The sequence below is a fragment of the Hyperolius riggenbachi genome, chromosome 9 (assembly GCF_040937935.1).
Source record: "Hyperolius riggenbachi isolate aHypRig1 chromosome 9, aHypRig1.pri, whole genome shotgun sequence".
NCBI lineage: Eukaryota > Metazoa > Chordata > Amphibia > Anura > Hyperoliidae > Hyperolius > Hyperolius riggenbachi.
Genome location: NC_090654.1, coordinates 18,511,183 through 18,655,361, shown reverse-complemented (window position 1 = coordinate 18,655,361; position 144,179 = coordinate 18,511,183). Strand labels below are relative to the sequence as shown.

Here is a 144,179-nt window from a genome sequence, read left to right as displayed (position 1 = left end):
GTGGGAACAGAGAGTGTCCGATCACCGGTGATCTGCAGTATCACCGGAAATACAGATATATACCAGATTATTAGTGACCTGCAGTCTCACCGATAATCCGATATACTAACTAACCTCTGTCCACCTGAGTAGTGTAGTGTTTGGTGCAAACAGTAATTAGCGCACTGCTCCGTGGCAAGGGCCCACAGAGCACAGACTTCCGTCCAGCGGCAAGGGCCCGCTGGCGGGGATGGTCGTACAAGCAAGGTTCGGCAACAGAGATCAGAGACACGAGGTACAAAGACAATAGGCAAGAGAATAACGAGGATACAGCAAGGTTGGCAGCGGAAAATCAGATAGGCAAAGGTACAAAAGGATCGAGAGAAAATTCGAGGTCAAGAACAGGAAAAAGGTCAAAGGCACAGGTAAATACAATGGTATATTTCTTCCAGTACTTATATATTGGCTTAACCAATATATAAGTATACTGTGGATCCGAGAGCTAACACAGGAGTGTGATCGCTACAGCGGACAAGAAGCACTGGCAGTCTGCTGCTTAAATGCAGGCTGTCAACCCAGCAACCCCCACCCCCCAGATGACGTCAGAAAGGGGGCGGGAGTGACTCAGCAAGGCTGATCAGGAGAGCCTCCTCCTTAGGGCATAAAGGGCATGATGCTCCGTGCGTGAGCGGGCCGCCCTGCCCTGCTGTGACAACATGCGGCTGGAACGCTGGCCGGCGGCGACAGCCGAGGCGGACCGGAAGTTCGGAGTCCCGGTGACGTCAGCCCCGAGAGCGGCGTTCGTGCCGCAAGCCGCGGTGGGGGTAAGTCCATGCCTGACATTATGATTTATCAGGTCATGGTATATTGAAGGTAAAATATTATAGCCTCAACTCAACACTTTTTTATGTTTTGTTTTTTAAATGTTTCAGTGCTCACCCAGGGTAACATCTTCTTCAGGTCTAAGCAGTGAAGGAGACGCCTAGGCATTATAAGAGTACAGGTAATCCAATCAGTGGCTTTGCTACACTGTGGCGCGCTGCTGGGACACTGGCCCCCTGGGAATCACCGGCCGGGATATTCTCTGGGTCCTTATACAGGGGAATGGGAGGAAGACCCCAAAGCAGGGTTATTTCAGATTATTTTGGCACCCAAAGCACATTCTGCTAAGAATAGTTCCTTGGTGCCCCTTCATGCAGCGCTCACTCCAGGCATCTACCCCGTTGATCTACACCTAAAAACAGGCCTGCCCCAAAGACAATGAACAGGAGGAGGAGGATGGGGAGTTGTGGGTACTCTAGCCCACCATGTTCTTAACCTTTTCAGGACCGACGTAAGTAAATCCTACGCCGCAAGTGTGGCTGTTCTAGCTTGATGCAGCGTAGGATTTACACCACCCGCTGTTTCTGCTCCTGACGCGATCGTGTGCACCCAAGAGGGGAGATTAAGCTGTCATTGGACAGCTGACATCTCCCCTCAATAATCAGGAGCCATCGCGTATGGCTCATGATCACTATGATCGCTGGCGGATCACTGTTATAGCTGCGGCGGTGGGTGGGGGGGAAGAAGAGGATCCACTCACCTTCCTGCCGTTCCGCTGGCGATCGGCGCTCCTCTCCACTCTGTCCGGCATCCCCGCTCGCAGCTTGATGACGTCATCAAGCTGCGACCCGGGACTTAGCGTCAGTAGAAGCGGGGATGCCGGCCAGAGCGGAGCCGGAGTAACGGCTGCTGCCTACAGGGGGGACATCGTGCTACTCAGGGGACACCATGCCCAGCTTAGCCCTACCAGGGATGCGGCTACCTGACCCCCCCAAAGGTCCCCTTCTCCCCATGCAAAATCACCTGATCATTAAGGGGGGTTAGAGAGCCGGTCCCCAAATGGTTAAGTTAAACGTTTTAGCACACTTCAGGTGTGCTTTTAATACACCATTTGAGCTGCAGAAATGAAGCCCAATGTGAGATAATCACTTATTTATCAAAGGGGAGTGGATACTATTCACCAGCATCAATGTGAACCGAGCACCATTTTAGCACCCAGGGCATCTCAGTAGCACATTTAATATGTATGCCAACTATGTAACTCAATAATAAAAAAAAACTTAAATTAAGCTCTTCTTGTTACATTTAAAAGTTTAGCAGAGGGTTTTATTAGCCGACTTCCTCCTACTTCCGAGGCCTGCCCGATCGCAGAAATTTTAGGCAGATAAGGACTTATGTAATTATTTTATTGCTCACATTACCTGAGAGCAAACAAATCTTTCATCAGCAGAGGGGGGGGGGGGGGGGGGGGGGGGATTGGACACTGTGCTTCAAAGAGTTTACAGAAGTCACAGGTGCTATCTTCCCACCTTCCCCTGGATAAATAATGGGCAGCTATAAGGGGCGGGGAGGGGCAGGGTAGCTCCTAATGCTATTAAAAACCAGGAAATAAAAGTGGTGCTTGGCTCCCTTCAGGCCCGGATGTACATCACAGGAGCCTATAGGCAAAGATGTCCTGGCATCTTAGACTTCGCCCTCCATGAACATACAAACCGCGGCACTGAACTGCACTGTGTGCTGCCTGGCCCAGCTGTCACTTCTCCCTTACTTCCCTTGCCCATCATAGGTAGCTACAGGTGTCCCTTAGCATTAGGTAGCCAGAAGTACCCTCAATATTAAGTAGTTAGTGGTGCCCCCGACTGAAGGGAGATCTCATCAGTGGAATGTTTAGAGCTTGGTGAGTAACTTCTCATTCATGCTCTGCTCGGGAACCCCCCCCCCCACGCCCATTTTACGGTGCGGCACAAGAAACGCCATTTTTTGGCACCCCCCCCACCACCACCGTTCCAGGTTCGACCCAGAAAAATCTGATCACTGTAGAGGAAGGCACTAGGGAAGTGGAGTGAGCCGTCTTACCACCATCATCCGCCTGTAGGCATGTGCCTACACTGCCTTATGCTAAATCCGCTCCTGGTTCCCTTTAACCTCCTTGGCGGTAATCCCGAGCTAGGGTCTGGAAGGAAAACCGTAGCTAAGAGCGGTAATCCCGACCTGTGCTCGCGGTGCCACCGGAGGCTGTATGCAGAGCAATGCGCGCAGCGGGCATTTCAACATACCTCCCAGGAGATCCTGACGCCGGTGTTGTGTCTGATTACGCTGCCTGTGGATTTGCACTGCCCCGCATGCGCAGGAGGAGACTGTGCGGCCACATTTCCTATAGAATGATGCTGCTGGAGGTAAAATACTAAATATCTCCGCTCCCACACCTCTTACACTCCCCCAATTTTCAGGGTAGGGAGGGGACCCCCCGAACTACCTCTATACCAAATTGCAGCCCCCGAGACCCGCCGGTTCCCGGGATAGATTTCTCTAATCTATCTCCTGAACCAGCAGGTCTCGGGGGCTGCAATTTGGCATAGAGGTCGTTCGGGGGGTCCCCTCCCTACCCTGAAAATTGGGGGAGTGTAAGAGGTGTGGGAGCGGAGATATTCAGTATTTTACATCCAGCAGCATCATTAACTTCACACTGAGCATGCGTGCTACTCAGTGTGGAAGGGAACTTCCGGGCAGCGCAATCAGACATTACACCAACCACAATTCTTCTTCCTCTCCTCCGAGCCTCTGCTTCCTCTGGTGAGATCGCCGACTATCGTCACTTTAGAGTTACAGCGCCACCTGGAGGATCGCGGCATAACTGCAGCGCTGGAGACAGGGAGGGAGGTGAGTGATTGCAGAACTGCTGCAGATCTCCCTGGCAGCAGGATTTTTTTCCAGGTTTTAGGATCTGAAAGGGTGCAAAAAAATTGCACCTCTTTTAGATCCTAATATCTGGAAAGATTCATATCGCCAGGGAGGTTAACCGCAAGCAAGGTGCAGGCGTCATTCCTGTGTGCATGCGTTGTGTGCGCAGGCATTACTGGACTGCAAAACATCCATTTCTCCCCTTAAAGAGACACTGAAGCGAAAAAAAATGATGATATTATGATTTGTATGTGTAGCACAGCTAAGAAATAAAACATTAAGATCAGATACATCAGTGTAATTGTTTCCAGTACAGGAAGAGTTGAGAAACTCCAGTTGTTATCTCTATGCAAACAAGCCATTAAGCTCTCCGACTAAGTTAGTCATGGAGAGGGCTGTTATCTGACTTTTATTATCTCAACTGTTCCTGGACTATTTACTTTTTCTCTGCCAGAGGAGAGGTCATTAGTTCACAGACTGCTCTGAAAGACTCATTTTGAATGCAGAGTGTTGTGTAATCTGCACATATTATAGAATAATGCAATGTTAGAAAAAACACTATATACCTGAAAATAAAAGTATGAGAATATTTTCTTTGCTGCTAATCTTCTAGTAATTATTCATAGTACACAACCAATTCACTATATCATATATTTTTTTTCGCTTCAGTGTCTCTTTAAACGCAGCTGCTAAATTTACCCTAATGCATGCAAATTTTCATTCTAAATTCTCAATCTGTCTAATTCAGAAGCCTGCTCTTATCTCTGCGGTATCCTATTATGTAAGGCTGCGGAATACCTGAGCGCACCGCGATTATATTTTCCCCTCCGAGTGTGCAGCAGATAAAGCATTCATTCCTTGAGTGCTTAATGTTCCAAGTGAGTTGTTATGAAAAATGTATCTGTCAGGGCGTATTTGGAACAAAGCAATGTTCCGAGCCTCTGCTAACATTATTCCATCCACATTGTCTGCACGGCTTACACACACGGGAGAGAATCCAGAGGGAACAAACCTCCACGACAAACATTTCATTTCAGCTCGGATAAAATGTGATAAGGAAGACCTCCGGATTAATTTGAAGGAACTGCAGACGGACAGGGCCGTCTCTTGGGCAGTGTGGGCAGGGCGACCGACCTAGGTGCAGACCCGCAAGTAGAAGAAGGGGGACTCAAGCAGAAGGACATAACCGCTAGGGAGCTGGTCACGCGTGGTACAAATGGAAGATTGCTAGCATGATTACCTTCCTTGACTCCTCCTACTGCCTGCGTCCCACGTCAAGTCATCATCACGTCACCACCGCGTGATGACACCTGATGTCCTGTAGCGGTACTGCAGGCTGTCAGTGCACGGCGCCCATGGAGGAGTCGGCTTTCCGGGCTCTCTTCGCCTGTGTGTTCTCCTGGTCCCTGCTTCCTCCTGGATGAGCGGCTGGTCACTAGCGAGTAGGCAGATCTACTTGTGACCTGTGGCTGGCTGTGTGACTGTCCCTAAAGAGTAAGGGTTTGCGAGTCCATGGGGGTGGAGGGGAAGGGGGCACAATTTTTACACCTTCGTCCTGGGTGCAATTTAGCCTAGACACTGCCCTGCAGATAGAGAGATATGTGGAGGACTGGGTCAATTGTTGGCATAGACAGGCCAGGCAGATGCCTGGGGTGACAGCTGCTTGAGGGGCACCGAGGAGCTACTATTAAAAGACTACTGCGCTAGTTACTTGCAACTAGTTCCATTAAAGTGAACCAAGCACCATTTTTAGCACCCAGGGCATCTCAATAGCACATTAAAAATGCATGCCAACAATATATGTCTCATTGTTAAAAAAAAAAAAAACTTCCATTTTACCATTTATTTTTACAATTAAAGTTTAACATAGGTTTTAGCAGCCTGCTTCAGCAGGCCTAACCATTTCAGGCAGCTAAGTGACACTAAAGCAAAAAAAAAAACGTATAATATAATTAATTCTATGTGTAGAACGGATAATTACAGGGAGTGCAGAATTATTAGGCAAATGAGTATTTTGACCACATCATCCTTTATGCATGTTGTCTTACTCCTAGCTGTATAGGCTCGAAAGCCTACTACCAATTAAGCATATTAGGTGATGTGCATCTCTGTAATGAGAAGGGGTGTGGTCTAATGACATCAACACCCTATATCAGGTGTGCATAATTATTAGGCAACTTCCTTTCCTTTGGCAAAATGGGTCAAAAGAAGGACTTGACAGGCTCAGAAAAGTCAAAAATAGTGAGATATCTTGCAAAGGGATGCAGCACTCTTAAAATTGCAAAGCTTCTGAAGCGTGATCATCGAACAATCAAGCGTTTCATTCAAAATAGTCAACAGGGTCGCAAGAAGCGTGTGGAAAAACCAAGGCGCAAAATAACTGCCCATGAACTGAGAAAAGTCAAGAGTGCAGCTGCCAAGATGCCACTTGCCACCAGTTTGGCCATATTTCAGAGCTGCAACATCACTGGAGTGCCCAAAAGCACAAGGTGTGCAATACTCAGAGACATGGCCAAGGTAAGAAAGGCTGAAAGACGACCACCACTGAACAAGACACACAAGCTGAAACGTCAAGACTGGGCCAAGAAATATCTCAAGACTGATTTTTCTAAGGTTTTATGGACTGATGAAATGAGAGTGAGTCCTGATGGGCCAGATAGATGGGCCCGTGGCTGGATTGGTAAAGGGCAGAGAGCTCCAGTCCGACTCAGACGCCAGCAAGGTGGAGGTGGAGTAAGGGTTTGGGCTGGTATCATCAAAGATGAGCTTGTGGGGCCTTTTCGGGTTGAGGATGGATTCAAGCTCAACTCCCAGTCCTACTGCCAGTTTCTGGAAGACACTTTCTTCAAGCAGTGGTACAGGAAGAAGTCTGCATCCATGATTTTCATGCAGGACAATGCTCCATCACACGCGTCCAAGTACTCCACAGCGTGGCTGGCAAGAAAGGGTATAAAAGAAGAAAAACTAATGACATGGCCTCCTTGTTCACCTGATCTGAACCCCATTGAGAACCTGTGGTCCAGGGGAGGACTGGCCAGGGGGGAAGGGGGGAGATTTCCCCCCAGGCTGCCTCTCCTTTAATGATTTAGGGCTGGCCGATCCACCAACTGCTTCGATAATTATCCAATCGGATGAAAATCTGTGCCGCCACAAGCATGCCCAATCAAGAATTTGACTTATTTTGGGTGGAAAGTAGTTGAATGTATCAATCTGAGATGCTGGGAAATCTCGGGCCGATGTATTCATAAGTGCGATAATAACATAATAACATAACTATGTACGCAATGGAAACCCCGGCGTTTTCCCTCAAAATCTATTATGTACCCCACGGTGCCTGTGCATTTATACTTTACTTGTCATGCTGTCCCTCTAGTATCCTTGCTGTATTTCTGCATTGGCATGACCATGTGACTACCAGTATATAGCACGTGGGGCGCATGTGACGTCATTTGGGCTGGGCCTGCCATGAAACCGGGCCTCTAGTTTGTGTTTTCCCTCCAGGCCAAAAAGTCCCAGTCCTCCCCTGCTGTGGTCCATCATAAAATGTGAGATTTACAAGGAGGGAAAACAGTACACCTCTCTGAACAGTGTCTGGGAGGCTATGGTTGCTGCTGCACGCAATGTTGATGATGAACAGATCAAAACACTGGCAGAATCCATGGATGGCTTTTGAGTGTCCTTGCAAAGAAAGGTGGCTATATTGGTCACGGATTTGTTTTGAATGTCAGAAATGTATATTTGTGATTGTTGAGATGTTATATTGGTTTCACTGGTAAAAATAAATAATTGAAATGGGTATATTTTTGTTTTTTGTTAAGTTGCCTAATAATTATGCACAGTAATAGTCACCTGCACACACAGATATCCCTCTAAAATAGCTAAAACTAAAAACAAACGAAACTACTTTCAAAAATATTCAGCTTTGATATTAATGAGTTTTTTTGGGTTCATTGAGAACATGGTTGTTGTTCAATAATACAATTATTCCTCAAAAATACCACTTGCCTAATAATTCTGCACTCCCTGTAATAGAACATTATAGCCAAAGAGTCTCATGTTTTTATTTTCAGTTATATTTTTATTACATTGCATCGTCCTCTTATATATGCAGTTTACACATTACACTCAGCATTTTAAATAATTTCACAGAGCAGAGCTTTTCAACTTTCCTCTGCAGGAAAACCATAAACAAACAAGAAACAATGAGAGAAATTTGAGATAAGAGCTTCAAAAGACAGTGCTGTCCACAACTTTTGGTCGTGGAGCTCAGAGAAGCTCTTTTGCATAGATAACAACTAACGTTTCTTAACTCTTCCTGTACTGGAAACAATATTAGACTCATATCTGCTGGTAATGTTTTATTTCTTAGCTGTACTGCACATACAATTCATTATATCATAAGTTTATTTTCACTTCAGATTCCCTTTAAGTAATTGTTTTATTGCATTCATTAGCAAGAAGTAAACAATACCTTTCCATTAACAGAGAGGTGGGTAATTAGGACAACTTCTTCAAAGAGCTTATCCAGAGGGAATGTGTGAAGATTGCATCTGTGACCTCTGTAAACAAGGAAGGCGAGAAGGGGAGGGGGAACATGGCAGCTCCTATAGTTATTACTAACCAGGAGAAATTCTAGGGAAAGAAAGGGTGTTTAGTTCACTTTAAAGGTGCATACACAGCTTTGATGGATTACTGTGCCTATTTTATGGTATTTTTTAAAATTTAAATACTTATCGTATTTTTCGGGATATTAGACGCACTTTTTCTCCCCCAAAAGAGGGGGGGGGAGTCAGTGTGTCTTATATTCCAAAGAATAAAAAAATTGCACAGAAATGTCACCAGGTGTCAGGCGGCGGTGTCGGGCAACCTGTGCCGGTGGCCTGTGCAGGTGTCTCATGGGCTCCAAGGATGGGGTGAGCGATGCCCGCAGCTGCTGCCGCCGCTTAGTTACTTTGCAGGGGGTGCGGAAGATTGGAGGACGACGCCAGGCACACAGAGGACACCAGGACAGCAGCTGATCACCGCAGGCATTGGGTCAGGTTAATTATACCCACGGTAACGGTGGAAGGCCGCAAAGGGGGATTTGAGGTGGTCATCATGGGGGACAGGGGGATGCAGTTTGGCTTATGTAGGACGCTATTGATAAATAACGTTACTGTGCGCAATAATGTCTGCTGTTTGGCATATGAACGGCGCTATTGATAAATAACGTTACTGTGTGCCGTTTTTCTACTTTTTTCCCTGTGCGCCATTATTATGCAGTACTAACGATAAATAGCGATAAGCGTATCTTTTTAATGCGGTGCCATTTTTATGCATAGGCGCTGTGTGCCATTATTCACTGATCCGCTTGCTCAAAGGGCAGCCCATCTGTCAACCGAACAAGGGGTGAGGCTGTGCCACGTTCTTCCAATTCCCCTGCGATTATCCGTCATGCTTCCCCAAATCATTATTCTCCTCTCTGATCTCCTCTCCAACGCTACCTTTCTGTGTGAGATATTACTTAAAAATTACACTCTGGATCATAAAAACAAACACAGCGCTGAAAGAATTATTAAGCACGCTGTTTAATGAACAGCTCCTGACCGTAAGATTGCTTTATGCGGCTGATTTTATAATTCTTTTAAAGGAGTTACTGTAAATAATTGCCCTCTGCGATATCTTGCATTAATAGCATGCGAGAATAACAGGGGCTTACAAATGCCTGCTATTAATTGAACTGACAATTAACTAAGGGACTCTGAGAAAAATCCCTGATGTTTTAAAAGCTGCCGCAATAATCTGCGATTGTAAAAAGATCTGTTTCGGCAATACATTACTTACAGCGAGGAAGTCGCGTAAATATAATGAATTAAAGTGCCACTGAAATGGAAAAAAAATTATGATGTAATGAATTGATTGTGTAGTATGGATAATTAATGGAACAATAATATTAATATTACATAGAATAACATTAATAGGACATAGCAAAGAAAATAGTCTCATATTTTTATATTCAGTTACGGTATATAGTTTTTTTTTTGAATAACATTGCATCATTCTCTAATATTTGCAGTTTACACACTACTCAGCATTCTAAATGATTTCAAAGAGCAGGCTAATGACCTTTTGAACTTTCCTCTGGAGAAAAAACAAAATACAGTGACAGACAGTTGAGATTTTAAGCTTCAGAAGACAGAGCTCTCAGTGACTTTTGAAAGTCGGAGAAATCAGTAAAGCTCTTTTGCATAGATACAAACTGGAGTTTCTCTTCCTGTAGTGAAAACAATATTAGACTCAGCTGTTTCTTAGCTGTACTACACATACCAATCATTATATCATGTTTATGTACAGTATGTATGTATGTATGTATGTATGCGAAAGTTTGGGCAACCTTGTTAATTGTCATGATTTTCCTGTATAAATCGTTGGTTGTTGCGACAAAAAATGTCAGTTAAATATATCATATAGAAGGCACACACGGTGATATTTGAGAAGTGAAATTAAGTTTATTGGATTCACAGAAAATGTGCAATATTTTCAACAAAATTAGGCAGGTGCATACATTTGGGCACCACAAAAAAGAAATGAAATTCAATAAATATTTGGTAGATCCTCCTTTTGCAGAAATTACAGCCTCTAAACACTTCCAATTACAGCCTCTAAACACTTCCAATACAGAGGCGCTCAGTGTGGTTTTGATGCTGATAAGCTGTATGCTCCTTTTTGATTGGCCTGATGAAGCGGGATTGAGCCCGTGAAACGTGTTGCCTATTTTTACTGTGGAGTATAAATAAATTGTTGTTTGACTGTTGATGCCACAGTCCTTCCTGTGTTTGCTTTGTCTGCATGGATGGGATAGGCCCACCACTGCCCCATCGGTTTTAAGCTCGTTTAAGTGACTTTTATTCTATTGGCGCCTCTGGAAAGCTTCTACATATCCAATTAGGAAGGTTCCAATGAGAGTCTGGATTCTGGTTGAAGGTATTTTGGACCATTCCTCTTTACAAAACATCTCTAGTTTGTTCAGGTTTGATGGCTTCCGAGCATGGGCGGCTCTCTTTAACTCACACTACTGATTTTCAATTACAGTGGGTTGCAAAAGTATTCGGCCCCCTTAAAGTTTTCCACATTTTGTCATATTACTGCCACAAACATGCATCAATTTTATTGGAATTCCACATGAAAGACCAATACAAAGTGGTGTACATGTGAGAAGTGGAACGAAAATCATACATCATTCCAAACATTTTTTACAAATAAATAACTGCAAAGTGGGGTGTGCGTTATTCGGCTCCCTGAGTCAATACTTTGTACTAATCACCTTTTGCTGCAATTACAGCTGCCAGTCTTTTAGGGTATGTCTCTACCAGCTTTGCACATCTAGAGACTGAAATCCTTGCCCATTCTTCTTTGCAAAACAGCTCCAGCTCAGTCAGATTAGATGGACAGCATTTGTGAACAGCAGTTTTCAGATCTTGCCACAGATTCTCGATTGGATTTAGATCTGGACTTTGACTGGGCCATTCTAACTCATAGATATGTTTTGTTTTAAACCATTCCATTGTTGCCCTGTCATTGTCCTGCTGGAAGGTGAACCTCCGCCCCAGTCTCAAGTCTTTTGCAGTCTCCAAGAGGTTTTCTTCCAAGTTTGCCCTGTATTTGGCTCCATCCATCTTCCCATCAACTCTGACCAGCTTCCCTGTCCCTGCTGAAGAGAAGCACCCCCAGAGCATGATGCTGCCACCACCATATTTCACAGTGGGGATAGTGTGTTCAGAGTGATGTGCAGTGTTAGTTTTCCGCCACACATAGCGTTTTGCATTTTGGCCAAAAAGTTCCATTTTGGTCTCATCTGACCAGCGCACCTTCTTCCACATGTTTGCTGTGCCCCCCACATGGCTTGTGGCAAACTGCAAACAGGACTTCTTATGCTTTTCTGTTAACAATGCCTTTCTTCTTGCCACTCTTCCATAAAGGCCAACTTTGTACAGTGCATGACTAATAGTTGTCCTATGGACAGATTCCCCCACCTGAGCTGTAGATCTCTGCAGCTCGTCCAGAGTCACCATGGGCCTCTTGACTGCATTTCTGATCAGCGCTCTCCTTGTTCGGCCTGTGAGTTTAGGTGGATGGCCTTGTCTTGGTAGGTTTACAGTTGTGCCATACTCCTTCCATTTCTGAATGATCGCTGGCAGGGCCGGATTTCTTCCTAGGCCAACTAGGCCATGGCCTAGGGCGCCAGAATTCTGCCCTGTTTTGGGGCGCCTGAGGGGCAATAAGAGTATGGAGCAGCAGGGCAGAAAGTGATAACTGACCTGCGTCCATAATGGCGTTCAATCATTTTGCCTGAAGGCCGTGCTGCCGCCATCTGCAGCTTACACTCTCCCCAGTCTCCTCTGCTCTCCTTCCTGGCCTTCTCCCAAAACTTTCATTAAATGCGCTCAGACCCATTCCGTCCGCGGCCACCCGCCCTGCATTTGCAGATCGGCATTACGAGCAGGTAGCGGGCGGCAGGCTAAACGGGGTCTTGCACCTGATGGTGGATTTACGATCACCTTCTCCGCTCCCCCCTGTAACGATCGGTGGGCGCAGAGAGGTCTGATTACCGGTGACCTGCAGCGTCACGGGGAATACAGACGTATACTAGATTATATGTGATCTGCAGTATCACCGATAATCCAATATACTAGCTAACCTCTGTTCACCGGAGTAGAGTGTAGTGTTTAGGTGTAACAGTAACACTTAGAGGACTAGGCCTCAGTACAGTAAGACGTACTGTACAGATTACTTCCGCAACCCTGAGCTCTCCAAGACGGGAGGAGTCAGACTGCTAGCAGGAAGTATCTTCTGAAAGTCACCCTCAGGCGGAAGGGTTACTAACAGAACGAGGAACCTCCTCCAATGGTGAGGTCGGTTCTCGAGGTCGGACAAGCCAGGTCGTACACACACAGACAGATAAAGTACAAGATCGAGAGGCAGAGGCGGAGTCAAAGTACAGGCAGGGTTCGGCAACGGGGTATCAGAAATATCGGAGTACAAAATCAGGAGGCAGAGGCGGAGTCAAGGTACAGGCTGGGTTCAGCAACGGAGTATCAGAGATAACGAGGTACAAGGTCAAGGTTCAGAAGGATAGTCGAGGCAGGCAAAGGTCATAACAAATAATCACAATCAAACTAGTACTTTAAGCTATCAACAAATCTAGCTTAGTGTAGGATTACAGCTCCAGCTGGTCCCGGCACACTAACGGATCTGACTAACGGATCTGGGTGCTCCCACGTATGTGAACGCAACGCCAGACAAGGAACAAATGAACAGCTAGCAGTATATATACATATCCTCTCTCCAGCACCTCCCTAAGTGCTGGACCAATGAGGTGTGGAGCCAGGATCAGCTGACCAGCCTGGTCAGCTGACCCCTTCCTTGCTGCCATACATCCCCTGCCTGAGTGCGCGCGCGTCACTCTAAAACTAGAGGGACTACGAGTCCCAGCCAGCGCAGCCCCGCTCAGCGGTGACTCCGCAGCGGGGACCTGCGGGCTACTCGCCGCACCCAACGCGGCGGTTTCGCCGCGTTCTGCGGCCTCATGCACGGAGGCAGCCGCCTCATGATGCGAGGAGGCGGCTGCCTCTCCGTGCGAGACAAGGCTGAGTGCGGAAGGAGCCGCCCGCCGCCGGCTCATGGCAGCGGCTCCTCCGCGCTTTCTCACAGTACCCCCCCCCCCCCGAGGAGTGGACTCCGGACAGCTCCTTCCAGGTTTCCCTGGATGTGCCGCATGAAACTCTCTCACCAACTCGTCCGCATGCATGCGGTTCCCAGGCACCCATTGCCTCTCCTCAATGCCGTACCCCTTCCAATGTACGAGATATTGCACCGAATTCTGTACAGTACGTGAATCAATTATCTTTTCCACCTCGTATTCAGGTTGGGCATCCACCAACACAGGAGGGGGAGGAGTGGGACCCACCTGGACCGCTGGCTTAAGAAGGGAAACATGAAAAGACCTTACCCCCCGCATGCTAGTGGGAAGTTCGACAGTATAAGTAACATTGTTGATCTTTTTGGTTATCGGAAATGGACCCACAAACCTGGGACCAAGCTTATTAGAAGGTTGTTTTAGGGCCAAGTGACGTGTGGATACCCAAACCGGGTCTCCTGGTTGGAATCTCCACTCCACCGACCGTCTCTTGTCGGCTTGACCCTTCTGACTCAAGAAGGCCTTCTCCAGGTTATTTCTTACTGTCCCCCACAGGTCCTTGAATGACCTTTGCCAGACCTCCAGGGCTGGAAACGGAGTGGAGGCTATAGGCAATGGGGAAAATTTGGGTGATCTTCCCGTCACTACTTGAAAAGGCGAAAAACCGGAGGACGAGTTTTTTAAATTATTTTGGGCAAATTCTGCAAACGGCAGAAATCTGACCCAATCGTCCTGTGCTTCAGCTACATAACACCTTAAGAACTGCTCTAACGATTGATTTATTCTCTCAGTCTGGCCGTTGGTCTGAGGGTGATATCCAGACGAGAAAGACAGTTTTATGTCCATGAGCTGGCAAAAAGCTTTCCAAAAACGTGAGACGAATTGAACTCCCCTGTCTGAAACTATGTTTTCGGGAATACCGTGCAAACGAAAAACATGCGTAATGAACAACTCGGCCAGTTCTTGAGCGGAGGGGAGTCCTTTCAAAGGTACAAAATGGGCCATTTTGCTAAACCGGTCGACCACGACCCAAATGACCGCCATTCCCTCAGACCTGGGAAGTTCGCCTACAAAATCCATGGACAGGTGGGTCCACGGTTCAGTCGGGGTGGGCAATGACTGCAAGGTACCGACAGGTGCCAGCCGGGAGGGTTTACTCTTGGCACATGTCACACACTCCTTCACATATTCCTTGCAATCCGCCGCCAGAGAAGGCCACCAGGCGCATCTGGCTACTAAATCTTGTGTTCTGGATGCCCCCGGATGCCCTGCATTCTTATGTGCGTGGAACATCTCCAGAACCTGAAGGCGAAACGGCAGAGGAACGAACAGAACCCCTGCGGGCTTCCCTTCCGGGATGTCCTGCTGAAAGGGACTCAGCGTCTCCCTCCAATCCTCCCAAGTACCAGTGGCTGCCAGTATCAATCTCTGAGGAATAATGGTCTCAGGAACGGAGGGCTGTGCTGTCTCTGCCTCAAAGCATCTGGACAAGGCATCTGCCTTAACATTCTTGCTCCCCGGGGTATATGTAATGATGAAGGTGAACCTGGAGAAAAATAGCGACCATCGAGCCTGACGAGGGCTCAACCTCTTAGCCCCCTCGATGTATTCTAAGTTTCTTATGATCGGTGTAAACCGTAATGGTATGCTCAGCTCCTTCTAACCAATGTCGCCATTCCTCGAAAGCTAATTTGATGGCCAGGAGCTCCCTATTACCAATATCATAATTCTTCTCTGCAGGGGAAAACCTGCGAGAGAAATAAGCGCAAGGGTGCATTCTACCCTGCAAGCCTGATCGCTGAGACAGCACAGCCCCCACTCCTACCTCTGAAGCATCCACCTCCACAATGAACGGGAAGGACGTATCCACATGTCTGAGGATGGGTGCTGAACAGAATAGGCCCTTCAGAGTGGAAAAAGCATGTAAAGCCTCAGGAGACCAGTGAGTTGTATCTGCCCCTTTCTTGGTGAGACTTGTAAGGGGAGAAATGACTGTGGAGTACCCCTTTATAAACCGTCTATAGTAATTGGCAAAGCCAAGAAAGCGCTGCAGAGATTTCAACCCCACCGGCTGTGGCCACTCCCGCACAGCCGAAACCTTGGCAGGATCCATTGACAGGCCTGTGGTGGAAATTATATACCCCAAGAAGGCGACGGACGTTACTTCAAAGATACATTTTTCAAGTTTTGCATATAAGGAGTTCTGCCTTAACAGATTCAAAACAAACCTCACATGGTCTCTATGTTCAGAGAGGTTGTTGGAGAAGATAAGAATATCATCAAGATAGACTAAAACAAATTTCCCCAACACCTCTCTAAATACCTCGTTAATGAGTTCCTGGAAGACGGCCGGGGCATTACAGAGCCCAAAGGGCATCACCAGGTACTCGTAATGCCCGTCTGGTGTATTAAAGGCCGTCTTCCACTCATCGCCCTTTCTTATGCGTATCAAGTTATACGCGCCCCGCAAATCTAGTTTACAGAAGATTTTAGCGTCTGTAATTTGTGTGAACAAATCGTCTATCAGTGGCAGGGGATAGCGGTTCTTGACTGTAATTTTGTTAAGGCCGCGATAATCAATGCAGGGTCGCAGGCCTCCGTCTTTCTTTTTAACAAAAAAGAAACCAGCTCCAGCAGGTGACCGAGACGGCCGAATGAAACCTTTGGCCAAGTTTTCACGTATATAATCCTGCATGGCTACTTTTTCGGGTCCCGACAGGTTGTACAAATGACCCCGGGGAGGTACACATCCTGAACGGAGGTCAATGGGACAATCGAAAGGGCGATGTGGGGGCAACTTGTCTGCTGCCTTGGGACAGAACACATCGGAATACTCGGAATATTGGTCGGGTACCCCCTCTACCTGAATTCTGGTTTGCCCCAGGGTCAACTTCCCCAAACACTGCTGAAAACAACGAGGTGACCAAGTGGTTAACTGCCCTGTGGCCCAGTCTATTTGAGGTGAGTGGAGTTGCAACCAGGGCATGCCTAAGATGATAGTGGAGGTTGACATGTGCAATACAAAAAACGATAATTGTTCCCCATGAAGTACCCCTATGGTGACCTTCACCTCCGGAGTCTGAGACAGTGCACGATTCCGTTGCAGAGGGGAATCGTCCACTGCTGTGACCTGAATGGGGGGTCTCACAGGAGAAAGGGGGATACCCAATTCCTGCGCAAACTCAAAATTCATAAAATTGGCCGCTGAGCCCGAATCAATAAATGCCTCAGTGGCCATAGACTTATTCTCCCATGTAACCGTACAAGGGAGCAGTAACTTCTTTTCCTTAAGGGGTGCAGTTTGTGTGCCTAGGGTGTCACCCCCCACTATTCCTAGGCAAACTCGTTTCCCGACCTGTTAGGACAGTTTCGCACCCTATGCCCTGCTGCTGCACAGTACAGGCACAGCTGTTCTGTCATTCTTCGCCTTCGCTCTACCTGGGTCAGTCTCGACCGACCAATCTGCATTGGTTCGGGCGGCGGCAAGGCTGGGGAGGGAGAGACAGGCGGAGAAGGTGTTACTAGGGGTGTAGCGGACGGTGCCACATATGATGTCACCCTGACACGGTGACTGCCCCTAGCCTGCCTCTGATGGCGCAACCTGCGATCCACTCGGATGGCCGATGAAATGGCCTCGTCAAGGTCTTGGGCTCGGGTACTGTTAACATTAAGTCGGAGACCTCCTCCGACAACCCAGACAAGAAGTAATCCATTAAAGCAAAGTTGTCAAATCGAGCCGTGACTGACCACCTACGGAACTCTGCCGCATAATCCTCAACCGAACCTCTGCCTTGCCGCAGGAGTTTGAGCTTCCGCTCAGAGGACGCAGCAAGGTCAGGGTCGTCGTAAATTACGGCCATGGCCTTAAAGAATTCTTCTACTGAGGTCAGAGCTATATCAGTAGAGGCTAGGTTATATGCCCAGGACTGGGAGTCGCCAGTCAGCAACGTTTTAATAAAAATGACCCGTTGGGTCTCAGTCCCCGAGGATCGGGGTCTCAATTCAAAATATGATAGCACTCTACTCCTGAAATTCCGGAAGTCAGACTTGTGGCCGGAAAATTTTTCAGGTACAGGCATACGTATGTCAGTACTAGGAGAGGATCGCACTGCATCAACTGACGTCTGGAGGGTTTGCACAGAGCCTGACAGGACATCAATCATAGTCTTGTGGCTACCCAGCACTTGGTTGATGTTTTCCACCGAAGTGGCAAGTGCGCCCAGATGGTCAGTATGTGCGTCCATTTGCATTTTTTGGGTCTGGCGTTCTGTAACGATCGGTGGGCGCAGAGAGGTCTGATTACCGGTGACCTGCAGCGTCACGGGGAATACAGACGTATACTAGATTATATGTGATCTGCAGTATCACCGATAATCCAATATACTAGCTAACCTCTGTTCACCGGAGTAGAGTGTAGTGTTTAGGTGTAACAGTAACACTTAGAGGACTAGGCCTCAGTACAGTAAGACGTACTGTACAGATTACTTCCGCAACCCTGAGCTCTCCAAGACGGGAGGAGTCAGACTGCTAGCAGGAAGTATCTTCTGAAAGTCACCCTCAGGCGGAAGGGTTACTAACAGAACGAGGAACCTCCTCCAATGGTGAGGTCGGTTCTCGAGGTCGGACAAGCCAGGTCGTACACACACAGACAGATAAAGTACAAGATCGAGAGGCAGAGGCGGAGTCAAAGTACAGGCAGGGTTCGGCAACGGGGTATCAGAAATATCGGAGTACAAAATCAGGAGGCAGAGGCGGAGTCAAGGTACAGGCTGGGTTCAGCAACGGAGTATCAGAGATAACGAGGTACAAGGTCAAGGTTCAGAAGGATAGTCGAGGCAGGCAAAGGTCATAACAAATAATCACAATCAAACTAGTACTTTAAGCTATCAACAAATCTAGCTTAGTGTAGGATTACAGCTCCAGCTGGTCCCGGCACACTAACGGATCTGACTAACGGATCTGGGTGCTCCCACGTATGTGAACGCAACGCCAGACAAGGAACAAATGAACAGCTAGCAGTATATATACATATCCTCTCTCCAGCACCTCCCTAAGTGCTGGACCAATGAGGTGTGGAGCCAGGATCAGCTGACCAGCCTGGTCAGCTGACCCCTTCCTTGCTGCCATATATCCCCTGCCTGAGTGCGCGCGCGCGCGTCACTCTAAAACTAGAGGGACTACGAGTCCCAGCCAGCGCAGCCCCGCTCAGCGGTGACTCCGCAGCGGGGACCTGCGGGCTACTCGCCGCACCCAACGCGGCGGTTTCGCCGCGTTCTGCGGCCTCATGCACGGAGGCAGCCGCCTCATGATGCGAGGAGGCGGCTGCCTCTCCGTGCGAGACAAGGCTGAGTGCGAAAGGAGCCGCCCGCCGCCGGCTCATGGCGGCGGCTCCTCCGCGCTTTCTCACACCCCCTCTCGCTGCTAACAAACACGAGAGCTGGCAAGGCTGGATTGCATGCACCATGGTCAGCAGCCAATCGCGCAGCTCAGGGGGAGTAGCCACGCCCCTCGAGCCCTGCGATTGGCTGCTGACCATGGTGTACACAATCCACCCTTACCACCTCATTGGCTGGTGGTCAGCATGTGACAAGTGGCGGCAGTGGGGGACAAATTTGACATCTTTCCTGGCAGCCTGGGCACTTTACACGAAGGCTTTCCCGGTGGGTGAGGCAGCGATGATGGTGGGGAAGCCACAGGCAGGCAGAAGAGGCAGCGAGAAACTTCCATAGACAGCTAGCCAAGCAACTCACATCATGTTGCCTGGTTGCAGTTCCCTCTAACAGTTCCTGGGGGCTATATAGCACTGATTGTGCTGTGCAGAGGAGCCAGGCAGTGCCAGTGGTATAAGAACAAAAGCTCCACTTGGGTAAACCAGATAAGTCTTTTAATGATACTGACCTGTACCGCAGTTAAAGAGGAACTCCAGCCTAAACAAACATACTGTCATTAAGTTATATTAGTTATGTTAATTAAAATAGATAGATAATATAATCTCTTACCCAAACTGTTTTAAAAGAACAGGCAAATGTTTGATTTCATGTTGGCAGCCACCTTTTTGGTTAAAAGGAGGTGACAGGGAGCATGAGACTGAGTTCCAACTGTCCTGTGTCCTGAGCACCTCTTCCAGTTGCTAGGCAACGTGAACAACAACATAGGAAATCCCATCATGCTCTGCACAGCATCAGGGGGGAAAAGCCCGGGCTTTTTTTCTTTGATGGGTGGAGCTTAGCTACAAATGCAGCTAAAAATGATGCTTTGGTAAGAAAAACAAAGTTCTGATGCTGTGCAGCTGTTAAAGAAACACCAAGCCTTTTCAGTTCTGCTGAGTAGATTTCTAGTCCAGAGGTTCACTTTAAAGTGGACCCAAATTAAAAATACAAGATTTCAGAAATAAAATCTATTTTCTAAATTATAATAATAAATAGCAGCCTTTTTTCAGCTGCATGATGACAAATATAAAATATTGTACATTTATTGGAGGAACCCCTCCCTTCCTTTCATATTGCCGGGAAATAATCCGGCAGACTGGTGGAGGAGGAGGTGTCCAGCAAAGGAGGAATTGCTAATGGCTGCCCCCAGTATAATCCTAGCTATGAAAAGAGAAGGGTGAAAAGCATGCACTGAAATGCTCATAGGCTTGAAGGAGTGTTTATTTATCTTTGGATGTGTCAGAGTGGTGCAACTAAATATTTTTAATTAAAAAAATGTTTGGTTTGGGTCCGCTTTAAGTTAGGTAGCTTCATAATACTGTACCTAAGATAAGCTGAAAATGTATCTGCCTAATTTATTGTCTATTTAGTCATTTCACTTGTGTAATGGCTCCTTCTCTCCTCCACCCTTCTCACTTTCCTTCCCTTCACATTCTCCCTCTCTTGTTCTCGAGTTCTGTTCTTTTTAGCGACCCTTTTCCCCATCATGTTCCCTTTCTCTCTTAATATCCCTTTCTGTGCTCTGTCCCCCTCTTTTCCTTTCTTCCCCTCTGGTCACTTTCCTTTCTCTCTTTTTTGCATTTTAATTGTCCTTACAGGAACTCACAATCTAATCACTATCATAGTTTAATGTTTACTATATTATTTAAAAAAAAATATTTGATGCTGACATCTGCAGCACATTACAGAGTACATAGTCACGTCACTGACTGCCCTCAGAGGAGCTCACAATCTAATCCTACCATAGTCATAGTCTAATGTCCTACCATATTATTATTATGTATTTATATAGCACTGACATCTTCTGCAGCACATTACAGAGTACATAGTCATGTCACTGACTGCCCTCAGAGGAGCTCACACTCTAATCCTACTATAGTCATAGTCTAATTTCCTACCATATTATTATGTATTTATATAGCACTGACATCTCCTGCAGCACATTACAGAGTACATAGTCACGTCACTGACTGTCCTCAGAGGAGCTCACACTCTAATCCTACTATAGTCATAGTCTAATTTCCTACCATATTATTATGTATTTATATAGCACTGACATCTCCTGCAGCACTTTACAGAGTACATAGTCATGTCACTGACTGTCCTCGGAGGAGCTCACACTCTAATCCTACCATAGTCATAGCCTAATGTCTCTACCATATTATTATGTATTTATATAGCACTGACATCTCCTGCAGCACTTTACAGAGTACATAGTCATGTCATTGACTGTCATCAGAGGACCTCACAATCTAATCCTGCCATAGTCAGACTCATAGCCTAATGTCCTACCATATAATTATTATGTATTTATATAGCACTGACATCTTCTGCAGCACATTACAGAGTACATAATCATGTCACTGGCTGCCCTCAGAGGAGTTCACACTCTAATCCTACCATAGCCATAGTCTAATGTCCTACCATAGTATTATTATGTATTTATATAGCACAGACAATTTCTGCAGCACATTACAAACATGTCACTGACTGTCCTCAGCGGAGCTCACTTTCGGTGACATAATATTGTGTGTGGTGGGGGCAGCTTGTTGACTTCTGGCCTAGAGCGGTAAAAAGTACAAATCCAGCCCTGATCGCTTGAACAGTGCTCCGTGGGATGTTCAAGGCTTTGGAAATCTGTTTGTAGCCTAAGCCTGCTTTAAATTTCTCACTAACTTGATCCCTGACCTGTCTTGGACCTGTCTTGTGTGTTCTTTGGACTTCACGGTGTTGTTGCTCCCAATATTCTCTTAGACAACCTCTGAGGCCCTCACAGAGCAGCTGTATTTTTACTGAGTTTAGATTAAACACAGGTGCACTCTATTTAGTCATTAGCACTCATCAGGCAATGTCTATAGTCAACTGACTGCACTCAGATCAAAGGGGGCCGAATACTTACGCACACCCCACTTTGCAGTTATTGATTTGTAGAAAATGTTTGGAATCATGTATGATTTTCGTTCCACTTCTCACATGTACACCACTTTGTATTGGTCTTTCACATGGAATTCCAATAAAATTGATACATGTTTGTGGCAGTAATGTGACAAAATGTGGAAAACTTCAAGGGGGCCGAATACTTTTGCAACCCACTGTATATTCAGGTCTGGGGACTGAGATGGCCACTTCAGAATGTTGTACTTGTTCCTCTGCATGAATGCCTTAGTGGATTTTGAGCAGTGTTTAGGGTCGTTGTCTTGTTGAAAGATCCAGCCCTGGCGCAGCTTCAGCTTTGTCACTGATTCCTGGACATTGGTCTCCAGAATCTGTTGATACTGAGTGGAATCCATGCGTCCCTCAACCTTGACAAAATTCCCAGTCCCTGCACTGGCCACACAGCCCCACAGCATGATGGAACCACCACCATATTTTACTGTAGGTAGCAGGTGTTTTTCTTGGAATGCTGTGTTGTTTTTCCTCCATGCATAATGCCCCTTGTTATTATTATTATTATTATTTATTGTATTTATATAGCGCCAACATATTACGCAGCGCTGCACAATAGATAAAAGGGTTAACATACAAGGTAGGACATACAGGAAACTCACAACAAAACAAGATCATGCAAATGATTTGATAATACAGTGTGATAGGTCAAAATAGAGACTGTTCTAGTCCACAAGAGGGGTGATTGTCAGTAAGATTGCATTATCAAGCTGGAAACACTAGGGAGAGGGCCCTGCCAGAGGCTTACAATCTAAAGGGTGGGGGTGGAGACAATAGGTGTATCTGTTGAGAGGGTGCCTAACAGAACATATTATGGTGCTGGTGTAGAGGGTATGCGAGCATGAAAGGGTGAGTCTTGAGAGCTTGTGTGAAGGTATTAAAGGTGGGGGCGAGTTTGGTGGCTGGAGGGAGCGAGTTCCAGAGAGCAGCTTATTGCGGGTGGACCTGGCATTCCAGAGACCACAGGAAACACGGAGCGAATGCCTAGGGGTAGGATGGATAGGAATAAGGTTATGCCGAGGGGGTGTGTGGGTAGAGTTTGGGGGGGAGGGAAGGGAGGTGCATGGGGGTTGAGGGCCAAAAGGGAGTCTAAGGACAAAAGGGGAGAGGGTGCGGGGAAACAGCCCAAATAATTCAATTCAGTCCACAGCACCTTATTCCAAAATGAAGCTGGCTTATCCAAATGTGCTTTAGCGTATCTCAAGCGGCTCTGTTTGCGCTGTGGGCAGAGAAAAGGCTTCCTCTGCATCACTCTCACATACAGCATCTCCTTGTGCAAAGTGTACCAAATGGTTAAACGATGCACAGTGACTCCATCTGCCGCAAGATGATGTTGTAGGTCTTTGGTGCTGGTCTGTGAGTTGACTCTGACTGTTCTCACCATTCGTCGCTTTTGTTTAGCCGAGATTTTTCTTTGTCTGCCATTTCAAACCTTAACTTGAACTGAGCCTGTGGTCTTCCATTTCCTCAATATGCTCCTAACTGTGGAAACAGACAGCTGAAATCTCTGAGACAGCTTTCTGTATCCTTCCCCTAAACCATGATGGGGAACAATCTTTGTCTTCAGGTCATTTGAGAGTTGTTTTGAGACCCCCATGATGCTACTCTTCAGAGAAAATTAAAAGAGGAGGGAAACTTACAATTGAACACCTTAAATACTTTTTCTCATAATTGGATTCACCTCTGTATGCCAGTCAGGGGTCACTGAGCTTACCAAGCCAATTTGAGTTCCAATAATTAGTTCTAACGGTTTTAGAATCAATAAAATGGCAATAGTGCCCAAATGTATGCACCTGCCTCGTTTTATTTAAACAATTATTTCACAATTTCTGTAAATCCAATAAACTTCATTTCACTTCTCAAATATCACTGTGTGTGTTTCCTAAATGATATATTTAACTGACATTTTTTGTCGTAACAACCAACGATTTACACTGGGAAATCATGGTGATTAACAAAGGTTGCCCAAACTTTCGTACCCCACTATATATATATATGTATGCATATATATATATATATATATATATATATATATATATATGTTACTGACAATCCCTGACAGGACAGGGGCACACAGTGTAATCCTTGCCATAGCCCCTATTATAGTAGGACGATATGCGAACTCCATGCAGACTGTGTCCTAATTTAGACCAGGAAGGTAGTGCTAAACATAAGGAAAAAAAATTAGCTGTGACGTCGCCCCTCCCCCAGGCAAATAATAAGTAACTGCTTGTTTTGGATTCCAAGAATCAGAGTCTTTCACTTTCGCTCCTCTCCTGCTGCCTGCGATGGCGTCTGCTATTCTGAGCGAGGAGCTGGAGTGTCCCGTCTGTCTGGACATTTATACAGATCCTGTAAGCCTGAGATGTGGTCACAACTTCTGCCGGTTCTGTATTGATCGTGTGCTGGACTCACAGGAGGGTTCTGCAGGTTATTCCTGTCCTGAATGTAGAGAGAGGTACAAGGATTGGCCTGTACTACAGAGGAACATTGCTCTGAGGAACAAAGCAGAGCGTTTCCTGTCTACTCAGCCAGATCAGGAGGCATCCGGAGTCCATTGTACTTACTGTGTGGACTCTCCTGTAACTGCTGTTATGTCCTGTCTGCTGTGTGATGCTTCTATGTGTGATAAACACCTGAGATTCCACAGCAAGGCACCAGAACACGTCTTATGTGCCCCCACCACCTCCCCGGAGACCAGGAAATGCTCCATCCATAAGGAAATACTGAGATATTACTGCACTGAGGATGCTTCTTGTGTCTGTGTAACCTGCACTCTGGCTGAAAAACATCGGGGACACCAGGTGGAGACACTACAGGAGGCCTCTGACAAGAAGAAGAAGAAGATGAGGAAGGATCTGCAGAAACTGATATCAGAGACAGAGGAGGCTGAGAAAAGAGTCCAGAGTCTGGAGGAACGCAGGAGAAAAGCACAAAAAAAAGCAGATGGTGAAACAGAGAGAGTCACTGCCCTGTTTAGAGACCTCCGGAGACGGCTGGAGGAGCTGGAGAAGAGAGTCCTGAGTGACATCACAAGGCGGGTACAATGCTATGATGACATTATCAGACAGCTGGAGATAAAAAAGGAGGAGCTGTCCAGGAAGATGCGTCACATTGAGGAGTTGTGTAACATGACTGATCCACTGACTTTCTTACAGCAATCAGATACAGGTGACTTGTGTGACACGGAGGACAGCCATGATAAGCAGCTCCATGATGGAGGGGATCTGGATGTGGCCGGCATCTCACACACATTACACACAGGACTATCTGATATCATGTTTGGGGTAACTGGGGGGGTCTATATACAGCCTGCAGACATAATACTGGATGTAACCACAGCTCATAATAGGCTACATATATCAGATGACAGGAAAATTGCATCCTGGTCAGATATCAGCCAGAAGCGCCCAGACACACCAGAGAGATTTAGGAGTTATCCTCAGGTGTTGAGCAGCCGGAGTTTCTCCTCAGGGCGACATTACTGGGAAGTGGATGTTGGGGTATCAGATAAATGGACAGTTGGGATGTGTTACCACAGTATAGACAAGAGAGAAAAGCAGTCACTGATTGGAGAGAATAATAAGTCCTGGGGTTTGTACAGGTGGCATAATCAGTACTCAGTGACACATGACAAGAAAGTGATCCAGTTACCTGATGGGATCCCCAGTAATAGAGTCAGGGTATATCTGGATTATGAGGCCGGGCAGATCTCCTTTTATGCCCTGTGTGACCCCATCACACACCTCCACACCTTCACTGCCACCTTCACTGAGCCCCTCCATGCTGGGTTATATGTAAAGAGAGATTGTATAAAGATATCTGGGGCATAGCTCCCAATTTTCCCACTTTTGAAGGGACAGTCCCTCTTTGGGAGCCATGTCCCCCTGTCCCTCTTTCTTCATCATTTGACCCTCTTTTAGGACTGATATACAGATCTATGTAAACATATGTGTTTTTCTACTGAAAAATGTGTTTAATTGACTCTAAACTGTATTCCTATCCTTTAAATGTATATGTTTCTTATTTTTATGTGTTAATATGAAGGAAAATGAACCAGGATATTAAGGACCAGTGTGGTTTGAATTATAAGACATTGGCCTCAATTCACTAAGCTTATCGCCTGTCTTTAATAATGTTTCTAAAGTTATCACCATGGTGATAAAGCATGCAGTATTCAGGAAACATTTTACCTCAGGCAAACCTAAAGTTATTTCTGCTATATTTAAGTTAACTTTCCAATCCTTAAAATAACTCCAGAATTCTAAAATTAAAGACAGGCTGTTAATTAGCTGCATGGGAAAATAACTACAGGGGAGGTAACTTAACTACAGAGGAGGTAACTTAAGATAACGCTCACTGTGTGGTGGCAAGTTTTCTCTTGCCTTATTATCTCCAGCATGATCTTAGTGAATTGAGGCCATTATGGCCTCAAATCACTAAGATCATGCTGGAGATAATAAGGTAAGAGAAAACTTACCTCCACACAGTAAGAGAGTTATCTTATCTCTTCATTCCTTAAGTTACCTCCTCTGTAGTTAAGTTACCTCCTCTGTAGTTAATTTACCTCCTCTGTAGTTATTTTCACACGCAGTTAATTAACAGCCTGTCTTTAACTCTGGAATTATTTTAAGGATTGGAGAGTTAACTTAAAGACAGAAGAGTTAACTTTAGATTTGCCTGAGGTAAAATATCTCCGGAATACTACATAACTTATCACCATGGTAACAACTCTAGAAACGTTATTAAAGACAGGAGATAAGCTTAGTGAATTGAGGCCAATGACCTCAATTCACTAAGATCATGCTGGAAATAATAAGGTAAGAGAAAACTTACCTCCAAACAGTAAGAGAGTTATCTTATCTCTTCATTCCTTAAGTTACCTCCTCTGTAGTTAATTCACCTCCTCTGTAGTTAATTTACCTCCTCTGTAGTTATTTTCACACGCAGTTAATAAACAGCCTGTCTAACTCTGGAGTTATTTTAAGGATTGAAGAGTTAACTTAAAGACAGAAGAGTTAACTTTAGGTTTGCCTGAGGTAAAATGTTTCCTGAATACTATGGCCTCAATTCACTAAGATCATGCTGGAGATAAGGCAAGAGAAAACTTACCTCTACACAGTAAGAGAGTTATCTTATCTCTTCATTCCTTAAGTTACCTCCTCTGTAGTTAATTTACCTCCTCTGTAGTTAATTTACCTCCTCTGTAGTTAATGTACCTCCTCTGTAGTTATTTTCACACGCAGTTAATTAACAGCCTGTCTTTCACTCTGGAGTTATTTTAAGGATTGTAGAGTTAACTTAAAGAGGAGCTGTTAGGTATAGGGTCTCAGAGAAAATAAACACATATATCAGTAGCTAAATATAGGCTGTACTTACATTACATATGCATTTCACTGTCCACGTTTGGATTTCACAGAATTTTTATATAGTATTTGCAGAGAATGATGCTCCTGACAGCTCATGGCAGGTTCCATGTTTGTCTGTCTCCTATGAAGCCAAATGTGTCGTCATGTCCTCCCTGCTTCCTGATGATTCCACTCACACAAAAGATCCGTAGTGGAAAACACTACTGTGCAGTGAATATTGATTAGCCATGTGGCTAGGAACAATAGCGGGCTCTGCAGTGTACTCTGCCAGGAGAATTTTTTCAGTGCTATGCTGTTCTAACATGAGCCTGTACTTTCTCACTAGCAGCCGAGGGGAGAACCCAAGCAGCCCCAGAATGCTTTGCAGTATGGTATGCGGCCTTTCATCCTTTTGAGAGCTTGGGTCTAACAGCCTTGCAGTTCAGCACACATCAAAAGTAAGAGAGATTTTTAACTTCAGTATTGCCTTTTTGGCTTCCTTCTAAACTGTTTAACACAGGAGAATAGAGGTTTAAATTAGCTTTTGCAGCCTGACAGTTACTCTTTAAAGACAGAAGAGTTAACTTTAGGTTTGCCTGAGGTAAAATGTTTCCTGAATACTACATGCCTTATCACCATGGTAACAACTCTAGAAACATTATTAAAGACAGGAGATAAGCTTAGTGAATTGAGGCCATATGCCTTATCACCATGGTGACCACTCTAGAAACGTTATTAAAGACAGGAGATAAGCTTAGTGAATTGAGGCCAATATATCTTTCTTATTAAATGTTTATGGAATGCGTGACTAGGGGTGTGCCCAGGGGCAGGGTGATTAGGGGTGTATCGGGGGTGTGGCTTAAGTGTCCCTCTTTCTTATCTCAAAGTTGGGAAGTATGATCTGGGGGAGTCAGGGGGCGTGAGAGCTCCGCCCACTGGTGACATCACAGGAAGAGAATTGTGATTGGCTTATTGTCCTGCCAGTAATTACTAGCTGACTGTGATTTCCAGAGACAATTCCTGCTTTCTATCCTGAATATTTATATCCTGAAATCTTCATTTATTGTCACATTATTATAATTGTATTTCTTCTCTGTGACTGATGACATATCCCCCAACCAGCCCACATGGGGCGGGACTGATTTCAGTGTTCTGTCCCGGCATCCTGCCCCCTTCTGGTAGAATTCCGACTTCTCTCCCCTGTAGTATGCAATATCTGACGTGCTGCAGCATGCTGTCTCCCTACATGCTGACACACAGGCAGGACCTTCATCCAGGATGATCCTGTGTGCAGATAACAGAGTCTTTGCCTGGCTCCACACTCTCCCTCCTCCTTCACTGCTTGTTCTGACTGGCTCAGCATACAGCACAAGTGGCACAGAGACCAGATATATACTCTGTATTACTTCCAGTGATGAGCTGCCTGTTAAGGAAAATGTAATATGAAATAATTTCTATATCTTCTTCATATATTCTGGATTCATTTTAAAATAAATAAATTAATGTTATAAAGCAGATAAACAAAAAGTGTTACTCATGAATATAAATATTTACTGACTGTGTCCAGCAGGTGGAGCTTCAAGCACTTCATTAGGTTTGTACATCCCTGCTTATCAGGTGTGGTTCTGTAATGAGAGTACACAGCACTGCAGAGTGACTAACAAAGGAGGAACACAACATTCTATATCAGGCATCTAAAGTTCGGACCAAATGTTTCCCACCAAACCTTTGCATGCAGCTTCCGAAGCTCTCTTGAGTCTTACATTGCATGTGGCCCACAGGCACCTTATCACGGGCAGCGCTACACTGGGGCACATTGAGGCACTTTTTTTGTTACAGGTTCTCTTTAATACATATTGTATTTGTCGACACGCCTCATACATATTTCATTATAACAACTCAACATTCTATAAATGTTCGATGTGTAGTATGTTCTCTTTTTTAAATGTATTATTAGTGGCAAAAAGTTGTCTGTCTATGTTTGCTTGTTCTTTTAATTTGATGTAAATAAAGTTTATTCTCTTTCAACAGTATAAACTTCCTTTAGCATACCGGTATGCCTGACGTGACAGAGATATGGAGGCTTTCATATTTTATTTCCTTTTAAACAATACAGATTGTCTGGCTGCCCTGCTGATCCTCTGCCTCCAATATTTTTAGCCAAAGCCCCTGAACAAGCATGCAGATCTGGTGCTCTGACTGAAGCGTGACTGTATTAGCTGCATGCTTGTTTCAGGTGCGTGATTCAGACACTACTGCGGCCAAAGAGATCAGCAGGATAGCCAGGCAACTGGCATGGTTTAAAAGGAAATAAATATGGCAGCCTCCATATTGCTCTCTGTTCAGGTGTGCTTTAAAGGAAACCTGAAGTATAAAAAAAAAAAAGACTTGCTCGGGCTTCTGCCAGCCCCCTGCAGCCCCCCTGTGCCCAGACCGTTACCATACTATCCTGGACTGGCGCCCGGATACTCGGACCTCCTGTCATTCAGGCACTGTTATTGACCTGAGGAAGCGGCTGTGACCATGAAACGCGTTGTCTAGTGCACCTTATAAATAAACCATTGCTATTTGAAATTTAATTCATCTCTATCCCTAAGGGGACACCTACAAGGTAGGACAAATTATGTCTATAAATATATTTGGATACTGCCATACAGAGTACTAAATTTACACCTGTACAGCCTTTCCCGGGCGCCTCCTACTTGTTCTCAAATAAAAAAAAAAGACTTGCTCGGGCTTCTCCCTGTGCCCACGCCGTTACCATCCTATCCTCCAATCCCCCGCTGTCACTTTCTGCAGTCGCTGTCCACTGCGCCTGCACATCCCTGGACGCACGCAGCCTCCTATGCGCTACCTGTAGACAGGAGCGCCCTGCGCAGGCACAGTAGAGATTTTCGCGCACTGCACTTGCGCTGGACGCTCCCAGTGACATGAGCGGGAGCAAGGATGCGCATGACCAGGTCCGCGCATGCACAGTGACCGTCGGCAGTAAAGAAACAGAGCCGCAGCGGGGGACTGGAGGATTGTTTGCTAACGTCGCGGGCACAGGGCGGCTGCAGGGGGCTGGCAGAAGCCGCAAAAAGTGATACTTTTTTTTTTTCCCGACTTCAAGGCCCGCTTTAACCATTTAGCAGTCGGATAAAGTAAAACTTCTTTTGGCTGCAGGGCTGAATTTTTCCTGCCGCTGGGGAAGTGTGCCCCCTCCATCCTGGCAGGCTTGGCAAGGTATGCAGGGTGGGCGGCAGGCAGCTCCCATGCATACCTGTCTGGCTGGACTGGCTTCTTCTTCCTCCACCACAGCAGTGACATACTCCCGACATGTTTTCCATCGGTTCTGATCACATGATATGAAGGAAGGTGGAAGAGGGGTGTGTAAAACCTCGCCACATATGGCGGCGGAACGCCGAGACCCACGCTGAGGCGCAAGCCTCTGGATCTCGGTGAAGCTCTGATGTCAGTGGAGCGCATGGCGCTCCTTCCCTATTGGCCAAGCGGCGGACGCATCCTCAGTAGGCGCTCCGCCGCTGTAAACATTAGCAGCATGCGTACCGGCGTGTCAGCTGACTTGCTGACACACCGCAGAATGATTGGTTGTTTTGGATTCTGTTACTTTTGATTGGTTAGTGCTGATATAAAAGAAAGGTGAGCGCCCTCAGTCCTCGCCCGTGATAGCCTATGCTGGGCTTGTAGCTGAGATTGCGCTCACACCAAGTGCCTTGTCTTGCTACAGATTTGTCTGTCTCTTGACCAAGCTTCTTGCAGATATGATACCTTGTTGCCGACCCGGATTGAACCTGACTACTCTTCTTCTGATCTTCTGTTATCGACCCGGCTTGTACCTGACCTTGCATCTACTGGATTCCCTGTTGCCAAACCTCGGATCATTTAAGGACCGTGCATGAACGCTGCCTGCCCTGATCCCGGCCTGTTTGACCTTACATCTGTATTGTGATTATACTTTCGTCTGGATTGCCTCACTCTATAAACCTCAGGTGACTATTCAGTTATACTGTATCTACAATTCCTTGCTGTGTTTTGGTGAAAGCTATATGCCAGGTTGTGTGCTACATCTACCTGCAGGGTTGTGTAGTTTTGTTTGTTAGGCAGGAGTGTACGCAGGTGTTAGGGCTGGGTTATAGGTCAGTCATATGAGCAGTCTGACCTATAGCAATGCCTGACAGGGTAACAAATGAGTCTCTTCCACCACCGGGTGGCACTGTAATAATGACACAGTCTCCTGGATCCCGATGTCATGTGATCAGATGTGATCAGGACCCAGAAGACCTGTCGGGAGTTCAGAGACACCGGTGGAGGAGATAAAGAAGCCATCCAGAACAGGTCACTATAACCACTCCCTGCCACCCGCTTGTCTGGCTGCACTGTTTGTTTGTTTGTTTGTTTTTTTTGCTTTTTTGTTGCATAGACGTCACAATAAAGATTATACAAGTTATCTTTATACTACTATCTTCTCTTCTGTAACCCTTTTATGTCTTCTGAATGCATACATTCTGTGCCATCATCATCTTCTTCAGTACAGTATATACATAAATCCAATGGAGAAGGGAGAAATCCAGCACAGTACATTGAGCTTCAAACTGCTTAAAGTGTACCTGAGACAGGGGGATATCAAAAATGTATACATACCTGGGGCTTCCTCCAGCTCCCTCCAGGCAGATCACTCCCACGCCGCCGTCCTCCGGTACCTGCAGCCTCCGCAACTGGCACCAGAAAGTTGTTCAGTTGGGGCCAGTCAGTTCAGGCGCAGTCAGGCTTTCCGGGCAATTTGCGGAGGCTGGGGGCAGCGGAGCACGGCGGCGTGGGAGCGATCTAGCCGGAGGGGGCTGGAGGAAGCCCCAGGTATGTATACATTTTTAAGAACCCCATTCTCATGTCTCCTAGCTTCCAACATGGGAAGTCCATATTTCAGGCATCAGACATGACGACGGTAGGGGTGCCCAGGTGGGTGCTATCTTCTGTCATTTTCATCCATAAACTTCCATTCAGGAGCGTAACTAGACTTAATCTGGCCCCCTTGCAAAAATGATGAAATGGGGCCCCCTTGGTCCAGATCTGTACCAATGGGGAGCCTTCCTAAGGAGGACTCCTATTAGTCAAATCAACAGTCTAATGGGAATCCCTGGCAGCAGATTACAATATGCATATGTCGGGGTCCCCCCCCTGCTATTGCCACAATACTCAGCTTACTAGAAACCCCGGCAAAGCATCTTTGAATTGGCCTCTGGAGTCTCCTATTGGTTTATGCACTGACCTATGGAATTCTTTAGCAGGATGGAGGCACTATGTAGATACAAATGGTGCCTCTGCACACTATCTATTGTGTGTGCTAGGACTGTATATCAATGCATAAAGGACGAGGAATAAGTCCTTCAAACACAGCACCACACAAGTAAATAGTATTCAAAAGGATAACAATTTATTATATTCAATATTCAATCACTATAGAACAATTAAAACAGATCATGCTGCCTGTAATGCAAGTATCAAAATACCATGGTTCAATCAAGTTAATAATAAGCGCACCATCATAAAAATGTATAGTAGTGTCAGTACAATATACTATGGGGTGCTCTAACAGAGCTACCCCAAGTAATAGAACCCGGGTTCAGTATTTGGGCCTAAAGTGGTGAAGAAAAGGACCTGGATGGAGGCACTAGTGACATTATCTAGATCAGGGGTGTCAAAGTCAAATACAAAGTGGCCCAAAACTGAACCCTGGGACCAAGTCGCTGGCCAACCTTAATGTCTAGTGGCCACTTATAAAGTTTCCTGGTGGAGTATTCCTCTCTCCCTTCCCTATATAGTTCCCTGGTGTCTTGTGGTCCCCTCCCTCCCCTATACAGTTCCCTGGTGTCTAGTGGCCACCTACCTCCCCATATACAGTTCTCTCATGTCTAGTGGCCCCCTCCCTCCCCTATACAATTTCCTGCTGTCTAGTGCAAGACCCTCCCTCCCAATACAGTTCCCCAGTGTCTAGTGGCACCCTCCTTCCCCTATACAGTTCCTGGTGCCTAGTGTCCCCCACACTTCTTTATACAGTTCCCTGGTGTCTAGTGGCCTCCCTCCTTCCCCTATACAGTTCCCTGGTGTCTAGTGCAACCCCCTCCCTCCCAATACAGTTCCCCAGTGTCTATTGTCCCCCTCCCTCCCCTATACAGTTTCCTGTTGTCTAGTGTTTTCCCCGTCCCTCTCCTTATCCTATCCTATTTTTTGTACTACCTACCACAATCAAACCATACAGAATAAGCTGGCAATTAATGTTAATGCATGTAGCATGCTGCAATTTACTTTACACGCTCAAACCTTTATAGAACGCACGCAAGCTATTCAGCGACTCATCAGAAGCGGCGTGTCGGATATGATGACAGCTGTTCCCCGGCAGATTTCACACTTATAGATAGAAAGCGGTAACAATGCCGACAGGCAGGCTGGCATCACCGTCTCCCGGCAATATAGAAAACTGGTGCTATAATTCCTTCTGTACAGCTGCAGTCAGCTTCAATCTCACAGTCATTACTCACATGTTTCTTCTAGAATAAAGGGCACCTGTTCTTCTTCTAAGTGTGCAGGACATTGCTGGTCCATTGCTACTGAAAGGGCTGTGCTAACTCACTCTATTCCTCACTGCGGGCCATAGAGTAATCCAACAAAGAAAATGATCTCCAAAGCAATTTATCTGGGCCGTTATACACCTGAGAAAGGCAAGAAAACTGTCACTCTGACTCCATATAAAGGTACTTAGATCAATTTGCCTTTGTCCTCAGAGAAATTTGCAATCTAATCCCTACCGTAGTCATAGTATAATGTCCTGCTATATTATTATTATTATTATGTACTAGCTGATTGCCCGGCGTTGCCCAGGTATGTATTTGGCTGGTGTTGGCTCCGCCCACTTTCTAACCCTAACACACAATGACTCAATGACCAAGTTTGTGAGCTTTGCGGTCTTTGGTATCAATATTTAGTATTTTGCCATTGAAATGAAAAAAATCTGATTGGCTGTTTGTGGCTCTGTCCCCTTTTCTGAATCTGAACCCCAGTGACCCAATGACCAACTGTACCAGGTTTGAGGCTTGTGCCATTAACAGTGAAAGAATGGCAGCAATTTAAATATTCCCATCGTGTTAAGTGAATTTTGATACTTTTTTTGTAGGCTCCACCCACTTCCCTGAATATTAATCCCAGTCACCCAGTGACCAACTGGGCAAAGTTTGAGAACCCTGCCATTACCAGTGTAATGCTGGGCATACACAGCTCGATTTTGCCACTCAATTCTCCCGCGCGCTCGATTCCGCAGGCGATTCTATTATCTTCCGCTCATTTTTGTTATCTTTTTCCATTGTGTTCAATGCGGAATCGAGCGCGGAAACGAACGGGCTGGAGATCGGACATGTCGGAAATTATCTATCGAGCCGAGTATTCCTGGGATAAGAATGGCTGCAGTTTTCATTTTCCCAGTGAAAATTCTATTTGGCTCCGCCCACTTTTTGTAAACTTGACACACAGTCACTCAATGACCAAGTCTGTGAGCTTTCAGGAAGTAGACACACTGCAGATTTATATTATCAGCTGTAACAAAGCAATGTTTATCTGTGAAGGTTATGATGCTGTTGTGTATCTTATAGAGCAGAGAGCAAGTTCTGAGTTCACAATTGCTTTAAAAGGTGTTTGTGTTGTGTGGCTTCTTATATATTTGAAGCTTTGGAATCACTGGTGACTGTGTGACGTTATTTAGCATGTACGGGAGAAATGACAGCTCTATAAAAGGGGACTGGGTTTATATGTAGTCTCCAAGCAAAGCTTTGTGATAGCAATCAGCATGTGGATCGGATTCAGCTCCTAATCTCACACCTACCTGCCAACAGCTTCCTGTTTGTATCACATCCTGTTTCATTGATCGTGATACGCTTCAGCGCCAGGCCATTTAGTGACTTAATTACTAAAGCTGGGATGAGTGACAATCCGCCGATATTCCCGAGAAACCACAGCCGCGCTGTTTATATGAAAACGTGTCGGTGAGGATGCCCATTGGCCTACTACTCATTTGATGGCCATCATTATAGCCTGACATGCCCCAGCCCATGGCTGCAGTCAGGACCGATGTTATGTGATCAGAAATGCCAAACTAAACAGGTAGCTTTTCCATTTTTATTTAAAGGGTAACTGAAGTGAGAGTGATATAAAGGTTGCCATATGTGTTTCCTTTTAAACAATACCAGTTGCCTGGCTATCCTGCTGATCCTCTGCCTCTAATTCTCCTAGCCATAGCCCCTGAACAAGCATGCAGCAGATCAGGCGTTTCTGACATTGTCAGATCTGACAAGATTAGCTGCATGCTTGTTTCTGGTATTATTTAGACACCACTACAACCATATAGACCAGCAGGGCTGCCAGGCAACTGGTATTGTTTAAAAGGAAATAAATATGGCATCCTCCATATACTTCTTACTTCAGTTGCCCTTTAATTGCCTCCAGGGTCAGAGTTGTCTTGATTGGGTGTGGCAAGGTGTTCCAAAGGATAGGGGCAGCATGACAGAAGAATCTGGCTACAAAGGTTTTGAGTTGGACTCTGGGGGGGGGGGGGCTCTGAAAATTGTCATGGGGGCTTTAGCATTGCTTTAATGTACTATGAAGGGCTTTTTTGCGACTTCATGTGCTGATTAGGAAAAAACCCAGAGTTGTCCCATAGTGGATTCGCTTCTGGTGTTTTGCATTTTTGATTCTGTGGCAGCTGCCGGTCAATTCCCCTGGTGGTAGGAGCCCTGGGGTCCACCAGCGCTGCCCTTTTGGTGTTGCATGTGGAGGGGATCCCAGGCAGTGGCGGAGCCCGGGGCCCCCGCTTCTCATGTGCGCTAGTGTTTTGTGAGTTTAAAACTTACATTTGCAGCTCCTAGTGACAGGTCAGTGGTAGTGAGGGGGGCTTGGGGAGGGATACCTGCACGCTGTGCCCCCTGCTGGTCACATAATCTATGAGTGTGTGCAACTGAGCTCTCTTTCCTGTCCCAAGCCAGATTTACCATAAGGCACTGTAGACATGTGCCTACAGGCGCCTGATAATGGAGAGGTGGCTCACTGCCCTCCCCGAGCGCCTCCCTCCCTCCTTCCCTATACAGAGTCCTGTGCAGAGTGTAAATGGGAGGTTACTCACACTGCTCTCTGTATTCCACTGCCGAGGTCTCCCTTCAGTTAGGGGCACCTCTATCTATTTAATACTGAGGGTACCTCTGGTTACCTAATACTTGGGGGCAACTCTGGCTACTTAATATTAAGGGTAATTCTGGCTACCTAATACTAAGGGACACCTAAGACGAGCAAGGAAAGTAAGGGAGAAGTGACAGCCGGGCCAGCCAGCACACTTGCAGTGCAGTTCAATGGGGGTTTGTAGGTTCATGGAGGGCGGAGTCTAAGGTGCCAGGACATCTGTGCCTATAGGCTCCTGTGATGTAAATCCGGGCCTGCTGCTGTCTATGGCTGTCCGTTTCAGCTCTTGCTAGAATTGGTACTGCAGACACAGGTGCATGCATTTGCATCTTTTATTGGCTGGCAGGCTGTCTGTGGACCAATATAAGGCCTCCTTTCCACGAACTGTTGAGCTGTGTGCTCAGCAATCGACAGTTACCAGGCAGCAGTGAGCAGTTACCAGGCAGCAAACAGTTACCAGGCAGCAGTGAGCAGTTACCAGGCAGCAGTCTTGGAGTGAGAATTTGCTTCATATGTTTAGCCATTTTCACCTGTCAGCACTCCTCCTATTCATTTGGCCATAACTTTATCACTGCTTATCACACCAAAAAATGTTATCAGGGGTGCTTTAGTATGCTCTTTGGTGGTAGCCCCAAGCTACGGTCGGGGTGGAAAGCTGCAGCTCAGAGCGGTAATCTGCTCGGGGAAGCCGCTGGAGGCTCTATGCAAAGCAATGCACGCAGCGGACATTTCAACTCACCTCCTGGGGGATCCCATCGTTGGCAGCCATTCTTCTTCCGCTCCTCCGAGGCTCTGCTTCCCCCTGGTGAGATCGCCGTCTGTCGTCATGAAGACAGCCGGCAATCTCACTATAGGGTTACAGAGCCACCCAGAGGACGGAGGGAAAACTGCAGCGCTGGATCCCAGGGAGGTGACTGATTGCTGGGGCTGCTGTAGACTCTATGCTAGTATGATTTTTTTCATGATTTTAGGGTCTGAAAGCATATGAAAAAATTGTACCGCCTTTAGACCCTAAAATCAGAAGGAATCATACCGCCAGGGAGGTTAAGGCACTATGAAGGGCTTGTTGTGACTTTCATGTGCTGTTGAGGGAAAAAACCCGGAGTTATCCCATAGTCACGGATTCTCATGAAATTGAGAGGATTATATTTTAGGAGATGCGAGGCGATCAAAGACACCGCGGGACACCTCAGAACTTCTGTAGGCTCTGGAGGACAACATGAGAATGGCCAGAGAGACAGGGACTTCATAGGCTGATCTGATGTGTGGGGAAGCAGGGCTGTGCTTCTATCAGCAGTTAGGGCCCATTCAAACTAGAGCGCTGTGCCGCGATTTCAGCAAAACGCTCAAAAGCTAGCGCTTTTTAAAAGCAAATCGCCCAAAAGCGCCCAAAAACGCGAAACGCAAACGCGTCACCTGCACCATTTTCAGGCGATTTTCCGGTGATCACGTTTCAGTGCTATAGAAGCGCTAAACGCGTTCGCAGCAAAATCGCCGCAGTGTTCAGTGATTTTTCCACGTAAATTCGCGGAAAAAACACTCCTGCAAAACGCAAGTGTGAATAGGCCCTAACATTGAGGCAGAAATGCCTCAGAAATCTAAAAAATGCTGCAGCCCCCGAGTTTGCGTTTGTGGAAAAAATGAACCGCACTGGTGTGCGATCTGATTGGTTCTGTGTGTGGTAGAGGTTCTGGGTAGCAGGAGACTGCGCTCTTCTGATCTGGAGTCATGAGATAAACTTTATGTTTTACACTTATTCAGTCATCAGATGATCTATAAGCCCGCCGTGCTATTCTCTCTGGCGTCAGCCGTCTTTGTTATACGCTATCGTTTGAGGTATTATTGGATCCGTGGATTTAACCCTTTCACGTGGCCTTGCTTTCCAGTTGTGGCGCACACGACGAACAGAGACGAAAGAGACAATTAGTTCTTTCTCTCCAGTTGGCCACCAACACCAGTGATAACCAGAGCCAAATCACCCACAAGGCAAACCTAGGCAGTTGCCTAGGGCCTGGAGAGACTCTAGGGCCACCAAATCTTACTAAAAAAAAATCCAGGTGATCATCCCCAGTGGGCAAAAACTGCTATCTTGCCTAGAAACTCAATATATCTTAATCCTTTTCTGGGGGTAACTGACATAAGCCATGGGTGCTTTATAGGACAACTGTAACGAGAGGGAATGTGGAAGATGCCATATGCATCTCCTTTTAAGCAATACCAGTTGCCTGGCTATCCTGCTGATCCTCTGCCTCTAATCAGGGCTGCTCAAATCCGAATCCGGGGGAAACCCGGATAGATGCTATCTGGATATCTCCCAGTTACCTGTGCGGGCTGGGCGGGGGTCAAGCTTACCTGTCTGACGTCTTCTTCGTCCGTCCCTCGGCGCCTCCCACGATGCGCTCCACGCGGCGGTCACGTGATTACAAACCCTTCCTGCTTCAACCCGGAAGAAGGAAGTGTTTGTAGTTACGTGACCGCCGCGTGGAGCGCATCGTGGGAGGCGCCAGGGACGGACGAAGAAGACGTCAGACGGGTAAGCTTGATCCCCCAGAACCCCCCCCCCCCCCCCCCCCCCAAACAGGATTACTGGGAGAAATCCGGATAGCAACTCTCCGGGTTTCACCTGGATTCAGATTCGAACATCCCTACCTCTAATACTTTCAGCCATAGACCCCGAACAAGCATGCAGCAGATCAGGTGTTTCTGACATTATTGTCAGATCTGACAAGATTATCTGCATGCTTGTTTCTGGTGTGATTCAGACACTACTGCAGCCAAATAGATCAGCATCACTGCAAGGCAACTGGCATTGCAATAAATCTGTACTGTGCCTACTTCCTGCTTTCATGGAAGCAGACATAGGGTTAACATTCTGTGTTTACAAATCAGCTGCTCTGCCAAGGCAGCCAGCTGACACACCTGAGAGATCAATTTTGTTGTGATTAGACACAGATGAGGGGGAATTAGACAGGCTAAACTCTCTAAATACATACAAGGTGCATTTCTCTGTTTTCCTTCTGTCCTGTGCAAGAGTTCAGCTCCACTCTAACTGAATATAATGTAATGACAAATTGTTCCGCAATGTATCTGTCGGTTCAGGGTAACTTTCAGCTTCAATTAAAAAAAATATATACATACACTGAGTATCTGGAGTATATTTTTCACAGTTCAAACCTGTAATAAAAACACAAAGGCTTATGATGAAGGTCGAATTCTTCAGGTATTATGAAGTACATTGTTCCTCTTTCTTTGGCGCCATCTACTGAATTTTCTAGAGAATTTCGTACGATGTATCATTGCAAAGGTGCATGAAGGCCAGGACGACACTTCTGGAGGGTCAGGTAATGGACTTTCATGTTTATACCACATAGTGAAACTGCTGAAGCTGTTAAAAGTTAATTAGTGTATTTTATTAAGGTGTACCAGTAAGAAAAAAAGTGCCGGATTTAGATACTTACCTCAATCTATCCCCTCCCTGATTTACATTCTGAAATTTATCATATGGTGACATTTTTACTGCTGGCAGGTGATGTCAGTGGAAGGAGATGCTGCTTGCTTGGCAGTTGGAAACAGCTGTTATTTCCCACAATGCAACAAGGCTCCCACAGTGTGATGTCAGTACCTAGGTGCTGACATCACACTACAGTGGGAGGGGTTTCACCACAATATCAGCCATACAGAGCCCCCTGATGGTCCGTTTGAGAAAAGGAATAGATTTCTCATGGGAAAGGGGGCATCAGCTACTGATTGGGATGAAGTTCAGGTCTTGGTTACGGTTTCCCTTTAAAGAGACTCTGAAGCGAGAATAAATCTCGCTTCAGAGCTCATAGTTAGCAGGGGCATGTGTGCCCCTGCTAAACCGCCGCTATAGCGCCGCTAAACGGGGGTCCCTTCACCCCCAAACCCACCCCCGCAATCCTTGGTCGTATAGTTGGTCGTAAATCTTCCCTTCCTGGAGGCAGGGCTAACGGCTGCAGCCCTGCCTCTAGTCGCGTCTATCAGACGCGCATCGCCGCCTCTCCCCCGCCCCTCTCAGTGAAGGAAGACTGAGAGGGGCGGGGGAGAGGCGGAAGTACGCGTCTGACAGACGCGCGTGGGGCAGGGCTGCGGCGGTTAGCCCTGCCCCAACCAGGAAGCGCATCCCCGGCTGTACAGAGGGGATTTGGGGGTGAAGGGACCCCCGTTTAGCGGTGCTATAGCGGCGGTTTAGCAGGGGCACACATGCCCCTGCTATCTATGAGCTCTGAAGCGAGATTTATTCTCACTTCAGACTCTCTTTAAAGGATGGGATTGGGAATAAAGTTTAGAGTCAATTTCAGTAGAAAAAAAAAATACATATATTTACAAAGATCTGTACATCAGTCCTGAAAGGGGGACAGAGGGACGGTTGGGTTATGGTAGAAGCTTCCATCCTGAGGCTTCCTCAGTCCCCCTCCATCAGGCTCGGATTTACCTCACAGGGGCCTATAGGCACAGCTGTCCTGGCTCCCTAGACCTCCCCCTCCATGAACCTACTAACCCCTGCCGAACCGCAAGTGTGCTGGCTGGCCTGGTCACTTCTACCTTGCCCATACCTCCCAACTTTTTGAGACATCTGCAATGGTCCTATATTAAAAAATAATTGTGGGTGAGGAGAAGGGTGAGGGTGCCCATGGGTGAGGAGGTGAAAAAATGATTGAGGCCCCAGCCGGCGGATGCGATGTGTGAGATAATATTGTCCCTCCCACCGAATGTGCCCCCCCAGTGTCCCCCTGTATGTAGAGTTTAAGAGCGCAGCGGAGCGGGCAGTCTTACCATTCATCCTCGCGTACGGGCATCTCTGGCTCTTCTCCGCTTCCTGCGACATCACAGGAAGTAGATGGAAACCAGAGCCCGGTACGCGAGGAGGAATGGTAAGACTGCCTGCTACGCTGCGCACTTAAACTCTGCATACAGGGGGATACTGGGGGGCACATTCGAAGGGAGGGACAATATTATCTCACAAACCGCATCCCACACACTGCATCCGCCGCCTGGTGCCTCGATCATTTTTTCACCTCCTCTGCCTGCCGGGACACAAGGGGGGGGGGGGGGGGGTATCCCGGGATAGCAGGACCCCTCCCCCAAACTGCAACCGTCCCGACGAATCCGGGACGGTTGGGGCCCCTGCAGGCTTGCCTGGCATAGGTAGCTACAGGTGTCCCTTATTAGGTAACCAGAGGTATCCTCAGTATTAAGTAGCTAGAGATACCCCTGACTGAAGGGAGATCTTGTTAGTGGAATGCAGAGAGCTGGGAGATTGACCTCTTATTTACCCTCCTGAGGACTCTGAATAGGGAAGGAGGGAGGGAAGCACTAGGGAAGGGGAGTGAGCCGCCTTTCCATCATCAGGCGGCTGTAGGCACGTGCCTAAATTGCCTTATGGCAGGGGTCTCAAACTCAATTTACCGGGGGGAACGCAGGAGGCAAAGTCAGGATGAGGCTGGGCCGCATAAGGAATTTCACAATCGCGGCGCATCGCCGCCTCTGCCCGCCCCTCTCACTCTTCCTTCACAGAGAGGGGCGGGGAGAGGTGGCGATCCGTGCGGCGATTGACGTCAGGAGGGGCAGAGCTGAAGCTGAAAGCTCTGCCCCTTCCAGGAAATGCCGGCGGATTGCCCCCCGGGCGATTTGGGGGGGTTTTCAGCAGCCCTCGTTTAGCGGCGGGGATGCGGCGGATTACTTGGGAGCACTGAAGCGAACTAAAAGGTAGCTTTTGCGGTGAGGGCCACAAAATATTGTATCGAGGGCCGCAAATGGCCCGCGGGCCGTGAGTTTGAGACCCCTGCCTTATGGTAAATCCAGCCCTGCTCTCCACCTTGCGTTTTCGAACTTCATCGACAAGGGCTTGCAGACGAGCAGCCACACTGTTCAGATGCAGACAGCTCGTTCCTGCACAGCAACATGGAGTCAATCAGGATTAGCTTAGCTTTATTTCATGCATATTCACTCCTTTCTGCAGATTTCTGGCCATGTTTACAAAAGATTGGTAAAGTTGCCGTACGCCGGGAGCGCGCAGCGAGTTTACCAGTACTTCCGCCAACTATGTAGTGTGTGTTGCACAATTAGCCTGTCCTGCGTTACCTTGGTGGCGCTAGCGTTGTTAGAGTAACTTGTGCTATACATATGGTATGACGGGCGTTATCCTAGCAACACTCACGTAACCTAGGTGATGCGGGTCACACTAATTGCATAATGCGGGTTACGCTAATTGCACAAATTGCACTATGAAGGCTAAGTAGTCACCGTATGGAACGGTAAAATTGAAGTGTGATCCCTGCGCTTGGCAACCATTCCTATCTTTAGTGTATATGGTTCTTTATTTGTTTGAGATCCAAAAATATGCCTATTTTATTCATTACCATTACATTACCTGCGCCTGGCAGCAGGACAGGTCCTCTTCAATCCTCAGTGCAGCTCCTCATTGCACCTTGCAGACGATCATCATGCGGCTCCCGCCCTGGTCACATGACATGCAGAGACTAGAGCCACATGGTGATTGGCTGCACGGCGCAGCGATGAGCTACACTGAGGAGTGAGGAGGACCTGTCCTGTCCCCGGGAAGCAGGTAAATATACCACTCTACTGCTGTTCCTGCTCTGCATTACATACGGGAGCCGACCCCTGTAGCACCAGGCCCCCCTGCAATGGTGGGGGTTGCAGGCACTATGGTTACTGCCCTGGATCCCTTCCATGCCAATGCTAGTGTTGTTTGGCCACACCCACAGATGTGGGTGTTACAGTGGTCACATTCATATGGCCCCTCACAGATGGTCGTGCTGGTCACTAAAGGGCATTGGGAGAAGGGGTGCGAATGCAAGAGGGCCCATCAATATTTTGCTGAGGAGCAGAGCAAGATTATCCACCAGGCAACCTAAGCAGGTGCCTGGGGCCTAGTCGGTGTGAAGGGGCACACCTGCCACCTTCTCTGACCTCTCTCTCCTTTTCAACTTACCAAAAGGACCACAAGGGTAGGTGGCAACTCTTCTACCTTGCCAAGGGCGTAACTAGAAATCACTGGGCCCCCCTGCAAAAGTTTGGATGAGGCCCCTTACCGCTGCACACTGAATAGGGACTGTCTACAAATCTTTGACTACAAAACTTTTCGTTATCAGTGGCAGAGCAGGTGCAGTCATTAGAACAATTGTGCAGAGAACAGAAAGTTTTTTTCTCTCCTTGTCCTTAGTGGTCAGTCTCTCAGGACAGGGCCCCCTGTGGTTTCCGGAGCCCCTGCAGTTGCATTCCTTGCAGGGTCTATTGTTACGCCCCTGCCCAGGGCCCCGCTGGCCGCTACATTTTAATCTATCTTTGCTGGGGGAGGGGGGGATAATTTATAGTTTTGTCCCTTCAAGGTATTCTGGCTCGATCTGCTGTTGTCTTCCACAGGGTTAGAGGATTATTGTAATACTTCACATGTAAACACACTTTTATCCTCACCAGATAGGCTTCGCGGTTGTTTATAATCAATATTAATCCGTCACACACCACTGAGTTTTATAGAGCGAACAAGTCGATAATGAATGGATGTCAGGTGAAGGACTGGAGGGGAAAGAATCTATATATTACATCTATGTGCTCGCAGCCAAGAAGGGTAATGTAACCAGCTAGAGGCGTGAAAGCGTGCGATGGGTCTTATCTGCGAAGACGCTATATAAAGCTGAGAACAGAACGTGGAGGTGGGAATACCAGAGGCGGAGCTAGGGTTTTCAGTGCTCAGGGACAGATTTTACGCGCTCTGCAGCACACCCAGCGTCCTCTCTTTGATAACTTAACTACCAGGGGCATAACAATACACCTTGCAAGGGATGCAGCTGCAAAAGGGCCCAGAAACCACAGGAGGCCCCATTGGGGGGGGGGGGGGGGGGGGGAGAGAGGTTTCTTTTACCTGTCCTAAAAGACTGACAACTAAGGGCACGGAGGGGAAAAAACTTTCTGCTCTCTGCACAATTGTTCTAATGACTTCATCTGTTCAGACACTGATAAGGAATCATACAAAGTTTTGCAGACGAAGATTTGTAGACAGTCCCTATTCAGTGTGCAGCAGGGTCTTGTGTACATTGCCCAGCCCCCAACCTGTCTACCCCTCAACAAGTGCGATGTACTGTCGTGATGCTGGTGAAGTCTGTAGAGCCAGTTCTGTTCCATCAGAAATGGACAGAGTGAGTGTAATAAGCTGAGGCTGGGTGCACATCTCTGTCAGTTTTCTGTATGCATTTTCAGCAAACCATGTGTGTCTATATTGTGTGAAAACATGTACGTTTTATCACAGAAGGTAATGCAATTGATAGAGAGAGAAAATTTGTGCTGTGCTTCACCGCTGTCTGTTTTTATCTATCTGTATGGGGAAAACACATTCAAGTGTGCACTAGCCAACTGAACATTGGTTTTCAGTTTACCTGTGCAGAAAGCGGGGGGGGGGGGGAGAGGTTGAGGAGGGGGGAGCATCCAAAGTTTTGCAGAGGGAGCCAGTGATTTCACGCCCCTGGTAATATCGGCTTTTCTTGTCACATGACGCCGCTGTTACCAAGGAGAGGACGCTGGGCGTGCTGCAGAGGAGAGATGCGGTTATTAATATTTACACACTTCTCTGCACAGGAAGGGAGAGAAGCAGGGGGCACATTGGGCAGCCAGCGAGCACATGGGTTACAGTGGCTGTGCTGGGCGCCCTTATAGTGCTGCACCCAGGGACATATGTTCCCTCTTGCCCCGCCATAGCTACGCCTCTGGTGAATACACGCCTTCACTGCCTGAGCCCAGCAACTGTGGTATGTGATGTGCTGCTAATGGGAAGGTGTAATGGTGCAGGATTAGTAATATTATTACACGTAACTTTCAGAAAGCGGCAGCAATGCACTTCAGTCAGTAGTTGTAGCTCATTTAGATGTAGTGCACCAACACACAGAGGAATCTCTCTTAGGCCCCGTTCACATCAGGGACGTTCCTGTGCGCTTTTCACATCGCATTGTGCTGTGCGTTCTGCAAGGTATTGATTTTCCCATGTCATTAAGGCTACTTGCACACCAAGACGTTGCGTTAGGTGCTACGTTAAGGTCGCATAACGTGCACCTAACGCAAGGCCTGGTGCTCTTAGATGTGGACGTCAGAGTGAGCCGCGTTGTGCGGCTCACTCTGGCGTCCGTGATGCCGTGATGCGTACTCTTGGACGCATGCGGCATCACATGGTCCCGCCAGGCCAATCGCCGCACAGAGCGGCCGCACCAGGAAGTAAACACTGCACGTCACTGAGTGCAGTGAATATTAATTAGCCATGTGCCTGGCCGCTCTCCACTCCTCCCCAACATGACTGAGCATGTGCAAGCAGTCTAACGCGGCTTAAGCCACTCTAACGCCGTAGCATGCTGCACTTTCGGCAGAAGGTGCAGCGTTACATGTAACGCAACGTGGGCAGTGTGAACAGCCCACTTGTGTTACATTGCTGTGCGTTGGGGGAGCGTTACAGGCTGCACTAACGTGCGCCTGTAACGTCCCTGTGTGTAAGCAGCCTAAATGTGCCTGGTTCTCATCTATGTGCTGCGGTGCGTTACAAAACGTAGTGCTGCATGCATTTCTGTGCATTGAGCTATAAAGCGCACATCAGTGCAAGTGAATGGCTGCGCTTTTTTAGCGCATAGAAGCGCATGTGTTTTTTTACCCCAATTGAAAAAAAATACATTTTCATATGAAAACAAAGCTTTATTGACAACGGCTACTGCTACAATAAGCAAAACATGCTTAAAAAAAAGCGCACCGCAATTCACTGAAACGCACACTAAAGCGCGCACAAACGCATGCGTTTTTTATTATGTGTTTTTACATGTTTCTGAACACACCCAATGTGAACGAGGCCTATTCCCTAAAAAGTGGATCAGGTCATTTGGGGGTGGGGATCAGCAGCAGCTGGGGAGCCCAGTGCAGGTAGTAGCTGATCATGAACTGTTGTAGCGATCCTAGACTATCCACTACAACTAGTATGGGGGTTAGGAGGTTCGGTTTAGGGCACATTCACACTACCCAACACAAGCACGAACACGATTTCGTGCTTGCGCTGCCATCGCATGGTCAACGCACGGAATGCACGTCGGGGAGCGTTACAGCGCAGACGCCGGCAGCCGTACCCGTCGGGAAACGTGTGCGTCGTGCGATTTTATGTCCCCAGAAGCGTTACATCGTAACGCATGGGAACGCACACCTGTAGTGTGAATGGTAACATGAAAGTCTATGGACTTTCATGTTGCCATGTGGATCGTACACTATGTGCGTTGTGTCAAAACTGATAGCGCAGCACATAGTGTGAATGAGCCCTTAGGCACTTTGGAGGGGGGGGGGGGGGGGGCTTTAGGGTTTGCATTAGGTGGAGGGCACTGGGAAGAGGGATAGACTTTTGTTAAAGGAATGTGCATTTTTGCACATTCCTTTAACCACTTCAGCCTTCAATGTTTTTTTCACCTTATGCATCTGAGCAATTTTCCCCTCCCATTCATTCGACCAATAACTTTATCACTACTTATCACATTGCATTGATGCATTGCATTGATCTATATCTTGTTTTTTCTACCACCCATCAGGGCTCGTTTCCACTTGTGCCGGCACTGAGCTACCGCAAGCAATTCGGTTGGCGGCGCCATTCTCCCCTATGGCAGAGTTTCCCCGTGCGATTCATGTGCGAGGAAACTCTGCGGAATCGCGGCGATTTCCGCGATAGTGGAAACGGGCCCTTAGGCTTTCTTTGGGTGGTACATTTTGCTAAGAATTATTTTTTTCTAAATGCATTTTAACCAGAATATTCAGGGCTCGTTTCCACTATCGCGAATCTGCATGCGTCCAACGCATGCAGATCCGCACATGTAATACAAGTGGATGGGGCTGTTTCCACTGTAGCGTTGTTGAGGTGCGTTTTTTTCAGCGTGAAAAAAACGCACAAAAGAGCCAACGATTTCGCCTGCGTCAGGAATCCGTGCGAATCGCCGCTAATGTATTTAATAGTAAAAACGCATGCGTTTGTTACATGCGTTTTTACCCGCGATTTCGCGTGCGATTTCGCACCTTTTTCAATTTTATTTAGCCCTGGCAGTGTCATGGTTAATTTCGCATGGCACCCTGCCATGCGAAATCGCAGGCGAAATCGCGGGTAAAAACGCATGTGGAAACGCATCCGCATGCGTTTTTACAAGCGTCGGAATGCGGCCGAAATCGCGTCGCAACAGTGGAAACAAGCCCTCAGAAAAAAAAAATGGAAAAAAAATCATCATTTCTCAGTTTTTGGCCATTATAGCTTTAAAATAATGCATGCTACCATAATTTAAACCCACGTATTTTATTTGTCCATTTGTCCCGGGTTATTACACCATTTAAATTATGTCCCTATCACAATGTATGGCACCAATATTTTATTTGGAAATAAAGGTGCATTTTTTCAGTTTTACATCCATCACTATTTACAAGTTTATAATTTAAAAAAATAATAGTAATATACCCTCTTGACAGGCATATTAAAAAAAAAGTTTAGACCCTTAGGTAACTATTTAGGTTTCTGGGTTTATTTTAATTTTTTTTTTTCAAATACTTTTATTTGTACAAAGGTTTTTATACACAACAAAGAAGAAGAGAACATCGTGCCGTCATATGAATACATATATACAATCAGATAATAGTGTCATCATATAGTCATACAAGATATTGTACACATAGACTAAGGGGGGTATATACAACCTTGTGGGATGAAATCTCACTGTTAGGGCCTGTCAAGTCCAACAGGGTGCTGAAGTATCAGGAATGAGTGTCAAAATAGAGTCTGTTAGGGGCGGTATCCATTGAATGTCTTCTTATATCACGTTGGCATATAGCAATGCTGAATTCCATATATTATAAGACAGCTCCCCCAAGTGAGATATATTCAGTGTATAGCTTTAGATAACACCTCAAGTATCTACCAATATGGCAGCACACCAGAATGAATTTATAGAAGGAAGAGAAAAGGAACAGAGCTATACCATAGCTCTGAAAGGAAGAAGACAGGAAGAGATAATGAAGAGAAGAAAGATAACGAAAGGATTGAACTCGTAGGGTCTAGTTGTGGAGCATCCGACACTGTTTCAATTTTAAGGTATATGCAGTTGTCAATTAATCAACGCCAGAGGGCTAAAGAGAAGGGCGGTCGCCACCTGAAACGCTAAAGACTACATCAAGAGAAGTTTGAACTCCTCAGATTCTCTATAATAGTTCCAAAATCTCCACGTCTTGGCATATTGTTCAGTTCGGTTTTGGAGGGTCATTATTGTGTTTTCCATCCCACTAGTGTGGCATAGCTCCTTATCTAGTTCCTTTAAGGTAGGTATGATAGGAGTTCCCCATTTACGTACTATGAGTAGCTTAGCTGCATTTAAGATATGTTTTACTATAGAATTTTTGCAAGCCCTTAAACTCCAGTTATTGCAGTGGAGGAGGAAGAATTGTGGTGTAAAGAGGACCTCTCTGTCTGTCGTTTCCCTAATTAGGTGTTCTATTTTCCTCCAGAAGGGGACAAGCAGGGGACATTCCCATAGCAGATGTAATAGGGAACCTACTGAGGAACAGCCCCTCCAGCATTGAGGGTCTCTATTTGGAAAGATAATATGTAATTTCTGTGGAGTAAGGTACCATTGTGACAGGATCTTAAAATTGATTTCCTGTAGCTTAACCGTTATCGAGGATTTCTGGGTGAGTATGCACATCCTGGCTCTCTGAGCGTCTGAGAACGTACACCGAAGGTCTCTTTCCCATTTGTTGAAATATGAAAGTGAGCCAAGTGGTTGGCCAATCAGTAAGGAATACACTGTTGATAGAGTCTTCCGAGATGGGCCTACTGATCCACATAGTAGTTCGAAGGCAGATTTTGATCTAGAGAGACCCGGCGAGATCCCCAGCGCTCTACACAGAGAACGGAGCTGCGCCAGACCTAGCCAGTCTAGGGTGTACACTCCGGATCTATTTCTCAATTCCTCAATTGTTAGCCAATTCCCCTGACTCCAAAGATTATCAGCAAAGATAATACCAGCCAGTTTCCAATTGCTAAAGTGGTTAGCATGACAGCCCAACTCAAATGCAGGGTTGTCAAATAGAGGTATTCTGGGGGGAGGCCATGGTGAGATGTCCTCCTTGTGCCTGGTGGCAGAGAGCACTCTGAGGGTATTATATATTAAGTGTGAGTCCGTCCAGTTACGTTGTGGGGTGGGAGAGGACCAGGGCAGCTTAGTAGGGGGGTACTTTGAAATATGATGCTCAATATCGACCCATTGTTTAGTAGTATGATGTCTGTGCCAGTCTACTATTCTGGTAAGCACTGCTGCATAGTAGTATTTTTTAATGTCAGGTGCCGCTAGCCCACCCATTTGTTTAGGTCTATGTAGGATGAGTCTCTTGAGCCTAGGGGGTTTCCCCTTCCAAATGAATTTACCAAAAGTCGTTTGAGCAGATTTCAGAAAGGAGTTAGGGACTTGTACTGGCAGGGTCTGGAATAGATATAAAAGCCTGGGCATAATGTTCATTTTTAAAATCGCAATTCTGCCCATCCAGGAAAAGTGTGGACAGTTCCATCTAGTCAGGTCTGCCTTTAGGGTCTCAAGTATGGGTGGGAAATTTATTTGGAAAACATCTTTTATGTCTGGGGTAATTTTCGTACCTAGATAATTGATATGGGTGGAGGACCATCTAAAGGGAAATTGAGTCGCCAAGTGTGATTGTAATCCCTGCGGAAGGGATATATTTAGAGCTTCACATTTATCATAGTTGACTTTGAAGAGACTTAGGTCTCCATAATTTTTAAATTCAGAAAATAAGTTAGGTAAGGTAATCAAGGGGTTCGTGATGTAAAAGAGCAAGTCGTCCGCGTATGCGGCCACTTTTTGTACTTTTGGGGAAATTGTTATCCCGGTTATATCTGGGTTTTCTCTAATATGGCACAGGAGTGGTTCCAGTGACAATGCAAAAATGAGCGGGGAAAGGGGGCATCCTTGCCGGGTGCCATTAGATATTTGAAAGGGGTTGGAGAGGACCCCGTTAGTCCTAACACGTGCCGATGGCCTAGAGTAGAGGGCGGATATACCACGTAACATCTTGGGGCCCAGGCCAATATGGCCGAGGACCTCGTTAATCCACGTCCAGTCTACCCGGTCGAAGGCCTTCTCTGCATCCGTGGATAGAAGCATACATGAAATATCCCTCGACCGGGCAAACTGGACCAGATCCAATGTTCGAATAGTGTTATCACGCCCCTCTCTATCGGGAATAAATCCCACTTGGTCCCAGTTTACCACATCCCCTATTAAAGGCGCTATTCTATTGGCTATCAGCTTAGCGAAGATTTTCAAGTCTAGGTTGAGCAGGGATATAGGCCTGTAACTTGAGCAGGCATTGGGGTCTTTACCGGGCTTATGTATTACCGAGATGTGTGATTCTAAAGTTTGAGGGGTAAAGGAAGCTACTTTATCAGGGTCCAGAATGTCATTGAACATTTTGCATAGGTGTGGAAGGAGGGTCTGTTTATATTTTTTATAATATTCGATGGGCAGGCCATCTGGGCCCGGTGCCTTGCCTGGTTTAATTTGTGCCATCACCGTTAGCACCTCTGCTTCAGTGAATTGCTCATCTATCGTTTCAGCGGTCTCAGGGGGGAGGCGAGGCATTCCAGACCCTGCCAGGTAATCCCGTATTTTTCCCCTCAGCGCATGTGGATCTTCTGTAGGATTGCTTTTAAGATTATAGAGTGACGAATAGAAGCCCCTGAATGTGTTGGCAATGGATTCACTGCGTATATGCTTTCCTGAATGAGTATCTATGACTTGAGGTATATAGTTCCTACGCTGTTGTTGACGCAAGGCCCTGGCAAGTAGGCGGCCAGATTTGTTTCCGTGTGTATAGAATAAGTTTTGGCATCTGTGTGCGGCAAGTCGGGCTCTATCGCTCAGGATTTTTTTTATCGACTCTCTGGCTTCAGTGAGTTTGTCTAAATCTGATTGGTTTAGAGAGCGTTTATGTTTAAGTTCTAATATGTGTATTTCCGAGGAGAGGTCTGCCAATCTTTGTTCTCTCTCCCGCTTTAACTTTGAACCTAGCTGTATTAGGTATCCCCGTAGCACGCATTTATGTGCTTCCCATAAAATAGGTGAGGATATATCTTCACTGTTGTTGTTAGTAAAATATCTTTCAATTTCCTCTCCAATCTTAGAGGCCACCCCTGTATCCTCCAACATAGAGGTATTAAATTTCCAGTTAAAGGGGCGGTGTTTACGTGATCTACAGTTTAACGACAATGAGATGGGTGCGTGGTCAGAGTATGTCATTATCCCTATGTCTGCACTTGGCGAGTCAGAGAGCAAGTTATGAGAGATGAGGATATAGTCCAGTCTAGTATAGATTGCATGCACTGAGGAGAAAAAAGTGTAGTCTTTCGCTGTCGGGTTAAGGAGTCTCCACACATCTACCAGCTGTCGCTCATGGATTGCCTTTTTAAGTTTATTGAGCTTGCTGTAGGAGATGGAGGATTTACCATGGGAGGTGTCCTGAGCTGGATTTAATGGGATGTTAAGGTCGCCTCCAATGATGACACTGCCATCAACAAAGGCATCCAGTGTTGAGAAGAAATGTAACAGAAAAGATACCTGGTCTGTGTTGGGGGCGTATACGGAGCAGAGGGTGTATCTTGTGTCAGCAATCCTACATTTTAATAATATAAACCTACCCTTGACATCTGTTTTTGTTTCCACTTCGCTGACCGGAAGGTCTTTATGCAGTAATATGGCTGTACCCTTAGTTTTGGAGTCAGGGGAATTACTCATATAGATTGATTGATAGTGTTTATCTTTTAATTTGGGGGGGTTAGCCCCTTTAAAATGAGTTTCTTGAATTAGCACAACATTTGCTCGTTGTTTATGCATATCATGCAATAACATTGACCTCTTCTCCGGGATATTAAGCCCTCTAGCGTTAACGGATACTACCTTTAAGGACACCATTGGTTTGGAGTGAATAGAACGTATGTCGGACATCCACAACAGACCCCAAAACTTAACAGAAACATTATAAACAAAAACATAGGTGTGAAACTATCACACCCATAACTAGTTATTACCTTGGGGAGGTACTTAGCCCTAAGGACTATCCTATGTGGGTGCGAAGGAACCATTTTCGCCAAAGAGCCCAGATTCCCCCCACCCAATCAGATATCCAAGTAAGAGGAGTGTCCTACCCTACTTTAGGAAAGAAGGTGCCTCATGTCTCATATCAGTGACCCCCGGGAGCCATCCTATAGGCATGATCCAGATTACACGAATTTGGTGGATCCCCTTTAGTGTAAAGTAACGTAGATGCTTTAGTTGAAGCAGAGTGCGTGAACTCTCTCCGGTGGCAGCAGCAAGCAGCGCGCGGATCACTGCAGATCCACCTTCTACTGCATTGAATTAGCAAAGAACTATGGATTGTGTGGCATGGTATTGTTTGAGGGTCGCCTACGCTGCACCCCGTTGAGGGTAGCAGCACATATGGGGTCTACGGGAGGATGGGGAAGTTTTTGCATTACACCTATGGCAGCGCATGGCAGACAATCCCACATAGTGGGAATAATGTAGCTTTTAGCCTACTCCTCACGGAGGAGAAGAATATAGAACCTGCAATACCTCTCAAGTGATGTTCACAGACTCTGCTTATATAGTTAAGAATGTAAAAACTCTTCGTCTAATGTCCTCACTGGGAGGGGAAGGAGGAGAGGGAGTAATATGTAGGCGAAATGACCAGAGCCACGGTCTCACTATTAAGGCCATGGGGTCAGACCCTGTGCATTCCTATCTGTTAGCGTGTAGGTATGCTGTAGGTTGATTTGGGGCGTATGTATGTGCTTGTTTGGCTATAACAACATAGTCTGAGGGTGTCAGAAGTTTTTTGGTCTCTCCCTGCTATATGTCTCCCATGCAGACATCATCGCAGAGCGCGTACATCCACAGGCCCGGCTGGGAGAAGCCCTGATATGAAATTAGCTTGCGAACGAGTCACATGTCGATGCACACACTCCGCGCATGACGTCAGTAATACACCTGTAAAGAAGGATATGTGAGTGAACATAGGCTATGTCTATGACAGCAGAAATGGGGTAGTCCCACATAGTGGGAAACACAGAATTATTTATATCATTCTCACGGAGAATACCATTTTTAGTCCTATGAATCATTATTAGCAATATCGGCACCCAATACAAACATTATCCATGTCAGGAGGCATGGGCACGTGAAGCTAATGCAGGGATGAGCGAGAAGGGGGGGCTGTGCGCAGGTTCAGGGACCCTCTCATATAGGCCATAAAGACCTTTTGTTAGAAGTATAGCAAGCATACACCAAGAGTTAAACCTCATCAGCAGCATTCCCTATATATCTAATGTGTAATAAAATCCTACTGCGGGGTAACCATATAAATAGCAGCAACCTCTATATACATGCATTTGTTTAAATATCGCACATTGTCCCTTTTATATGTCACCGCCCAATACACCCTTTTCACACATACTATGTAAACAGTTAATGTCCTCCGGCCAGAACGAAATAGCAGGTAGCTGTAAGGAAAGCAAGAGATAAGCATATAAACATAGATAGGCCCGCGGGCAACTGCCACCCCGGAGAGAGTCACCAGCACGTACTATAGATCAGAACTTTTAAGCATAGTTTTTAGACGGGGATCCGTGTTCGCAACAGAGGGATAACTTAAGGCTAATCATCACTTATCTGGAATGAGGGGTATAGTCCTGGTGAGAATCACGAGGCCTTGGAAAGGAGTCACCGTTGATTGCGGAATTGTCTCCGCTGTTTAGGTCGCTGAGGTAAGCCAGTAAAGATTGCGTCTGGCTGCCATTCAGGCACTTCAACCGTCGGTAGGCCCAGTGTCTGGAAGAGCTCTGGGAGATCAGCCGGAGACTTGATGGTGACTGATTTGTCATCTTTTGTCGCAGTAAGTTGGAAAGGGAAGCCCCAGCGATAGGTAACTTCTTTGTCCCGCAGCAGCTTGATCAAAGGTTGGAGCGCACGGCGTTGTATCAGGGTGCTAGGCGCCAGGTCTTGGAAGAGCATGAGTGCAGATCCCTCGTGGTCGATGGAGTCTAACTGGCGTGCCGCTCTCATAATGGAATCCTTTACTGAGAAATGATGGATGCGGCAGATGACATCCCGTGGGGGTTCATCAACCGCTGGTTTGGGCTTCAGGGCGCGGTGAACCCGGTCAATCTTCAGGGGATTGTCCGCCTGTCTCCGGAGGATGTTATTAAAGATGGCTACCAAGGTAGGTTCAAGCTGTTGTGGAGAGATTGTCTCTGGTAGGCCGCGGAGCCTTATATTGTTCCGGCGGCTACGATTCTGGAGGTCCTCCATTCCCGTCCGCAGCGCAGTGTTCAGCGAGCGCTGCTGTGAGTTTGCTTCTTTTAGTTTCCCTACCTCGGTCTGAAGTAGGCCCATGTCTCGCTCCAGGGCTGTGAGCCGCTCGTCATGGACGGTAATATCATCCTGGATCCCTCTTATTTCCTCCCTCGTGGCAGAGGTGATTTTGTCTGCCAGATCAGAAAGATCGTCCTTGGTGGGAAGATTGTGGAGGTAATCCCATATCTCCTTCAGGGATCTAGAGATCATGGCAGCCGAGTCTTCCTCTCTGACGGGTGCATCTTTGGGTGGAGAGCTGGCGGCCATCTTGTCTAGTGACTGATTGAGGGCCCGCGGAATTGTATTTTCGGCGGAGGTTCGCCGATGTGCCTTGCCAGTATGTTTAGAGTGTCTCTTACTTCTCCGGGGTCCACTGGCCATCCCTTTATGGCTTAGTAGAAGGGTAGGAACACTTCAGTCAGCGTTATATTGCGGTCTTGGGTGAGGAGCTCTGAAGGAAGCGGCTTCACGCGGCCATGGCTGACTCCGCCCCCTATTTTAATTTTTTTAATTAAAAAATGCATTTGGGTATTTTTTGTTGTGTGGGAGGTAAACAGTTAGTTTTAAATGTAATTTATTGTGTTAATTTAAAAAAAAATTGTATGTAGATGTAGTTATTTGGCCACAAGATGGCCTGTCATTTTTTTTCTTCCATCCCGTAAGCGTTCGCTCTCGCTTACAGGAAGTGAAGGGAGGACATGACATTTTTTGGGGGGTTCAGAAAGATTGTGGCTTCTTATAGAAGCCGTCGATCAATCTAACGGGGACTTAGATCAATGAATGGAAACTGCGTTCCCATTCATTGATCTCCGGGCTAACTGGTGGCGGCACGGGAGCGCGCAGGCGCCCAATCAGCCGCGAGAGTGCGAGGCAGCAACTTTTTGGACGTAGCAGCTATGTCCGAAAGGCTAAGCTAGTTAAGGAAAATCGCAGCATGTTTTCGAATTCCTCAAAATAGAAACACTGCAGCGAGAACACCCTGATAGGGTGACAATGTTGTAGCACTTTGCGAATCGCGATTCGCTGGCGATAGGGAAAACTGAGCGCAATAATTCACAGTGTGAACCAGCCCTAACAGAGAGCTCCTCTCTTCCTTCTGGTGGCTACAACTTTGGCAGCTGGCACTCTTGAGTCCGCCAGGAGAAAAGCGCGATACAAATGTGTGTCTTGTCTAGCCTTTCATATAAAGGGTGAACAGGAGAGCGAGCATTAGTGAGAATCGCACTGAGCACAAACAATGACATTTATCAAAGTGCTCTGCAGACAATTATCAGTAACCTTTCAGTGAATGGCCACAGCGACACCTCTGTCACATCCTGATCCGACAATGGTGCCAGTATCTGTGCTTTACAATCTATAATGCCGACATCCCAGGAGTGGTCGCCAATAACAACCTGTCACTTTTTTCAGACAAGCATGGCTTCAAGGATAAATGAGTTGAAAAAATGTATTGCTGATTTATTTACCTGGGGCTTCCTCTAGTCCCTAGAAGCCTCAGTGTCCCTTGCCGCAGGCACAACATCAGCCACTTTTCTGGGGTCCCCTCTGTAGCTTCTGCGCATGTGTGAGAGTACGCTGCTCGCAGTCTGCTCCCGTGCCAGCGCAGTAGCACAGCAGTGCAGTGGCTGGATAGTGTTCTGGTGAAGGGCTCTGCCTCTGTCACAGGAGACCAGGGTTTAAATTTTAGCTCTTCCTGTTCAGTAAGCCAAACACCTATTCAGTAGGAGACTTTGGGGAGGGCAAGACCCCCTTAGGGCTCGTTTCCACTATCACGAATCCGCATGCGTCCCAACGCATGCGGATTCGCACATGTAATGCAAGTGGATGGGCCTGTTTCCACTGTAGCGTTGTTGAGGTGCGTTTTTTTCAGCGGTAAAAAAACGCACAAAAGAGCCAACGAATTCGCCTGCGAGTGGAATGCATGCGAATCGCCGCTAATGTATTTAATAGGAAATTCGCATGCGGCTATGGTATACGAATTTTCATGCGAATTCGCATAGGTACCAATGTAATTCAAACAGGCAGTGACATGGTTAAATTCGCATATACCCTCACCTATGCGAATTTGCATGCGAATTCGCAGCAAAAAACGCGTAAAAATTCGCATCCGCATGCTATTTCATGGAATTTCAACAGCGGTGGAATCCAGGCGATTCTGCACCGCAATAGTGGAAACGAGCCCTAACACTGCTACTGCCTATAGAGTGCCCCCAGTGACTGCAGCTCTGGTGCTTTGAGTCCGCCGGGAGAAAAGTGCGATATAAGGCCTAGTCCACATTATAAAGGAAACACAATTCTGCAATCAGTAAAAGTCCATCTCGGATCCACTTTAAGGCGATTTTTAAAATCGGCAGTGCTTAAAGAAAACCTGAACTGAAAATTAAAAGTCAAAATAAGCATACACAAGTCATACTTACCTTCCATGTAGTCTACTCATCAGTGTCTTTCTCCTCTCCCGCATCCTGTTTGTTCACTGTGATCAAGGGAATTTTCCGTCCTCCATTTTGAAAATGGCCATTACCCCATAACAGCTTTCTGGTCAACACACAGTTAAACTGTAACATCGCTCACTTGAGCCATAGGGAAACATGGACATTACCTGGTACATCAGTTTTCCTCTCAGCTATAACTGACAGCAACTGATATATTTTAGATCTGACAAAATGTTGTCAGAACTGGAAGGGATTATTGTCAGAAGAAAATGGCGAGCTTCTGAGAGGAACTGATGGCAAGGTAACTATGTAATGTTCATTTGAAGTTACCTCATGTGTTTATTTTAAATATTTTTACTCAGTACAGGTTCTCTTTAAAGAGAACCCGAGGTGGGTTTCTGACATGAATATTTGGACACAGAGGCACATTCTGCATACAATCGCCAGCCTCTGTGTCTATATAGTGTGCCCCCAACCCCCCCGCCCTCTGCTGTACCCCAATATAAAAACCACCACGTGACTTGCAGCTTGTCACTAGCAGGCTGCTTACCTTTGTGCTGCCATTCACCCGCCGCTGCCCCGCCTTCTCTATAGCACAGCTCCCCGCCTGCATCCTTTCCTTCCCCGCCTCTGTAAGCTGATTGGAGGGAAGGGACACAGGCACGGAGCAGTGCTATAGAGAAGGCGAGGGAGCGGCGGGTGAATGGCAGCACAAAGGTAAGCAGCCTGCTAGTGACAAGCTGCAAGTCACGTGGTGGTTTATATATTGGGGTACAGCAGAGCGCGGGGGGGGGGTTGGGGGCACACTGTAAGGACACAGAGGCTGGGCACTGTATGCAGAATGTACCTCTGTGTCCTAATCATGTCAGAAACCCACCTCGGGCTCTCTTTAAAAAAAAAAAAAAAAAAAAAAAAACTCAGTGTGAACAAGCCCTTAAAGGGACACTACAGCGAAAAATTGTAAAATTTAATATATGTGCAAACATAGACAAATAAGAAGTACATTTTTTCCAGAGTCAAATCAGCCATAAATTACATTGCATTTTGCAGTGTAAAAGAAGCCTCAGTCCCATCAGTTAACTTGAGCCATGCCAAAACTGTGCAAGACCCTTGAGGAGGGAATTTGGACTTTAACCAGTTAAGGACTGCAGTCATAAAACCCCTTAAAGGAGTCAACAGTGTAAATATGCTAAAAGAAGTGGTACTTACCGGGAGCTTCCTACAGCTCCCAGAACGTCCCTCGCAGCAACTCTCCCCGCAGCCGTTCGCCGCAGGTCCGTCCCGGTCCCCGGCAATGACGTCAGAGCAACCTCCAGGTCACTCTGTACTGCGCCTGCGCGAGCGGCACTGTCAATCACCGCCATGTGGGCCGGAGCGGACTGCGCAGTCTATCTCATTATGTCACATTTCACTTCAGGTTTCCTTTAACCCCAATCACCGTACTCGTTATGAATGGAAGGAGTCGCAGCTCCAATTCATAACCACAAGGAAACGGTTACACTCTTTAGTTCCTATCGGCTATAAACAGCAGACGGTGAACTAAGTGTAGTGCCATCTTGTGGCCAAAAAGTAAAAAAAAAAAAAAAATACACCTAAATGCACCATAAGACACGGTTACATTCACATGTTTATTAAATATTTTTTTTAACCCCTACACCACCGTTACCAAAACAAAGCTTGTAAAAAAAAAAATAATAATAATAATAATAATAAATTACGACATTTAAAAAAAAAAAAAAAAAAAAAAAAAAACATAAATAGTTACCTTAGGGACTTTTTAAATATGTATGTCATGAGGGTATATTACTGTTGCTTTTGTAAATAAAGGCTTTTAATTATTTTTATAGTATAAAAAAACCCACTAAATTGAAAATACACCTTTGATTCCAAATAAAATTTTATCGCCATACATTGTACTAGGGACACAATTTAAACGTTGTACTGCACTGGCTGGATAGTGTAATGGTTAAGGGCTCTGCCTCTGACACAGGAGACCTGGGTTCAAATCTCAGCTCTGCCTATTCAGTAAGCCAGCACCTATTCAGTAGGAGACTTTGGGTAAGTCTCCCTAAAACTGCTGCTGCCTTTAGAGCGCGTCCTAGTGGCTGCAGCTCTGGCGCTTTGCGTCCGCCAGAAGAAAAGGGCGATGTAAATGTTCTGTGTTTGTCTGTGTTTAATAACCGGGACAAATGGGCAAATAAAATGTGTCCGTTTTATCTACACTAGCACATTTTAATTTTTAACTACAATGGCCGAAACCTGAAAAATTATGAAATTTTTGCAATTTTCCTTCTTCCCTGTAAAATTCATATAAAATAAAATGCTTAGCAAAAAAGCACTGTCCAAGGAAAGCCTAGTTTGTCTCGCAAAAAATATTATATAGATCGTTTCAGTGTGATAAAGCTATTGGTGAATGAATGGGTGGAGTGTGATTTGAAAATTGCTCTGGTCTTCAAGGGAGACTTGTAGGTAAGTGGTTAAAACAGGAAATCAAAATTCTTGAAACACATTATTGAGGATACCCAATTTTAATTAACCTGGTTTCAGCATCAGAAACACTCCCTATATAAATCACTGAATATTATAACCCCGCCCCCCTCCCAGAGATGTTTAGCCTTGGCCATGATGTCACACAGCCTTCTGCCCCAGTGCACTATGGGAGACCAGGTGCACCCACCAGCAGTAAAGATGTCACCAGGGAGAGGAAAGATGTAAATCGGCATGAGGAAAGATTCCACAATGGGCAAACACCAAGTAAATCTACAAATGAATATTGTAAAATATAAAGAAAGGTTATTTATGAAGTTATATTTAGTAAAGTTCCTCTTTAGGTTTAAACAAGAATTTCACACAAACATCACTTGTAAGTAAAACCTCCTATATATTTGGAAAAGTTTTTAAATTTTTATTATTTTTGTACAAATACATAATAGCTGTCTTGCAATGAATACGCACAGTATTTCCCTATATACATATTGAAAAATGAGCGTTAAAACTTTTTATACAACAATTTAAAGCAAGTTTATTTGTTATATATATATAAAAAAAAAATTATAGTTGGGAAACAAACACTGCTTTATATATTTTTTTTCTCTATACGTCTGGCAAACATACTTCTAGAAATAACCGCTGCTAGGGATTGTCAATGAGACGTAAATAATTTTGAGTTGATGCAGCATTATGCAAATTGATACTGCTTGAAAAACAACCATTATGCTACGTACACACTTTCGATAACTATCGTTTGCAAGGAACGATAGTTACCAGACGAACGATATTGGAAAGATTGGAATGCAACGATGGGATGCAGCGATCATCATACACATTTTAATGATCGTTCTCGCAGAAAAGAACGATCAGAAGGAAATGTTGTGTACATATTTATATAAAATAAAAAATAAAAAAAAAACCACTGACATGGAGTTACAATAGATACAAATATATGATTGTTAACTTGAAAACAAAGTTTAATTAAAATGAGCAATGTAACAATCTTTACGGCTGCACTACACAGGAAGTACTGAAGCTGGGCAGAATTCAACGCAGGCGCATTGGCCCTTGTAACGATCGTTCTCGGCCGATGTCTGTACACACTATAGTTTTGTAACGATTGTCGGTAGATACGATCCGTCAGGTCGGATATTTCCATCTTCCCGATGTCGTTCTTTTGTCGTTCGTGTTAATGATCATTTGGTAAAGTTCTTTCCCCGATTGTCGGCGGAACGATCGTTAATTAGCTGTTTCAAATGACCGTAGTCGCCAGTGTGTACGCAGCATTAGAATCCTGCTGAGGTAAAATTTGATTGGTCCATGTTCAAACTGCATAAATTTGCATAATCCTGCATCAACTCGAAATTTACATCTCATTGACCATCCTTAAAAACTCTACATCCAATAACATAAGTGTGAGGATAGGAAGGGTTAGCTTACCCTCGTCCTCTGCATTCGTACTGAGAAAGCCCTCAATGTTCTACCAGCGACAGTCAAGATACAAAATCATTCCAAATGTATGCAAAGAACATTTTATAAAAATGGACCAGTCAAATCTATTCGCCAGTGGCATAAATTTGCATGCCATTATCATAAAATTGACATCAAAATCCTCAGAATCTCATTGACTATCTCTATTAGAAACGCATCCTTTCGACTGTACATGGACATAAAAATAAGTAGCTAAATATATTTATACAATATATAAAGAGCCAAACTGGACAGATATCACCCCAGGAAAAAAAAAAACGGAATTCGATTGAAGGGCCCACTCCCACATATTAGATTTGTGATTTCGCGTTTGCCACATATCTAATGCATTTTTCAAATTTTGGTGTATTTTGCAATTTTTCTCTCTTTTCTTGAATCTTGCTGCGCTGAGGTTTATTTTTCCGTGTGCAATTTCCCATGTGCAATGTGGAAGAGCAGAGAAAAAAACGCATTTGTTACGCCAAAAATTGCATCCTGTTTTGAAGTTAGATACATTCTCAAGTAAATTATTCTTCAATGGTATGCATGGAAAAAAATACATGTAAAACTAGCACAAAATAGCAAACTTGTGAAAGAGGAGGCAGGGGGCAAAACTGACACACACCCCCAAAAAAGCAAACATCGCGTGCAAAATTTGCATGCATTTGTGTGAAGGCCATCGATCATCAACATTTATTACCGTTTACACCAGAACATCCTCCCGATAACAGATTGTATGCAGCTTAGAGATGCACTTCCTGATCATTTTCATTGGCCCAATTAAAATCTGCATACAATTTGCATGCAAGTTGAAACTATAAGCATCCCATTTGCCATCTCTTCTGAAACTAAAATAAGCTAGACTTTTTTGATGTCAGACATTTCATCGCTCCTACAGAGTAGCTTCCACAGGCAAATCCCAAGCAATATATGAAACAGTCTAGTGACCTGGCGCCATTAGGCTAGTGGTCATTGTTTAATTGCCTGACAAACGGGTATTAGTGTCGATAAATGTGAGATTACAAATCTTGGCAATGCCAGCTGGAGAGGTCAGGCTTGGAGGACTGGTAGATGGCGAGCTAACCAACCGTGTTCAATCCCAACCCGCAGCAATTAAAACAAATACAATTCCAGGATACTTAGAAAAGAGGGCAGAACATGAATACATATATTCAAGCGCAAATTAACTTTTTATCCTAAGGTCTGTACAAAGCACATGGTTTGCAGAAACTTTGTATGGAGGAAAGGAGATTTGACCACTAGTTTAGTAAAAGGATTTCATTTTTTTTTTACAGTAAAACTGATTTAGATGTGTAATATCTTGCCACAAGAAGTATGTAAGGCAAATTCTATATTCTGTATTTAAAATAACTTTAACAATAGGGATGGTCAATGGGATGCAAATACTTTCAAGTTGATGCAGAATTATGCAAAAGTTATATGCAAATTTATGTAGCTTGAAAAAGGACCAATCAAATTTTACCTCAGCAGGATTTAACTGGTTTATTTTCAAGATGAATACATTTGCACACAAATTGCATAATGCTGCATCAACTCAAAATAATTTGCATCTCATTTACAATTCCTATTAACTAACACCTTAACCTGGTCAGGTAGTACATTTGGTAATTGATCGATTATTCAGATCAATCCCATCAATCTGATCAGATTGGTTATTGGGTTTTCGACTGTTAGTGGGCACAAATGATCGATCATAGCGATGATCAGAAACAATCGATCATCCGTGGGATTGTATCGTTAATGTCCAACTAAGTTTTACCCATTTTCCCTCCCCAAATACTCCATCGGAGTCAGCCCAAAAGAGCGCTGGAAATTTAGGCGCACCTGCCGACGCCATAGGCCTTAATGTGAATTGCGGCTGTTAAAAGACGGCGCCCAAATAACAATAAAAACAGTGCAATTCAGCTGCCAGACAAATTACACCTTACCCCCGAGTCCATGGTGGACTGGAGAGGGAATAGTAATTAGCGCCACCAGGACTTCTGCAGAAGGGCGAGCAGTTTTCCGGCTTTACCTGGTGCTCAGATTATCCAACCCCTTATTTACATGTACACCGCCCACCTAAACATCCCTTCAGTCACATGCATAAACACCCCCACAGTCCTAGCGATGTCCCCCTGAGCATTTAGGGCAGTCTCTATTGGCTGCAGGGATATAGGCGCTGCACAACTGCAGTAACCGGATCTCCTGCTGGACTTTCTGAAAAGGGAGTACCGATCCCACCAACCAATCTTCTCTTTTACCACAGAGGGGTGTGGAAGCTGCAGCCACTAGCCTCCAGCTCCCAATCAAAGTAGTGGAGGTGTGGTCATGCAGTGGTGTGGTCGGGGTGGAGGTGGGATGCAGTACAAGCATTGCAGAAAAGGTGGTGTTGGGCCAGTGTGATCAGACCCAAAGTGAAACGGACAAGAGTGGCTAACTAATCAGAGCGCGGGGTTCCCCGAAAAGGAGAACCCCTTACGGCAACCAGGTTATAAAGGACACCTGAAGTGAATGTCATATTTATTACTTTTAAGCAATACCAGTTACCTGGCTGTCCTGCTGATCCTCTGCCTCTAATACCTTTAGCCATAGACCCTGTACAAGCATGCAGCAGATCAGGTGTTTCTGACGAAATTGTCAGATTGGAAAAGACTAGCTGCATATTTGTTTCTGGTGTGATTCAGACAGTACTGCAGCCAAATAGATCAGCAGGCCTGCCAGGCAACTGGTATTGTTAAACAGGAAATAAATATGGCAGCCTCCATATACCTCTCACTTCAGTTGTCCTTTAAAGGGTGTAAAACCATGGCAGTCTTAGTTTTCCTCTCTTGCATTACATTTGATGGTGAATAGCTCTAAGAACTCTTCAAATTTGAATGTATAATTTGTATCATATAAAAACTTGGAGTGGGAAAAAAAAAAAAAAAAAAAAAACAACACCCTTTCCCCTTGAAAAATTAAAATGTTTCAGATCTCAGACCGATTATAAAACCGCAAAATGTCAGTTTGAAGATTCTGAACTCCTCAGGTCATACAGGCTGAACAAAAACGACACAAAAACGCAAACCGAAAGGCCAAGGTACGATTCCCTTTGAGATCAATCCTCGATGGTGTATGGTCACTGCTAACGTCCAATCGGAACCAGCATACATTCTTCCCGGGAGACAAAAATCCACTCATTTATCAAACTGACAAAAAAAAAATTGGATGGTTTCACAAATCCGCAGACCTCCAGAAGTTCATCAAAAAAAAAAAAAAAAAAAAAAAAAAAAACTGTATCCTAAAAATGACTTCCTGGGAGTCCGACCGGTACTCAAGTGTCCGCGAGTTATTTCCACTTCTGCCGGTCCGGAAATAGATTAGCTTATAAGAAAGGCTAATAAACGAGATCAGTCAGAATCGCTGAAGTCACTTGGAACAGAAAGCAGAAAAGGGTTAAGTGTAAGACATGAATACTAATAACCCAATAATGATATCAAGCCTACGACAGTCTTAGCAATAGTCTGAAATATTTCCTTTAATGAGGCGTTTCTCAAGGACGCTGTTGAATGCCAATTAAAATCTATCACCTATTTACATAAATGACATTTACAAAAGGTTACAGAGTTACGAGTTTATCTCTCCGCAATGACAATCTGCAAATTAAGTGCGTTTTCCAGTTTTCTTTGCGTCTGGGTCGCTGGTAGAACACGGCATTAAGTACGGCAGGTCAGAGGGGGAGGGAACGGCAAATAGAAAACACTTGTACCGATTGCTAAGTACAAGAGTAGTTAGTGTAACAGTTTACCCCTTTAAATATTTTTCTTAAAGTGAACCCGAGGTGTGAGTGATATGGAGGCTGCCATATTCATTTCCTTTTAAACAATGCTAGTTGCCTAGCAGTCCTGCTGATCTATTTGGCTGCATTAGTAAACTGAATTACACCAAAAACAAGCATGCAGCTAATCTTGTCAGTTCTGCTGCATGCTTGTTCAGGGTCTAGGGTTGAAAGTATTAGAGGCAGAGAACCAGCAGGGCAGCCAGGCAACTGGTATTGCTTAAAAGGGAATAAATATGGCAGCCCCCATATTATTCTCACCTCGGGTTCCCTTAAAGGACAAGCAAGGAGATTTAATAAATCTACCTTGACTTACCTGGGGCTTCCTACAGCCCCTACAATCACTGTGTCCCTCACCGCCACTCCGGTCTGTTCCCGTCTCCCACCGGCAGCCTCTAAATATCACCGACCCTCAATGGATCGGCGTCTTCTGCGCATGTGCAGACATGCTCATGTCACCTGAAGCACTCCCGATGAGGTGGGTGCGTTCACGCACACTTGTGTAGAAGACACCGACCCATCGAGGGTCAGTGATTTTTAGAGGCTGCCAGCAGGAGAAAGGAACAAACCGGAACTGCAATGAGGGACATGTGACTTGTAGGAGCTGGAAGACGCCTCAGGTAAGTAAAGGCGCTTGGCTCAGACCTAGACCTGTTTTGCTATATACTCCTACCCCACTGCCTGATGAAGCAGGGTCAATCCTACGAAACGCATTGCACAGACCCTTGGAGTGTATTAATAAAATGTATTTATTGATTGATTTAATAGCTATACAATTTTGGGTCTACGTGAAGGAGGCGAGTTCACCACTACCTCCTCTACTTTTTAAAGTTTTAGCGATGGTTATTCTGTAGGCGCCTGTTGACCTGTTTAAAGTAAAGAGACTTATTTAGTTGCCTCGCTTGTCCTTTCAATATATGTATACATTGGCTGTGTCCCAAGTCCAACACCCGTATACTGAAGAGGGCAGGTAAAATACTATGAAATGCAGAATGTGGGTTCCAAATTATACGTATGCAGGCAGGGAACTAAAGCAGCTACGGTAGGGCCCATATCAGGCACTAAAGAGTCTGTGTGCCGAGGTGACCTACTTTGCCCTCCAACCACCAACAAAGGAAGTGATACAGTTGCCACTCCCCCCCCCCCCCCCCCCCCCCCCCCCGACATCACCACAGGAAGTCAGAGGAGGGGCTGGAGAGTTTTTTAAAAGTTCATAAGTGAAACTTGAACAATTAGAATATCGTGCAAAAGTCATTTCAGCGATTCCACTTACAAGGTGGAACTAATATATGAAATAGGAGCCCTCTGCAGGGGTTTTGGATGAATCTGCCGATTAGAATCACTTTAAGCCTAGAGTATTGAACATTTTCACAGTATTCTAATGGTCTAAAATTTTGATTTTGGGGTTCTTATAAGCCGTAAGCCATAATAATCAAAATTATAACAAAGGCTTAAAATATCTCGCTTTATTTCATGAGTCTATTTCATATATTAGTGTCAAGTTGAATTACTGATTAAATTGACTTTTGCGCAAGATACTAATTTTTCAACTTTCATTTGTAGATGGGCTTAAAAAGGACAACTGAAGTGAGAAGACTATGCATTTCTTTTAAAATATACTAGTTGCCTGGCTGTTTTGCATTTCTGTTTGGCTGCAGTAGTGTCTGAATCACACCAGAAACAAACATGCAGCTAATCTTGTCAGATCTGACAATGTCAGAAACACCTGATCTGCTGCATGCTTCTTCAGGGGCTATGGCTAAGGGCCTGTTCAGACTATGCGCGTTCCTAGCCATTTTCAGTGAACGCGTACGGTTACCAAAAACACATAGGAACGGCTCCTAATGCTTTTGAATGGGCTAGTTCACATGTATGCGTATGAGACGCATACGTTTCTTATCCGCATTGCTGCACGCAGTTCTGTGCGTTACGCATAGAAACTGACGCAATGAAAGTCTATGGACACGTATCAAAAACGCGTACTATTGCGTTTTTAGCGTCCGTTTTCCTCTGCGGTTCCCATAATTCTTTTTTTTCCCCTGGGTCACGTGTGTGTGTGCGCAAAACGCAATAGAATACGCATTAGAACGCAAGAAAAACGCATGCGTTTTTCAACTTGCGTTTCTTTGATTTTAAACGCATTCTTCAAACGCTGACAGTCTGAACAGGCCCTAAAAGTATTAGAGGCAGTGGATCAGCAAGACAGCCTGGTAACTGGTATTGCTAGCCGCCTTATACCCCTCACTTCAGCTGTCCTTTAAGAGACCTGCTGCCAACGTCTTGGTGCCAGACACCACAGGACACCAGAGATCTTGCCGGCTTTGACGTCTCTGAGCTGGTTTGGCCACACCAGGGGTCCATACGAACCATTAGGTTTCCAGGTTTCAGCCGATTAGTGTACCAGCGTGTAATCATGGATTTTAATTAAATGCATTCCATCCAAGTTCAATGTAAAAGCTTGGTTTCTCAGGCCAATCCAGCTGATGCCTGAAGACCAGCTCACCGACCAGAGAAAAGAGCAAAGAACGCTGAGCGAAATACGGTGTATGAGCCAGAGAATTATCATAAAGGAAGATCATGTATCAGCTAGATTGCACTGAATGGTGCACCTGGGATATGGAGGTATTTCTCCAGACAAGAGAGGACCTGATAATTCGCAATGCCAGTGATCTCCCCAGAAATTTTTTCCAGCCGGGTGGCATGAAAAAGTAGCCGGGTGGGGCGAGATAAGAATGCAGGGCTGGTGCTTCTGTGAGCAACTCTGCTTACAACATAGGAGGAGGTGAGCCGATGACAGCCGGGTGGTCAACAAAACTAGCCGGGTGGAGCGCCCGGCTAAAAGAGCCTGGGGAGAACACTGAATGCATACAAAGTTTAAGAGACGCACTCAGGTGAGAGTATTTATCTGTTAAAGTGTAATGCTGGGCATACACTGATGCGTTTATGCGCTGGCTCCATTCCGGCGCGTCCCCGCGGGCGCCCGGATCGATTCCCGCTCATCCCCGCAGAATCGCGGACATTAACAAATACATTTTACGCGTTACGGGTGCAATGTGTAAAATTGTATGCATTGCAAACGTAACGCGTAAAAATGTACTTGTTAATGTCCATGATAGCTTCCTGCACCAGCGGGAATGCGTAAAAAAGGTACGCATGGCGGCCGACCGACTCCCAGTCGGCAAAAACGAAACTAGCTGGCAGCGGGGGACCGGAAGAGCCATGAGTGATTGCGAGGGCGCAGGGGGCTGGTAGGAGCCACAGATAAAGGAAACCTAAACCGAAAAAAAAAGTGTTTCACTTAAGTCTGTACAGACAGGTGCAAAGCTGCAAGTGAGCTCAGCTAACCCAATGTGGTTCTTCAATTTGTTAAGTTCAGTTCGACTTAAAATGAAGGTGGCCACACATGATACAATTTGAAAAACCTGACCAATGTGAAACACATGCAAGCGCACGCCTGCACACACACACACACACACACACTCCACACACACACACACTCCACACACACACACACACACTCCACACACACACACACACACACACACACACTCCACACACACACACACACTCCACACACACTCCACACACACTCCACACACACTCCACACACACTCCACACACACTCCACACACACTCCACACACACTCCACACACACTCCACACACACTCCACACACACTCCACACACACTCCACACACACTCCACACACACTCCACACACACTCCACACACACTCCACACACACTCCACACACACTCCACACACACTCCACACACACACACACTCCACACACACACACACTCCACACACACACACACACACTCCACACACACACACACTCCACACACACTCCACACACACACACACTCCACACACACACACTCCCAGATTATGAAAACAAGTAAATGGAAAACTACCAATTTCAGGATGTATGGAACCAAGCTACATATATAGGTTACGGCCAAAACCAGAAATCGGCCAATTCTAGAATTGGCCGGCCGTTTCTAGAACTGGCCGATTTGACGTCGCCAAAGTCCAAAATGCTGGGAATTTCTGACATTGGCCGGCCAGTTCTAGAACCGGCCAAAGTCAGTCGGCCAAAGTTCAGAAACATGAATGGCACTCGGAACTTCTTTCTATTTGTTAGTTACAGCTGATACAAATCCTGCAATAAATCCTCAGTGTGTCTACATCCTGCTTTCATGGAAGCAGGCATATTGTTAACATCCTGTGCTTTTAAATTAGCTGCTCTGTTGTGGCAGTCAGGTGGGTGCTATACGTGGCTGGAGGGGAGGGGGGGCTTTGCTGGGCGCTTTGCATGGCTGGGGAGAGGGATTTGCTGTGCGCTTTGCACGGCTGTGGGGGGAGGGGATTTGCTGGGTTTTTGCATGGCTGGGGTTTGATATGCTGGGCCCTTTGCATGGCCAGGTGGGGGGGCTTTTCTGGGCATTGTGCATTGCTGGGGTAGTTTTGCATGGCTGTGGGGAGTGGGGGCTTTTCTGGCTGCTTTGCATGGCTGGGGGGGAGGGATTTGCTGGGCGCTTTGTATGGATGATGAGGGGGGGGATTTGCTGGGTTTTTGCATGGATTTGCTGGCCGTTTTGCATGGCTGGGGGGGTAAATGCTGGGCGCTTTGCTGGGCACTGTGCCTTGCTGGGGTAGTTTTGCATGGCTGTGGGGGCTTTTCTGGCTGCTTTGTATGACGGGGGGGGGGGGGGGAGGGGCAGCCTGCGCTATTTCCAGACCCCAGATCAGGGCGACCAGAGCAGCGCGCACACTACCCGCCCTGACCCATACACTTCACATGCGGAAGTGAGCAATGACGTCACCTCTGCATGGAAGTGTATGCGTCTTGCGGGTCGCGTGTGCGGCGCTGCTCTGCCTCTCTTTACCTCTCCGGTCCGGGTCGTCCTGATGCGAGGTCTGGCTAGCGGCATCAGGGGAGGGAGAGGTGAGCGGCAGATCGGGACTTGGCCGGCCACACTTAGCCAGAACGCGTTCTGGCCGGCCAAAGTCCGGAAGAAACGTTTATTTCTAACATTGGCCGCATCAGCCGGCCACTTCTAGATTTGACCAGCCAGAACCCGAAGTGGCCAGACTTCGGGTTCTGGCCGTAACATATATATTTTTCAAACTATTCTACACCACTCAACTTTCATAAAAATTGATCAGAAAAAAAAGCAACTCCCGGTAGACTTCTATCGATATTAACCCATTAGCAGCTTCAATAGAGTTATCTCGTGTGAGATAACTGCTCTGATTTGACCTCAGTCGTCAGGACTCGTCATTCTGTAAATTCTTCAAATGCTTTCATGTCTCTCTACTAGCAGAAAATATAGAAACTGAAAGCAGAAGTCCTCTGTTATAGTTGCACTCTGCCCCCTAGTGACAAGTGTACATAAATACACATTACAGAAGTACTAATTAGAAGCAGGGAAAATTTAACAAATAAAAATGTGCTAATAATAATTGGCCTGGAGCATTTGCAAGCCTTGGCTGTTAAATGGTTAAATGAGATTTCTCCTACTAACACACAAATAAAATAGGTACAACCGATTGTTTTCATCGACTTGAACATCGATATTTTTATTGCAGTATTTGCATAGCGCCTTTCTCCTGTCGGACTCAAAGCGCTTGCGAGGCAGCCACTAGAGCGCACTCAGTAGGCAGCAGCAGTGTTAAGGAGACTTGCCCATAGAACTCCTTACTGAATAGGTGCTGGCTTACTGAACAGGCAGAGCCGAGATTTGACCTCAGGTCTCCTGTGTCAGAGGCAGAGCCCTTAACCATTACCCTGGATAGTGTATACTGACCAACACGATTGCTCTGAGGATGCGCTTTGCTGAATCTGGGTTTAGCGGGGCTTTGAGGAGACTAAACGATCTGCATATTTCAGCGCAATAATCCGGACACATCGTGGCTGGTATATATTTTATCTTTATTGAAGTTAAACAAGCGGACAAGACAGCACTCACTAAAAATCACCCAATGCAAAAAACAGTAATTCCACTGTGTGCAGAAACCGTCAGGACACATGCAACAACTCTGCAGACATCTAACATGCGATATCTACTCTGATACCAGAAATTACACAAGTAAAAATTCTCCATATAAAAACATAAAACTCTCTATAGATAAAACATAACATTCTGAAATGTATCTCATCTTATGCATGCCAGTCCATTTATTCATTCATTCCAGCAGCGGAGATCAACCATGACTTCTAAAGAGTTGTACCCACACGTTTGTGCAGAGTGGATCTCAAAAGGGAATACCTATGAAATAGGCGCCTGGAGACTTGGGCGCAGGATACAGCCGATATACAATTCACCCTGATCCTGCACAAGTCCTGGCGGCGTTAATTACTATTCCCCCTCCAGGTCCACGTGGATGGTGGGGAATGATGGAATTCAGCTTCCAGCTATTGCTGGCGAACGAATTACAGCGTTTTAAAAGTAACTTCAACTCCGTCTTCTGACGGCGCCGAAGTTACTCACTGAACGCAGCTATAGCTGTAATTCTTATTACTGTCTATGGTGACGCCGGCTGCACCTAAATCTCCTGCGCTGTTTTTACAGCACTTGCTCAAAGGAGAGCCTGGGGTCTGTGGCTTATTAGCATTATTTCCAGGGCTGTGGAGTCGGGACAAAAATCATTCAACTTCCAATTCAGACTCAGTTTATGAATCAACCGATTCCAACTCCAATCACCCAAAAATTGCTCCAACTTCAACTCCTACTCCACTGCCCTTACATGGCTATGGAGTGGGTACAAAAATCATCCGACTCCGACTTCTCAGTTTATGAAATCACTGACAGACTCCAGGTACCCAAAATTGCTCCGACTGGTCGGCCCTGACTTTATTTCTAGATTTTTTGTTTTGTTTTTAGTATATTCTCCAGGTAACACTACTATCTCTAATCTATTCCAAACTTTTCTGCCCCCACTTGACCACCCCTACCTCAACTACCTACCCTGATCCTCACTTCACCCTCAATTCTAGGCCTAACCCTGACCAAGCCCCCCCCCTTGTCCAACACAAATTGTAACCCCTTCCTTAGGCCCCAATTGTCTGAATTTGCATGCGTCATGTGGAGCTGCAATTCTCTGTACATCTCACATCTAAGGGCTCGTTCCCACTGTTGCGACGCGATTTCGGCCGCATTCCGACGCTTGTAAAAACGCATGCAGATGCGTTTCCGCATGCGTTTTTACCCGCGATTTCGCATGCGATTTCGCATGGCAGGGTGCCATGCGAAATTAACCATGACACTGCCAGGGCTAAATAAAATTGAAAAAGGTGCGAAATCGCACGCGAAATCGCGGGTAAAAACGCATGTAACAAACGCATGCGTTTTTACTATTAAATACATTAGCGGCGATTCGCACGGATTCCCGACGCAGGCGAAATCGTTGGCTCTTTTGTGCGTTTTTTTCACGCTGAAAAAAACGCACCTCAACAACGCTACAGTGGAAACAGCCCCATCCACTTGTATTACATGTGCGGATCTGCATGCGTTGGACGCATGCAGATTCGCGATAGTGGGAACGAGCCCTAAATGTTTCTCAATAGCAGCACATTTAAAACCAATTAACAGCTTCAAAAATTCTCATTTGAGATAACTGCACTGCTTATGACCTCAGTCGGCAGAACACTTTGTGCTGTAAATTCTTGGAATGCTTCGATCTCCCTCTACTAGCAGAAAGTATAAAAAAAACTGAAAGCAGAAGTCCTGTTATTGTCTCACACTGCCCCCTAGTGACCAGTGGCCATAAATACACATTACAGCAGTACTAATTACAAGCAAGAAAATATTACAAGGAAAAACGTGCTCAAGTAGAAACTGGCCTAGGGCACTTGCAAGCCTCTAAATAAATTGGCCGCCTAAGGGGTTTTAAAGGACAACTGAAGTGAGAGGTATATGGAGGCTGCCATATTTATTTCCATTTAAGCAATACCAGTTGCCTGGCTGTCCTGTTGGTCCTCTACTTCCAATACTTTTAGCCACAGCCCCTGAACAAGCATGCAGCAGATCAGGCGTTTTTGACATCGTCAGATCTGAAGGACAACTGAAGTGAGACGAATATGCCATGTTTTTTTTTTCCTTTTAAACAATGCCAGTTACCTGGCAGTCTTGCAGATCCCTGGCTCCAGTAGAGTCTGAATCCCACAGCTGAAACAAGCATGCACCTAATCCAATCAGAAACACCTGATCTGCTGCATGCTTTTTCAGGATCTATGGCAAAAGGTGGCCACACACGATACAATAAAATGATCTCCGATTTTACGGCAAAGGGGGAGGGGGATCAGATGTCACGAAAAATGTAAAAGCTTTTTTTCTATTACAGCAAGAAATCCGATCGGATTTCCCATTTTTATTCGATAAAATTGGGAATGGTAGATTTGTCTGATCAATTTTCCTGAAAATTGAATGGTGTGTGGTAGATTGTCAAATTTATTAATATACACACCCAAGCAATTTTATAAGTTTCCAATCATTTTTATCACAATTTAGTAAAAATTTAACGAGTGTGGTACATTGGTCAGATTTCTGAAAATGTTTAGTCAGAAAAATTGGATTGCTATTCTTGAATTGAACAGATATTTCAAAAATTGTATGGTGTGTGGCCACCTTTAGGCTGCTTTCACAGTGGGACATTACAGGCGCACATTATAGCAGCCTGTAACGCAGCCCAACTTACAGTAATGAAAAATCAATGGGTTGTTCACACTGCCCACGTTGCGTTGGAGTATAACGCTGCACAGTAAATTAAAGTGTAGCGTGCAGTGCGTTGCAGTGGCTGGAAAGTGTAATGGTTAAGGGCTCTGCCTCTGACACAGGAGACCTGGGTTCAAATCTCGGCTCTGCCTGTTCAGTAAGCCAGCACCTATTTCAGTAAGGAGTTTCTTGGGCAAGTCTCCTTAACACTGCTACTGCCTACTGAGTGCGCTCTAGTGGCTGCCTCACAAGCGCTTTGAGTCTGACAGGAGAAAGGCGCTATACAAATACTGCCATTATTATTATACTCGTATGTGGCTGCGTTTGGATGTTTGCACATGCTCAGTACTGTTTTTTCCGCATGCGCCGTTTTGTCCGATAGTATGCGTCAAAAAGTACGCATCACGGACGCATCAAGAGACGCAAGAACGTGGCTCTATATAACGTCCAACTTCAAAGCTCACATGCGTTGCATTAGGCGCACGTTATACGACCATAACAGCCAGAGAATCAGCAGGACAGCCAGGCAACTGGTATTGCTTAAAAAGAAATAAATATGGCAGCCTCCATATCCTTATCAGTTCAAGTATGCTTTAAGATGTTGAAGTTAATTAGATGCATTCACATGTAAATAAACGTCATTAGTATGCAGAGAGATTTCCTACAAAACAAAATCGCAAAAAGTCAATAGGACAAAACCCTCTCCCCCTTTCACTTAAAGGACACTCGAGGTGAAAATAAACTAAATGAAACAATTGTATCTACCCTCCTCCTAAAATTGACTTAAGATATTCCACAGTTTTATTTTATATTTAAAATCTACGTTTTACGTTTTTACTGTTTTATTGTTTTTGCTCAATGACAGTCATTGAAGTATGCCAGAGCTAAAATCTATGAATTATTGACCCTTTTTCTCTCTTTCCTGCTCTCAGAAGCCATTTTCTGCTAGGAAAGTGTTTGAGTCAGGATTGGGTCAGACTACAGTGTGACCCTCACTGATAGACAGGAATTGCCACTTACATACATAGGGCTCGATTCACAAAGCGGTGCTAACCCAGTTAGAGACTTTAGGCATGATAACCATTGCACCACTCTGGTGAAAAGCCAGTTTAGGTGTGATAAGTTTAGGCGTGATAAGTTTAGGTGTGATAAGTTTAGGCATGCTAAGTTTAGCTAAGTTTAGATCGCTTGCAAAGTCCTGCACGCAAAACAGCGCCATTAAACTTTATACGAAGTGCACCAGTCTTTGCTAGCGTAAAACTTTTGATCAGCTGTGCACTGCGGTGCTAACGCAGTTGGCGTTCAAACTTATCACGCCTAAACTTATCACGCCTAAACTTATCACGCCTAAACTTATCACGCCTAAACTTATCACGCCTAAACTTATCATGCCTAAACTGAGTTTAGGCATGATAAAGGGCTTTTCACCAGGGTGCTAACTGTTAGCACCGCTTTGTGAATCAGGCCCCTAATGTATAACTCTTTCAGGCAGAGAAAGAGAAAAAGGAACACAGCCTAGTTATTTGTGTGCTAGGCACTGTACACACACACACACACACACACACACACACACACACACACACACACACACACACACACACACACACACACCTATCTCATCGTGTCACTTGTCACCTCGGGTATCCTTTAAGCCTAACCCATACCATAGCTTTTACCTGACCCTCAATCCTAAACCATCACCCGTACAAAACCATAAGCAGTAATCGTAAGCTACCCCAATACCCTTCCCCTCCCAAAACCACGCCTATCCTCCATACCCCACCCCTAGTGATAAATACTGGGACTGCGTGGACATCCTAAAAACGGATTTCACCATTTTATGGGACCAGACTGACCGGATTATATGAACCGCTTCATTCATACAAGACAGTGTCCTGTTACATCTGTGACCTGACATTTACAGCGACCCTGGATATGGAGGTGGCCATATTCATTTTCCTTTAAACAATGCTGATTGCCTGGCTGCCCTGACAGTCTTTCTGGCTACAGTAGCCTTAGAATCACACAGCTGGCACAAGCATATGGCCAGTGAGGTCATCAAAGTGCCTGATCCACATACTCAATCTGGGTCTTTAAAGGGGAACTTCAACCTAAACAAACATACTGTCATTAAGTTACATTAGTTATGTTAATTAAAATAGATAGGTAATATAATCTCTTACCCACGCTGTTTTAAAAGAACAGGCAAATGTTTGTGATTTCATGAGGGCAGCCATCTTTTTGGTTGAATGGAGGTGACAGAGAGCATGAGAAACAGTTCCAACTGTCCTGTGTCCTGATCAACCCTCCCAGTTGTGCACATGCTAGGCTTCAAATCTCAAATTCAAAATTAAAACAAAAAACTATTTGCACCAAAACAGCAGAACATCAGAAATCCCATCATGCTTTGCACAGCATCAGGGAGAAAACCCCCAGGCAGTTTTCTTCTGTGCAGCTAAAAATGAGGCTTGGGAAAGAAAAACAAAGTTCTGATGCTGTGAAACTGTTAAAGAAACGCCAAGCCTTTTCAGTGCTGCCGAGTAGATTTTTAGTCTGGAGGTTCACTTTAAAAAAAGTGTTGGGAGGCAGATGATCAGTAAGACAGCCAGGCAACAGGCATAGTTTAAAAAAAAATGTGGCAGCCTTCGCGTCCCCCACCGCACATGGTCACCTCAAGCAATAATGGGCATTACTGCAAAACGGACAACTTAAAAATCCCTTTTCCACTGCAAATTGCATTCATGATCACAAATACGCTGCGATCTCAACTTGCACCTTCTTAGCAAAAGCGATTTCCTGTATTATTCAACAATTGTTTTGCGCGATCGACAATGTTCATGTTCCTGCAGTTCTTGGATGATAGGGGTGGGGATGTCAGAGAGAAGCAGCAGTGGCAATAGGGCACCTCTATTACATGGCTAATTAGCGCCTTGGGATCAGTGCTGTATCGATACGATTTTAGGAGCAAAACGAGACCAGTGGAAAAGCGCTTCTACTCGTCTGACAAACCGTACTTCTGCCTCCTCCACCAAATCGCAAACATTTCCCTTTCTCTTTACACCCCACCCACCTCCTCCTGTCTTTTACCGAACACCGGCCGGCTCACAGGCAGAGCTCTGCCTATCTCGGGAGATCAGCGATGCCAGGCATGGAGAGCACGCCAACCTTTCTCAACACAGATAAGGTGCTGCATGTTCTTCAAAAATATAGCCTATAATATCTATAGGATGAGGGGGGGGGGGGGGGGGGGACTCTGACAGTAAGTCACTCTCGTGTGACGCACAGAAGACGTCCGGCCCCCGCGCACAAGATGTCCAACCCCCACAAGACGTTTGACTCAAGACTATCTGTGCTTCTGCGTGGGGGGGGGGGGGGGGGGGGGGGGATTTAAATAATGGGCAGGACTTGTGCTAAAAAATTCCTCTCTCACCAGCAATCAAATCCTATAAGGAGGATTTCTCTATAAACCCACGTAAAAGCCAGAGTGTTCTGATCAATAGTAAACGGACATGGATATTTCCATCGTTTCCTGCCTAGGACTTTCCTACCATGACATTATTCGGCGTGTGGGTGGGGCGATGGCATCATAAGCGGCCGGAGGCTCCGCCTGCAGCACTGGGCGGAGTTGGGAGGGAAACGGGTTAGTTTTTGGGCGGATGCTTACAACTGTCCATATTCACTCTCGTATTTGGAAATGACGTTCCGGCATTTGCCCAGCTCCTTGCGCAGCTCGGCCACCTCCGTACGAAGCGCCGTGTTCTCCTTCTCCAGGAACGCTGCCCGCACCGTGATCTGGTTCTCTTTCAGCCGCCGGGCGTCTCGAGATCGCTTGGCCGCCACGTTGTTCTTCTTACGCCGGTTCCAGTACTTTTCATCCTGTTAGAAATAGAAGAAAATTTACAGCTAAATAAAAATTAATCATACTGCAACCTTCCTCCCAGAAGTGCCAAATAGTGAAAGCAGACCTGCACAGAGACCCCTGAAAATGAATAAAGCCCACTACAGGCCAGATCACCTCCTCCCAAGTAAGCTGGCGCTGCCCCTTTTCCTTGGGGTCCCCCTGTGCCCTGACCCTCTTCATATTTGAAGGGATCTTCAGTCTAAGGGCAGAAACACGCAGCTGAGCATACTGGTCAGATTTTTTTTTTTTTTTTTTTTTTTTTAAACACTTCCATTGACTTGCATTACAATTGCGGTAAATCTTGGAAAAATAGTCGCAGTCACGATTTAAAGAAAAACAAAAAAACGCAGTAGCAGCAGGTTGAATGCAAGTCAATGGGAGCAGGTTTTATAAACGAAAAGGGATCTAAAAATGCTTGGTAGTGAGGCACAGTCCTAATACCAAATCCCCCAAGCAGAACTGCGCGACTGATAAGCGCACAGGCGTAGTTCTGAACCATGTAAGCACAGCGAAAGCAAGCTTTCATTCACTGCAAGCACAGTTTGAAACTCGCGCCTGCACAGTTTAAAATTTCTCTGTGCCGATCAGGAGGAACAGCACAGATCTGAAAGTCCCAGAAGCTCCGTGTACAAGCGCAGCCGCACTGTGTACCGAGTCCTGTGTTGCTTGTTCAGTATGAAGTCGCTTGTGCATGGAGGAAAAAGCTGTGCACAGGAGGTTTCCTGCGCAAACAGACAGGAACTGCACAGTACGGCCACGCAGGGGAGCCCAGCTGCTAAAGCAATGCAACAAGCCCTTAAAGAGAATCTGTACTCAAAGTCTTACAATAAAAAGCATACCATTCTATTCATTATGTTCTCCTGGGCCCCTCTGTGCTGTTCCTGCCACTCCCTGCTGCAATCCTGGCTTGTAATTGCCAGTTTTAGGCAGTTTACAAACAAAAAACATGGCTGCTAACCAGCATGTGATAGGCTGAGAGGAGCTCAGTCTGTGACTCACACAGAGCCTGCAGGGGACGTGGAGAGGGTGTGTATAGCTTCTCCCCATCACAAGCAGAGCAGCACATTCCTGCCTGAGTCCGACAAAGCAGTCAGAGCAAAGATTAGATTATATAACAGAGATACAGACTAACCAGCAAGCTCATGGTAAACCCGAACTCATTGGAGTATCCGAACTCATTGGAGTATGTGAGGGGCTACAATGGTCCTAAAAGCCCCCTTACTAAAATACTAGGGAAAACAAGAGTTTGCTTTCTTAAAACAGAAAGAATTTGTGATAATTCAGGTTGGAGTGAGCTTGAGATGTCTCCCAGTGCATCACTGCTGAATTTATGCAAATTAACCATTGTTGCCCTTAGAAGCTAAACCACACCTACAGAACCGCTGGAATGCAATGATGTCAGCTTGTTAATTTGTACAGAGCCATAATATTCCAACATGCATACAGACTGTTTCGGACTGATTGATCCTCATCAGTTCACGGCATGGATTAATTTGGCTCTATGGAGTAGAGCTTGTCACACACTCCAATGAGTTCTGGTTCACCATGAGCTTGCTGGTTAGTCTGTACCTCTCGGTGTTACAAGCCCTACTCCATAGAGCCAAATTAATCCATGCCATGCACTGATGAGGATCAAACAATCCAAAACAGTCTGTATGCATGTTGGATTATTCTGGCTCTGTACAAATTACCAAGCTGACACATCATTGCATTCCAGCGGTTCTGGAGGTGTGTTTAGCTTCTAAGGGTAACAATGGTTAGTTTGCATATATTCAGCAGTAATGCTCTGGGAGACATCTCAAGCTCACTCCAACCTGAATTATCGCAAATTCTTTCTGTTTTAAGAAAGCAAACACTTGGTTTCCATTATATAACAGAGATAATACAGCCCCTGTGCAACTAGGAAAGGCTGCAGTAAGCCAAACCACATTAGTACAGGCATAGGAACTTATAGGATAGATGAAATAAGGCTGAAAATGTTGTTCCAGAGTCTCTTTAAGAGTCGCTTAGAAGGTCCCAGCGCTGGATTGGTGGGGTTGAGATAGATGGGAGGAGCCTATGACAATTTTTGAAACAGCAATAACTTTTTCACTACTTATAATACTCAAGTGATACATTTATATTTTTTTCCAGAACAATCAGGGCTTTCTATGGATTATAGACATTTTTGCCCTTCCTAATTATTTCACTACTAGCTGGGCATGCAGCAGACCATTATCCCCAGGCTGCGTGCCTTTAGCGATCGGACGCGACTGCTAGGACGGCAGTTCAGGGACTGCAGTGCTGTACAGATGCATCGCTAGGCAACGGCCTAGTGCAGTGGTCTGCAAACTTGGCTCTCCCGCTGTTAAGGAAGTACAAGTCCCACAATGCATTTGCCTTCATGAATCATGACTGAGGCTGTCAAGACTCCTGCAATGCATTGTGGGACACGTAGTTCCTTAACAGCTGGAGGGCCAAGTTTGCAGATCACCGGCCTAGAGCATTGGGTCCCCGAACTGTTGCCCAAGCGATTGCAACTGATTGCTACAAGCAGCAAATCATTAAAGTGAACCCGAGGTGAGAGTTATATAGAGGCTGTCCTATTTATTTCCTTTTAAGCAATACCAGTTGCCTGGCTGTCCTGCTGATCCTCTGCCTCTAATACTTTTAGCCATAGACCCTGAACAAGCATGCAGCAGATCATTGTAAGAACTGACAAGATTAGCTGCATACTTGTTTCTGGTGTGATTCAGACATGACTGCAGCCAAATAGACCAGCAGGGCTGCCAGGCAACTGGTATAGTTTAAAAGGAAACAAATATGGCAGCCTCCATATACCCCTCACCTCTGGTTCCCTTTAAAGTTGCAGTGACCCAATTAGGAAAAAATGGCCTGGTCACTAGGGGGGGGGTTTAACACCGCGGTCCTCGAGAGGATAAACGTGTAGTAACATGTACCGGTATTATAGGGGGTTAATAGGCTAGGTAGAGGTATATTAAAAAAAAAAAAAAAAAAAAAAAAATCATAGTTCTGACCTTGTCACTAACTTTTTTTTTTGGCCTAACTTTATTGACTGATGGCTGCTGTTTCACACCACCAGAAGGCAGCATTCTTACCTTTAAATCCTCCGGCACGTAGATTTTCTTTGCTTTCTTGATCATAGGTTGGGGTTTCAGTTCCTCCTCGGCAAACTTGTGCTTCCTGGGGTCAAAGAGCTCCCCACCCGGGACACTGGAGAGCACCAGATCGGTCGGATCAGGATTAAAGTTTACTTCAACCTCGACCTTTTCTGGGTCTATCGGGCTGGGAGGATCCTCCTCTTCCTTCACTGCCACGTCTGCGCGGCAAACAAAATGGAGAAATCAACACAATAAATACACATCCTAAAAAAAGAAGTGTACCGATCATAAGATTCCAGTAGTTCACAAACATGCTATAATTGGAATTAAAGGATACCCGAAGTGACATGTGACATGATGAGATAGACCTGTGTATGTACAGTGCCTAGCACACAAATAACTAGGCTGTATTCCTTTTTTTCTTTCTCTGCCTTAAAGAGCTAAATATCAGGTATGTAAGTGGCTGACTCAGTCCTGACTCAGACAGGAAGTGACTACGGTGTGACCCCCACTAATAAGAAATTCCAACTTTTAAATACTTTCCTAGCAGAAAATGGCTTCTGAGAGCGAGAAAGGGATAAAAAGGGGAATTTCTTATCAGTGAGGGTCACACTGTAGTCACTTCCTGTCTGAGTCAGGACTGAGTCAGCCACTTACATACCTGATATTTAACTCTTTCAGGCAGAGAAAGAAAAAGAACACAGCCTAGTTATATGTGTGCTAGGCACTGTACATACACATGTCTATCTCATCATGTCACTTTGGGTATCCTTTAAGTTGCGTTTGTTTCATTAACGTGTGCAATAAGATTTAACTTGTGCGGTTTCAGTGCACTATGCTTAATTGAAATACAGATTACGAGAGATGGGATTCGATTTAAAATGGGTGGTTGGGTAACCTATCTACAAAGGCAAGGAAAGACATCAACAGAGCGTGAGAAGAATGTTAAAGAGCAATGAAAGTTGTTACCTTTAGGTTCCACCGTCTGCAGTAACCCCGATGGTGAGATGGGCGGCAGCGACGAGGAGGATGTCGCTTCTTCTTCTTCCTCTTCTTCATCTTCATCTTCCAGTTCGGCTACCGACAAGAGTGAGCTCTGCAGGGCCTCCGTCAGGTGTGCAGGGCTGGAGGGGATCCCGTTCTCCAGCAGAAATTCATCCAGATCCATATACTCCAAATGGAAAGATTCCCCATCGTACGGAATCGTCTTATCCCAGATGGGCGGCATGAGGGCCGCCGAAACCGACAGCGAATTTCCGTCAAAGTCATCATCTTTGTCCAACTTGGTCTTGTCTTTTTCTAAAAAATGAATAAGTAAAATCATGAAAATATGAAAGGACTGCACAAATTCTCTAAGGGCTTGTTTCCACTATCGCGAATCCGCATGCGTCCAACGCATGCGGATTCGCACATGTAATGCAAGTGGATGGGCCTGTTTCCACTGTAGCGTTGTTGAGGTGCGTTTTTTTCAGCGGTAAAAAAAACGCACAAAAGAGCCAACGAATTCACCTGCGAGTGGAATGCATGCGAATCGCCGCTAGTCTTTTCGCCCCTTAAGGACCAGAGCCTTTTTCTCCATTCAGACCACTGCAGCTTTCACGGTTTATTGCTCGGTCATACAACCTACCACCTAAATGAATTTTACCTCCTTTTCTTGTCACTAATACAGCTTTCTTTTGATGCTATTTGATTGCTGCTGCGAGTTTTACTTTTTATTATATTCATCAAAAAAGACATGAATTTTGTCAAAAAAATGACTTTTTTAACTTTCTGTGCTGACATTTTTCAAATAAAGTAAAATTTCCTATACATTTGAGCGCGAAAGTTATTCTGCTACATGTCTTTGATAAAAAAAAAAACATTCAGTGTATATTTATTGGATTGGGTAAAAGTTATAGCGTTTACAAACTATGGTGCCAAAAGTGAATTTTCCCATTTTCAAGCATCTCTGACTTTTCTGCGCACCTGTCATGTTTCATGAGGGGCTAAAATTCCAGGATAGTACAAATACCCCCCAAATGACCCCATTTTGGAAAGAAGACATCCCAAAGTATTCAGTGAGAGGCATGGTGAGTTCATAGAAGATTTTATTTTTTGTCACAAGTTAGCGGAAAATGACAGTTTGTGACAAAAAAAAAAAAAAAAAAAAAGTTTCCATTTCTTCTAACTTGCGACAAAAAAAAATGAAATCTGCCACGGACTCACTATGCTCCTCTCTGAATACCTTGAAGTGTCTACTTTCCAGAATGGGGTCATTTGTGGGGTGTGTTTACTGTCCTGGCATTTGGGGGGTGCCTAATTGTAAGCACCCCTGTAAAGCCTAAAGATGCTCATTGGACTTTGGGCCCCTTAGCGCAGTTAGGCCGCAAAAAAGTGCCACACATGTGGTATTGCCGTACTCAGGAAAAGTAGTATAATGTGTTTTGGGGTGTATTTTTACACATACACATGCTGGGTGGGAGAAATATCTCCGTAAATGACAATTTTTTTATTTTTTTTACACACAATTGTCTATTTATAGAGATATTTCTCCCACTCAGCATGGGTATGTGGAAAAATACACCCCAAAACACATTATACTACTTCTCCTGAGTACGGCGATACCACATGTGTGGCACTTTTTTGCACCCTAACTGCGCTAAGGGGCCCAAAGTCCAATGAGTACCTTTAGGATTTCACAGGTCATTTTGAGAAATTTCGTTTCAAGACTACTCCTCACGGTTTAGGGCCCCTAAAATGCCAGGACAGTATAGGAACCCCACAAATTACCCCATTTTAGAAAGAAGACACCCCAAGGTATTCCGTTAGATGTATGGTGAGTTCATAGAAGATTTTTTTTTTTTGTCACAAGTTAGCGGAAATTGATTTTAATTGTTTTTTTTCACAAAGTGTCATTTTCCGCTAACTTGTGACAAAAAATAAAATCTTCTATGAACTCGCCATTCTCCTAACGGAATACCTTGGGGTGTCTTCTTTCTAAAATGGAGTCATTTGTGGGGTTCCTATACTGCCCTGGCATTTTAGGGGCCCTAAACCGTGAGGAGTAGTCTTGAAACCAAATGTGGCAAAATGACCTGTGAAATCCTAAAGGTACTCATTGGACTTTGGGCCCCTTAGCGCACTTAGGGTGCAAAAAAGTGCCACACATGTGGTACCGCCGTACTCAGGAGAAGTAGTATAATGTGTTTTGGGGTGTATTTTTACACATACCCATGCTGGGTGGGAGAAATATCTCTGTAAATGACAATTATTTGATTTTTTTTACACACAATTGTCCATTTACAGAGAGATTTCTCCCACCCAGCATGGGTATGTATAAAAATACACCCCAAAACACATTATACTACTTCTTCTGAGTACGGCGATACCACATGTGTGACACTTTTTTGCAACCTAGGTGCGCTAAGGGGCCTAACGTCCTATTCACAGGTCATTTTGAGGCATTTGGATTCTAGACTACTCCTCACGGTTTAGGGCCCCTAAAATGCCAGGGCAGTATAGGAACCCCACAAGTGACCCCATTTTAGAAAGAAGACACCCCAAGGTATTCTGTTAGGAGTATGGTGAGTTCATAGAAGATTTTTTTTTTGTCACAAGTTAGCGGAAAATGACACTTTGTGAAAAAAAAAACAATACATATCAATTTCCGCTAACTTGTGACAAAAAATAAAATCTTCTATGAACTCATCATACACCTAACAGAATACCTTGGGGTGTCTTCTTTCTAAAATGGGGTCACTTGTGGGGTTCCTATACTGCCCTGGCATTTTAGGGGCCCTAAACCGTGAGGAGTAGTCTTGAACCCAAATGTCTCAAAATGACCTGTGAAATCCTAAAGGTACTCATTGGACTTTGGGCCCCTTAGCACAGTTAGGCTGCAAAAAAGTGTCACACATGTGGTATCGCCGTACTCAGAAGAAGTAGTATAATGTGTTTTGTGGTGTATTTTTACATATAACCATGCTGGGTGGGAGAAATATCTCTGTAAATGACACATTTTTTTATTTGTTTTACACACAATTGTCCATTTACAGAGAGATTTCTCCCACCCAGCATGGGTATGTGTAAAAATACACCACAAAACACATTATACTACTTCTCCTGAGTATGGCGATACCACATGTGTGACACTTTTTTGCAGCCTAGGTGCGCTAAGGGGCCCAACGTCCTATTCACAGGTCATTTTGAGGCATTTGTTTTCTAGACTACTCCTCACGGTTTAGGGCCCCTAAAATGCCAGGGCAGTATAGGAACCCCACAAGTGACCCCATTTTAGAAAGAAGACACCCCAAGGTATTCCGTTAGGGGTATGGTGAGTTCATAGAAGATTTTATTTTTTCTCACAAGTTAGTGAAAAATGACACTTTGTGAAAAAAACAATAACAATCCAATTTCCGCTAACTTTTGACAAAAAATAAAATATTCTATGAACTCATCATACACCTAACAGAATACCTTGGGGTGTCTTCTTTCTAAAATGGGGTCACTTGTGGGGTTCCTATACTGCCCTGGCATTTTACGGGCCCAAAACTGTGAGTAGTCTGGAAACCAAATTTCTCAAAATGACTGTTCAGGGGTATAAGCATCTGCAAATTTTGATGACAGGTGGTCTATGAGGGGGCAAATTTTGTGGAATCGGTCATAAGCAGGGTGGCCTCTTAGATGACAGGATGTATTGGGCCTGATCTGATGGATAGGAGTGCTAGGGGGGTGACAGGAGGTGATTGATGGGTGTCTCAGGGGGCGGTTAGAGGGGAAAATAGATGCAATCAATGCACTGGGGAGGTGATCGGAAGGGGGTCTGAGGGGGATCTGAGGGTTTGGCCGAGTGATCAGGAGCCCACACGGGGCAAATTAGGGCCTGATCTGATGGGTAGGTGTGCTAGGGGGTGACAGGAGGTGATTGATGGGTGTCTCAAGGTGTGATTAGAGGGGGGAAATAGATGCAAGCAATGCACTGGCAAGGTGATCAGGGCTGGGGTCTGAGGGCGTTCTGAGGTGTGGGCGGGTGATTGGGTGCCCGCAAGGGGCAGATTAGGGTCTAATCTGATGGGTAACAGTGACAGGTGGTGATGGGGGTGATTGATGGGTAATTAGTGGGTGTTTAGAGGAGAGAATAGATGTAAACAATGGATTTGGGAGGTGATCTGATGTCGGATCTGCGGGCGATCTATTGGTGTGGGTGGGTGATCAGATTGCCCGCAAGGGGCAGGTTAGGGGCTGATTGATGGGTGGCAGTGACAGGGGGTGATTGATGGGTGGCAGTGACAGGGGGTGATTGATGGGTGATTGACAGGTAATCAGTGGGTTATTACAGGGGAGAACAGATGTAAATATTGCACGGGCGAATTGATAAGGGGGGGGGGTCTGAGGGCAATCTGAGCGTGTGGGCAGGTGATTGGGTGCCCGCAAGGGGCAGATTAGGGTCTAATCTGATGGGTAACAGTGACAGGTGGTGATAGGGGGTGATTGATGGGTAATTAGTGGGTGTTTAGAGGAGAGAATAGATGTAAACAATGGATTTGGGAGGTGATCTGATGTCGGATCTGCGGGCGATCTATTGGTGTGGGTGGGTGATCAGATTGCCCGCAAGGGGCAGGTTAGGGGCTGATTGATGGGTGGCAGTGACAGGGGGTGATTGATGGGTGGCAGTGACAGGGGGTGATTGATGGGTGATTGACAGGTAATCAGTGGGTTATTACAGGGGAGAACAGATGTAAATATTGCACGGGCGAATTGATAAGGGGGGGGGGTCTGAGGGCAATCTGAGCGTGTGGGCAGGTGATTGGGTGCCCGCAAGGGGCAGATTAGGGTCTAATCTGATGGGTAACAGTGACAGGTGGTGATGGGGGTTATTGATGGGTAATTAGTGGGTGTTTAGAGGAGAGAATAGATGTAAACAATGGATTTGGGAGGTGATCTGATGTCGGATCTGCGGGCGATCTATTGGTGTGGGGGGGTGATCAGATTGCCCGCAAGGGGCAGATCAGGGGCTGATTGATGGGTGGCAGTGACAGGGGGTGATTGACGGGTGATTGACAGGTGATTGACAGGTGATTGACAGGTGATTGACAGGTGATTGACAGGTGATCAGGGGGGATAGATGCATACAGTACACGGGGGGGGGGGGGTCTGGGGGGGGGTCTGGGGAGAATCTGAGGGGTGGGGGGGTGATCAGGAGGGAGTAGGGGGCAGATTAGGGACTTAAAAAAAAAATAGCGTTGACAGATAGTGACAGGGAGTGATTGATGGGTGATTAGGGGGGTGACTGGGTGCAAACAGTGGTCTGGGGGGTGGGCAGGGGGGGGTCTGAGGGGTGCTGTGGGCGATCAGGGGGCAGGGGGGGGGAAATCAGTGTGCTTGGGTGCAGACTAGGGTGGCTGCAGCCTGCCCTGGTGGTCCCTCGGACACTGGGACCACCAGGGCAGGAGGCAGCCAGTATAATAGGCTTTGTATACATTACAAAGCCTATTATACACTGTTGCAGCGGCGATCCGGATGCCAGTAACCCGCCGGCGCTTCCGAACGGCCGGCGGGTTACGGCGAACGGGGGGCGGAGCCAGTCCCCGGCGGCTGATCGCGTCACGAATGACGCGATCGCCGCATAGCCACTCCCGCAGCCGCCCCCGCCGATGGGCGTATTGCGGTCGTTTGGGACCGGTCTTTGCCGCCGCCCATCGGCTGGGGGCGGTCGTTAAGTGGTTAATAAGAAATTCGCATGCGGCTATGGTATGCGAATTTTCATGCGAATTCGCATAGGTACCAATATAATTCAAACAGGCAGTGACATGGTTAAATTCGCATATACCCTCACCTATGCGAATTCGCATGCGAATTCGCGGCAAAAAAACGTGCAAAAATTCGCATCCGCATGCTATTTCATGGAATTTCAACAGCGGTGGAATCCAGGCGATTCTGCACCGCAATAGTGGAAACAAGCCCTAAGAAATAGCCGATCGACAATTAGTGGCTCAGCCACACCCCCAGTCCTGATTGGAAGGGTACTGAATGGATAAGCCACGCCTCTTCACAGCCTCCCGATTCACGCATGGAGAGCAGCAGCGATCACATGATTAGGTCACATGATGAGTATCTAGTAGGTGCTGTTCAAGGAGGTACAAAGAATTCTGCCAGTTCTGATAGGTTCAATTCCCAGCTGCAAACAATTTGCAATGAATTTGCATGAAAGCCAGAATGATTTGCATCTCACTGACATTCTACAGTATTTAGAATTTTTTGACATTTAAAATTACTATGACAAGGCTGCTGGGAGAGCAAGTTTTACAACACCTTAAAAAAATAAAATAAAAGTAAATAATTTGTTTTGCCCAGAGAGACAGCTCGATTCTGAGCCATTTAGAGGGCTCCATAGATAATTTCTGACACGTTCAATCTCACGCCTGATCGTTTCCGCGCTCGATTCTGCTTGAGGACAATGGAAAAAGATACGATAAACAAGCCGAAGATAAGAGAATCGCCTGCGGAATCGATCGAGCGGGAGAATCGAGCCGTGTATGCCCAGCATTAAAGGACACCTGACGTGAGAGGGAGATGGAGGCCGCCATATTTATTTCCTTTTAAGCTATACCAGTTGCCTGGCTGTCCTGCTGATCCTCTGCCTCTAATCCTTTTAACCATAGCCCCTGAACAAGCATGCAGCGGATCAGGTTTTTCTGACATTATTGTCAGGTCTGACAAGATTAGCTGCATGCTGGTTTCTGGTGTGATTCAGACACTACTGCAGCCAATAGATCACCAGAGCTGCCAGGCATATCCCTCTCACTTCAGTTGTCCTTTAATATTTGCACACACCGGTACTGCGGCGTGCACCTCTGCTGGGAGAAACTTCAACCAATGTAAAAATCTCTGTCCTATAAGTGACATGCGACACCGCCTCAGAAACTCGATACGCAGGATCTATACTCTATCTCTACTCCTACCAACCACATCTTCACCTCCTTGCCAGAGACAGAAACAGCCACAGAAAAGTTCCATACAATAAAACGAGTGAGTGTAACCCAGCCCCCCCCCCCCCCCCCCCCCCCCTCCTTCATTTTACAATATTTCTGCACAGCTTCCCCAGAAGACAAAACCCAGAAGAACTAAAATACAAAACTTCCTCGTCCGGCCGGTTCTGCGTGACTCCGGGAGGGGGGGGGGGGGGGGAACCTTGTTCTAGGACACACCACTATTGTATTTTGTGACAATATATGAGGGCTGGTGACATTCCTCCTTCACTCTGCCACAGGCAACACGCAAACACATATCTCCTACCAGCCACACTGATGCCGGCATTACTAAATAACCTAAAAAAGGATCTGAACTCAGAACTTCCTCTCTGCTCTTAAAGATAAGCAACAGCATAACCACCAACAAACAAACACAGAACATTTATATCACGCTTTTCTCCTGGCGGACTCAAAGCACCAGAGCTGCAGCCACTAGGGCGCGCTCTATAGGCAGTAGCAGTGTTAGGGAGACTTGCCCAAGGTCTCCTACTGAATAGGTGCTGGCTTACTGAACAGGCAGAGCCGAGATTCGAACCCTGGTCTCCTGTGTCAGAGGCAGAGCCCTTAACCAGCTTATAGAACCCCTGCAATAAATCTGCAATGTGTGTACTTCCTACTTTCATGGAAACAAACATAGGGTTAATATCCTGCATCCACAAATCAGCTGCTCTGCTGAGGCAGCCAGCTGACACAACTGAGAGATCAAATTACACTTGTGATTAGTCACAGATTAGGGTGAATTATGCCTGGTACACCCCATCAGATCGATGGGTGGAATAGATAATTTCCGACAGATATGATCTGATTACTGGTCACTTCTATACAAAATACAAAAACGCTGGAAATTATCTATTCGACCTGTCTGAGGGGAAATTGCATGGTGTGTGCCAGGCATTAGCCAGGCTAAACTCTCTAAATACATACAGGGTGCATTTCTCTGTGTTTCCTTCTGTCCTGTGCAAGAGTTCAGGTCCACTTTAAACAGTTGACAAATAAAAGTTAATAAAAAAGTCACTCAAAATGTCAACAAATATCATTGTGTTGGTTAACAATTGATATGAAAAATGTAACCAACCATAGACAAGCGCAATCGATATCATGCATTCAAGTCAATCCAACAGGAGGATCGATAATTGGGCAGATGTAGCCCAATGGTGTGTACAATGTCATCCAAACGACATATTGTCATACTAGTTCCAGAGCATGGGCCTGTGTCATGTGACATGTCACTTTTGCCCGCACATGCTGTATTCGCAGGATATAATCGGTTGGAACACTGGTGCGCTTACAATGTTGTTTAAACAACGTGTCCTTGACTCTGGCAGTTATGTCATTTGGGTGACGCCGCTTTGTTACGAGTATGGATTTACTAGCGAGTGCGAGCCCCCGGAATAGCCCTGCATGTGTACAGAGCTGACGACCAGTGCAGGGACAGTCATTCTATGTCCCCACATGCCTTTAGGGTCAGCACAGGAATATAACCTCAGCAGCTCTGTAACACCATCCTGAATACTTTGATCTGTAGAGGACTCCCTGCCAAACATCTACAGGGGGCCCGAGACATCTGGCATCTGTGCTTTCCTTACATAAACCAGAGGAGCACTTTAAGCCCCATCTACACGAGGCGATCCGGCGGCTCGATTGGCCTCTTCCGCATTCCCGCGTGTACCTGCCGCGTCCGATTCGATCCGCCCTCATCCCCGCGCCGCTCATCTTCCGCCCCATTCCCTGCCATTGTCCCCTCGTGGGGGACGAGCAGGGAATCGGCGGCGGCAAAAATCGGACATGACGGATCTTATCAATCGAGCCGCATCAGAGGCTCGATTGATAAGAAACATCGCTCCGTGTAGACGGAGCTTTAGAATCGCTGGCGGCTCCAACAGTGCTGGGCTAACAAGAGACATTAGGAGGATTTCTCCAAATTGCAATCACGGGTCCTGCTACATTATGGAGCGATTGCTTCAATACAACGGGATTGCTGGCCAAAAAAAAAAAAAAAAAAAAAAAGGATCGCTTTTCAACTGTTGTACAAAAGCCATTTTGCAGTAAGATCGCTACCCAGAACCATAAAAAAAAAAAAAAAATGTGAACCTTGTTACATTGTGGAAAATAGCGGTTTACAGCGGTTTCCAACTGCCACAAAAGCATGCAGCAGCTACATCACCTGCCAGCAGTAAACATGTCACCATGTGATAAATGTCAGAATGTAAATCAGGGATTTAAAAGATTTTTACAATGGGCAAACACTAACTAAATCATCTTCTATAAAAAAAAAAAAAAAAAATCCCTGTGTCGCTGCATCCAGCTGTCCCTGTGTCCCTGTTATTTGGTACTGCGCATGTGCGCAGTACGGACAGCTGGACGGGACCAGGGAGCGAGGCGGGCGAGCGAGGTGGACGAGGCCGGCGGGTGCGGGCATGCGCACTGGCAGCGGTAGAGAAAAGACCTAGAGCCTGTTTTTAAGCGGGCTTGGGTCTACTAGTTTATATATAATTATTGAAAATATGAAGCACTTTTTTTATTACATTATTTTCACTGGAGTTCCTCTTTAAGCCTCAGACACACTAGAGCCTTTTTTTTTTTATAGCTATTTTGGAGTATTGAGAATCGCAGACACTTTTAAAAATGCTTTGCTAATGAAAGTGTACAGAGGTGAACCCACTATAGCGATAAAACACAGGACTTGCAGCATTGTGGGAGCGTTTGGGCTCCAATACATAGTATGAGATTTACCTTAAAGGGGAACTGAAGTAAGAGGTATACGGAGGCTGCCATATTTATTTCCTTTTAATCAATACCAGTTGCCTGGCAGCCCTGCTGGTCTATTTGGTCTATGCTGGTAGTATCTGAATAACACCAGAAACAAGCATGCAGCTAGTCTTGTCAGATCTGACTTTAAAGTCTGAAACGCCTGATCTGCTGCATGCTTGTTCAGGGGCTATGGCTAATAGTATTAGAGGCAGAGGATCAGCAGGGCTGCCAGGCAACTGGTATTGCTTAAAAGGAAATAAACATGGCAGCCTCCATATACCTCTCTTCAGTTCCCCTTTAACCGCCAGAAAACACAGCACAAATCACCAACAAAACGCTGACAAAGCACTAGCGATTGCATTTTGCGACTCTAGAGCGCCCCTGCCCTTAGACAGCCGCAAATTTTAGCTACACGCTGTCCCGAGACGCTTAATCTGCCTAGGACACTAACAGCCTCAGAGCAGGCCACAGACATTGCAGACTCATCTCTAGAGACAGGCGGTGCATTGTACTGAAGCTCCTCTGTGGGGGGGAAGTCACGGGCAGTAATCGATTTGATCAGCTGACCGATTCGGATTTCTCCAATTAGCCGGTTGAGATCTTGTGATATTTTCTCACGTCGGCAGGCCACGTGGGTGACAGCTACGTGCACACAAGCATGTACTACCCATAGCAATCATTAGTGATCGTTTCAGGCAACCGCCTACAGCGTCCACAGATCAACGACACGATAAAACAGGAAGAGAATCTGGAAAGGCCAGTTCCACCCTGCATACAATTTGCATTATATTAGCATGCGAGTCAGAATTTATTAGCCTCTAAATGGCCATTCTTATCCACCACTTCTGTCTTAATGGGAACCGTAACAGAGAGGGATATGGATGTTTCCTTTTAAACAATGCCAGTTGCCTGGCAGTCCTGCTGATCTCTTTGGCTGCAGTAGTGGTTGAAGCACACACCTGAAACAAGCATGCAGCTAATCCAGTCTGATTTCAGTCAGAGCACCTGATCTGCATGCTTGTTGAGGGGCTGTGGCTAAAAGTATTAGAGACACAGGATCAGCAGGAGAGTCAGGCAACTGGTATTATTTGAAAAGGAACAATCCATATCCTTCTCAGTTTAGGTTCCCTTTAAAGAGAAACTCCGACCAAAAATTGAACTTTATCCCAATCAGTAGCTGATACCCCCTTTTACATGAGAAATCTATTCCTTTTCACAAACAGACCATCAGGGGGCGCTGTATGGCTGATATTGTGGTGAAACCCCTCCCACAAGAAGTTCAAACTTTTGGCAGTTTCCTGTCTGTGAACCTTGCTGCATTGTGGGAAATGGCTGTTTACAGCTGTTTCCAACTGCCAAAAACCATGCAGCAGCTACATCACCTGCCAACAGTAAAATGTTCACTGGAGTTCCTCTTTAAAGGAATACTGTAGGGGGGGTTGGGCAGTGTTCTCCCCAGAAATCTTTTCCAGTCGGGTGGCATGAAAAAACAGCTGGGTGGGGGCGAGATAAGAGAATGGAAGGCCGGGTGCTTATCAAAACTAGCCGGGAGGAGCACCCGGCTAAAAGAGCCTGGGGAGAACACTGTTGGGGGAAAATGAGTTGAAGTTACTCGGGGCTTCTAATGGTTCCCCGCAGACATCCTGTGCCCGTGCAGCCACTCCCCGATGCTCCGGCTCCGCCTCCGGTTCACTTCTGGAATTTCAGACTTTAAAGTCTGAAAACCACTGCGCCTGCATTGCCGTGTCCTCGCTCCCGCTGATGTCACCAGGAGCGTACTGCGCAGATGCAGACCATACTGGGCCTGCGCAATACTCTCCTGGTGACATCAGCGGGAGCGAGGACACGTCAACGCAACCACAGTGGTTTTCTGACTTTAAAGTCTAAAATTCCAGAAGTGAACCAGAGGCGGGGCCGGAGCATCGGGGAGTGGCTGCGCCGGCACAGGATGTCTGCGGGGGACCATTAGAAGCCTCGGGTAAGTTCAACTCATTTTCCCCCAACAGTGTTCTCCCCAGGCTCTTTTAGCCGGGTGCTTCTCCCGGCTAGTTTTGATGAGCACCCGGCTGTCATCGGCTCACCTCCTGCTATGTTGTAAGCTGAGTTGTGCAAAAAAATGCCGGCCTTCCATTCTCTTATCTCGAACCACCCAGCTCTTTTTTCATGCCACCCGACTGGAAAAGATTTCTGGGGAGAACACTGCCCAACCCCCCTTACAGTATCCCTTTAAGCACAGCCCCCAGCAATATTGTAGCCTCGTACACAGGCCACCTCTGCCAGGAATCTAGTGCTTGGATGCAGCCTGGAGGTGTTGCCAAGAGATGCACGCCGTCACCAAAATGGCAGGGACTTGTGTGCGTTCTGTGACAGTGAATGGCAAATGCAGTGCTGGAAGTACTCTGCAGCTGTCTAATCTATTCTCTGCAGGATGACCCATTTCCCGCTATCCTACTAGAGACACATATTCACAGCTGAGCACATGCTCTACCACCCCGCCCTGGGTCTAGCCACACCTCTTTCAGACCGACTTGCTGGGCATTTCGGATTGAGGCCCCATTCACACCTAAAAACAAAACCGCAAGTGTAAGCGTTTTGCGTTTTTCTGCGCTTTCCCACCTCGTCCCTGCGTTTTTGTAAAAAGCGATTTTCTAAAGCGTTTTTTTCATTCACTCCCAACGCAAGTCAGGAAGTGAACTCTTTGACCCGGAAAAGAAAAAAGCAAACGCAATCACTGCACAAAGCGATTTTGTGAGCGTTTTGCATTTTTCCTATACCTTCCACTATAACAAAAACGCCTCAAAAATGGCACAGGCACCGCTTTGCTAGAATCAGAAACGAACCGCTCAGCTGTGAACTCTCTCATAGGGAATCATCGCACAAGCGTTTTGTGAGCGATTTAAAAAAAATCGCCTGTGCTTGAAAAAAAAGCTGGAAAAACGCCCCTAGTGTGAAGAGGCCCTGACGGCTGCAAGTGGATGCACCCTGTATTTATGGAGGGCCAGTGCACACCAAAAACCTCTAGCAGGTGCGCAAAAAACGCTAGAGGTTTTTGGAGCAGATTTCAGAGCGATTCTAGGCATGTATAGAGAGGTTTTCTAAACAAGCCTGGCGTTTGTTGGAGTGTTTTTGGGTAGCAGATTACAAATATTGTTACAGTAAAAGCTGTTACTGAACAGCTTCTGTGACAAAAACGCCTGGAAAACAGCTCTGATCTGGTGTTATCCACTATCCTATACTCAACACTGAGGCAGAAACGCCTCAGAGATCTAAGGGCTGGTTCAGACGGACGCTTGCAGAGCGTTTACTGCCAGCGTTCGGGGCTTGGCAGTAAACGCTCCCATTCAAATGAATGGGAGCGTTTGTACCAAGCTTTCACGCGCGTTTACACGAACGCGGCGTTCGGGTCCCGATTTTCCCTGGCATTCAAAGGAGCCCCTGGAAGCTACATGTAGCTTCCAGGGGCGGTTAACCGCGACGGCTAATGTCCCCTAGGGGAAGAAAAAACTTGACCGCATCCGAACGCAACGCGAACACTGATGAAAGCCCGAACGCATCGCCGCCGCGGTGCCAACGAACGCGACGCCCGTTAGAACGGGATTTCCTTATGGGCAAGCGGCACCGATCGGGGCATACGGGGGGAGGCCGCAAGGAGGGGGGGGGGGGGGAAAGCATGTAGCTAGCGCTAGGCTAGCTACATGCAAAAAAAAAAAGTGAAAAAAAAACCTCCCGCAGCCGGGCAAGTCATACCGCCAGGGGGGTTAAAGAGAAACTCCAACCAAGAATTGAACTTTATCCCAATCAGTAGCTGATATACCCTTATACATTAGAAATCTATTCCTTTTCACAAACAGACCATCAGGGGGCGCTGTATGACTGATTTTGTGCTGAAACCCCTCCCACAAGAAAAGTACATACGGGGGGTTGCAGTTACTGCTCACACCGAAGCAAGCATGTCAATCTTGAGATTTCCAGCATGTCCAATCGATGCATGCAAACAATTTCAACCCGAAATTGCTCAAATTGGCGACCGAGGCATGCTATTGGCAGCCAGAGTTTCCACCTCATCCCTTTATTTACCAGCACATATGAATTATACATGCCTTGTGGCTAGTTAGATGCAGTTTAGGCACTGATTATGTGTGAGTAGCCCCAGAACCTGCATAACTTAGATGTGTTGGTATTTAAAAGATAAGGTGACAACCCTGTTGGCCACACAGATTTTCTTCAAACCTGATGGTTGATTGGCCACCAAGTCTACAGATTTATGGCCACCTTTAAAACCTCATACACACGGTACAATTTTCCATCAGATCGACCGGTGATAAGACGTTGCATTGTGTGTAGATATCCAAATTGTTCCCAATCGATAATCCAAACAATTTGGCATTGATAACTTCCCAAAATCGATTGCCTTGTTGATCAAAATCCGATAAGAAATCAATCCATCGATCTGATGGAAAATTGTACCATGTGTACACAAAATGCAATTTCCCCATCAGGCGGGTCAAACCGATTATTTCCAACAATCGTCTTTCAGATCTATACTGATTGGAAAATTGATCAGAAAAAGGTACTGGTGAGAAATAATTGAGTCGACCGGTCTGGTTGTGAAATGGCATGGTGTGTAGCAGGCTAATGCCGGGAATACACAGCTCGATTTTCAGCCAATAAGATGGCTCGATAGATAATTTCCAACATATCCGATCTCCCGACTGATCGATTCAACGCTTGAGTCCGGATTGCAATGAATGGAAAAAAGAGAAGAAAACGAGCGGAAAATAAGAGAATTGACTGTGGAATTGAGCGGCGAAACAATCGAGCAGCAAAAATCGACCCATGTATTCCCAGCATAAAGCCCCCTCTACACCATTCAATTCCAGACACAATCAATCGAATTCGACTGGATCAAATTCAATTAACTCCGACATCCGATCAGGATTCAATCGATCGCACGATCGATTTTGGCTAGTTTTCAATGCGAACCGATCACACAATTAATCGAATCACGATTGGACACGTCGGATTAAAGGTGGACATACACTGGTCAACTTGCCATCAGATCGACCAACAGATAGATTGCTCTCTGATCAAATCTGATCAGAGAGGGATCGTATGGCTGCCTTTACTGCAAACAGATTGTGAATCGATTTCACTATGAAACAGATTCACAATCAGTGGAGCTGCAGCTGACGACGACGACGACCCCCCCCCCCCCCCCCCCCCCCCCACACACACACACACACACACACACACACACACATACCCTGATCCGCCTGCGCATGTCCCCCGGTCTCCTCTGTCTTCTCCGCTCTGGGCTCCGGCTTCACTTTACTTCCTGCCAGGTAAAGTTTAAACAGTAGAGGGCGCTCTACTGGTTAAACTTCCTGTCGGGACAGGTAGAATTGAAACCAGAGCCCAGAGCAGAGAAGGAGCAGCAAGGACATTGGGGATTTGCACCGGAGCAGCAGGTAATGTATTGCCGCTAGCGGCGGTCGTCGGACATTTGAACGCCGCCATCAACGCACTCCCAACCCACCGACAGTCGAGCAAAATCTTCTGCGCAGACAGATTGACGGGAACAATCGATTTCAGACAGAAATCAATTGCTCAGTCAGCATTTGCACAACAATTTAACTGCAGATTCGATCACAGTGATCAAATCTGCTGTATATCGGCAGGGAAATCATTTAGTGTATGGGCCCCTTTAATCGATCTCTAATCGAATTCAATCGCATCTGTAATTGAATGGTGTAGAGCGGGTTATAAACCCAAAGATAAGCTCTCAATGCACAGCCAGTTGTGCAGATCTCAGCAGATAGCAGCACAGATCCCCCGTGTGTGGGCAGCACAGATCGCTCAGCGATCGGTCTGCCGGGCCTGCATGCACGGGAGCTCCGGGGCCGCCGCCTCTGCTGCTCACCCGTCTCCTCCAGGAAGCTCTTCGGCGGGTTCTCGATCAGCTTCTTCAGCACCAGCGGGAAGGCGTCGCCCAGCAGGGAGCCCGGGGCTGCCGGGGACGAGGGGGCCTCAGACTGCACAGCCGACATCGCGCGATCCCGATTCCACCGAACAGCAGCGAGCGGAGCGAACGATCAGGACTGGGAGCGCACGCGCATTACATTATTCATGAGCCCCGCCCATTGCCCAGGCCGCCGCGCGCCCCGCCCACCAATCAGCCGCCTGCTCCTCATCCCCCCTCCACCAATCCGATCACCGCTTCGGGGAATGACGCACGCAACGGGGCGCGGCCTCTCAGGTCACCACAAATGGATACAATAGTAGCGAGGCCTTCCCTGCGCTGCGCCTCGCGGAATCCACTGGTGTCCGCTGATTGGCTCGGCGCCTCTCGTGTAATTTGCATACAATGCAAACGAGGGCGCTGATTGGCCGGCTCTGTTGCGCGCTCACGAGCTACGCGGGCGAGTCACGTTCCGGAGGCGTGCTGGCCTACTGTTGGAGCGCCGCCTTCCCCTATCGTGGCGACCAATAGCCGAGGGAATGGAGAGGGGTGGATAGACGAGAGCTGCGCGCGATTGGCGGAGAGAGAGGAATGTCGCCGCCCCTTGTTTACCACCTGGAGCTGTCACAGGGCCGCAGCACGTGTCTGTAGAGTTGGGGCGCGTCACGTGGGGTGATTAGAGGCTCGCGCGTTACTTCCTATCTGCTTGCAGTTTGCTCTGTCTCTTATCTGTGCAGCCAGTGCTGGGTACTCCATACCTCCCAACTTTTTGAGATGAGAAAGAGGGACGCTTAAGCCACGCCCCTGCTACATCCCTAGTCACGCCCCGTCACACACCCTGTCACACATACCATAACGATTTCATAAGAAAAATCGGTTTTATAATTTAAACCGCACTGGTCCTTTCTTGTACTCACAAACATCAGAGTAAAAAGCGCATATAAAGTTAAAACACTCAGGAGCCTGGAAGGGAAGCGACCAGCAGCAGGAGGAGACATCCTCTGAGTGTTTTAACTTTATGGGTATCATTCATAAACAGGCTGTCGGTAGTGCGGGAAAACACCGTTCTTCTCCGCAACCGGTAATTAAGACTTCTGGGTGGGCATTCATAAAGAAGTCTGCCTGTTGCGGAAGAAGTGCGGAGGTTTTCTGGAGGAAGCTGGCGGTAGCGTGGCGGAAGACATGCGGAAACTTAAAAGCTGCCCGATTCCCTCCCTGCGCTGCTCTGTCTGATGCTGCTTGGGAGGTCCCTCCCATTCATTTATATGTATTCCGCCCGCCTATCGCTACTGTCGAGCAAGCGGTATTTTCCTTCCGGATACCGCTTGCTCTAATCTTTATGAATGGATGTGTTTGTTACTTTTTCTAGATTAATCTAGAAAAACTCCGCACAAGGCGGAAATGTATCGCTCTGTCAGCTTTTCATGCGGAAAGAGCCTTTATGAATGGGGCTTATGCTGAGTGGTCGGGAAAGTCACCGGTGTTAAGCATTTCCGCATGCGGAAATGCTTTATGAATGATACCCTATATGCGCTTTTTACTCTGATGTTTGTGAGTACAACTCTTAAATTTTTATACAATAAATCGTGGATTTTATACTATTGGAAGCCTTTCAGTTGTAGATCTATACCTGTTGTCCGATCAGACTGTGGAGGTGGATTATAGCCCAGGGCGCTGAGGTTGAGGCTGCACACCCATAAAGCGTGGACAGCTGTCTGTGAGTGTGGGCAGCAGCAGAAAACGGTGAGCAGGAGATCTATAGGTGGTAGTGGTTAAATGTACCTAGTCGCTGTATAAGCTGGATTGCACTATGATAGTATCTTATTTTGTTTGAGATTGGATGTCCCATACATTGTTGGAAAGAAGGTGGCTAAACCCCCTAAGTGCAGTTGCTGTCTGTAGGGCTGGGCAGCCTTGCAGCAAGGTGAGCGTGCCATTTGTTGGTCAAAGTGTCACGGACATAGAGGTGACCCCATAATAGAATTCGCACAACTGGATCCCATAGGGTGTTGGTCCCTATATGTTTTTAATTTAACGGATCGCACTATGATCTTGTGTCTTTGTTCCTTTTCTGCATATGAACTGTGCCAATAACGGGAGAATTCCTTGGAGCATCTGGATTCGGATGGTGGATAGTGGAGGACATACTAAAGAGAACTGTTTGTATGATTGAACATTTGGGCAGCGCACTTTATAAGCAATGTTTAATCATTTATACATAATTATTGTAGAAATGAGGCACTTTTTTATTACTTTATTTTCACTGGAGTTCCTCTTCAACTCCTTCTGGACCAGGTTAGTTGAAATGTACGTCCTGCAGGTGGCTGTGCAGCTCTGACAGGAAGTAGATTTCAACTAGCCGGCTGCGTGCTCCCATCACTACCGCTGGTCTCGCCGCTCTCACAATGCCACAGGTCCCTCCCTCTGCCGTCACTATGAGGGCAGAGCTCTGTGAGCCGGTCAGGAGCCACTTTCATTTGCTTACTGACCGCGTGATCACTGGGAGCCAATCGCATTGGCTTACAATGATCGACAGGGTCAGAAGCCAATGAAATCGGCTGGTGACTGGCGCACAGAGCTCTCCCGTCATAGTGACTGCAGAGGGAGGGACCTGTGGCTTTGGGAGAACGGCGGGTATGTGTGCCGATTCATAGATAGTCGCAATGTTGTGGTACCAGCAGTCTCTGGTCCTTAAAGAGAACCCGAGGTAGCATTGTATTATGTTAGTGGGGCACAGAGGCTGGTTGGGCACACTAACACCAGCCTCTGTTGCCCCATCGTGTGTCTCAAAGACCCCCTGCTCGCCGCTATACCCCCCGCAGTGCTAGCGACACGCAGCGTGTTGCCAGCACAATGTTTACCCTAGCGCTGTCTGTCAGCGCCGCTCCCCCGCATCGCCGCTACCCGCCCTCGTCCCTTCCCTCCAATCAGCGGGAGGGAACGGACGAGGGCGGGTAGCGGCGATGCGGAGGAGGCGGCGGAGCGGCGCTGACAGACAGCGCTAGAGTAAACATTGTGCTGGCAACACGCTGCGTGTCGCTAGCACTGCGGGGGGTATAGCGGCGAGCAGGGGGGTCTTTGAGACACATGATGGGGCAACAGAGGCTGGTGTTAGTGTGACCAACCAGCCTCTGTGCCCCACTAACGTAATACAATGCCACCTCGGGTTCTCTTTAAAAGGGAAGGTCCGAGCAACCTAAAAATAAAAAATCCACTTACCTCCGGCTTCCTCCAGCCCCTGGCAGCCGTCCTGTACCCTCGCCGCAGCTCCGCTCCACGCTGGTGGTCCAGAGTCCCCTCCGGCATTTTAGCGTGCGGCTCACTGACATCATCCGGGCAGTATTGCGCAGGCGTAGAGCTACTTCGTCTGTGCAGTACAGTCCGGATGATGTCAGTGTGGCTCTGAGAGCCGCTCACGCATGTGCAGTGGACATCGTGCGCCGGAGGGGACCCCGGACCACCAGCGTGTAGCAGTGCTGCGGTGAGGGCACAGGACGGCTGGCAGGGGCTGGAGGAAGCCCCAGGGAAGTGGATTTTTTTTTATATTTAGCTTGCTCTTTAAAGGATAGGTCCTGCGCAGTACAGTCCTGATTTCGTCAGCGCAACCACATGAGCCGCACGGTGGAGCGAGAAGAAGCCGACTTGGCGAGGTCGGCAACTGCAGTGGAGGAGACCGAGAGCTTCGGCGAGGACACAGGACAGCTGCCACGGGCTGGAGGAAGCCCCAGGTAAGTGGATTTCTGTTTTTCAATCTGCTTGGAGGCATCCTTTAAGCAGAGACTGCTGGTACCAGAAAACGGTGCTTACCGATAAATTGCCCCACATACCTGCTGGTCACGACGCTCTCCCATTGCTGAGTGCTGACAGACGGTCAGGAGCCGTTTTCAGTGGCTCCTGGCTCTGTCCATCTATGTAAGCCAATGTGATTGGCTCACAGTGATCACGCGGTCAAGAGTCAAAGAAAGCGGCTCCAACCTGCTGTTATAGGCGGCAGGGCAAGTGAACTACGTTGGGTGCAGAGCAGCGGGAGCGTGCGGCAGCGAAGGTGAACTCTACGTCTTATCAGAGCCGCAAGGCCACCTGCAGTGTTCATTTTAGTAAAATATCATTAATTGTTGCCAATCTTTTACTCTAGCTAAATCTTTCCCTACTCTCACACAAAAGCCTCCACTACAGAAGCCTTATGGCTCATACACACGGGGTACAACTGTCGCCGCAACCACGTGGCACGTGCGTGTTGCGGCGTCAGGTCGCCCGTGTGTATGATGCGCGCGCCCCAAACCGTCGCCCGTCGGAGCTGTCGCCAGGCGATTGACATGTTTAATCGCCGGCTACAGCTGTCGCCGCAACTTCGCCGCAACTGTCGCTAGTTCGCGTGTGTATGCGGACTAGCGTCAGGAAACACAATGCAAGTGAATGGAGCATCCGGCCGGGGGATGCTCCATTCACAGACAGCTTCCGCCGCGTCTCTGCCTTTCTGGCGAGACGTGGACAGCTGTCGCCGGCAGGGAGCTGTCGCTCCCTGGTCGCTTGTAAACATGCAACGGGGGACATTTGTCCCCCCGTGTGTAAGTAGCTTAACCCTAACACCCCCTCCCCCAATGCTGCCTAACCTCCCTCCCTGGAGGTGCCTAACCATATCTGCCCCTCCCAGTGATTCTTAGCCTAGGCTGTTTAGCTGTGCAGAATTCTCCACCCAAGAGTATTCTGGGAGACCTGGTATATTTTGTAATAACTTTGGAATGCTCAATAAAACACATATTCCACAGAGCTGCACCAGGCAGGACTAAAGATCACAACCTGTAAGGCCAAAAACCCACTAGGAGCGGTTTTCTGAGCGCTTTGTGATGTGAAAAGCTTTTGCTAATGTAATGCTCTGGGTGTGATCCCACTGGAGCAATGTGATTTTATAAAAATCCCCCACAGCATTGCATCAGCAAGAGCTTTTACAAATCGCTCCTAGTGGGATTCTGGCCTCATACATTTCGGAATGTAAATCAGGGAGAGGAAAGAGTTTGCAATGCTCAAACATTGACTAAATAATCTCTAAATGAATATTGTAAAAAAAAAAAGCTATTTTATTCATAATGTTATTTTCACTACAGATCCTCTTCAGTTGTTTGCAGTACGGATGGACGGACAGACACACACGTGATGAAGTCATGAACTATGCTGTGACCATGGTAACCCACTGCATGTACACTGAACATACCAGAGTCTCCATGCCCTGCAGCTAATGGAGTGCATGCGAAATAGTCCCTTTGTTCTAGACATCCACACTGCGGGGTGAATTAAGTTTAGCTTTGAAGAGTACCGGAGAGGCCACAGGCTAAGGGAGGCAATCGAGATCACACATTGTACAACACGTCATCGCTCTGCATCCCTGAGATTTGTAATACAACTCATGTTTTCACTCACTGTAATTTTTTTAACCTGAAGAAGGGGATAAGGCCTGCGAAACGTGTCATCCTTTGGGCCGCACGGTGGCGTAGTGGTTAGCGCTCTCGCCTTGCAGCGCTGGGTCCCCAGTTTGAATCCCAGCCAGGGCACGATCTGCAAGGAGTTTGTATGTTCTCCCCATGTCTGTGTGGGTTTCCTCCGGGCACTCCGGTTTCCTCCCACACCCCAAAAACATACAGATAAGTTAATTGGCTTCACTCTAAATTGGCCCTAGACTACGATACATACACTACACAATATAGACATATGACTATGGTAGGGACTAGATAGTGAGCTCCTCCAAGGGACAGTTAGTGACGAGACAATATACTCTGTACAGCGCTGCGGAAGATGTCGGCGCTATATAAATAATAATCCTTTAAGTGTCCATTAAATGGAATATTGTTTACTATCCTTCCTCTACCAAAGTAAGATGGTTTATTGGGCAGCATGGTGGTGTAATGATTAGCACTCTGGTCTTGCAGCCCTTGGGCCCCATGGTTCAAATCCCAGCCAGGGCACCATCTGCAAGGAGTTTGTATGTTCTCCCTGTGTCTGTGCGGGTTTCTTCCTGGCATTCCGGTTTCCGCACATACCACAAAAACATACAGATAAGTTAACAGGTTTCCCCCTAAATTGGCCCTAGACTACAATACATACACTACACGATACAGCCATAGACATATGACTATGGTGGGGATTAGATTGTGAGCCCCTATGAGGGACAGTTAAAGGACAACTGGAGTGAGAGGTATATGGAAGCTGCCATATTTATTTCCTGTTAAACAATACCAGTTGTCTGGCAGTCCTGCTGATCTATTTGGCTGTAGTAGTGTCTTAATCCCACCAGAAAAAAAGCATGCGGCTACTCTTGTCAGATCTAAGGGCCCGTTTCCACTTGTGCGGTGCAAAATCCCAGAGGTACAAATTCGCATATGGATGCGAATTTCACATGCGGGTGTATGCAAATTCACAAGCAAATTCGCATGAATGACGCTGTATGCAAATTTAACTATGGCAGTGCCTGTGTGCTTTTCCATTGATTCCATGCGAATTCGCATGAAAATTCACATACACCCACATAGCGGTATGCGAATTATGATGGCTCTGCCATGCAAATCATTCACGCGGACGAAAACGCTCAGAAATCCTGACAAGTGGAAACCGTCCCATCCACTTGTATTGGCTATGCGAATTCGCATGTGGCAAACGCATGCGAATGCGCGATAGTGGAAACGGGCCCTGACAATAATATTAGAAACACCTGATCTGCCACCTGAGGCTGCCATATTTATTTCTTTTTACAAAATACCAGTTGCCTGGCTCTCCTTTTGACCTATTTGGCTGCAGTAGTGTCTGAATAACTCCAGAAACAAGCATGCAGCTAATCTTGTCAGATCTGACAGTAATGTCAGAAACACCTGATCTGCTGCATGCTTGTTCAGGGGCAATGGCTAAAAGTATTAGAGGCAGAGGATCAGCAGGGCAGCCAGGCAACTGGTATTACTTAAAAGTAAATAAATATGGCAGCCTCCATATCCCTCCCACTTCAGTTGTCCTTTAACCTCTTGACGACCAGCTAACGCCGATTGGCGTAAACTGGTCGTCTGCAAGTTTCCATGGAAACGGCCGCTCGTTCGAGCGGCCTTTCCATGTCCATTCACGGAGGCTGTCTCCGTGAACAGCCGGAGAGCCGCCGATCGCGGTTCTCCGGCAAAATGTAAACACGCGGGGAAGAAATCCCCGCTGTTTACATCATACGGCGCTGCTGCGCAGCAGCGCCGTAAGCCAGATCGGCGATCCCCGGCCTCTGATTGGCCGGGGACCGCCGGCATATGATAGGCTGAAGCCTATCCTTCAATGCGCAGGACGGATAACCGTCCTGCGCAGGCCATGGAGGGAGAGGGAGGGACGGGAAGCCAGGGAGCGCCGAAAACGCTGCGGAGGGGGGCTTTGAAGAGCCCCCCCCCGCAAAGCGCAGAGAGCCGGCAGCGATCAGACCCCCCCAGCAGGACATTCCCCTAGTGGGGAAAAAAGGGGGTAAGTCTGATCGCCCTGGCTAAAACCTGATCTGTGCTGCGGGCTGGAGAGCCTACGCAGCACAGATCAGCCAGAAAGCCACTGGTCGGCAAGTGGTTAAGTGAGAAGACAATATACTCTCTACAAACAAAACCAAAAAACATACAAAATCGCTGGCAGAAAATGCAAATCTCGTAAAAACCGTCAGTAATGGCTTCACAATGTCGCTCACAAAAAAACCGCTTAGCTCTTGAGATTTGTAGTTGAACTAAGCACTGCTCGATTCTCGTATCTTTTATCAATTTCCATTCACTTCTATGAGAAATTGACCAGAAAAACAATCGATAATAATCGGACATGACGAAAATTATCTAACACAAAATTGTATGGTGTGTGCCTCACATTACTTTCGCCTTCAGCTGGGCTTCTGGATAATTATATAACCAGGTCAGAGTATTTGTCTGTGTGCAGCCAGTGTAGTGAGTCAGAACGCAGACACCCATTATATAATAACCGGTAAGGTCAGGATGGAGACCGCAGGAAAAGTAGGACAGATACGGTGAAAACGTAACATTCAAAATGTATCACAAACGATGCAAGACTGGATCTGTAGTAAGCTGACTACACACTGGTGAGATTAGTGAAAGATCAGGTCAAAGATTGAGGTCTCCTCCTTGTTGATATTTTACTTGTTTTACCGCCTTACACCTTTAACCCCCTTGCGGTTACAATTATTTTGGCAGGGGGGGGGGGGGGGGGGCAGCGCAGCAGTTTTTTTTTTTTTTAAATCATGTAGCTAGCCTAGCGCTAGCTACATGATAGCCGCCGAGCAGTGGCATCCCCCCCACCCCCTCAGATTGCCTCCGGTGATCAGGCCCATCAGGAAATCCCGTTCTGAACGAGATTTCCACTACGGCTTCCCCCGTCGCCATGACGACGAGCGCGATGACGTCACCGACATCAGAGGGAGTCCCGATCCACCCCTCAGCGCTGCCTGGCACTGATTAGCCAGGCTGCACAGGGGTCGAGGGGGGGGGGCCTCGAACGCGGTGATCGGTGAGTGCACGCAGCTAGCAAAGTGCTAGCTGCGTGCACCAAAAAAAAAAAAAAGGATTATGTAAATCGGCCCAGCGGGGCCTGAGCAATCCTCCACCGCAGCTTACCCCGAACAAAGTTCGGGATAACCGGCAAGAAGGTTAAGGTGGCCATACAACTTGACGGCCGACTCGACTCGTTGCCCCAGTATAGGTAGTATAGTTACCCGAGTGGCGGTCGCAGGGGGAGGGGGGTGGACAGAACGTCGTCCCAGGGCTCATGCTGCCTGACGCAAATGCATCACTTGGCGTCATGGGCCAACCGCCCCTGACATTAGGGGAACAGCAGGGAGGCAAGGGACGCTTCGGGCTGGACCGATTCCCGAGAGATTTCATGCTGAAATCGATCGAGAATCTGCCTGCTGTGTATGGGCAGCCAATAGATCCCTCTCCAATCAGATTGGATCAGAGAGAGATCTGTCTCTTGGTCAAATCTGCCCAACTTCGCCAGATGTAGGACTACCTTTATGGCTATTTGTGCAATGCAAACCACAATATATATCCCACTCAATATGCATTAAAAAAAACCAAAAAAACAAAACATGAAGTAGGCCAAGGAATGTAATCTATGTCAGCACGCTGGATGTATAACCGCTGAGATTAGTTACATCAGGCACTGCTTATGTAAGACACACAGTGTGACTGGGACTTGGGAAAGTCATGCTAGGCCCATCAATGGCAACAGTTACGTGTCTCCCAGTCTCTGTTGCTTTTGGCCGCACCTCAGTCTGGAAGTGTTTGTATTGTGGCCGGATGCCCAGATTACTACGCAGCCGTCCAGAAGGTAAATAATCCTGTTTAGGGAAGGCTGACATTAACCCAAACACTGACAGGCAATGAATGTACTAAAGGGCAGCACGGCGGTCCACAGGTTTGTATCCCACCCAGGTCAACATCTGCAAGGAAATAACTATGGTAGGGACTAGATTATGAGCCCCTCTGAGGGACAGTTACTGACAATATACTCTGTACAACGCTGCGGTACGTAATATGTTGGTGCCATATAAATACTGCCATTTTTATTTACTTTTAAAGGTCAACTATAGTGAGAAGTATATGGAGGCTGCCATATTTATTTTCTTGTAAACAATACCACTTGCCTGGCTGTCCTGCTGATCCTCTGCCTCTAATACGTTTAGCCGCAGCCCCTGAACAAGCATGCAGCAAATTCGGTGTTTCTGACATTTTTGTCAGATCTGGCATGCTCATTTCTGGAGTGATTCAAACACTACTGCAGTCAGATAGACCAGCTAGGCTGCCAGGCAACCGGTATTGATTAAAAGGAAATAAATATGGCAGCCTCCATAACCCTCAGTTGTCCTTTAAACAATACCATATTTATTTCCTTTTGTTACAGCTGATACAAACCCTGAAATAAATCTGCAGTGTGTCTACTGCCTGATTTCATGGAAGCAGACACATTGTGCTTTCAAATGAGCTCATCTGCCGTGGAAGTCAGGTGACTCAGGGAGAGATCAAATTACAACTTGTGATTAGACTCAAATGAGGGGGAATTAGACAGGCTAAACTATAAATACAGGGTACATTTCTCTATGTTTTCCTTCTGTCCTGTGCAAGAGTTCAGGTCCACTTTACCAAAGCTGCACACTGAAGGCTTGAATGCACAAGCTTGTATTGACAGAGCACACAACATGTTACGGTCTAACAACCTTCATCCGGGGTACGATTCACTCATTTGTCATCTGATGAAGCTCGTTATACCGTAACTTGTACTGTGCTCTGTCAATACAAGCTTTTGCATCCAAGCCTTCAGCGTGCAGCCTTGCTATTCTGAGATTCAGATTGGAGCATTGTGTTACCCAGGTACGGCGACCTGGAAGAGGAGACCACCGAGACCACCGGCTAATCCTGACTACATGCAGCAGGAGTAGTCTGCAACGTAACTTATCTCACGTATATTTTTGTGCTTTACAATACCAGTTGCCTGGCTGTCCTGCTGATCCTCTGCCTCTAATACATTTAGCCATAGCCCCTGAACAAGCATGCAGCAGATCAGGGGCTCGATTCACAAAGCGGTGATAACCCAGTTATCACGCCTAAAAGACTTTAGGCGTGATGACCTTTTCACCACTGAGTTATCACCGATTTTTCCTGCTCTTCGCGCGAAGTTACCGCGCGTACGCGCGTGAGAGCACGCACAAAGTCCCATAGGGCTTAATGGGAGCTTCGCGCGAAGCGTCGGGTGCTGCGCGCGCACTTACGCGCGGTAACTTCGCGCGAGTTTCTTCTTATCATGCCTAAAGTGAGTTTAGGCGTGATAAGGGGCTTTTCACTGGCGTGCAAACACTTTGCACCGCTTTGTGAATCGAGCCCCAGGTGTTTCTTAAATTATTGTCAGATCTGAGAAGCATAGCCGGCCTTTGACCTGAGCAGTCGCTCAGGGCGCCGGCCTCCAAGGGGGCGCCTATAGCTGGTATATAGCTATACCGAGGGCACCTACACCTGACTTCCTATACTGGGGTCACCTATAGCTGGCAACCTTTACTGAGGGCACCTACACCTGACTTCCTATACTGAAAGCACCTACGCTTGGCTACCTATGGGGGTGCTAGTTTGTTGGAACTCTGTACTGAATAAAAAACTGATTCTGTCATTAAATGGATCAGTTTCTTACAATGGCATCAGTTTTTCATTCGTTTTTGCCTCGCCATCCGCTCAGTACCTGTTGCTGTCACGTTTTAGTTCCTCCGCTGACGCCAACCATTTGAGTCCCTGCACGCTAGACACGCCGGTACGCCAATCCCAGAGCCATCGGAAGCATTACGCTACAATTGGTTTGCAAACGACGAGTGGGAATCCTCCATGAGCACCAGGAAGGGTTTTCATTGGTTCACTGCTAGTGAACCAATGAGAATCTTCCCTGAAGAGAGACGATTGCTATTGGTCTGTTGCAAACCAGTTGTGGCCTGATGCTTCTACTGGGGCTCTACGATCGGAATACTGACGTTTCTTCCGTGCAGGGACCCGAATGGACATCGGAAGGCGAGTATTTTGTGAAGCGTACATGGGCAGCTGCCCGGTGAGAGTGGGCTACCATTGATTCTGTTGGCGTCTTTTGCCATCAGCTTCATCCAGCAGATTTGGAGAATAAAGTAGGACCCACTTGTTTGAATGGAACAAATGGATCCGTTCGGAACAGACTGATGCTAACTTATCCTATTGCTTTACAAAACACAAAAGGGGGTAAGAGGCGCCCAGAAGTACCTGGCTCTGATACAACTCTGGCACTTTATTTGGCCTGAAGAAGTGGATGGAGAACCACGAAACGCGTGTGCTTATTAAAATTCATATTTATATGAACGTGCCGTTATTAGAGTAAGCCAAGCCACCTCTATTTTTCTATTTTTAGCTGTTTTTTTACTCAGTTTTATCCACTTTTGGGCTCCTCTTACCCCCTTTGTGCTTTTCACCCTCCTTCGGAGGGGCGTACGTTGGTACCCAGTGGCTTTACCATCGATAGGACCTTTGTTGTTTTACCCAACAGTGCGTCCGCATCCAGCTCCAGCCGTACACCCGAGCAGGGATGGATCGGGGGGGGGCAGACGGGTCTCTTGCCCCAGGCGCAGTTTGTTAAATTCTTAAAAAGGCGCCAAAACTGGATGGGGAATGGCAGTTTAGGCGCCAAAACCTGACCTTGCCCCAGGCGCAACTTGGTCTAGATCCGTCCCTGCACCCGAGTGGAGTCGGGGTTTATTATAGATCTCCACCTGCTTCCAGCAGTTGATTGCCCCTCGTGCAAGCTTCCTTTGCAAGTACCATTAGGGCTGGTTCACACGGACGTTTTGCTGGCGCTTGGTGGCAGTTACCGCTAGCGTCCGGTATGCGTCGGCTAAACGTTTCCATTCAAGTGAATAAGAGCGTTTAGCATTGTGCGGTTACCATCGATTGCGCAAAAGTGGCATTCCAATCCCAATTTACTGCGGTGTTTAAGGTGACTCACCGCCGCGTCTTCATGTACTTGCGGGGATGAAAACCGTCGATCGCAACGGGAAGCCGGCGATCGGCGTACTTCTGCCCCACCCAGAGCGAGACGTCACAGGACGACACGGCTTCCGGAAGCCTGCCGTCCATCTAAACGGGCCCTAATCCTTTTGTAGTCCATTACTTTTCTTGTGACCATCTGGGCTCCCGTTGTTGTCTCTGTTCTTTTTTTGGGCGTTTGTTTGACCCTGCCTAGCAATCCTATTGCCAGTGGTGTAGCAATAAGGGTTGCAGAGGTAGCCACCGCAGCGGGTCCCTTGGGCCAGAGGGGCCCCGGAGGGCCCTCCCTCAACCACAGTATTAGCTCCTATTGGTCCTGTACTGACAATAATCACTTCTATGGATACTTTAAATAGTAGTAATCATTAGCAATCTGTTCCCCATCCCCTTCTTGCACCTCTGACGCTATGGAAATCCTTGGCAGGTTTTGGTGCGCCGTATCAATTGTTATGTATAGAGTGCTTGGGGGGGCTCCATGTAAAACTTGCACCGGGCCCATAGCTCCTTAGCAACGTCACTGCCTATTGCATTGCATAGGATCCTTTCGCTTCCAGTAAGTTCATTTTACTGGCCATGTGAGAGGAGCCTCAACTTCTCTGTCCAAAGCTAAAATCCAACGTTTGGAGTTATGAAGTTATGAAGAACATATTGCAGCCCCCTTGTGCAAGTTGCATCACCCTCTGAATACTGGACAGTCACAATGACACAGCGATTTCACGAGGGGCGGGATGGTTACCATCGCTTAGCAGTCCTCTGGCTCTCGCTGTATGGAATACAGTCAGCTGAGGCACAGAGAATAAGAGAAGTGTGGAGATGCATGTGATCTTGCCACAACATGAATAAAGAGGTTCTTCAGAAGAAGAAGGTTATTCTTCTTTTCCACGTCACATGTCCTCTCGCTACTGTCAGATACAGAGGCGGACGCCAAAAACTACTTCTGTATCTCTTGTAGAAGGAAACCTGAAGTGAGAGGTATATGGAGGCGGACATATTTATTACCTGTTAAACAATACCAGTTGCCTTGTCAATGTGGCTGCAGTAGTGTCTGATTAACCCCAGAAACAGGCATGCAGCTAATCTTGTCAGATGTGACAATATTGTCAGAAACACCTGATCTGCTGCATGCTTGTTCAGGGGCTGTGGATGAAAGTATTAGAGGCAGAGGATTAGCTGAATAGCCAGGCAACTGGTATTGCTTAAAAGGAAATAAATATAGCAGCCTCCATATCCCTCTCTCTTCAGTTGTCCTTTAAGGCTAAGTTCACAGTGGGAAGTTATAGTCACATGTTATAAACATTTATAATGAAGAATAGCGAACTGCAACGAAAAATCTATGCACCGTCCACATTGTAATGCAAGCGCTGTAATTACAGTGCAGGAGACTTGGGCGCAGCCGGCGCCACCATAGGCAGTACTAGGAGTCACGGCTATAGTCCCGCACAGTCAGTAATTTAGGCGCCGTCAGAAGATGGAGCTGACGTTGCTTTTAAAACACTAATTCGGCCGCCAGCAATATAGTAATTACATTATTCCCCACCATCCACGTAGGCCTGGAGGGGGAATAGTAATTTATGCCCCCAGGACTTGTGCAGAAGCAGGATAAGCCATATATCGGTTGTATCCTGCGCCCAAGTCTCCCGGCGGCCAATTCATATGTAAGCGTTGCAATGAGGTGTGACAGGCTGTGTTAGGCTAAGGTAGCGCATGCAGTGCGATAACACTAAACTAAAAATCCACCGTGGCTTATTATGACCTAAACTTATGCTCCATAACGCAATGCAGTTTAACATTTGTCAACGTAACAGGTACCAGAGCCGGGACAAGGTCCTCCAGCACCCAAGGCTGAGACACCAAAGTGCGCCCCTCCATCCCTGCCACCCCAGCCGTCACACACTGATTGCTATTAGAATAAGAGGCATCCCAGGGCCCCCAACACCTTAATCTCTAGTTATCTGGCCTGCAGTCACTGCCATGTATCCCCCTTTTCTTATTTCTCTCTGCTTCAAACACAATAGGGGAGTGATAGCTGAGTGAGTTGTGCGCCCCCTCCTACACTGCGCCCTGAGGCTGGAGCCTCTCTCGCCTCTGCCTCAGCCCCGTGCCCCCCTCCTACACAGCGCCCTTAGACTGGAGCCTCTCTCACCTCTGCCTCAGCCCCGTGCCCCCCTCCTACACTGCGCCCTGAGGCTGGAGCCTCTCTCCCCTCTGCCTCGCCCGTGCCCCCTCCTACACTGTGCCCTGAGGCTGGAGCCTATCTCGCCTTTGCCTCGGTCAGCCCTGATAGGTTATATGCGAATTTGCGCTGTGTTGTGATTTTGCACTGTACCGTTAACGTCGCACCACAGCGCAACGTCCCACTGTGAACTTAGCCTAAGTGTTGCACAATGCACATTACAAATATTTATCTGCAGTGCCACATTCTACAGAAAACGGTTTCTTTTTTCTACCGAAGTGCTTCCAAGGTTCTTATCCGATTGCCTGGCACCTGATCACGCTGGCGTAGTTATCAGTGTTCACTTTGTACTCTTGAAGTCATAAAATGTCACTTCCTAGTAAAATACAGCCAGGCCCAGGTTACTCGCCGCCCCATATCTCCGGGGTAAAGGGCCTGGCATCGCCCAACTGGTCTCTACATTCACGCTAGTAATAAAAGCCAAAGTTCACCTTCCCGGAGGTTGTTGGTAAAGGTGAATAGGGGACTATGGCATTACTTGCACAATTTTCACATTTGCTGCAATCACTCCAGAGAAATTCCCTTTGGAAAAGTCAGTCATGTGACTCAGAGATCCAGCTGGAAAACAGGAAGCTAGTAGCAAAGTGGTTATCCCCAGCTAGTGAGCAGTTCTTCCTCTACAACTCCTCTCTGTGCTGTGTGTTTATCACAAGACTCTGCCGGAGCTGCAGTGCTGACCACTAAGGCCACATACACATTCCCAACTGATGTCTCCCCATCAGGGATCAATACCTGAACCCCTTGAGGGCCATCGCTGGGTTGCACACACATGTGCGTCGGCTGTTAACACTCTGTGATGCTATACGGGGGAGGGGGGGGGGGCAGGGAAGGACGACAAGCGGCGCATGTGTGACGTCACGCCGCGCGGTGGGCAGAGGAGCTGCACGAACAATGGGATCGGCAGGGAATTGGGAGTCTCTGGGGTTGGGTAGATACACCTGGCAGATTGCTTGCAGGTTGGGGGTCGAGGATCGCGGCCTGCCATACACACGCCTGATTGTTGGCTGAGGCGGTTGTTATTGCCCATCTCAACCGACTTATCAGGACGTGAAAATAGCTCTGGAACAGAAGGGGAAGAACCTCTCAGCAGTGAGTTGGTAAATATAGATGGAGACAGATCTCTCTCCAGTAATTGCCTCAGCAGGAAAAGGGATTACAGGATCCAGCCAGTCAGGTCATTTATACAGTGGCGTAGCTAAGGAGCTGTGGGCCCCGATGCAAGTCTTACAATGGGGCCCCTCAAGCACTCTATACATAACAATTGATACGGCGCACCAAAACCTGCCAATGGCAACTACAGTGTCAGAGGTGCAAGAATGGGATGGGGAACAGCTTGTTATTGATTACCACTATTCAAAGTATCTATAGAAGGGATTATTATGAGCACAGGACCAATAGAGAGCTAATACTGTAGTTGAGGGAGGGCCCTTCGGGGGCCCCTCTGGCCCAAGGGCCCCGATGCGGTCGCTACCGCTGCACCCCCTATTGCTACGCCCCTGCATTTATAGATATTTACTGCAAAATATGTATTCCTTACTAATTAATGAGAATTTACAGCCATACGCAATATAAAGTTCCCTCATGCCTCTATCTAGAGGTGCTCACATTTGCCAACCCAAATTCAAAGGCACTGTTCTCATGGAGACCTGATGAAGCGGGCGGAGACCTGTGAAATGCGTTGTCTGTAGTGTTTAACCACTTAACAACCGCCTAACGCCGATAGGCGGTGACTGGTCACAAGTGGATTTCCATTGAAACGGCCGCTCCATGTCAGTTCACCGAGGGTGTCTCCGTGATCGCGGCTCGCAGGCTAAATGTAAACACCCGGGGAAGAAATCCCCAGTGTTTACAGCATACGGCGCTGCTGTCACAGCAGCGCCGTAAAGGAGATCGACGATCCCCGGCCTCTGAAGCCTATCAGAGGCGGTACAGGACGGATCGCCGTCCTGTACCGCCCATGGGAAGGAGAAGACGGATTGAAGGAGAGGGAGGGCGGAATAGCGCTGCGGAGGGGGGCTTTGAGGAGCCCCCCTCGCAGGGCACAAGGCAGCGGCATGTCTAAAACCTGATCTGTGCTGCGGGCTGAAGAGCCCACGCAGCACAGATCTGACAAAAAGGGGCCGGTCCTTATGTGGTTAATACATTATTATCTAGTTATTCTAGTACTTGTATTTTCTACAGGAGAGGTAAGAAAGGCTATACTTCTCCATTATCAAACTTTGTATAAAGTTACATTATACACTGTGCGCCTTCAAACCATTTTTCCCCCTTGTTTTTAAACAGGTTCTCTAGTTTCAAGGTAGCCATACATGCATGAGGAATATTTTACTTGGGGGGAGGGGAGACAGCGCCAGGGGTTTTGCTGCTTGTTCCAATATAGTTTGACTTTACCACCGTGCACCCAATAGAGCAATTCAGCACTACATCTTGCAGCATATTGGATCGACGCATGCACCAGTTTCGGCCCGAAATTGGTCGCATGGACCATGCTCTTTTGCACAAATTTTCATCCGTTCCAATTATAATAATCGAATCGGATGGCCGATTGGCCAGCAAGTTGCCTGATGCAGACACATCTGTGGAGGTGTATCTGATATTTAAAATTTTGCTTCAAATAAGCTTAAAAAGGACAACTGTAGCAAGAGGGCTATGGAGGCTTCCATTTTTATTTCCTTTTAAACAATACCTCTTACCTGGCTGTCCTGCTGGTCTATAGGGCTGCAGTAGTGTCTGAATCACACCAGAAACAAGCATGCAGCTAATCTAGTCAGATCTGACAATGTCAGAAACACCTGATCTGCTGCATGCTTGTTCAGGGGCTATGGCTGAAAGTATTAGAGGCAGAGGATCAGCAGGACTGCCAGGCAACTGGTATTGCTTAAAAGGAAATAAATATGGCAGCCTCCTTATCCCTTTCGCTACAGCTAAGGCAAAGAATTAACTGCTGGGCGATTAGCATTGTATTAAAGAATGAAATACTCTGTATCTGTGGGACTTCTTAATTCTTGTTTAGAAAGAGGACTAAAATGGCTTTAGCATTTGGCTGAGAGCCTCGAGCAAAACTTCAGCATTTTCTAATGTGTATAAACATGATCACAATAAGGCTATTATAGTCCGTCTGTAGAGTAATCCCTGTCCAGACACACCTGAGACTCTACTGAGCAGCTTATACAGAGAAAGGCCTGGGAACCACTACAAAGCGCTATAGCAATCGCTTAGGGCTGGTGCACACCAAAACCCGCTAGCAGATCCGCAAAATGCTAGCAGATTTTTAAACGCTTTTTTTTATTTTTCTATGGCGTTTTGCTAGCGTTTTGCGGATTGCTGCTGCGGTTTTCAGTATAGTAGATTTCATATATTGTTACAGTAAAGCTGTTACTGAACAGCTTCTGTAACAAAAACGCCTGCAAAACCGCTCTGAAGTGCCGTTTTTCAGAGCGGTTTGCGTTTTTCCTATACTTAACATTGAGGCAGAAACGCACCCGCAATCCAAAAAATGCCTCACCCAGGCATTTTTCGTTTCTGCAAAACGCCCCCCGCTCTGGTGTGCACCACCCCATTGAGATACATTGACCAAGCAGATCCGCAGCCGCAAGCGGATCTGAAAACGCCCAAAAAGCCGCTCGGTGTGCACCAGCCCTATATGTATATATTAGCAATCGCTAATCGCTATGCTTTAGAATAGGTCCGCTCCCAAAATGCTGCATGGCCTGCGATTGCAATTTTGCTAAATCGCAATCCTTACTGTGGAATTTGTCCCATCCATTTACATTGGCAGAGCATTGAGGGAAAAATCACTAGCGATATAAAGCGATCCCTAAACATTCAAAAAAACGCTCTAGTGGGTTCCAGCCCTAATACAACAGTGACCAGCAATACATCTGTAGATTTGGCGAGCGACCGACCATCCAATTTGATAATGATTATCGAATCGGACGAAAATCGGTGCCCAATTGACGATGCGACCAATTTTGGAACAAAATTGACCGCCTATATCGATGAGTCATGCAGGAAAATCTTGGGATGACATGCTCGATCAAGTACACGGTGGTGATGGTATGCGCTAATCGCGAAGGACGACCGCAACTGAAATTCCGGCCAGCATGTTGATGTCTATCGCTTGTGGAATGCAAAACGCCAGGTGCTAACAAAGCTAGTCGAAACCGTGCAGGGGTGTTTTCATTAGTGCAATGCGATTGGGGCGCAATTTTTCCAGAAAATTGCATAACAATCATGCGATTTTTTTTTCGATCCGTAATCTGGCTTCTCAAAATATTTTTTCGCCCGTTTTTTCCCTCCCATTACAAATCGCAATTAGAAATGCGTCGCAATCGCGCTGTACACCCGTCGGATGGCTGTAGTGGACAATGAGAGAAAGGTGATGGAAGACGGAAGTCTGAGAATAGAGCATACATGTCAAACTCCGGCCCTTGGGCCAAATCTGGCCCTCAGAGCCATTAAATTTGGCCCTCAAGTGGGTCCCCTAATTTGCATTATGTTTGGCCCACTCTAGACCACCAGGTAAGCCATATGGGTGAGGTAGGGGGAAAGCACTAAACACTAGGGGAACTGTATAGGGGAGGGTGGACCACTAGACACCAGGGAACTGTATTGGGGAGGGTGGGGGTCTCTAGACAACAGGGAACTGTATAGGGGAGGGTGGGGGCCACTAGACACCAGAGAGAATTTTATAAGGGAGGGAAGACCACTGTACAGCAGTGAACTGTATAGGGGTTAGAGGGGGCCATTAGAGACACCAGGGAACTTCATAAGGGAGGAAGGTGGCCATTAGACATGGAGGTCAGCCCACGACTAGGTCCCAGTGTACAATTTTGACCCACTTTGTATTTGAGTTTCACACCCTTGGAATAGAGTGAAGCTACCAAACAACTCAAAGTCAACTTCCTCCTCTGTCTGTTGTTTAGTGAGCTGCAGCCCATCTGGAAATCTGGGGTTTATACAGTGCTTTTCCACAGACAGCACATACACAAGGCAGCCTGGACTGAAACGCATTGGGAGGAGCAGGATCAACCACCTGGCAAGCTAGGCAGATGCTTGGGGCCTAGTGGGTGTGAGGGGGCACACCCGCCACCTTCTCTGACCACTCTTCACTTCAGCTTACCAACATGACCACAGGGGGCACCGAATCTACTACCTTACCTAGGGCGCCATTACATCTTATTCTATCCCTGGTGCTGGGGGGAAGGGGGGGCAGAAAAATGGGGGGGGGGGTATGTAAAACAAGAAATCTCACTGTGGTTTTGTAACAATGAGGTTTTGGTGATGTTTTAATTTCACTTTTTTCCCTCTAAATATTTTCAGTGAATCGCAACAGGAAATCCAACGTATTGCACGAGAATCGTCCTGCTATCGTGTGTCGAAAATTGGGGGAAATAGAGACCACAGTGTGCTTGCGAATGTATTTTTTTCAGTGGAAAATGGCCCTAAATGGAAGGCCCACTTTCTTCAGAGCCGTGGGCTGCAGTGTTCATTTTACACAGACCCCCTCCCCCCATATCCCCCCTTCCCAGCACTGTATGTATAATTACTGAATAATACAGACCACCAGAACTAGATTTCCAAGGACAGACACTTTGTAAGCCACTTTGAGGAGGGGTGTGGTTGGGGCCGCACATGCGCAGTAATCAGCAGCAGCTACCGGGGCTCACAGCAGGAGAATGGAGGGAGTTGATGGAGTAAATAGGGCTAGAGGAAGACCTAGGTAAGTATACACTCACCTAAAGGATTATTAGCAACACCTGTTCAATTTCTCATGCATGCAATTATCTAATCAACCAATCACATGGCAGTTGCTTCAATGCATTTAGGGGTGTGGTCCTGGTCAAGACAATCTCCTGAACTCCAAACTGAATGTCAGAATGGGAAAAAAAGGCGATTTAAGCAATTTTGAGCGTGGCATGGTTGTTGGTGCCAGACAGGCCGGTCTGAGTATTTCACGATCTGCTCATTTTCACGCACAACCATTTCGAGGGTTTACAAAGAATGGTGTGAAAAGGGGAAAAACATGCAGTATGCGGCAGTCCTGTGGGCGAAAAATGCCTTGTTGATGCTAGAGGTCAGAGGAGAATGGGCCGACTGATTCAAGCTGATAGAAGAGCAACGTTGACTGAAATAACCACTTGTTACCACCGAGGTAAGCAGCAAACCATTTGTGGAGCCACAACACGCACAACCTTTAGGCGGATGGGCTACAACAGCAGAAGACCCCACCGGATACCACTTATCTCCACTACATATAGGAAAAAGAGGCTACAATTTGCACAAGCTGTGCTGTGAGTTGAAGACTGGAAAAATGTTGCCTGGTCTGATAAGTCTCGATAGAGTCAGAATTTGGCGTAAACAGAATGAGAACATGGATCCCTCATGCCTTGTTACCACTGTGCAGGCTGGTGGTGGTGGTGTAATGGTGTGGGGGATGTTTTCTTGGCACACTTTAGCCCCTTAGTGCCAATTGGGCATCGTTTATATGCCACGGGCTACCTGAGCATTGTTTCTGACCATGTCCATCCCTTCATGACCACCATGTACCCATCCTCTGATGGCTACTTCCAGCAGGATAATGCACCATGTCACAAAGCTCCAATCATTTCAGATTGGTTTCTTGAACATGACAATGAGTTCACTGTACTAAAATGGCCCCCACAGTCACCAGATCTCAACCCAATAGAGCATCTTTGGGATGTGATGGAACGGGAGCTTCGTGCCCTGGATGTGCATCCCACAAATCTCCATCAGCTGCAAGATGCTATCCTATCAATATGGGCCAACATTTCTAAAGAATGCTTTCAGCACCTTACTGAATCAATGCCACGTAGAATGAAGGCAGTTTTGAAGGCGAAAGGGGTCAAACACCGTATTAGTATGATGTTCCTAATAATCTTTTAGGTGAGTATACATCCTCCTTCACCTCTTATGACAGATTTACTTTAAAGTGGACCTGAACTCAGAACTTTCCCTGTGCTCTAAAAGATAAGCAACAGCATAATAACCTTTAGGCTTCTTGCACACCAAGACGTTGTGTTAGGTGCCACGTTAAGGTCGCATAACGTGCACCTAACACAACGTATGGTGCTGCAAGAGCCGACGGTAGAGTGAGCCGCGTTAGGCGGCTCGATTCCTATAATGTCTCCCAGAGTGGCGCTGATTGGCCAGCGGGACCACGTGATGCGGAGCGAGACACTCCGCATCACGTGGTCCCGCCGGCCAATCAGCTGCCGCCAGTGCAGTGAATATTAAGTAGCCATGTGCGCGGCTACTGTAGCTGGCTCTCCCCGCCTCCTCTCCGCCCCCCACTGCGCATGTGCAAACAGTCTAACGCGGCTATAGCCGCTCCAACGCCGTAGCATGCTGCACTTTGCGGAGAACGTGCAGCATTACATGTAACGCAACGTGGGCTGTGTGAACAGCCCACTTGTGTTACATTGCTGTGCGTTGGGGGAGCGTTACAGGCGCACTATTGTGCGCCTGTAACGTCTTGGTGTGTAAGCAGCCTTAAGGAAAAACATTTTTTCTCACAGCTGATACAAACCCTGCAATAAATCTGCAGTGTGTTTACCTCCTGCTTTCATGGAAGCAGACATAGGGTTAAAATCCTGTGTTTACAAATTAGCTGCTATGCCCTGGCAGAGGAGATTCCTGAGCTGTCACAGCTGAGAGATCGATTTACAACTTGTGGTTAGTCACAGATGAGGGGGAATTAGACAAGCTAAACTCTCTAAATACATACAGGGTGCATTTCTATATGTTTTCCTTCTATTCTGTGCAAGAGTTCAGGTCCACTTTAGAGAGAAACCGTAACCAAGAATTGAACTTTATCCCAATCAGTAGCTGATACCCCCTTTCCCATGAGAAATCTATTTCTTTTTACAAACAGACCATCAGGGGGCGCTGTATGACTGATATTGTGGTGAAACCCCTCCCACAAGAAACTCTGAGGACCGTGGTACTCCTGGCAGTTTCCTGTCTGTGAACCTCGTTGCATTCTGGGAAATAGCTGTTTATAGCGGTTTCCAACTGCCAAAAAGCAAGCAGCAGCTCCTCCCAGTGACATCACCTGCCAGCAGGAAAAATGTCACCATGTGATACATGTCAGAATGTAAATCAGGGATTTAAAATATTTTTCAATGGGGCAAACACTGACTAAATCATTTATACATAATTATTGTAAAAATGAAGCTCTTTTTTTATTACATTATTTTCACTGGAGTTCCTCTTTAAGCACCATGGTATTCCTGCCCCGCTATCCTGTCTTCCAGGCGCTCTAATGGTTAAGGTGCTATTGCAGCATTATTTGGCACAGCCGCGGATTAGGCTGTCGCGCCCTTTCCATCCTGCCATTTCATACCTGCGATCGCTGCCAGTATTCTTCTAAGTAGGTCAATGGAATGGAATTGGATCAGCTTCAAGCTGAAACAAATGTCTTAATGTTCCGGTGACCTGGATAAGCCTGCAGCGACGCCCACGCGCCGTGTTTATCAACAACGTTACGCAAGCAGCCTCCGTCCGTACTAGATTGTTCACACCTGGCCTCAGACAGTCACAGCAGGTAATAAGAGTGTTGCCTAATAACTTCAATCACCTAAATGAGTTTAATTAACAGTCATTTGCGGTTTCTTTAAAAGCCTGAGAGGCACGACGCCACTTTAAAGGGGCACTATGGCGAAAAACGGTAAAATGTAAAATATGTGCAAGCAGACAAATAAGAAGTAAGTTTTTCCAGAGTAAAATGAGCCATAAATTACTTTTCTCCTATGTTGCTGTCACAGTAGATAGTAGAAATTTGGCAGAAGTGACAGGTTTTGGACTAGTCCATCTCTTCATGGGGGATTCTCAGGGATTTATTTATTTTCAAAAGCTCTTAGGCCTAGTGCACACCAGAGCGGTTCGGCTGCAGTTTGCGATCCGCTTGCGGCTGCGGATCTGCTAGGGTAATGTATTTCAATGGGCTGGTGCACACCAGAGCGGAAGGCGTTTTGCAGAAACGCATACTCCCGGGCTGCTGCAGATTTTGGATTGCGGATGCGTTTCTGCCTCAATGTTAAGTATAGGAAAAACGCAAACCGCTCTGAAAAACGGCACTTCAGAGCGGTTTGCCAGGCGTTTTTTGTTACAGTAGCTGTTCAGTAACAGCTTTACTGTAAAAATACATGAAATCTACTACACCAAAACCGATACACAAAACCGCAAAACGCTAGCTGAAACGCTGCAGAAAAAGAAGAAAAAGCGTTTCAAAATCTGCTAGCATTTTGCGGATCTGCTAGCGGTTTTTGGTGTGCACCAGGCCTTAGTGAATGGCAGTTGCTCTGTCCAACTGCCAAAAAACTGTGTACCGAGCAGGGAAGTGGGCCAGCATCAGTGTTTAAATCCTTTTTAGGGAATATCTTTATAAAGAATAAAAGCCTTGCTGAGAATCCCCCATGAAGAGATGGACTAGTCCAAAACCTGTCGCTTCTGTCAGATTTCTACTACTCACTAAGTGACAGCAACATAGGAGAAAAGTTATGGCTCATTTTACTCTGGAAAAAAACGTACTTCTTATTTGTCTGTTTGCACATATTTTAAGGAGGTAGTAGAAATCTGACAGAAGCGACAGGTTTTGGACTAGTCCATCTCTTCATAGGGGATTCTAAGCAAGGCTTTTATTATTTATAAAGATATTCCCTAAAAAGGATTTAAACAATGATGCTGGCCAGCTTCCCTGCTCGCTACACAGTTATTTGGCATTTGGACAGAGCAACTGCCATTCACTAAGGCCTGGTGCACACCAAAAACCGCTAGCAGATCCGCAAAATGCTAGCAGATTTTGAAACGCTTTTTCTTCTTTTTCTGTAGCGTTTCAGCTAGCGTTTTGCGGTTTTGTGAAGCGTTTTTGGTGTAGTAGATTTCATGTATTGTTACAGTAAAGCTGTTGCTGAACAGCTACTGTAACAAAAAACGCCTGGCAAACCGCTCTGAAGTGCTGTTTTTCAGAGCGGTTTGCGTTTTTCCTATACTTAACATTGAGGCAGAAACGCATCCGCAATCCAAAATCTGCAGCAGCCCGGGAGTATGCGTTTCTGCAAAACGCCTCCCGCTCTGGTGTGCACCAGCCCATTGAAATACATTACCTTAGCGGATCCGCACCTGCAAGCGGATCGCAAACCGCAGCAGAACCGCTCTGGTGTGCACTAGGCCTAAGAGCTTTTGAAAATAAATAAATCCCTGAGAATCCCCCATAAAGAGATGGACTAGTCCAAAACCTCTCACTTCTGTCAGATTTCTACTACCTACTGTAAGTGACAGCAAAATAGGAGAAAAGTAATTTATGGCTCATTTTACTCTGGAAAAAACATACTTATTTGTATATGTTTGCACATATTTTAAATTTTACAACTTTTCGCCATAGTGCCCCTTTAATGCAAGAACCCAAACCCTACAACCGTAGTACGTCGTATGCAGGGCCAGTTCTTTTTGCTGCCTGAGGCAAACTTGTGAGGGCCGGTTCACATTGTGCACTTTCCCGACGCTTCCCGGCGATCGTGGTCGGGTTCCGCGATTCGGTGGCAAAATCTCGCAATTTCAGCACGAATTGCGCTTGCGATTTCCGTCGATAGAACGAGAATTACAGCGCAATCGCCCCAAAGGCACAGCATGCAGCACGTTTGCAATTTATCGAAATCGCAAAGGCCGCAGTGTCAATCGGAGGGCGGGACTACACATCAATATATAGCTATAGGAAGGGTTTCTGATGTTAAAACCAGGACAGAAATATTTCTGTAAAAGTGATTATCCTCCTGAGTATATTACTCCATTCTACTACATGTCCCTACATGAGATAGTTTGGCAGTACTGAGCGCGATGATATATGTGTGATTTCACACACAGGAATTAATATATGCACATAATATGGCACGGATTAACAGAAAACTTTTTAAACTTGGCTGCTTACCCTTTTTGAATCATAAGATAAAGTAATGTAACTACAGGCATAAGGGATAAAGAGGAACTTAAAGAGGAACTCCAGTGAAAATAATGTAATAAAAAAGTGCTTCATTTTTACGATAATAAATGATTTAGTCAGTGTTTGCCCATTGTAAAAGCTTTCCTCTCCCTGATTTACATTCTGACATTTATCACATGGTGACATTTTTACTGCTGGAAGGTGATGTAGCTTCTGCTTGCTTTTTTGGCAGTTGGAAACAGCCATTTCCCACAATGCAACAAGGTTCACACAGGAAACTGCCAGGACCATGGTCCTCACAGTTTCCTGTGGGAGGGGTTTCACCACAATATCAGCCATACAGCGCCCCCGATCTATTTGATAAAAGGAAAAGATTTCCTATGTAAAAGGGGGTATCAGCTACTGATTGGGATAAAGTTCAATTCTTGAGCTATGTACACACATGTGACAACGATCGTTCGTTGTGAACGATGAACGAACTTTTACTTGACGAAAGAACGACCTAAGTAAAGTTAGTTTTTAATGGTGTGTAACGATCTGATCGTTAGAACGAACGTTACATCACATCATACAACTATTGCGCTTGCACATAAAAATAAAAAGTTCCATGGAGAAATAGCGAAATGCGCATGTCATGCCTAGTACGAACGACCGTTTCCAACGATGTACTACTTTTGCAAACGATCGTCGTTGGAAAAAATCCGCCAAGCTAGATCGTTCGTTTTTAACAATCTAGCTCGTCCGCAGTTAGACTTAATGGTCAATGGTCGTTGGCCGCTTTTTGTTAAACAATCGTCGTTTAAAATGATCGGGGAACGATCGTTTCAAACGACTATAGTCACATGTGTGTACGCACTTTAAGTCACGGTTTCTCTTTAAGCGAAAGGGGGGGAGGGGAGGGGGGAAGATAAATACATTGCTAAGTGAAAAGATAAAAAATAGGAGAGAGATCAAGAAATGATTGATATTTGCCATGTTATTTGTTCATATTGTTTGGTCCACAATCAGCCTACAGGTCAGCATCTTTACTGCTGGAAGACGAAAAAAACTAGACCAGCACCAACTGCCAGTATCTATAATCACACCCCCTAATGGCCTTTTTCCACTACACAGCTGAATCGCAAAATCGCAAATTGACAGTGATTTTTAAATCGCTAGGGTTGTTACTTTATCATAAAAATCATGAGAAGTATTTTCCACTATAGTGATTCGATTTGAAATCGCAATCGCTTTTTGGAGCGATTTTTAGAGTGATGCTATGCAATGCAAATGAGCAATCGCATAACAGAATGAATGAAAAATCGCAATCGCCGGTGTTTGTGATTTGTGATTGCGATTGCTAGTGGAAAAGGGTCCTAACATTGCGATAAGCTAAAAGGTTGCGTTATACAGCTTTACATATGCACAGAGGGAGATACTGGCTGTTTTAGCCACCATTCATACTTAGAAACGCAAAACGCCGGAGATATTTTCCAGCGTTTTGCAGGAGTGATTTCACGCGGAAAAATCACTGAAGTGCATCGATTTTGCCGCTATCGCGTTTTGCGCTTCTATAGCACTGAAACACGATCGTCGGGAAATTAAATGGTGCAGGCGACACATTTGCATTTCGCGATTTTGCCCGTTTCGCCGCAAATCGCCCAAGTAATAACGGGCTCATAGGGTTTCATTACGCTAACGCTTTTAAAAAAAAAATCGCGGCAAAAGTGTGAATGGGGCCTTAGCCGTTATTGGCTGCACACACACACTGCAACGAGGTTCACACACAGGAAACTGTTAGGACCATGGTGCTGACATCACACTGTGGGAGGGGCTTCACCACAATATCAGCCATACAGAGCCCGCTGATGATCAATTCGAGAAAAGGAAAAGATTTCTCATGGGAAAGGGGGTATCAGCTACTGATTGGGATGAAGTTACAATTCCTCAGCACTAAGGATGTTTAACCTTTTGCCGACCACGTCACGCCGATGGGCGTGGATCCTTGGGGCGTGGTTTGCGGGCGATCGCGCACGCCGCTGCACGCACATCCCCGCTCTGATGGCACAGACAGCTCCGCTCAGCCTTCAGTCTCCCTGCAGCGAACGCAAAACCGCGTCTTTTATTGCTGTACAGCGCTGCGATCTGCAGTAGTGCTGTACTGGGGCCAGCCGTGTGTGTGACACAGCTGTCCCCCCATAAGCAGGGAGGTGATCGGATATCAGAGGCTGAAGCCTATGACAGCTGAGCTGATCACGCAGATTGGCTGGTGGGGGGGGAGTATTAAAAAAAAAGCAGTTTTAGTTAAAAAATAATAATAAGAGAAACTGTATTAAAAAAATAAAGGAATAAATAAACATCGGGGGGGGGGGGGGGGGAGGGGGAATCAGACCCCATCAACAGTAAGCTCTGTTGGTGAGGAGAAAATAGGGGGTGGGGTGGGGTGGGGTGGAAACACTTGTGTGCCGAGTTGGTCAGCCCTGCAGCAAGGTCTTAAAGCTGCAGTGGCCTATTAAGTGAGAAATGGCCTGGTCTTTAGAGAGGTTTAACACTGCGGTCCTCAAGTGGTTAATGTGCCAACCCCTCCGGGCTTCATACACTAAAGTACAGTAAGGCTGCTGTAATGTGGGCATAAATGACCACGCCTTAGTGAATGCTGGATTCATTGTGTAAAAGCAAGCCTCCAATGCCAGCTGGCAGCTCCCACCCGCAATGTACAAAATTTTCCTCATTATCACCAGTGATGATACAAGGTTGAAATATTCAGGGCTTGTGCCCCAGATCTTATCAGCACTGCCCCCGATCTTCATGTGGAACTAAATACTGTAGTCTGTGTGCGAGCGGAAGAAATATCGGACGGATTTTAGGCAAGGCCACATAGGCCATGGCCTAGGGCACAGGAAAGCAAGGGGCGGGCTGTGGGCAGCAGGGTGGCTGTAGCAGTTAGCCTGCCGAACATTCACCCTGCTACACAGAGATAGCACAGAGCAGTGGGAGGCCAGCCACATGGCTAATTAATATTCACTGCACAGTGTGACGTGCAGTGTTTACTTCCTGGAGCGCCGCTCTGTGCGGCGATTGGCTGGTGGGACCACGTGATGCGGATCACATGGTCTCCGCAGTCTATAGCACAAAAAAGGCGCACCAAGAGCTGCGCCTTTTTTAACGCAGCTCTAGGTAGCGTCCCCCACCAACACCACCAGGCGTTACGTTTGGGGCACGTTATGCCACCTATAACGTCCCCTAAAACGCAACGTCCTGGTGGGAAAGAGGCCTAATTTTGTGTTTTTTTGTAGGTTTTTTTTTTGGGGGGGGGTGCATGTGGAAGGGGCTTTGCCCAAGGGCTGATTTACACTACAACACTTTTTATGCGCTAGAGATTTTAAAGGAAACCAGAGACAAAGCTTAGTGAAAGTTTTATACCTACCTGGGGCTTCCTCCAGCCCCAACCGCACAGGTCACTTTCACGCCGCCCTCCTCAGTCTTCCCGCAGCTCCGATACCAGTCCTGTAACTTCAGACAGTCGCGGACAGTTTTAGGCATGCACAATGCGCTCCCTCCATTTCTCCACCAAAGAGAGCTCACTGCACATGCTCAGACTGGCCGAAGTTACAGGACCTGGTACTGGTGATAGAGTAGGCGGATGACGGCGGCGTGGGAGCAATCCGTGCGGATGAGGTTGGAGGAAGCCCCAGGTATGTATAACTATGCTTTGTCTCTGGTACACTTTAAAAGCTCTTGCTAATGCAATGCTATGGGGGATTTTTACAAAATCACATCGCTCTGGTGTGAACACACAAATAGGATAACATTAGCGAAAACTAATTTTCTTGTTTTAGGTATCAATGTATAAAAACATTATCTCCAAAACATATGTATAAAATACATAACTTGTTACCCCAAAACTGGCCTTAGACTATGGTAGGAGATTAGACTATGACTATGGTGGGGATTAGATTGTGAGCTCCTCTGAGGACAGTCAGTGACATGACTATGTACTCTGTAAAGTGCTGCAGAAGATGTCAGTGCTATATAAATACATAATAATAATACGGTAGGACATTAGACTATGACGGGGATTAGATTGTGAGCTCCTCTGAGGACAGTCAATGACATGACTATGTACTCTGTAATGTGCTGCAGAAGATGTCAGTGCTATATAAATACATAATAATAATATGGGAGGACATTAGACATATGACTATGGTAGGATTAGAGTGTGAACTCCTCTGAGGACAGTTAGTGACATGACTATGTACTCTGTAATGTGCTGCAGAAGAGGTCAGTGCTATATATATACATAATAATAATATGGTAGGACATTAGACTATGACTATGGTAGGATTAGAGTGTGAGCTCCTCTGAGGACAGTCAGTGACATGACTATGTACTCTGTACAGTGCTGCAGAAGATGTCAGTTCTAAGCAAATACATAATTATATTTGCATGGAAGCCGTAGTTCTCAGCATCTCATTGATGGTTTCTGTGGTTGAGGAGTTCAGGAACAGAAGGTGTTTCTCTCTAATTACCTGTTTGTGGTTAGTTGGCCTGACCTGCCCACAACAGCAGATATGTAGTAAGTAATCTGCCCCGGCTTTGGTCAGATCAGCGATAAGCCTGCGTATGTTGCTGTAATTAGGAGGTGGCTGAACACAGTTCTGCAGCTGAGAGTTCAAGTTTGTGCTTTTTACAGTATTATTACAGATAGCAGCCTGGGGGAGAGATCTCTATTAGCATGTGGCAGGTGTTAGGTGTTAGGGTGTGGTGGGAACAGGTGTGGACCTGACACTCAATTCACAAACACCTCAATCACTCATTTACATTAAAAAAAAAAAAAAAACTACAGAAAGTTTACTAAACTGGCTGACAAATACCAACGTGAAACCAAACATTTACAAAGCAAATAATAATTTAAAGAGAACCTGCGACAAAAAACATAAGGATGTACAGGTGAAACCCCAAAACTTCAAATAACGTGCAAAAGTCCATCTATTACAGTGATTCAACTTAACAGGAGAAACTAATGGTGGCCACTAATGATCCAATCTTTTTCATCCAATCTTACCAAATCTATGTAGTATAAGGGTAAATTGAGTGAATATACTGAATGGATACTTCAGGCAGTTACCTTATATTACGTAGAAATGGTAAGATTGGATTAAAAAGATTGGATCATTAGTGTCTATATATATATATATATATATATATATATATATATATATATATATATATATATATATATATATATATATATATATATATATATATATATATATATATATATATATATATATATATATATATATATATATATATATATATATATATATATATATATATATATATATAAACTAGGAACCCTTTGCAGGTGTTTGGGATAAATTAGCTGATTAGAGTCGGACACTCTGAGCCGAGAATATTGAACATTTTCACAATATCCTAATGGGCTGAGATTCTGATTTTGGGGTTCCCATAACCTGTAAGCCATAATCATCAGCATTATAACAAATGCCCTATCGGGGTATTTACCCAGCCAGACTGCAGAAGAATGGAGTGAAGCGAGAGGATAGCAATCCAGCAGACACCTGCAGGGGGCAGCACCAGGTAAGTATAAATCCTTATGTTCTATTCATCTTAGGTTCTCTTTAATCTTAAGCCTGGTACACACCTTCAACTTTGATTGTCCAATGATTGGCCAAGTTTACTACCTCCTTATAGTACGAGGGTCAACAGGTATTGAAAACTATGAGCAGATTGAATAAGTAAACGCTCAGACTGCATGGAGGTGGTAAAATTGGTCAGTGATTGGCCAATCAAAATGAAGGCGTGTACCAGGGTTTAGGGTGCAAACACACAGCCAATTTTGATTGGTCAGTTTTACCTCTTCAATGTAGCATGAGAGATTGCCTACACAGTCTGTTCCTAGTATTCCAAATCTGTTGGTCCTCATACTACAAGGCAGTGGTACAACTGGCCAATCAAAATTCGATGTGTGTACACGCCCTTATTTTGGTGCCAAACAGTACTTTGTCACAGTGTAAATTGTCAGAAATAATATATATATATATATATATATATATATATATATATATATATATATATATATATATATATATTAATTTTTTAATTACTCGTACTGTATTTCCTGGTAGATTACTCCCAGGTACAGTTTGTAAGGGAGTTGTTCTTTACTTATTTGTAATACTATACAAAACATTTGTCATTTAAAAATCAAAACAAAAAACTTTTCAAAGAACGTTGAGAAGTCTTTCTGGGATGAGCAGACGATCACTTCTGTATAAATTTGACAATCACGCGTTTTGATTGTGTTGTTTTGCAGATATTGGTCATGATATAGAATTTGTTTGCTCAATTATTATTTTTTTTTTACAGATCAGAACTTTTATTAATCAGAGGATCTGAAATATTCCATCATTTTGAATAAATAACAATTTTTCTGGTGATCAGACCGATCGGCACCTTTCTAAATACGTCATTTTATTTTATTGCCTGTTGCACACTGCCACAGATGAAACCTTGCAGAAACGACAGGTGAAACTCGAAAAATTAGAATATGGTGCAAAAGTCAATTTATTTCAGCAATTTAACTTAAAAGGTGAAACTAATATATGAAATAGACTCATTCCATGCAAAGCGAGATATTTCAAGCCTTTATTTGTTCTAGTTTTGATGATTATAGCTTACAGCTTGTGAGAACCCCAAAATCAAAATCGCAGACCATTAGACTATTGTGAAAAGGTTCAATATTCTACACCTACAAAGGGTACTTATTTCACACATTTGTATATATTAGTTTCACCTTTTTTAGTTGAATTACTGAAATAATTAGACTTTTGCAGGATATTCTAATTTTTCGAGTTTCACCGGTAGCCTTAGTGCAAAACTGCCTTCAATCATAATAACAAGACAGTGATACTGTGAGATGCCCAGCACCTCGGGCAGCACGGTGGCATAGTGGTAAGCACTCTCGCCTTGCATCGCTGGTTCCCTGGCTTGTATCCTAGCCAGGGCACTGTGTCATGTGTCTGTGTGGGTTTCCTCCAGGCACCAAGTTTCCTCCCACATCACAAAGACATACAGATAAGTCAATTAGCTTCCCCCTCAATTGGCCCTAGACTATGATACATACACTACATGATACATACACAAACATATGACTATGGTAGGGATTAGATTGTAAGCTCCTCCGAGGGACAGTTAAGTGACAAGACAATATACTCTGTACAGCGCTGCGGAAGACGTTGGCGCTATATAAATACTAAATAATAAAAAAACATTCTAGCTCAGAACATAACAGTCCTCTGTACTGTTTCAAGGGTTAACTTGCAGTTGCAGCACAGAGATGCATTTAAGTAGAAATTTAAAGCTAAACTTGTACCAAAAAGTAATAATTCCAGTACTTATAAGTAAAAAGCACAAGTAATAATAATTGCAGTACTTTCCAGTAAAAGCACAAATCCTTAAAGTGACCCAGAATTGGTCCTACCTGTGGCTTGCTGCAAGTGGGGGTAGTCCAGCAGAGACTTCAGCATTTCGGGGATGTCCAGGAAGCCCCTGGTGATTGAGTCGGTCTGGGACATTGCTGGTGGGACTGGGAGATGCAGGCAGGCAGCAGCTGAGCTCAGAACACACTGTAGCAGTTGTCTTGGATTACACAACACTAACCCAAAGGGAGGAGAAGCACTCAGGACTATTGCACTCAATAAATCTCCAATAGCTATGGAGGGAGCTGAGCCAGAGGCACCCACGTGACCTGATAAGTGGGCAGTGAAGTCAATCTGTTACTTAACCAGAGAAAAGACTATTTGCAGAAGGAGAGTGATTGTGTAACAATATAGGAGTCTGAACTCTGCTACCCCCATCTGGATACAAGCGCTGCCTAGGGCTAGATTCCCAGGGAGATAAGTTGTGTTCTCTGTAACAACGTGAACAGTATGGGAATGCAGCGCTGCAAGTTATGTCGCAGGGAAGCATACTGTCATTGAAAAGTATGCTTCACTGCCACAGTTAACGTGGGCGTCATGCGATAAACGCGATGCATGCAATGCGTTGTGACTCTGCACTCTGTGAAACTGCACCGGAACGGCCGCACTGAGAATGTCGCATTGCTTTTGCACTGCGGCGTCCTGCGTTGCAATGCGGACATTATGACGCACCACAAGGACCCATTGTGAACCTAGCCTTAAAACAAATCTGATCTAAAGCGAAAATAAATTTACGAAATAATGAATTGTATGTGTAGCACAGCTAATAAATTGGCTTCCCCGTATATTGGCCTAAAACTACAATACACACACTACACGATACATACATAGACATAGGACTATGGTAGAGACTAGATGGTGAGCTCCTCTGAGCAGGGACGGATCTAGACCAAGTTGCGCCTGGGGCAAGGTCAGGTTTTGGCACCAAAACTGCCATTCCCCATCCAAATTTTGCCGCCTTTTTAAGAATTCAACAAACTGCGCCTGGGTCAAGATACCCGCCTGCCCCCCCCCCCCCCCCAGATCCGTCCCTGCCTCTGAGGGACAGTTAGGGCCCTTTTCCACCTGCAATCGCTAGCGTTCACGCTGAACGCTAGCGATTGCTGAATCGCAAAACCGGCGATTCCCCCGACGTTTGCGGCCGCGATTTTGCTATGCTATGCACTGCATAGCAAAATCGCGGCAATTATCGCTCCGCCGCGCGTTCGCGTTCCCGACAAAAGCGAATCGCGGTAGTGGAAATGACCTACCGCGATTCCTATGTTAAAAAGCAAACCGTAGCGATTGTAAAATCGCTAGCGGTTTGCGGTTTTGCGATTCAGCCAGCGCAAACGCGCTGGTGGAAAAGGGCCCTTAGTGACAATATACTCTGTACGGTGCTCTGGAAGATGTCAGCGCTATATAAATACTACATAATAATATCATGTATCTCAGGTCTGGAACCCACTACAAGTCGCAAACGGCTATCGCAATCGCTGGCGCTTTCAATTAGTATTTTGTAAGCGATTTCATGAGCATTTTTTTGGCAATTTTGGTAGCGATTTAAAAAAGTGTAAGCTTTTTGCCGGCGATTGTGATTTGCGATATCGATTTTAATTCTGATTGGTCGTTTCAAATTATTATAATTTTTTTTTTGCTGTTTTACAGTTATCACAATTATATCACCATGGTAATAACTGTAAAACATCTCAGAAGAGTTATTAAAGACAGGAGTAATGCTCAACACACACCATACAATCTTGGTTGTATAAATTTACCAAATCTATGTAGTATAAGGGCAAACAGATTGAAAATACCTTGAATGATTGATTGGATAAGCTCTTATCCTACATGAAAGTGGTAAGATTGAACAACCAAGATTGTATGGTGTGTGTTGAGCCTTAAGCTTAGTGAATTGAGGCCATATTATCTGTAATGATTCCTGAGCGATTTCCCAGCACTTATATACTTTACATTGAAGCGCAAACCCTCCCAAAAGGCTGCATGTCCTGTGATTGCGAATTTGATACTCGCAATCGCTCCTGAGGAATTTGTTACATTCATTTACATTGGCAGAGCGTTTAGGGAAATCGTTAGCGATTTAAAGTGATCACTAAACGCTAAAAAAAGTGGGTTCCATGCCTCATTGGCTGTTCCTAGCTGCTGAGGGATTTGTATACGCACTCGACCTCCGGCGGTAAAATCCCCAATGGCAATGCGATGATCATTGAGTGATACAAACGGCTGCGAAGAATAGGAGTCCGCACACTCCAATTCTTCATCCACATAGGTTTATTGCAGATAGTCCATAGAAGGATACATCTGTAACAACAGACAATTGTTTCAGGGTCAAATTGTGCCCCCTCTTCAGTGTAAACAGGGCCGGTTCTAGACCTTTTTGCCGCCTGTGGCAAACTTGTGAAGATTCTGTCCCCCCCACCCCCTTCCAATAGGTAGTATAATTTCCCCCAGTGTAGGTAGCCTGGAGGGGGTAGCAGGCAAGAAGGGGCAGTGGGCACAGCGGTGGGGAGGGGGGGGGGGGGTCGAACCCCCCTTCCCTCACCTGGATCCCCCTTCCCACCACTGAGGCACCTGAGGCACCTGCCTCATGGACAGCCCAGGGCTGAGTGTAAACATACAGTGTATACCAGTCACATAGCAACAATACACACACTGGTATGAGGTCCTGGTTGAGACATGCATCAGGAAGGCTGCATATTATATAAGCAGACTGCTGTGACATATGAATGTTTTATGCTGACATACATGTTTATTTAAAGAGGCCCTGTCGTGACATAGGAGAATGCAGTAAATTATTCAGGATAGCCACTTCTACAGTATAATCCAGGTGTTAGCACCAGAAACACCACCCACAGCTATATATTGCTATGTAGTCCCACCCTCCCTGTGACGTTTAGCCTAGGCCAGTGATGGCTAACCTTGGCACTCCAGCTGTGGTGGAACTTCAAGTCCCATAAGGGATTGCAATACTCTGACAGCTCTAAGCATAACTCGGGGAGGCAGAGGCATGATGGGATTTGTAGTTTTGCCACAGTTGGATTGCCAAGGTTAGCCATTACTGGCCTAGGCTGTTTATTATGTGGAACCGCCCTCCCCTCCTTGACATTGTGGGGGACCATGTATGATTAATATTGGCTTTAGGACTCTCAGTAACACACATTCCACCCCCCCCCCCCCCCCCTCAGAAGAAGCCTCAGCATATGGTGTTCATTCAACTTGTCCCCCGCACCTCCCATGTCCCGTCCGGCAGCTCCTGTTTCCTCCCTGTCCGATCGCGGTATCCCCGACGTGATGACGTCATCGGCGTACGAACGGCGGAAGTTTCAAAAGTCAAAAATAAAAATGCAGTATGAATACATTACAAAAGAAAATGTGCAAAATAAACTGAAAAAAAAAATTGCAAAAAAAATTGCACAAAAATAAAATAAAAAATTGTACGGCCTTTAGGAAGTAAATTCTGGCAGTAATTTTTATTATTTATTGGATTTATATAGCGCCAACATATAAAGCAGCGCTGCACAATTACATAGGATTCCAGACAATGATAACAGGTGACCGACAGCGCAATACAGGTAATAAGCCTTGTTCACATCTTTAATCGCAATTGCTGACGCCAGCGATTTCCGATTTTGTGAGGTTTTTTCCCCTCCCGGCGCTCCACTGCGCGCTACGATTTTGTACAAAGCGCTTTTTCAGAGCGATTATGTTTTTTCACTTCCTGATGTCAGTCAGGAAGTGAACTCTTTCACCTGGAAATAAATAAATACAATATATTTATTCATAAAAGCGTGAATGCAATCGCCAGATAAAGCAAATTGTGAGCGTTTTGCGCTTTTCCTATACCTTCCATTGTAGCAAAATCGCCCCGAAAATGGTACAGGCAGCGCTTTGCTGAGCGGAAAGCGGACGAAACAAGCTGATATGAACTGTCTGATAAGGAATCATTGCACAAGCGCTTTTAACCTCCCTGGCGGTTTATTTATTTTGCCAGGGAGGCTGCGGGAGGGTTTTTTTTAAATTAAAAAAAAAATATTTCATGCAGCCAACTGAAAGTTGGCTGCATGAAAGCCCACTAGAGGGCGCTCCGGAAGCGTACTTTCGATCGCCTCCGGCAATCGAAAGTAACAAGATAGGCCGCAATGAGCGGCCTATCTTGTTTCGCTTTCCTCGTCGCCATGGCGACGAGCGGAGTGACGTCATGGACGTCAGTCGACGTCCTGACGTCAGAGCTGCCCGATCCAGCCCCTAGCGCCGGCCGGAACTGTTTGTTCCGGCTGCGCTGGGCTCGGGCGGCTGGGGGGACCCTCTTTCGCCGCTGCACGCGGCGGATCGCCGCGGAGCGGCGGCGATCGGGCAGCACACGCGTCTGGCAAAGTGCCGGCTGCGTGTGCTGCTTTTTACAGAATTGAAATCGGCCCAGCAGGGCCTGAGCGGCGACCTCCGGCGGCATACCCCGAGCTCAGCTCGGGATTACCGCCAAGGAGGTTAAGATGATTTTCAAAATCTCCGTTGCTGAAAAAAAAAAGCGAAACGCCCTAGGTGTGTACAAGCCCAAAGACATACTATGCCAGATCATACACTGGAGTGATAGTGCTGATAATATGAGTTCACATATTCTGGGTAGAGTACAAAATCAAGGGTGATACACAAGGGGAGAGAGGTCTGCCAAAGGCTTACAATCTTTGGGGGGAGGGCACGACACTAAAGGGTGAAAGTCCACATGAGTGCTGCCCATGGACTAATCGTAGGTCCAATTGGTCCACAGTAAGGCTACTTTCCCACCAGGACGTTTCGTTTTAGGGGACGTTATGGTCGTTTAACGCACCCCTAACGCAACGCCTGGTGGTGTTGGATGTGGGCGTCAGACTGAGCCGCATTGTGCAGCTCACTCTGGCGTCCGTGATGCCGTGATGCGCACTCTTGGACGCATGCGGCATCACCTGGTCCCGCCAGCCAATCGCCGCACAGAGCGGCCGCTCCAGAAAGTAAACACTGCACACGTCACAAAGTGCAGTGAATATTAATTAGCCATGTGCCTGGCCGCTCTCCCCGCCTCCCCAACATTACTGAGCATGTGCAAGCAGTCCAACGCGGCTTAGCCACGTATAAAGTACTGCATGCAGTACGTTGTCTTGACGTGCAGCGTTACAATGTAACGCAACGTGGGCACTGTGAACAGCCCATTGATTTTTCATTACTGTGAGTTGGGCTGCGTTACAGGCTGCTGTAACGTGCGCCTGTAATGCACGTGAAACGCACGTACATGAGGCGCACGTGAAACGTGCGCCTGTAACGCATGTGAAAGCAGCCTAATCGTAGGTCCAATTTGTCCATAGTAAAGGTAAATGGATCAAGGTGTTCTTGGCAGAGAGAGTTAGGGCAGCGTCAAGGTAATCATACCGCCAAGGACTTTAAAATAATTTTTATAACAAAAGTTACGTTTTACAATTGTAACGATACTCAGGCGGTCAAATCCTGACATTTCTTTTGTTTTTGTATAACAATACACATACAGGTGAAACTTGAAAAATTAGAACATCATGCAAACGTTTATTTATTTCAATAATACAACTTAGTAGGTGAAACTAATACATGAAATAGGAACCCGTTGCAGGTGTTTGGGATAAATTAGCTGATTAGAGTCTGACTCTTTGAGCCGAGAATATTGAACATTTTCATAATATTCTAATGGGCTGAGATTTTGATTTTGGGGTTCTCTTAAGCTGTAAGCCATAATCATCAAAAGTATAGCAAATAAAGGCTTGACATATCTCACTTGGCATGTCATCACGAGTCTATTTCATATACTAGTTTCCCTTTTTTAAAGCGGACCCAAACCAAACATTTTTTTAATTAAAAATATTTAGTTGCACCACTCTGACACATACAAAGATAAATAAACACTCCTTCAAACCTATGAGCATTTCAGTGCATGCTTTTCACCCTTCTCTTTTCATAACTAGGGTTATACAGGTGGCAGCCATTAGTAATTCTTCCTTTGCCGGACACCATCTACTCCACCAGTTTGCCGGATTCTGTCCCGGCAATTTGAAAGGAAGGGAGGAGTTCCTCCAATAAATGTAATATATTTTATATTTGTCATCATGCAGCTAAAAAAGGCTGCTATTTATTATTATAATTTAGAAAATAGATTTTATTTCTGAAATCTTGTATTTTTAATTTGGGTCCACTTTTAGTTGAATTAATGGACTTTTACATGATATTCTACATTTTCAAGTTTCACCTGTATATTACAAGTAAACCGCCCCTCAGACATCACATTCCCGCCTTCATTCACATTCTAATGAACATAATTGTCTTGTGTAAATTTCTAATTAGCTTAATAGTCTTATCTGAATAATTAGCATACTAATTCAGATGTCATTAGGGAGAATCAAAGAATGCAGCCATTGCATGGTGTTCAGTCCTTGAAGATGCTAATAAGCTGAAGTATCCATCCACTGTCAGTAATATAGTGACACCAGAGTGCAGTCTCGCATAGCGGAGCCAGGTCTCTGTCCGGCAAGTTATCACTCCCATCGGAAACACAAGAGGTGTCTACAGGGCCCTGTGTACCAATAGCAGGGGAAGAGTATCGCTTTGTGGGGTGGAGTCCACAGTGCTGCCCATGGAATAATTGTAGGTCCAATCGGACCTCGGTAAATGTAAATGGAGAAGTGTATACAAACAGCTAGAAGTAGCTATACATTTCACGATTTGTTGCCAATCCCTTGCCTGTCCGAGAACCCGATCAGTTGCCATCCTCAGATGTTGCAGATATTGCAGATATATCACTATAGCTAATTAAACTTATTCTCTTACAGAGCCATGACTCTACTGATGCCTAACACTAACCAACCCCCCTGCCGATGCATAAGCCTAACTACTCTCTTTCCGATGTCTACACCTAAGCTTCCTGCCTCTGATGCCTAACCCTAATCACCCCCCTGCCGATGCATAACCCTAATCACCCCCTGCCGATGCATAACCCTAATCACCCCCCTGCCGAGGCATAACCCTAACCACCCCCCTGCTGATGCATAACCCTAACCCGATGCCTACTACCCCTAACCCCCCCCACCTGCACATGCCTCACCCTAACCAACCCCCCTGCCGATGCATAAGCCTAACTACCCTGTTTCTGATGCCTACACCTAAGCTTCCCGCCTCTGATGCCTAACCCTAACCGACCCCCTGCCGATGCATAACCCTAACCCGATGCCTACTAACCCTAACCACGCCCCTGCCAATGCATAAGCCTAATCTGATGCCTATTAACCTTAACCAACCCCCCACCTGCACATGCCTAACCCTAACCACCCCCCTGCCGATGCATAACCCTAACCCGATGCCTACTAACCCTAACCACCCCCCTGCCGATGCATAACCCTAGCCCGATGCCTACTAACCCTAACCACCCCCCTGCCGATGCATAACCCTAATCTGATGCCTATTAACCTTAACCAACCCCCCACCTGCACATGCCTAACCCTAACCACCCCCCTGTCGATGCCAATTCCTAACCCCTATCTCTGATGCCTAACCCTAACCACGCCCCTGCCGATGCCTCACCCTGACTAACCCCTCACCGATTCATAACCCTCCTCGTCAATGCCTAACCCTAACCACCACCCCCCACCAATGCCTAACCACGCCTCTGCAGGTGTTAACCCTATCCAGCCCCCCCCCCCCTTGCCAATGCTTAATCCCGACCCAATGCCTAACAAAAACCCACAGCCAGTCCGATACCTAACCCTGACTGACAACTCCCCCCCGCCCCACGATGCCTAACCTTAAAAGTCCCTATCCCACCCTCCCCGAGTCCCCTGAGACCTAGCCTTAAACACCGCCCCTCCTCCCCCTCCCCACAAAAATACAGATATTTGTGCCACATTTCCTGTACAAAAACAAAAAATATCTGGACCCACAAAAGTTTTGCTTGCATAGCCAGAGGCGCCATTATACCCATAATCTGTATGAGTGCCTATGGCTGCGCCCAAACTAGCATGTCACCACCGCCGTCCAAATTTTCTGCTTCTGTTCTCCATTAGTAAATTTAGAGAAAAGAAAAACAGAGGCTGGTCACTCAGGATATTCGTTAGAAAAAAATGCAAATAGCCTTGAATTAATTTAGACAAACCTTAATTGCTCAAAACAATATAAAAATCTTTAAAAACAATGTTATAGTGTTACAGGGGTCAACCTCCTCTAGGAGCATGCATATCAACCATTCACTTCACCAGCAATCATACATGGTCGTACAGGGTACAGACACGCCATAGCTCCACCCACCTACGCGTTTCACCCAATTTGGGCTTCATCATGGTGATTCCGTACTCCATTGCCTGGCCTATAACTGCATGATGAGATGTCAATTGTTGCTATTGCATGACTTAACACGGTGCTTTTTTATTTATTTTTTAATCCTTTTATGATTTTCAGAGAATTCGTTCAAGAAGAGGTGGAAGTCTCCGCGGGTCCAGTTCACAGAAAACCTGAGTGAGCAGAATTAATGTAACTGGATCAGGAGTGGAAAAGGTCAAGTTTCTCCACGGTGGGAAATTTTCTCAGAAATGTGTGGAGATGTTCCCATGAGTATAGCTTGGTCAATCTTTTATAAGTAATGACCTCAATTCACTAAGATCACGCTGATGATAATAAGGCAAGTGAAAACTTATCACCACACAGCTTATTCACCAAAGAAGCTTGCCTAATTAACATGTAGCGATAAGTGTTCACAGTGAGATTCCTTAAAGTTATCACCTCTGTAGATATTCTCACATGCAGTAGGTAAAGGGAGTAGCACACCCAGGCAGGATGTAGCTCCACCCCTCCTACTGCCAGGGCGATTACAGCTAGCCTGTGTAGGACAGCCAGGAAAGGAGAGAGAGAGGCTGTGGCTGGGTTTGCGTGTCTCTGTGTGTGAATTTCTGTGTGTGTCTGTGTATTTATATATATTTATATGCTTGGTGTCTCTCTCTTCCTCCCTCTGTGTGCCTGCTGTGTATATTTCTCTTTTACAGAGTTCCCTTCTGCATAAATCAGTAAAAATTAAAGCAGACAGCTCAGAATCCTGTACTTCACATTGCAGTCTGTAGTAGCACTCCACTTAATGACAGCTCAGGCCAGGTGATAACTTCTCACACACTTTAAACTTGCATTTCTCTCTGTGAATGAACATCTTATCTTTAACTTTAGAATTCTTTCGCTATTTTAAGGATTGAAATCTTAACTTTAGAAATCTCTCTTCAGACTGAATCCTTATTTTAAGGTTTGCCTGAGGTAAATTGCTTTGTAAATACTAAATGCTTTATCACTGTGATAACAGTAAAAACAGCGCAGAATCGTTATTAAAAGACAGGAGATGAGCTTACTGAATTGTGGCCAATGTCTGTTGTGCCGCATAGTTTTTAGAGGCCCATACACTAAACGACTTTCCCGCCGATATACAGCAGATTCGATCACTGTGATCGAATCTGCTGTGAAATCGTTGTGCAAACGCTGACCGAACGATCGATTTCCATCTGAGATTTTGCTCGATCGCCGGTGGGTCGGGAGTGAGTCTATACCGGCGTTCAAATGTCCGACGACCGACGCTAGCGGCAATACATCACATGCTCCGCCGGCACGTGTCCCCGCTGTCACCACTGCTCCTCCGCTGGGCTCCGGCTGGCTTCACTTCTTCCTGTCCGGACAGGAAGTTTAAACAGTAGAGCGCCCTCTACTATTTAAACTTCCCCCGGCAGGAAGTAAAGTGAAGCTGGAGCCCAGAGCGGAGAAGAGGCAGCGGAGACCGGGGGACTCGCGCCGGCCGGAACAGGTAATGTATGCAGAGGGGTTGGCCGCAGCAGCAGCTTCACAGATTGTGAATGGTTTCATGCTGAAATCGATTCACAATCTGTTTGCAGTAAAGGCGGCCATACGATCCCTCTCTGAGCAGATTCGATCAGAGAGGGATCTATCTGTTGGTCGATCTGATGGCAAATCGACCAGTATACACTGGCCACCTTTTCTGAAGTCTGTATTTAATGCATGAGGACGAGCTGTAGAAATGTGGATGCTGTTGGATTTTTGGTGGTTTTTTTTGCATAGTTGTATCTGTTGTGGGCCTTTTTTTGGGCATTAATTTATCAAATATTATTACTAGCATTATTTCTGATTTATATAGCACCATCATCTTCCATGGCACTGTACAATAGAAGAAACAAAAGGGTTAATAATATCCAGACATTGGTACATAATATAGAAGTGGTAGACAATGGCCTCAATTCACTAAGATCATGCTGGAGATAATAAGGCAAGAGAAAACTTATCTTAACTCTTCATTCCTTACGTTACCTCCTCTGTAGTTAAGTTACCTCTTCTGTAGTTATTTTACCTCCTCTGTAGTTATTTTCACACGCAGTTAATGAACAGCCTGTCTTTAACTCTGGAGCTATTTTAAGGATTGAAGAGTTAACTTAAAGACAGAAGAGTTAACTTTAGGTTTGCATGAGGTAAAATGTTTCCTGAATACGACATGCGTTATCACCATGGTAACCACTCTAGAAGAGTTATTAAAGACAGGAGATAATCTTAGTGAATTGAGGCCAATGGGTCTAATCCAATTCCTCTTTTCTCCTAAAGTTTCCTTCTATGGTAGGAGATAATTTTGCATCATTGTTTAGAATAACTTTTCTCTACTGCAAACTCTAATCTGGCCTTCCTGTTTTCGAGGCTCACCAATGGTTTACATCTTGTGGTGGACCTTCTGTATTGACTCTGGTGAAGTCTTCTCTTGATTGTTGACTTTGACAAAAGCAGCAGGATGAATTCAGAAGTGTTTTGGGCAATATTATCTGCTCATATTCAGCCAAATGCTTTAGAACTCATTACACAGCATTTCACAGTGCAGGTAGACAACGACCCAAAGCACACTGCAAAAGCAACCAAAGAGTTTTTGAAGGGAAAGAAGTGGAATGCTATGCAGTGGCCAAGTCAATCACTTGACCTGAATCCGATTGAGCATGCATTTCACTTGCTGAAGACAAAACTGAAAGGAAAATGCCGCAAGAATAAGCAGGAACTGAAGACCGTTGCAGTAGAGGCCTGACAGAGCCTCACCAGGTATGATTCCCAGCGTCTGCTGATGTCTATGCGTTCCAGACTTCAGGCTGTAATTGACTGAAAAGGATTTGCAACCAAGTGATCCATGTGATTTGCAACCGAATCCATTGTGGTTGTGTATAGAGAGCCAAACATTTTAGAATTGTGTCGATGTCCCAATATTTATGGACCTGACTGTATTTCTTATTTTCAAATGTTAAAATTAATAAAACGAATAATGACAGAAAAGACCAGTGTGGTTTGAATGATAAAACGACATATTTTAGAGACGGTAGGGCGTGCCCCTTACCCGTATAGGTTTGAGGGTCTGGCTCTGTTTTATGTTTTTTCTTTAATTATTATTATTATTATTGCAATAAATGATCACACAAAATAACGCAAACCATGATGCAAACCACCCCCAACCCTGATGAAGGCCCTGATGAAGCCAAACTAACAGTTGGGACTTGGCTTTTTAAAGCGACATCTTTTGATTCTGATCTCTGTGATATGCATGGCGAGGGGTGTGGTGGGGGTGTGGTTAGATTTGAACCCTGGTCTCCTGTGTCAGAGGCAGAGCCCGTAACCAGTACACTAGCCAGGCACTGTAATGAGAAAAGTTTTGAACATACAGGAGCTGCCAGCTGGCATCGGAGGCTTGCTTTTACGTAAGGAATCCAGCATTCACTTAGGCGTGGTTATTTATGCCCATTACAGCTACCTTACTGTACTCTAGTGTATGAGGCCCGGAGGGGTTGGCACATTAAACATCCTTAGTGCCAATAGTGCCATAGTTCAATTACCAATGTCCGGAAGTGGTTAAAGAGGACCTGTAGTGAAAAGAACAATTAATAAAATTGCTTATTTTTTTACAATATTCATTTAAAGATTATTTAGTCAGTGTTTGCCCATTGTAAAATCTTTCCTCTCCCCGATTTATATTCAGAAACTTATCCCTGGTGGTGACAGCTTTAGTTCTGCCAGGTGATCTGTATGGAATGTATGTTACTGAGAGTTCTATGCACAGAGAGAGATACTGCTTGCTTGCTTGGCAGTTGGAAAAAGCTGTTATTTCCCACAATGCAATGAGTTTCACAGACAGGAAACTGTCTGGACCATGGTCCTGACATCACACTGTAGGACGGGTTTCACCACAATATCAGCCATACAGCGCCCCCTGATGATCCATTCGGGAAAAGGTAAAGATTTCTCGTGGGAAACTGGGTATCAGCTACTGATTGGGGTGAAGCTTAATCCTTGGGTAAAGTTCCTGTTAAACCAGGACAAATCCTGACAAGAACACTGCCATTATTAGCAGGGCCGGTTTAAGCAACAATGGGGCCCCAGGGCAAAATGAACCTGGGGGGGCCCCCCAACAGATAGCCCGGAGCAAAAATCTGCATTAAGGGACCTTTTTTGCAGCTGGTATAGTCAGGGTGTGAAGCCCCAATCGGTCGGAGCTCTACATTCTGGCTACCCCAGCCTGCATGGGGGACAAGGGGTTAAAAAGTTTCAGGAGGGGGGACCCCACATAATTAAAAAAAAAAACATTCCCACACTCTAAACATAAAAAAAAATGGGAAAATAGGAAAAAATGCCAGGGATCTTCATACAGCCATATTGCGGCTGTATAGCGATCCCTGGCCAAAGCGCTGCGGCTGCGTATAGACCCCCTGGAAACCCCGTCAGGAAATTAATTGCTCTTTCTTTTGATGCATGTAAAATTACACTACCGTTAGGTTTGCTACTAAAATTGACATTTACCGCATTTAAAAAGTATACTTTTTTCCTTCGAAACTTTAAAATCGATTTTCTCAAAAACTATAAGGTCTTTTTGAAAAATTGTTTTTTCCTCTTATTCCCAATGATCTCCTTAACATATCCTGCAAATTTAGGGTTTCTAGCATTTAAGGTGGATTTGCTATTAACCATTAAAGTCGTCTGGTTTTTCAATGTGTATTTTTTTTTCCTTTGAAACTTTAAAATCAATTTTCTCGAAAAACTAGAAGGTCGATTTGAAAAAAAAAATGTTTTCCTCTTGTAGCCACTGGGTGCCCCTACAAGCTCTGGGGCCCTGGCTGGGGCAGCTGCCTCCTTTGCCTCTATAGTAGCGCCGGCCCTGGTTATTAGTCTGTTATGTACAATGTAACACCACCTTGAAGAACAGACCACAAACAAAAGCAAGGAAGGGACAGCTGATAATTCACTGCCTAGTGAGTATTTTCATGTGCAAAACATCAATTATTCAGGCCATTTCCCCACCCATGTCCCACTTTCCAGGGTCATCTGGCTCTGGATGGAGTTTTATTTTGTTTTTGGACTCCCACAGATTCACAAACCCCACCTCACTTCCACACTACAGAGCCAAACTCTTCTGGGTGCCAAAGCGGGCTACCCAAGGCTGTGGAGTCGGTACAAAAATAATTTGACTCCTCAGTTTATGAA

The 144,179-nt window shown here is 46.2% G+C and overlaps 2 protein-coding genes across 5 annotated transcripts; one reads left to right on the top strand and one right to left on the bottom strand.

The window, feature by feature from the left end:
• Window positions 1-24,041: 24,041 nt before the first annotated feature.
• LOC137531488 (E3 ubiquitin-protein ligase TRIM39-like) lies at window positions 24,042-25,794 on the top strand. Its single transcript, XM_068251395.1, has one exon. It carries the CDS (start codon window positions 24,042-24,044, stop codon window positions 25,584-25,586), a length of 1,545 nt encoding a protein of 514 aa, XP_068107496.1. The 3' UTR covers window positions 25,587-25,794.
• A 34,265-nt stretch (window positions 25,795-60,059) lies between these two features.
• TEF (TEF transcription factor, PAR bZIP family member) lies at window positions 60,060-130,885 on the bottom strand. Of its 4 annotated transcripts, none has more exons than XM_068252053.1 (5): window positions 130,652-130,884; window positions 81,669-81,998; window positions 80,697-80,917; window positions 77,362-77,573; window positions 60,060-64,572 (listed from the first exon to the last, which is right to left on the bottom strand). In XM_068252053.1, exons 1-5 carry the CDS (start codon window positions 130,743-130,745, stop codon window positions 64,551-64,553), a joined length of 879 nt encoding a protein of 292 aa, XP_068108154.1. In that variant the 5' UTR covers window positions 130,746-130,884; the 3' UTR covers window positions 60,060-64,550. The 4 variants fall into 4 exon arrangements, with proteins under 4 accessions (XP_068108154.1, XP_068108152.1, XP_068108155.1 ...); XM_068252051.1 differs by lacking the exon at window positions 130,652-130,884 and adding an exon at window positions 97,380-97,577; XM_068252054.1 differs by lacking the exon at window positions 60,060-64,572 and having other exon boundaries at window positions 70,899-77,573; window positions 130,652-130,885.
• Between the last annotated feature and the right edge of the window lie 13,294 nt (window positions 130,886-144,179).

What these genes read in the sequence shown, in the direction of transcription:
- LOC137531488 (XM_068251395.1), top strand. Translation starts at nt 24,042, where the DNA reads ATGGCGTCTGCTATTCTGAGCGAGGAGCTGGAGTGTCCCGTCTGTCTG.
- TEF (XM_068252051.1), bottom strand. Translation starts at nt 97,506, where the DNA reads ATGTCGGCTGTGCAGTCTGAGGCCCCCTCGTCCCCGGCAGCCCCGGGC. An exon ending in GAGCTTCCTGGAGGAGACGG is followed by an intron (nt 81,999 to 97,379) that starts GTGAGCAGCAGA and finishes TTCATTTTTTAG; the next exon opens with AAAAAGACAAGACCAAGTTG. An exon ending in ACGTGCCGGAGGATTTAAAG is followed by an intron (nt 77,574 to 80,696) that starts GTAAGAATGCTG and finishes TATTTCTAACAG; the next exon opens with GATGAAAAGTACTGGAACCG.